Raw genomic sequence first — 144,179 nt, forward strand, 5'->3', positions numbered from 1 at the left:
CCCAAAACATCATAGTAGAGACTGCAATCAAGTAAGACAGATAGCACTCCCATTAGTTGCTATCAGCGCAAGCCCACTTCTTGACAGTAACACCTTTGGTACAGTCCTGCCTAGTCCACCTTTCTCACCATTTCTCTCCAAATGCTCCTTCTGTTTCCTCCATCTTCACAACAGCTTACTTGCCTTTCTGCCACTGCATACGCAAAAGAAAGTCAACAACTGGTTGCCCAGACTCAGTGTTTTTCAGAAAAGCCCCTCTGAGCCTCTCAGTTCATAAGGAGCCCCCTGCCTAAATTTACCAAAGAGCCCAGTACCCAAGCAGCCTCTGGTAACAATGCTACAGATATTCTATTTAACAAATTTTACTAGATCATAGAATAATTTAGGTTGGAAAAGACCTTTAAGATCATCAAGTCTAATGTTAATGCAGCACTGCCAAGCCATGTCCTTAAGCACCACATTCACATCTTTTAAATACCTCAGGGGTGGTTACTTCACCACTTCCCTGGGCAGCCTGTTCCAATGCTTGGCAACCCTTTCCATGAAGAAATTTTTCCTAATATCTGATCTAGACTTTCTCTGGCATAAGTTGAGGTCATTTCCTCTCATGCTCTTGGTTGTTACTGGGGAGATGAGACCAATCACCATCTCACCACAATCTCCTTTCAGGTAGCTGTAGATAGCAATGAGGTCCCCCCCACCGCAAACCTCCTTTTTACCAAGCTAAACAACCACAGCATCCTCAGTCACTCCTCATAACAATTGCACTCCAGACCCCCTACCAGCTCCCTTGCCCTTCTCTGCACACAGTACAGCACCTCAATGTCTTTCTTACACTGAGGGGCCCAGAACTGGACACAGCACTCAAGGTGTGGCCTCACCAGTGCTGAGTTTAGGGGGAGAATCATTGTCCTGATCCTGCTGGCCACGCTATGTCTGATACGAGCCAGGATGTCATTGGCCTTCTTGGCCAACTTGGCACACTGCTGGCTCATGTTCAATCAGCTGTCAAGCAGAACCCTCAGATCCTTTTCCACTGGGCAGCTTTCCAGCCACTCTTCCCCAGCCCCGTAGTGCTGCATGGGGTTGCTGTGACCCAGGTGCACGACCCTCCACTTTACTTGTTGAAGCTCACACAACTGACCTCAACCCATCGATCCAGCCTGTCCAGATCCCTCTGCAGGGCCTTCCTACTCTCCAGTAGATCAACACTCTTGCCCAGCTTGGTGTCATCTGCAGACTGACTGAGAGTGCCCTCAATCGCCTCATCCGGATCATTGATAAAGATATTAAACAGAACTGGTTCACTGTTTACTTAAAGATCAGAAACTTGATATTAACAACTCCTCCTGGGATTATAATGTAATAGACTTCCAACAACAGCACCAACAGAACAGCAAACCAAATGAAAGCACCATGACTATGACCAAGACTGTCATAGACTTAGTTTTTCAAAGTGATTAAATATATCTTGGGCTGTGGCAACACCTGCAATACCAAGATATTTCATTCTACCACTGCAGTGACAACAAAGTGTTAGCCTGGTGACATGATAGAAAAGAACAAGTCAAAGGAAGCATTCAAGTAACTTCATTTAGTAAGAATTTTTTTATGCTGCAACTTCTGGGAGTTAAGAACCATTCCAGACACATCCTACAAATTCTATTGTGCTGTCTTTGTAAAAGATAGAAGGGTAAAGTATGAAAACATTTGTAACAAATGCTCATGACATATTAAGCCAAGATTATTATCTATGCTTAAGTATTCTTTGGAGGATGTTGATTTATTTACTTGGTAAAAGGCATACATGGACTAGATCTTAGTTTTGATCAGCACTACACATACAAACATTCTGTAAAATATTAACTAAGTGAAATGAAGCGAGTTGGAAGCTGTCATGTGTTTCTGACTTTGTGTAATGCCAGATTTTTCTAAGCTAACTCTCACTGGATTACCCTTGCCATTTCCCTTGATTATTTTCCCCTACAGCCTTACAAACCAACAGGCATTATTTCATTGCTATGTACAGTACTATGGTTTCTTCTCTTCTTATGTTACCATCATAAGAACAGTATGAGAGCTATTCTCCATGCCTTTTAAGAAAGAGGTCTGGCGCCATGGGCACCTGCTGAATAGAAATGGAGAGGGCTTTCTGCCCTTGGCACAGTAAACTGTTCCCTAATACAGTAGGAAAATGACAATTAAGATAAAGGCTCAAGTGTATGAATAACTTTCACTATACATTAGAGTTCATTCAAGGGTTAATAATCTGCCCAGGGTTGAGGTCTGTATAAAATGTCAGGATTTATCTGAAGCTATAAGGAAGGCCTGCTCTAGCTTTCAACACCAGCAAATAAAACACCTGATTTTAACAAGATCACAAAGCAAAGAAATGCAATTTTGTTGCTACCACAGTTTTCTGCCTGAATGTGTGTCTATGTGTATAATAAAATGAATCATTTCATCCACATAAACTTTCTCCAGGAACGTGACAATATCCAATTGTAAAAATATCAGTGAATTCCTACCTGAGGCAAGTTTAGCAGAATTCAGATTTGTTAGTGTTACAGTGATGAGTACCCTTTCCTCAGAAGCACATTTTTGTCCTATAAATAATGTTCCTGCATTTGATTCAAAACATTTGGGCAGGTCCAGACAATATCAGACTGATAATTCTTGGATGTGGGATATCTTCCAATAGCCAGAGTAAGGAACAAGGAGCCAAGACTACAACTTACTTGGCTCACTAACTTGTGTGCCTTTGCTCTTCCTCAGTTTATCCTCAATGGCACTCTTCTAAGGAGAGCTTGCTTTAATGTTTGCTGAGTGCATATACTATGCACCTAAGTACTAATGATTTCACAGCAGGGTGCTCAGCTTTGAAAAGTATTTTGGCATGGCATGCAAACATGAGAAAGGCCTTAACTGAAAACTTCTCCTCAGACTAAATACTTCAGTTCAAACTAACAATTTACATCAGAATAATTCACATCCACTTCAGGCTAAGTTGTATTTCACGGTAACATAACTTTTTGCACTATGATGAGAATAAGAGAACTCTGGTAGGAGATACACACGTCAGCACTTTCTTCTCCTTAAAGCACAGCACAGGCTTTGAAGTAGCAACAAATGAGAACAGGTGTATTTTGTAAACAAAATTCTACATCAACTTTCATGACTAAAGTGATTAAAAGACTCATCTTCCTTACTGCAAAGAGTAACAAAAATAAACAACTATTCTCTTTTTTTTTTTTTTTTTTTGCAAAGATATTAGGTTGATCAATTAGGACTATTGCAGAAAGACTTGAATTAGTCTGATTAGTCTCAGCTACTTAAATTCAGAAGCAGATGCCTCACTTTGCAAGACTGGTGATTAAAGGCTGCATTCACAAAAAAAATTGGATTACGCACACTTAAGACAATACCTACCATTTTTCAGCTCTCCCCCTCCACAGCAGATGGCCTGTACAATTAGTGACTTCAAAAATTCTCACTCAAACTGCTCCAAAGCTGAGGCAGGACTACCCTCACTTCTAGAGACAAAGGTATGTACAAGTCAAAACTATTTTCAGATGTTCTTCTCATATTAGGAGTGATCGCACAGGTCAAGAAAGTCATTCAAACCATTTACACAGAGGCTTAAGACTAAATACAGTGCTTGCACGTTCCTGAAAGAGTCACCCATATGGCTACTAGCAGCAAGGGAGAGGCAGAATAATAATATAAGAGCCTTGGCAGGAAATAAAATCCACATCTCACCCTCGTAATGTTTCAGCCAGCACAAGTAAGTGAGAGAGCCAGGACTCGGAGACACAAAATGGCTCATTATCTACCCCAGAAGGCACAGCACTGCCAAGCTGCTCTTTCTCAAGTCCTTAACAGGTGTAAAATTAGCACTTGTTATTAAAGACAATGGAGTTACATGTATTGCCAGCAGCTGAAGAAATGTGCTAGAATTGTTTCCACCTCCAGTTAATTCGCCACCCTTCAATAATGCACACAAAGCCCGTAAATTAGAGTGCTTTCTGAGGCATGGCAGTGAGCTAAGCCAGTGTGTGAGCATCCTTTCTAGAACACAGGTGCTTTCCTGAATGAAGGCCTGAGGACTAAATCTTCTCTTCATCAATACTGATGTAAGTTCAAACAAACTACATTTACCTGTGTGTACTCTCAGGTAAAGCTGTGCCAGTGTAATCTGTTATCGGAATCTGGAGCTGTAAGAAATCCTCATAAGCAAATTCCAGTACAGAGTTATTTTCAGCTTTTCTAACCCCACTGAGGACAGATCAACCACCTGCACCAATATCCTCTCTTCTCAACTACTTACAATATTCATTCCTGGGAATGAAGCAGAGAAAGGTGTTATTTACTGAGAGAAGCAAAATCCTATTTCAGATGTATCTCATTATAGCAGATGACCTCAGGTTTAAGACAAGAAGCCACTGAATCACTCAGGACTGTGTAGCTTCATTGTATATTTTCTGTTTTAATACCATGCTTAGCTGTGAAAGCAAATTATTTAGATACATACTGCACATAGGAATGCATCTAACCGCTGAGCCATTTTATTCAATAGCACTGCACATCTCACCACTCTCCCCCTTCTCCCCAGTAACTGGGAGAATGGTTGCCCAACATCAAACAAATCTGACCAAGGACAGAAATCTCAGCGATAATTACATTCTCACAGGGTTTCATGAAAACTGGCAGTGAGATAGAGGAGGAAATTAACTCCTCCACCAAGGGAAGGGTGGATGGAAGTCAGGCGTCTCGTAGTCCCCATGGCAGCAATTGGCCGGGCAGGCAGCACTCAATTTGCTCTGCACTAGCCACAGCACACGCTACTTTTTGTCTGCTGGGAATGCCACTGGGAGCTCAGCTTTAATGGGAGGGGATGGAGGGGAGGTGTTTGTAAGTTTGTAAGAAACTGTGCTTCTCTGCTTCTCCTGCCAGGTATCTGGCACAGCCTGAAGTGCAAAACACGAGGCAAAGCTCTCTTGCTTTAATTTTGATGTTGCGTCTATTACTGGTGTGTTTGGGAATGGCACTGGTCTAATGGAGAACAATTAACTCAGCGTTACTAACAGCTGCAGGTTGTCTTCTGTTGTGTTCTGCAGTTTTCCTTTTGTCATTTTGTGATGTACTCAGAACATGTCTGAAACACCCAGTATAAAAAGCAAACTGTATTTCTATTCAACGGCCCCTGGACAAGTTCGGGTTTGGACAAAATGGAGGGGAAAAAAACCTGTTTGCTAAGGTATGAAACATCTTACCACCGTCTTTGGTTCATAATGCATCTTAGAGAAGGCAAAAATCAACATAAAGCAAATAAAAAGAGCGATTTCTTTTTACACAGAGCAAATTTCCAGCTCTTCTTGGATTGATAGGTGTGGTGAGTCATCAGCATATTGCCAGGGCTGTCAAGTCATCACTTTAGCTGGCTGCAGTACAAGGCTGAGTCCTTCACATGGTCACCGCTCCCCTCTCTGTGTGCAAATAGACTACAGCCTTTTCACTCCTTGTTCCAAATGCACGGGGAAATCTGTTATTTCTTCATCAGTCTGACATCCCTCTGGGCATGGGAGTGATCATAATCTGATGCATATAAATGCTAACAAAACCCCCCCATCTTGATATTAAATGGTTTAAAACTTAAGGTACAAGAAATGGCAACAGCAGTGCAGTGTGACAAAAACTGGAAGGTTTCAGGTGGCCCATAGGGTCCTGCCATGCTGTCACTGACATCTGTGACATTGGTAAACTAGACCTGGGCCTTCTCAGAGACTGGGAACTAGCAGGAGAACTTGAATTATAGCCTGGTTGCCACAGACACTTCTGTCAACCAGAGGAGCTGCTCAGTCATGCTCTGACCCTCTCCCCAGCCTACGCTGGTGCACTTCAGAAATTAAAAGCAGCAACAGGTTCCTTAGAAGAGTACATGCCAACACCCTGCAGGCTGGCAAAACTCATCAGTCATTCACTCTGATAAGATGAGAGCAGAACAAAGGCAAGGCTGATGCAACACCTTTGTAAACACAGAGCCACACTAGCTTTGTTGAAGTATTGCCACATTTTAAACTTAACATGCAAACAGCGGAACTAGTGCCTGTGCAGCATATTGCTGTGGGAGGCTACAGTTAAATCACCCCTTGCAAAGTATCAGGAGCTCTGTGTAAACAGCAACTCAGTGGAAGCCACTTCAAATGCACGCAACAACTTGCATGGGTCCTCGAGTGCCACGAGCAGCCCTGCACCTCACTTACCCTCAGCTAGAAAACTATTAACTAGCTGCATATATGCAAGGAGCAGAGAGAGGCTCTTGCCTGAGAAGGGAAGGCAGGGCACTAGCATTTCCAAAGGTTCCCAGTTAGTTTGCATATGGTGCTCTCAGACTGCTGTGCACATTTCTAGCCTGATTATTAACACTGCTAACGGGGAAAGGCCTTGGAGGACAAGGAGTGCACAGCTGCACACCTGGTGCATAGAGAGCCAAGATTCCTAGCCGTATCCCCAGCTTATGTAGACCTATCTATTATATTAGCTGATCTTGTAACATGAGTGATTCAAATAGCACATCAAATGAGCACCATGGAGGGATAAATTTTACAAAAACTTTCAATCCTGTATTTAAATTACACACCTGAAAAGGGACCTCTAGTTGCAATGGTAAACCAGTCAATGTGTTGTCAGTATATCTGGAAGTCTTTCCTTACAGAGTTAATCAGAATAGCTTCCCTAGTTCGGATTTTAAAGGAAAAATAAATTAGATTTGCCATCGAAGTGTAATGCTTTGATGCTACTTGAAAGTGTTGGGTCAGCTGTCTATCAAGGATAGCCCCATCAAGTAACTTCAACATCCAGACCAGAGAAGAGAATTTTTCGAGTCACAGGACCTTTGAAGAGAGCTCCAGGGCAACCCAAGAATATACCAGACCTTAGACTGCATTTTGGTTTTTTCCAAAGAGTAAAGAAATAGGGAAATATAATAAGGTCTGAAACTAAGAAAATTAGTTGGTTTCCACATTCAATACTTCCCTCCGCTGCCTACTGGACATTATATACAAAAATCCCATGCAATTGGAATCTGTCTTGCTGGAGTTCTTTGGGGCATGGATATGGGATGTATATGCATTATTTCAATAGTTGCTTAAATAAAAATATTTAAAAATCCTAGCAACATGAAGTTCTAGCTTTTGAATTTGGATTTAGTAAATATCACAACTTAATGTCTATACCCAATATTGTAATGAAAAGTATGACACAAAACTGAGCAGTTAAATGGGAAAAGGAGAAAACAGAGAAATCTTGTGTTTGCAAAAGTATTTTAGAAAATTGATAGTTCAAAGCTATACATAGGGGTTTTGCAAATTATTTGGTTGGTATGAGGCTGAGCATAAATGTGACCAAGGATATACATAGGGGTTTTGCAAATTATTTGGTTGGTATGAGGCTGAGCATAAATGTGACCAAGGATATAAACAGGGGAGCAGTACACGGCTACCCCCAGTCTTCTCCATTCCTTTGTTCTCGCCCAGAAAGCACAGCTTTTGCAAAGTGCACAATCCATGTATTGGCATTTTCTTCCATTATGGATGTATTTGTATACATTATTGCATTTTCCTCCTTCCGTTTCTCTCCCCAAAAGCTGAAGCAAAGCTTTCCCTCATTTCCTGTTGTGTAAGTAACTATCATCATCTTCACTTTGAAAACTGAGCAGCTTGAAAATGGCATCCCATTGGGTCTGCAGAGTTTCAGATAAAGGTTTTCAGCTGAAGGTTTTGCTCTATACTCAGCAAAGGACATTGTGAGAGACATATTTTAAGAACTGTTATGTGCTCAGTTTGAAGGGAAACACAGCAGTGCACTTTGTCCTTCCTCCTCATACCCTGTCTATTTAGGCTAAAAAATTGTGTTTGTACAGCACTTAGCCCCATGAGACTGCAGCCTTTAGGTACAAATGTAACTCATTTAAATGGTAATGTACAACAAAATGAGTGGCACCCTTCAAAACAAGCAGCATTTGTAAGTGTATCTGTGCCAGGTGCTGACAAATGGAGGGTCGTGGTTACAGGCACAGGGAAAGGTCCCGGTGAGCCAATATTTAAAAGTCAGTTTTTCCAGTCAAAGGCCAAAGTCTGTTTCTCTGCTGTCTGTGCCCTGAAGCACTGTGCCTGCCTCCCAGAGAGCAGCATATGAGGACTCCAAAGGTGTTTCCTACACAAGGTCAGATCAACTAAAATGTGCTTTAAACGCAGTCACATGAGCTGTGGCAGGAGCTCCACAGCCTGATTAGGTCCCTGACACTCTGAAGGGCAGAATCTAAGGCAATCCTCTGACCTCGGGTAGAAGAGCCAGATAACAAGAAGGCATGGACCTGCTTTTTCCCTACCTTGGAAGTGAAGGCTTTGCTCCTTCTGGTCACCTAATATTGCTTTAATACCAGCAGTGCCAGGACTGAAATAGCGACCTGTCTCTTCTCCTGTTGAAGTCAACAGCACAGCTCCAAAACCAAGTCTTTCTAAAGTTACAACAAACTCTTTCATCCGTCCCAGGGAGCCCAGACAGCAAGTGTACATTACTACCTTCCTTTACCCCACCTCATAGGAAGCTTCTGTGGAAATGTTTACACTAAAGAAATAGATGAAGCAAAACCTTAACAGAATAAAGCTGTACTTGTTCATTCCAGGGCCTGGGCTATCCACTTGAAAGACAAATCCAACAAACAAACACTGTCTCAGAAAGACCTTCTTACCACCAAGATTTGAAAGGTCCTATTCTCAACATATAGAAGTGCAGCAAGTCAATTATGCTACTGAAGAAGTGTTGATGCAGTGGAGAGATGGCAGAAATGTTATTTGTGTCTGCTGTAAGAGCATCTCTTTACAGTCCATCCCACAGTGAGACGTAGTCAAGGGACACTTGCCCTTCTCTCTCATATGGGGGTCACAGGAATATGTAGCCATACCCAGGAATGACCTGTCTCAAGCTGAAAGCAACAGTCAGAAGCAAAAGACATAAAAACAAAGTAAAAACAGGCCACAGAGGAAGAGTGCATCACCCGGAGTCCCTGCATGGGCTGCTCTGAAATATTCCTCTCATTTTGCCACCATCCTTCATCTGTCCCACCCACCCTCTCTTGTGGGGAGGCTCTTGGGAAGGGAAACTATGAGCGAAGCAATGGGCTCCTCTGTAAGCCGCTGTAAGGTTACTGTCATGCCAAACACACCCCGTCATCAGGCAGTTCCCCTCAGGTCTAATAATAAATCTCCCTGAACACCTACACTGTCAGAGGTCATATCTTATTCTATGTATTTCACAAACATATTTCTGCAAGTCAAATTCTGCATGAAGCCACGAGATGCTACATACAGGAGTAGCCTGGGAGGCAGCTTCTGCTTTCTAATTTACACCTGTGATATCACTGTACATCAACAGAGCTATTCTTTCCTTTATCCTAAATACCATTGATAAGTAAAATATTTTTAGCAGAATTTTCATCTAGTGAATGTCAATGTAGCTCTGCTAAACCACTGCTAAAGAAATTTACACCATCTGAAGCCCTGGAGCAAAAAAAATCCAAGTCAATGGGATATAAGCCAAAATTGGAGTGTTTTGCTGAATATAAACCAGATTTATTTGCTTGCTTAAACAGGTGCCTAAGTGCTCTAGCGAACTGGGCCCCAAATACGGCACCATTTTTTATTTGTGTCCACTTTTACCAGCTTGGACATCTGATACAGAGGTCATCTTATAGCTAACATTTTTGCCTGAAACCCTGCCTATAGCCACACTATACAACAGCTGCCTCTGGAGTTATGTTCCACACATAAGTTTAAAAATAAAATGCAAGTGATTGGAAAACGTGTCTATAACTAGAAACAGAATACATGGGTACCTTGAAATAGAAATAAATGAAACACTTTCTGTATGCTGAGAAAAGAACAAATAATCTCATATTTCTATTGCATTCTCTTTTAGTACTGATGTTTCAATACTGCAGTTACAGTGTCCTGGAACTGCCTTAGCTGGAACTGGTTGGACCAGAAGCACTGTATGGAAAAAGGGTTGACACATAACTTAAACAAATTTTTGTCTACAAAGCATTTGATTTCTCTGTAGGGAATCTATGTTTGTAGTAACTACAATTGCAAACACTTTTGGCAATGTAGCAATGTCCCCACCGAAGTACATGGCTTAGTGTGCGGTTAGCAGAGCTTACAGAAGTGGTTATTGACTCCTCTAACACATCCATCCAACTTGCAAATCCTGACAAGTGAGTTGAAATCCCATCTCCCAGGAGTAGTTTTATGTATTGAACCATGACCACTGGGTGGGAAAAGGCAAAAGTAAGCATGGAAGCCATGATCAGAAGTTTCTCCTCACTTTCTCGAGGTGGTCACCCCATAAGAGTCCTCCTTTCTCACTTGATTTCTGTTCCAGGCCATATTTCATCTCCTCCTGAAACATGCCTGACCATGACTTCTCCTCTCCTCTTTCCTCACACACAGGCAAGCTCACCTCTGGCCTCCTGGTTTGTGAAACCTGGTGAGAAGTGAGGTTTAAAGAAAAGGGAATTTGTGTCCCTGAAATTTAATTTTTAAGCTTTGAGTCACCATTGCATTAGTTAAAAAAACGCTGCAGCTGTCAGTACGTTTCTTTCCTCTTTTGGGGAAATAAGCGTGATGTGAGCTGCTTGGTAAACTGGGATATTAAGGAACTTAGAAGGAGTTGCACCAGCAAGGAGAAGGTGAGGGATTTAATGGGAAGAACTGCAAGCAAAGGAGAAAGAATTCTAGTGTGAACTATCCCTGCCAAAAGTTATTCAGGCAATTCTCCAAAGCCACTGGGCTTCTAAAGTTTTATACGATACCGTAACAAGCTCAACATGATCAGGTTTTTAAGTGTGCAATTTAATGGCTATTTTAAATCATTAAATTTCAATAGACAAGGAACAAAATAAAGCATCCAGCCTAATTTTGCAATTATCATTATAACCTTATATAATTAAGCCTTTTGCAAAATAGACTTGAATAATAAGCTAAGTATATATTTGTATAAGTTCTAACCAGACAGAACTGCAAAAGTAACCTAAAAGGAAGGAATATTTCCTGAGGCCTTGAGATATGAAAGATAATTTACTACCCACAACTACCAAAAAGAACAGCATTTGCATAGGGAAAACTCTGTATTTCATCCATCAGTGCCTCACCTCATTTTGCATCTCAGGCTTGTTTCTTGTCACCAAGCCAGAGGCTAAATGCATTTAATATGCATGCTATTGCCATGTTGACATGGAACTAAGCAGCCCTGAAATGTCTCATTTGCTTCTTTGTGGCAAACATAACCATAGTTAGAAATTAAGGAGAAACTATCAAAGGATGCAAGTCTGATCAGAAAACACTATATAGGGGAATATTAAAACAAATTATCGGGTTTATGAAAATTGGGGTGGATGATTAGTAGCTTGATTTTTATCTCAGAGGGTAATACTGCAAGGGTGGGGGAGAAACAATGAAGTTGTTATCCAAGGAGAGGATAAAATGCCTGGCAAATAAATAAAAGAAACAAAACCTCTTGTGTCCATTCAAGAGGGCATTACAGGTTAGCTTAAAAAAGACTGTGTGCCCAGGGCGGAGGCACCACAGGTCAACTCATCCTATTGCAGCACCATTAAAATGTGCATCTCCAGAGGACAGTGTAATGGCATCAATGCAGAACATAACACCAAGTGCAGAGCTCCTCGTGAATACATTCTCCTTTTGCCCTCATGTTTGTGGAGGTTTTCCCTTTTGCTAATAAGTACTTGTTCCTCAGCATGGTGCTCCTTTTTTTATTTTGATTCTATTTATTTATCTGATCCTTGCTCTGAAAAAAACCGCAACTGAATCACTACATGGTTTTGATTCTATCTTTGAAAGAACTGCGACTTTCTGCACCTAGAAAGTAAATATAGCTGGGATTTACAAGTTAATAAATATATGTGGAATTTAAGGGTATCAGCAGGGGGATCCTCAAGAAATTCTAGATGCCATATTCCTTTGTGTACAACCTGACATAGTGCCAAATGTTAGTAAGTAAACATGATGCACCCTTTTCCAGGGATAAACCTTTGGATACCCTTTGTAACTCATACAAAGTCACAAAGATACTTAAGCATCAAACTCTTGCTCTGACTCTCCCACTTCTCCAGCTGCAGAATGAGGAGGGGGAATTTAACCCCCCTCCCAGGCCTTTTGTGATGGTAAGAAAACTCAGTGCATAGATGCCATGCTGTTAGGGCTACATAAGGAGAGAAAAAGAGGGAGGGGAAAATTTCACACATTATGGGGTGTTTGGACAAATGGCTGCAAAAATTACTGGAGGTGATGTCATTTGAAGCATCAGCTTTACATTAACCCTGCCTGGAGTGACTCCAGCCAGCATCAGTGAGTTGAGGATCAGGCACAGCTACTGTCTGACACAGCAGTGTCAGAGAGAAATGAATGTAGTTGTTTGCCATGATGGACCTAAGGGGCTCAGGGGTTGATTTCAGTTCCTAGTTTTCTTGTGGTTTCAAACCCATTTTTAATTGCTTTTTCTCATCAGGGTAAACAAGTATGTGAGTCACAGGTCTTTGTTCTGTAAACTATAAAGTGCTAAGAGATTATAAGTATTATCATCACTATTTATTTTACCCTTTGGTGTTTCGTCTCTTTCCTGATTGGTTTATCATGACTATCTCTGTTCCCACTTATATGTCTCTTTGGCAAAGAGACAATGTAATATGACATTTAACACAGTGTACCACAGGCCATCCTCTCTCTTATGAACATTAAAATTACACACATAGCAAAAAGCACTCATAACAATAGATGTATCTTTTATTCACAGATAAAAACTGAAGCAAGCTGTTATAATACATATTTATACAAAGGATTTGAAAAAACCATAAAAAGGAAGATGATTAGAAAATATGATTCGTTATGAAATGTGGTATTACATACACTATTAAACCTTTCCAAAAGTATTTGTTTGGCAACAATTTATCAATAGTTTCCACACTTAAGTGGCCTCCTTCAAAAAAGCACAAATCTCATGCAGCATGTATAAACTTGATCCTGAGGGTTTGCCTTCCTTAGAAAAACTGTAAAAAGATATACTATTTGTCTTAAAAGTTCAAAATGCAAATGCTATATTTATAGTCAAAACTATATAAAAATATGGACCTAACTTAACATTTACAAAAACTTTTTGCTCCCTTTTTTTTGTTTGTTTTATGGTTTTGGTAATAAACATAATTCTCAATTCCTGCAGTCAGAGAGGAAAAAAGAAAACCAAAACAAACCGCAGTGCCCTCTGTAGACTTCCTCACATTAAGTTTACGACTCCAAAAAGACCAGGTCTGTGAAAATTGAGGTTAGTAACCAAGGAAGTAGGTAAGCAGTTAATATATATCTATATATGTATATATAAAATGGAAAACAAACATTTATTTTGATCTGAAAAAGTAATAATACAAAACCTGAAGGTAAAACAATCATTTCAAAATGCCATAATACTCCTTTTCAATAGATAAATGTTCATAAAAATATCTTGAACCCTAACCAAGAAAACAATTATAATACAGTTTTAATTCTGCTACATAAAACAGCTTTTCTATGAAACAAGAAGGCAAGTTCAGGTATGAAAACATAATTTACTTATTGCTTTTGCTACAATGTTGTTTGTTTTTTACATATAGTCATAAATACACTATACAGTATAAAATATTTCGTAGGAATACATTTTGTGGTCTGCTTAGGTTTGCTGGCTTTAATTCTAGCACCAAATACAAAAATGAAAAATCAAATGAACTTTAAAGGCACTTCCATTGTATGTTTGTTTGTTAATTAACATCATGGTTTGTACTAAATTTTTTCACTTCCCTCTGGTAGAAGCAATACTTGATCCTACTTTTATCTTTGTACAGCTCAGGTCACGTTGAGGCACCAAATGATTTATGAACATTCCCATCCCTCAGCTGTTTCTTTCTCTTACAACATTCATTGTTGCTTTTTAGTCTTCACCTTTCCTCCTTCTCTTCCCAGCTACTTTATCTCTTTACTTCTTCATGTCGGACAACCCAGCTTCACTTCCTTCAGTCCCTTGAAAGACCTCTCTTCAAACCTCCACTTCCCTTACTCCATCTTGCGCATCTGTTATTCCAATATCAAAACACGTCACTATCATGATATGTGACTTGCACAGATTAACGCACTGCTCCAGTTCTTCTGTCACTTGTTCCAGTGCCTCCAGGTACTCCTGTGACTCCTTGTCAAGATCAGGATCCACCTCAACTGCCAGACAAAAAAATTACTGAGTAAGAGAAACAGCTCATCATAAAACATTATTCTATCACAAGGGAGACAATAACATAAAGTAAAATTTAATTTTTCTTGAACTCAGATTTTTTTTTCCCCACTTTGTTCAGCAGATGCAAAACTCCACCTTGAGACTCCAGTTAAACAGAGCACTCAGTCTGTGAACAAATCTCATGTCTCAGTTTCCCAGCTATAACATGGACATATAAATATTTAATATTAACAAGCATCACAGTGTGTCTCTGCACCACTCTGACGTTCTCTTCTGGTTGGTTTGGAGGGTCTTTTTTTTTCAAATCCCATATTAAAGAAACACAGACTGAGTCACAGATTATTTTAGGGTTCGATTCAGCAAAATATCAGGTGCTCAGGTTTTTCGGTGGGACTGTTGACATGTTGAAAATCTGTTAGATGCTGATCATACCCACTTTTGCAAAATACTTACAGTCTTCTTTCCACTTATTTGGATCCATCATCAACCTGCACTTTGTCTCTTCCAACTCTTCCTTCAAAAATTCATGCTTTGCCTTTATTTCTCTGATTCTCTGCTGGCGCCTTTCTAGTATCTTCAGCTTGGTGTGGAAATACATCAGACCCTTTTAAGACACAGAAAAGACCATTCCATGAATTTTCCTGTTGTGAGCTAACTTTCAACAGTCTGACACAAGCTTATTACTTGTAAGAGTTAGCAGGTGGGTTGCTTTGTTTGGTTGTGGGGTTGGTGTGGTTTTTATCTTTTTGGGGGGTCTTTTTATTTGAAGTTTACATTAATAGATTCTAATGTAGAGGATCAGCAAGCTACATCACTTGAGCATTTGTTCACTTCTCTGAATTGGCAAGCATCTCTTAATACATTCTGAATTTACTACTGATTGTAGATAAATATTTTTTCCAGCAGTGAAAATTATAAACACAGTCTAATGATAATGTTAGAGTTACAGTTAATACTAAAACAGATGAATTCTTATTTTCTTAAAAGCATTCCTACCTTCTCAACATCCTGGAAAGGCTATTATGAAAGAAATGGGAAAAAGGCATCAGTAGAACATAGAATTCTGGTCTTCAAAATAGAATTAGCTGAAGTGTTTTCCAATTAGAAGTAAATTAAACTCAGTGTATCCCTGATCTAATAGAATTCTGTCATCTACATAAAGAGTTAATGACCCTGTTGTTGAGGGAGCCTGTAAGGTTTCATCAGTCAGGCTAAGATTATGAAGTCTTCTCATAATGTATTCATTGGTAACTTCCATTTACACCATCAGTCATGTTAGACACAATTAATTTTAGTCAGTAATCATTTTCATTTTCTGTGTTAAGAGTACCCCAACATATGAATTGTAAAATTAATAATTATAGTACTTTAATTGCAATCAATTTCCTGAACACCATTCCAGCATTCAAGCAAGGACTCTGTCTGTATATTGTAATTTAACTTGTCTACATTTGTTGTAAAATATGTGCTGACCTCAGTTTCCTCTTGTCTGTGCCGCTGTAATCGTTCCACATCATCAATCTCATAAACTTTAATTTCAAATGGCTCTTTTAAAGTGCCTGGCAAAGGTGGCAGATCAACCCACTGGCCAGTGACACTGGGTTTTCTTCCTAGGGAGGCAGCATCTGGCAATGGAGCAGGAATCAGTCTACGACGCTGGAGACCTAAAATACAGAAAACAAGTATTCCTCAGACTCTAAGAGACTTAACACACTGCAGAATGTACTGCAGTCAATTAAAGAAAGATCTAGGTTCTCAGAATACTCAGGAAGAAACGCTTTTCTTGATATTTTCCTTTTAGTAAAATACCCTCAGGCTGCTAATTGAGTTACTGCCTTGACAAAGTATGTCTCACTTGGTTCACAGATGGGAGTAACAGCAGTTCCTCTCCCAAAGCAGATGTCTGAACATCAGTTCTTTATTCTATCCTCACAAAAATATTTTGCCTGGATTGATTTTTCTTTGGTGCACTACAGTGGTATTCACTACCTTGCAAAGGCAATGAGATGGTGAGTAATCCAATACTGATATTGGCAGACGTATCTGGAAATCTCCCGCTCCTCCAGTTAAAGCCAAGCAAGGCTAAGATCCCTCTCATTGTACTACCTCTTTGCAAAGACCAAACAGTTCCCTCCAGAACTACTACTGATATTTTAGAGTGCTAAATACCACTGGTTATCAGTGACTGTGTGGGATCGAGAGGCATTCAGAAGGCATCAACCAAACAATCTGCAACTTCAGCCACCTCTAACATTGAGATGTATGGCCCCTTTGTAGCAGCACTCGGAAGATCAGTGCATGACAAAACTCACCACTTCTGGCAGCCCTCAATAGGGGGGTGCTCCCAGATCTACCAAGAAACATGCCACCATTGATGTGTCTGTTACAGATCAAGTTTCAAGAAGCAGAGACTGAGTTATGTCCTTCAAAAATGCTGATACTTTTGATTACAAGAGTTAGTACTTTCGTGTCCAGCATTTTTTTGTGATTATAAGTCTCTCTTCATTCTGTAAAAGGTTGATCTTTACACTATATGTGCCAAGGATGAGAGCATGCACAGAGCTGGTCAGGCCACACTAACAAGGTTGCAGTTCAATCCCTAGGTAAGGGAGGGCTGAAAACCACCAGAAACAAGCTGAAACGACACAGTAGCAGTAAGTAGAAGCAGTTTTTGGGTGACTAGTGACAATAAATTTAGTACTTAAGTTCTTCCTCCTAATTAAAAAATTAACTAAGGGGTAAGGCATCTTACTTCTGCTCTTACAAAAGGGAGCATATCAACAGAAGAAACAGCACTGCTCAGAGTACAGTGCTGCCAAAATAACTTCTGGACTGAGATGTCTGCAGGAGAGGTAAGTGCAAGTTAAGGCTGTCAGGTAAGCCCTGTCATGAACTTCAACATGAAAAGAAGACAAAATTCCAGCAGGTACTCCTAAAGCAACACAAAGCCACTGATACTTGAAGACCTACCTGCTTTATACACTCTTAAGAAAAACATCCCTCATTCTTAATTTCATTCTTGCTAATTTCTAAGTAACAAGAACAAAACAGGAATGTTTTCAAAAGGGGAAGACTTGATTCTATTTCTACAACACCTGTTCACCATTCTCACACACTAATCCTTTTAGCCTGAAACACCACTATCATCCTGTCAGATGAAACCACAGACTGTAACTGATCCTATAACCACTTTGGTCCTCTGAAGAGGACAAACAGATAAAACCAAACACGTGCAAGAAGCCAGAAAACTTCATATCCTTCCACTGTACAACCAGGGTCATCATCATTTCTCCAAGGATGAGGTTAAAGGATAAGGGAACAAGGTTTTCAGTGACATATGGGAGTAGGATCTGTCCTTAAATTCAGAGACTGCAGGACTCCAACACAGTTTGGAGCAACAGAAGCTACTCCAAGAACCTCTAATAATGTGCAAAGATTACAATTATTTTAGGATAATAAAGGGTCTGAAGCAAACATTTCTCATAAGAAATATTTGATGCACATCCTAGCAAACCTCATTTCATGTATAAAACACACTACTTTCTTGAAGTCTACAGCACTCCAAAAAAAGTAATACATAATTTACTGATATAGAGCAATTACAGTTGGAAAAAGAAATAGTTTGTCATTTTTAAAGTCCTTATAAGCATTTCCTGGGGCAAAAACAAACACAAATCCATCAGTGGGTAATGCCTTCTCAATATGTGTGCAACTCATACAGCTGTTAATATTGATTTGCTGGAAAGGTTTAAGAGGTTGATATGCTATGGAAAGAGAATTGTGGCAAATGTTGCACTAAGTTTCCAGAATGATTTATCACCTGATGAAGCAACTCGGTAGCCTTGACCAGAAAGCACCATGAGATCTACATCAGCTTCACTCATTTGGTTTTACTGACAGAACTGAGCATCATGGGTATCTACAGGGATTGCAATAATCACCGCTTTCCAACCAAAAGTTCAGATTCAGTGCATTGCTGATATTAGTTCTATTATGTTTCCTACAGTCAGTACGCTCAGGTTGCTGAAGGAGGCTGTTGATTATCAGCTACAGATTCTTTACAATACCATAGGACCTCAACTTAGATCAGTAAAAATGAATACTGTAACAGCAGTTATATGAGCCCGATTTTGAAGACGGCTACAAATACATTCGACTACAAAAGCACTTACATGAGCACCACCTGCGAAAGCAATAAGGAAAGGCACAAGAGAGAAGGAAAGGGGACCTGGCTCACAAACCTTTGCAAGCTGTGGTCAGACACAGAAAGTGAGCCAGAGTAGCCTCTTCCCAGCTACTGTCAGTAGTTTCCTACTGCTCAGTCAGTTTCCTACCGCTTACAGTGCCCACACATACACACTAAAAGTTCTTTAAATAACTATTATCATGCAGTACAATAATTTTACAATTAGCTGGTAACACTAACCTAAGAGTCACTGCATCTTATGTACACACCCTAATGTTCTGCCTCTAAGCCTTATCTTTAGGTAATCTAATGCACATTCAGCAATCCTCATTAATTCACAAACACTCTTCTCCCCTCCAGGCCTTTCCTTTGTTTCCAAACTACAGTCCCAGCCCTCTCACTGACATTCCCTCACAGATGCCTAGCAGCAGAGCTCCTCCTTTCCTCACTGCCCTTCTTTCACCAGTCGTCCAGGATCACTTACTTGATCCTCACAAAAACTCATCAGCACTCACCCAGCACCCTCACTTTTACCAGCATACCCATAACACCCTCCTGTTTTGGGCCACCCTGGTGCTGTGCTCACTGCCGGCCCTGCCAAGGGAGGAAGGAATATCCCCCATCTGCCACCTCTTCCCTCATAGGGAGGCTGCCGGCACCCTGGGGCACCCTGCATCTCTCCTGCCCTCTCCACCACAGCACCTGTCTCACACCTGCAGCTTTGAAGTGAAATAAATGACAAGTAGCTGCTGTCACAGCAATACACATGCACACACAGGCACACGCAGTCAGTCCACCTCCCTGCTTTGAGACCCCTCCAAACCTCCGCTCCTTCTCTGTCAGAGATGCCACAAAACACCTCCATCCCCAGGGATGCAGCAGAGCACCAGCGGACACACCTGGACACCTGCCCCTTTATTTCTTACCTGTTGATCGTTTCTTGGGGGATTTAAGGCTCCTCATCCGACCCGGCGAGGACATCCCACTCTCGCTCATGGAGTCGTGCGCCGAGGAGGCGCTGCCAGTGGCCTCACTGTCCCGAATCATGCTCTCGTAGCCACTGCTGCCCCCACTGTGGTAGAACAGAGCTGTCCTCCCCATGGCTGGAGGCAGCTCCCCGCTCAGGACACTGCTGTTGTCACTGCCGTGCCCACTGCTGTAGCGCTGCGGCCGCCGTGGTGCTGTGATCTTGCTGTATGGGGATGGCAGAACAGGGATTTGTGACTTCTCATCGCTGAGGTTAATGCCACTGTCATTGCCACTGTCAGAATCGGTGGAGCCTCGGAAGTGGCCCGCCTTGGCAGAGCCACCTGACACCAGCTCATTCACACGGCTGTTGGCTGCCCTCATGGCCTGCTTGGTCCCCATGATGGTCCCTCGGCCAGGTTTGCCACTGACAGGCTGCACAGAACGGGGGGTTGCCTTCCCACCAGGGGCCATGCCAGAGCTCTTCCCTGCAGGCTGTGCCAGGGACTTCACAGAGGAGCTGAGAGATTTTGACCCGCTGGCAGAGAGACCCCGGTTTTTATTCCCATTGGCTGGCACCTTCTGGTTAGCAGTGGGTTTTGCCTGGCTGTTTTTACCCGGTGCAGGGGCAGCGAAGGGCAGTGGTAAACCCACACTGGAAGCAGCAGGGGGGACCCCCAGCCTGGGGACGGAGCGCCCTGCCCGGCTGTTGCCGGTGCTCCCGCTCTCCCTCACCACACTTGCTTTGGATCCAACCGATGTCAGGCTGTCGCACCTCTCCAGAGACATGTGGCTCCCATATCGGTGCACAGCTTCACTCTTTGATGTCTTCGCCTTTAAGCTGGATGTCATCTTGGGCAAAGAGTGGTCACCCTTCAGGTTCATTTTGCTGCTGGCACTTTCGCTAAAGTAAGACCCAGCTTTGAACCGTAAATCTGCTTCATCTTCAGCCTTTGGCGTGGGAGCTCTGGCAAAGTCCAGGCCAGAGGCTTTCCCCCCACCATTACCCAGACCGACAGGTTTCTGCTCCAGGCTTGACTTGCGTACAGGAGGCGTTGGAGGTGTTGGCCCACCTGGTCTGGGCAACATGGTTGATTTCTGTGGTGCATTCTTCTTTCCAAGTGACGATTTCAAGCTGCCAGTGGCCAAGGGAGCATCCGAATTCCCTCGGGTCACAGATTCTGGCAAAGTACTGTTAGCATGTGACACCGGTATCACTCCAAGTGTGGTGGCTCCTCTCTTCAGCTGTGGCATCTTCATCACAACTTCTGACTTCTTTGCAGTTCCACTGGAAGATTTGCAGGCCATTTCGCAGCCGTCCACAACCCTCTGAGAGCAGGCAAGCATAGTCTGCGACTTCGCTGGCCTGGATGCTGTGCCAAAATACTGGGCAGCCTTTTCTGGCTGCTTCTCAGTACCAAACGTGTGAGATTTTGGAGACAGCAGTGAGTCCACAGGTTTTGCTTCCAGCTGATAATCGGTGCGTAACAGCCAAGGATCTTCAAATATGCCATGTGGATTCTGCAGCTCTTTATAGCTGAGGACAGTATTATTGTGGATTGGAGAAGAGGTAGTTTTTGTTTTCCTAGGAAGACTAGAATGTATTGTTTCTATCACAGGTGTATCACGAGAATTACTAAATTTAATTTTTACGGGCTGATCAGTGACACAAAAAGCACTTTTTATCTGAGATGCTTTGGTAGTTTCAGAGGTTTGAGGGCTTTTGCTGATGCCTGCGGACAGCTTGCTGGAACTCAAACTCTCACTCTCCAGTTCAGAGAAGCAAAATCCACTGTCGTTCAGAGCGCTTTTCAGGGGGACACATAAATGGGATGAATCTAAGCTGAAGGGTTCCTCGGACTTATTACAGCTGTAAGATGACTGTGCGACAAAACTGTCACTAGACTGAGCTCCATCACTTTCAACTGTACAGATGCTGACTTCACTAAGCCATGAACTGATGGAGGAGCGTCTGCTGCTGGTAAAGGGATCCTTAGCAAAGGGCACAACAATATCAATATTTACACCAGTAGAAGTCTCCTGTGAGGTATAAGCATCAAACTCATCATTTATGCTGCTGATAATACTGACCGGCCTCGAACCCGATGCAAGGGCTTGAAGGGAACAGTCACTGTTAAAGCTAATGATACTGGAAGGTCTTCCATTATCCATAATTCCACTAATAGACAGCTCTTCCACCACTGTGAAAACAAGCTCATCCTCTCCATTCAGCTCAACAGGCTGCTGCAAAGTCACTGTGGTGGTCAGTATATCCCGATCAAAACACTTTCCTCTGAACGCTGACCTGAAGCTGTGTACCTCTATCGCACCTGACTGATTCTGGGTGTTGCTACCAATCAGGAATGTGCTTCCTACAGGGTTTTGCTCAGGGTTGTTTCCCATCTGTTTGCTCATTCCCACAGGAGGAGTCCGAACTGCATTGCTATTGTCCAGCTCCAAATTCTCAGCTTTGGAGCCCAGTGAGTGCTCTCTCTGCTGTGGAGGGGGAGGTGCTGGGCTTGGCAAGGGTCTCTTCATGTACGAGGACTTTTCCTTAATGACACATTCAGCTGGGGCCCTATTCTGCTCTGGATTCCTTGAAGGGCTACACCTTGAGGACTGCAGGGATTCAGTGATTGTCTCTCTCTCTCCCTCCAGTATGGAGTCTATTATTTTGTTGTCAGCTCTGCTCTGCAGCTTGGAAACCTCTGCTTTCGAGTGAGGTGTGCTATTTTCTTGACAGTTGCCATTGCCACCCCTTGGTACAACAGCCTGGAAAGGAAGATTATGTCCTTTCTTGGGAGATGCAGCTTCTTGTGGAATTGGTTTCTTAAATCCTCCAGAAGGAGAGGATATTTTTTCCTTTATCAGCTTAGACTGGGTGTTTTCCGTACCTCCAGGAACAGGACTACAACTGGACCCAACAGAGATTTCTCCACAAGCAAATTTCATGGGCTCCTCACTTCCATCAATGCACTCTAACCTTTCTTGCAGTTCAGCAAAAGTGTTGCATTTAAAATGGTCCTTGTCAGAACTCCTACCAATAGCAGAATTGTCTTTATTTCTTTTCTTATTTAGGGATGGGATTATGGGAACAAACTCTGGAGGACCTTCATTATCTGTCAATTCCCTGTCGGACAAAGCTGCCCCATTGGGACCAACATATATGACAGTATCACAAGACTGTTCACTGCTGGAGGAATAATCGGGATCACTGGATATATTCAGGACAGGAAGGTCAGGGTCAAGGGCAACAGTTCGTGGGTGGAATGGTCGCAAATGGGGCGGTCTCCGGACATGTCCTTCTTCACATGAACTCTCTCCTCCAGAGGAGCTGGATGCATACTGCAAATGATCAACACAGGAACAGTTATTAATATTAATTGATAAATAAGGATATATATGTACATGTAATTGATCAAAGGGACAAGTTTGCTATATACTTCATGCTTTGTGTATACTATCACCACTACATCTAGTGGGAAAATAAAATTAGAGTGGAGGGTGAATTAAAACAACAAGGTCACGCTACATAGATTTTACTGTATTAGGAGTAATATAACAATCACACCTTTTCAGATAATTTCCATTAAATATTATGCATTATCTTTCTCCCCAACAGTTTTCTGTTCCTTCCTTATTGGTTTTCAATTAATACAAATAGAAGCTTTTGAAATAGTTCCACATGTAGGCAAAGAAAGAATACGTGCTTGAAACAAAAAGAAGGGAATTTCAGGATTAAGGATTGGGGGCAAGATGATGGCTCAGTGCCAAGTCATTTGTCAGTTCCTCTCCTGAGCTTTTATGCATTTTGTATTACTTCTTACCATCGAGAAATCCCATGTTCCCCTACCGAGAGGTTAGGAAAACTCATTTTCAAATGAATTAATTTCTGCTTGTTTGTGAACCAACCTTGGATTTCTTCTTTCTCATTCGGTGGATTCGCGATGCAAGCTGAATGGTGGTGAGAGTTTCTGCATAATTGGCTGGGGAGTCAGAAATATGTGCAATCATAGTAGTTCTGCAGTTGATGTTCCCAAGTGATTCCCTCAACAACATTGTCAACTTGTTGTCCCTGTGCAACAAATGAGAATGCTAGAGTGACCTAAAGAAATCACAGTCTTGTTCTGCAGAATTTTACACCACAAACCATGCTTTTGCTTTCATAGGATACATGCATGTATGCTACGTGTAGATAAGAAATATATTCCTATTATTGACTGCACTTCAAATGTTCCTAAATGTACACATACGAAGATACTAATATTTTAATTTATCTGCCTGTGTATTTACAGTATGATAAGTCATTTTCTTTGTTACTTAGAAAATTGCAAAACAACTGACTGATAACTGTTAGTTCAGGTTTAGCTCATATTACCCAAAACAGCTCATGAGTGCTGTATTTTTAGTTGAACAGACTTAGTACCAAGATAGTTGCACTCTCTGAACTCTATGCAAACGATTTTGATAATAAAAAAAAACTAAGTCAAGAGAAACGTTAAGAAATTTCTAAACAAGTACAGCAATGTTAGATACCAGAAATATATTGTGTCACCCCAACCAATCTACTTTCCATTCTACCACCTATGGTCTGCTCTGACATAGCAAAGAGAAGCAGAAGGCTTTCCTGGTGATGCAAATCCTCCACTGTGGATAGTAAAGCTGACAAGAGAGGTGACATTTTGTCCTCCGCTGGTCTCCAAGCCACCTCTCCCCAGGGCTCCCCGGAGTCCTACTGCCCCCCTGAGATAGTCCAACTGAGGGAACTACTGTCATGTGTGCTCATTAAACCATGGTAGGCGACAAAGTTGAGGATCTGCCCTTCCCTACTCTAACCCATCCATCTTCCATTCCATACACAAATCTAGCAACTAGCCTGAGGAAAATATCTTTCTGCCTAATACAGAAAGAAACAACACCTGTTTGAGATACATCACTAGATAAATATGTGAAATGACATGATTGATAACAACAGCACAAAGTTATAATGCATGAAGACAAGCAGCAATTAAATTTAAGGACTGAAGGCCAAGTTCTGGTAAGGGTATCACCAGTGTGGCTGTTGTCTTTCAGCTGGGCTCCCCACAGGTGTGTTTGACACAAAATTATTGTCAAGTACACTCCACAAAGGAATACACCTAAGTGTTCACTTCTGCTAAACAAATGTGCAACGTGGTGGTCTTCTTTTTTTTTTAACTGAGAAGATGTATCATTCAAAAAGACAAACAGAAATAACAACCTTTTGATGACCATACTTGACAAACTCTCAAATATTTTCTGAAATTTCAATACAAGCTTTATGTTTGGAAAAAGAAGAGAAAATCCTATGAAATTTTGGTTAAATTGTTCACTGATGTCCAGTTGGCTGAGATCAGCCGCAATTCCAAATCCAGGAAACAAAAAAGAGATAGAAAGAAAACATCTTGGCCATTTTCCCTCCACTTTTTTCAACAACCAAACTATCCCAAACATTTCACTCAACTTCAGTATATACCAATACAAATATAGTTTTTGACCATGTAACTAAGAATTTCATTTTACGTTGTAACATTTAGAAACCTGTGTGTATGTATATATAGACAAGTAGATTAATAGATACATGTGTCTGTAATATAGAAGTGACCTTAAAAGAGGACAGATCCCTCTCTGACAGAATTTCCTTTAACTTGATCTTAGGTGAAGAGTAAGTTGTTATTGCAATTCATTTCTCAGGTAACACCAGCCACAAATTTAAGCTAATGCAGACAAGAATTCACTTACTTATATGGCACATGCTTAGCACCATTAATTAAGGCCAAAATTACATTGCCCAGGGCAGAGAGAGACAGACACAGAGAGCCTCCTCCATCTCGGCTCTTGCTCAGCACTTTTTCACAGCTCCCCAGATCAATGAGATGCAAACGACTGCGTCCTCCAGACACTAAAACAAAAAGGGGAAAAACAGTTGTACATCACGTTCTTGCATGGACTCAAGCCAAACCTGGTATTCAAGATGTATTCAAATGAGGAAAATAATGAATACAGCATGTGATAATGACCAAATTAAATATTAATTGTGAGGAAACCAGATATTGGCCACAGCTACAAAAGTTAAAGGTGACTCAACTGGCTTGAGAGTTCACTTCATTTTTTCTTTTTAAGTTTATTGCAAATTATTATTAAAACTAACCCCAGACCACATAATTTGAAAATAGACAATACGGCAAGAAGATTCATACTTCCTCCTTTGCCACTCTTCTCCATGCGATACTGGTATATGTGAAGAGTAAAGAGCATATGTGAATTCCTCCTATCCTCTTCCTCGCATTCAGGTTTGCTGGTGCTTCTGGCAGCAATTGCAGCATCAAGAAAAAAGGCAGCTTTCTCTGCTGTCGGGGCCCTTAGTTCACTTTGGTTTTGAAGCTTGAATATAAACAAAAAAATGACTAATTAGCACAGGCGCATTTTTTTATTATTCTTTTGCTGAACTGGTTAAATCTCCAGGGCACTAAAAGAAACAAATATGTACACCATGGGAGAAGGGTTTATAAATTAAAAGCAATAAATTTTTTTTACTGTCTTAAAAGTTGTCATAATTGTTGTCAGATAACAGGAGATAAAAAGTAGAAGAAAGTCAGGCTCAAAAAAATCTATGCTCTGATATTCATTATACCTGGGTTCCACATATTGGATCTTCTCTCAGATAAACCCCGGGAGACTGGCCATCCTGAAGGCTGCCAGTGGCTACTTCAGCTAACAAATCCTTAAGGTTTTCATCTTTGCCACTGATCTCCACAGCAGATACTCTGATAGAGAAACGAGTTCCAGTTTTTTCTTTACGTTCATTGATTAATTTGAAGAGCCAAGAAATTGCACAGGGGATGATACCAAGGCTTTGTGTGGAGTTATCTTTCCCAATCATGGTAAAAGATTTTCCTGGAATGAAAAGACAAACACGAACATAATTTACCTTCCTTGTACAAGACAGTGTCTCTTCATATCACCACTGTACATTGCATGTAATGCCATACAAAGAACAGATGCAAAAATTCAAAGTATGTAATTATTAATCTATTACTATTTATTCAATTAGGTTTGAAATTTTTGTAAGTCAGACCCACAGCAAATTAATGTTAAAGACATCTCTGATCTTTTGATTTTCATCGCAACGCACCTACATAAACCTGCTCTTGAATAAGCTAATCTGATGCTACATTTTACCTTTTCAAATTAAAACTTACAGTCACGGTGTAGAAATAAACCATGATAAGTTTGCAAAGCTAATTAAAAAGAAATTCTAATCTATTCATATACTCCAGGTTTATTGTTCCAGGAGCTGACAGCATGTAATTACCAGACTGACATAGTAATTAACTGTAACGAATTTGGGAGCTCACCAAGCTTGACATGACCGAAGCAAAATATGCAACCATCTGCACCATTCACAACAGACTGAATTACTTCTGCTACTGTTCCAGAGCATACCTCAGCCTGAAAGAAAGATTGGAGACAAATAAGTAAAAGACATATACTGCTGTGGTTTTTACTATTCTTCTGTAATGAAATGAATGACTCAATATTTTTGAGGCGCAGTATTCTCCTCATTTTTGTGGCATCGGTCCTATTGTTTTAGTAACTATGCTATCTTAAAAAAATAATAAAATATGCTACTACAGCCTAAAATAGTTTTCAATTCTATTAAACCTATTCTCTTGGAATATTGATTCTATGACTAATGTAGCAGACTGAATGCTATCCAACCAGGCTTCCTGCTGGTATAATAGCTTAGCCAAGGCTATTCAGTAATAGTAGCAACTCCACTGAAATTAAGCTACTGAGGAGCGCTCACGAGAATTAAAAAGACATCCATACTGAAGAAAATGCATTAAGATCCCTGAATAAGATTTCATAGTATCACATTTTCTTTTTCCAAGGGAAACATCATCATCAATAAGGAGAACTTGCTAAAATATTTGAGTGTGTTAAAACCAGTTTATCTACGTCAGTGAAGGTTTCAAATACACGATACGATGATCTATCAAATAGAGCAACTGGGGGCAAGGGAGAGGGCTGGTGTAAATATGTAACTACAGTGAAATGATAAGGCTCTGTTTGCAGGTGCATGGCAGCAAGTTTGCCTCCAGCAATGACGCCTGCACAGAAGTGGCTGCACTGGCCAACATTACCCAGAAACACCACAACAGGCCGCCCAACAGGCCCACCACAAGGGATTGAAAAGCCAGCCCAAACCAGAGGTCAACAGCCTGAAGGACTGGTGCCAAAAACAGCAGAGAAGCAGGCTGTGACCAGCCACCTTGCAGCAGGGCTGGCAGCACAAGTGAGGAAAAAAACTCACTTCCAGTTCTGGACTAATGCTGAGATCACCGTTTCATATTTCTTCACAAAGACCCTGTTTGAACACATGCAGGATCTTAAAAACAGCCTCCAGATGTGGTTACCATTGCTCTGGGCACTGCTGTGTGGGGGAAGTTATTCTCCCTTTTTAGTGCTTGGCTAGAACTTAGACTTAATAGATAGTTTCATATCTATAGTCTGGGACCAAAAAAATTAAGAACGCTAGGAGAAGATCTGAGCTTGGGATTATAAACTAGATCTTGTCATATTTTCTCAACATTAATAGACTATTTTCACCCTGAATGCTACGTGGTATTTTTCACCCTAATTTTCTTTCCAGCAGTTCAAACTTGGCATAGTTCATCATACACTGTTGAATTTCTTCTTCTTTTTAAAGTTGTTCTGGGATTTTTTTTCCTGAACCGAAAGGAAACTTCAGGTGTCCATGAGGAGAATCTCACTGAATACACTGCAGATCACAATCCTCTCCAAGACCAGCCATTCCTCCTGTATTTCAGGTCTGGGGCTACTACTGCACAAATATACTCTTTTACAGGCCAAAAGAAAGGCATACACCACCATCAGCACAACAGTCAAGATAAAATAATCAGTCAAAACCACAGTATAAACAAACTGGAAAAGGTGAAGAGAATATTAAAGCTCCCTAAATGTTTCAGTACAGCAATCCCAAGGGGTTAGCTTTATCTTTGCTCCTAACAACAGCATTTAGTTTAACATTAAGCACATGTTTATTTCTCACTGAAAGCCATGGGGAAGGACTTTATTTCCATGCCATCAAATGGATGGAAACTGAATTTCAAATTGGCTGTCTGTCTTGCTCTAACAAGAGAAAATGCAGGAAGGTAATTTAGTCAGCAAATCCATCTCCCCAAATATTATTCCTTAATTTTACATCTCAACCAAACTGAAAAATGTAAGAATTTACCTACTTGTCTGTTAATTACCATGTTTTTTTCCAGGCACTAAGGTAACTCATTTAAATAAAGTTCCCCAGAAACAGAAGGAACTCTTCAGGCAATCAAATGCAGTAGCCATGAGAAGACTCAGGAGGTTTATGCGAGTGACTCCAGTACCTGTGAAGCATCCTGGGGGAAAACTGCATCAAAGGCAAACATCTTTGGGACAGCAACAACACCTCTTCTGTGACCTGCATTCGAAGGCCCACTTGCTGCTGGATCATAAAATGTGATTTGTTTTTTTCGTGGGTCTACCTTTAGGAAGGACATGGATTCAGATGTTTCATGTGCTCCTTGAGAGGAACAAATCCTTACCATCACTTTCACCTGCAAGAATTCAGAAGAAAGAAACAACTTGAGTTCCCAGCTACAGATAAACACATGCAAAACATTCCTCCCAAACCCACTCTTCTTCCCATGATGTGTTTGTTTGTAATGGTTAGGTGTGTCAGAACAGCCGTGGGACAAACATAGAGCCAGATTTTCCAGCTTGGGGTCTTCACTGAACTAATTAGTTTTTAAAGGTGCATTTTGTCTCTTCAGTTGATTCTGTTCCAATTTTACCATTTCAATTTATAAATGTCTGACCTGCAGGTATGATCCACTGTAGGTATAACACCACACCAAAGAAAAGAAAATTCTAGTGACCTAGCTTTCAAGCACTCAGTGTGACCAAAAGGAAAATCAGTCTGAATAACACGGGGCTCAGACAGTTAGTGCATTTGAAGTAAATCTAGAAACTTTCAATTCCTTGTTCACATTATTCTAATAAAGAGGTGTTTTTCTCATAACTTTCCCAGGCAGATGCCTTTATGCTGTTATTGCTAGGCTTTTTAGTGGTTAATTGCAGATTTAATGGAGAAAAAAAGGAAGGAAAAATTCCCCACAAACCATTAAAAAGTCAAAAAGCTTGAAACAAAACCACTCGCAAAGTACCTTTCTATTGCAACACTACAAATGATAATATCCTACACAAAGATTTTTAAAACAATATTTTTAGAAAGCTCAGACATATTATTTGTGATTTCCAAAGCAGCTTATGGAAGCCAAATGACTGGGTCTGAGGAAAGTTCAGCAACGGCTGCACACGTGCTTCTTTTAAGTTTCCTGGAAATCATATTCTTACTTGAAAAACTTGTGAAATACTGCCTCACACCTATTTATGACCATTTATCCTTATGAAATTATTCCAAGGTCAGTACCAACATGTTTTATACACATTGCATTGAAGTAAATTACCATTACAGGTGCAACTACAACTCTGAACTGCCCAGCGGATCAAACTTCAAGAATTACTTTTTCCATGGCCAGTCTGAAATGTTTCAATAACAAGCTGAACAACAATATTATCTCCTTATCCAACTACCAGACAACTCTCTCAGTACCAGAGTTAACCAGGCAGTTTCACTGGATGAAGAGCCTCCATGGCTACCATAGTTGGAACACTTGCACTCTCCACAGCACCCACCAGGAGCTTCATCTCCTGCAACACAGCTGCTTACCCACTAAACATCCACTCCTGTTAAAGCACTTGCACTTGATTTGGAAGGGGAGTGACAGAGAGGAACCCCTCCACTGCAAATCTACCAGGTGAACCCTCCAGACATAGAGCACACAGTCACCTACTGATGAGTCATCACTTGGCACTGGTGAGGCCACACCTCAAATCCTGTATTCAGTTTTGGGCCTCTCACTTCAAGAAAGACTTTTCGGTGCTGGAGCATGTCCAGAGAAGGGCAACACAGCTGGTGAAGAGTCTGGAGCACAAGTCTGATGAGGAGCAGCTTAAGGGAGCTGGGAAAAGAGGAGGCTCAGGGGGGACCTTATCGCTCTCTACAGAGAATGATAGGCTGAAAGGTTGTAGCGAGTTGGGGGTTGATTTCTCCTCACAGGTAACAAGTGATAGGGCAAGAGGAGATGGCCTCAAGTTGCACCAGGAGAGGTTTAGGCTGAATATTAGGAAAATATTTTTCACCTAAAGGGTTGTCAAGCCCTGGAACGGGCTGCTGAGGGAAGTGGTAGAGACACCATCCGTGGAGGTATTTAAAGGATATGTGGATGTGGCACTTGGGGACATGGTCTAATGGTGGGCTTGGCAGTGCTGGGTTGACAGTTGGACTCGATCTTAAAGATCCTTTCCAACCTAAACAATTCTATGTTTCTATGAGTCAGGCTCACTTTGAGCCCCGAGCTGGATACTGCACATGGAAGCCAGGTTCGAAAGCTCACATCTCTGATAAAGAATGATTCTCCATTTTATTGCTAAATTTAACCTTATATCTCCCAGAACAATTTAACTCCTACTTACTATGTTTCAGTAATATTGTCATTAAAATGGTGTGCACATATTACACTGACACATTGTGTCTTTGCAAAAGGAATGGACTTCACAGTCAGCACTTCCCCATCACTCCTGGATCCAGAGAAATAAAACCTACTTCAGCAAAGCAAAAAATGGGAAATGCAGGCAGCAAACAGAGCACTTATCTAAACAACCACCCTCTGGGACTGCCCTTCATACCAGACAAGATGAAAAGATGATGGCATACACACCTGCACCCAGTGTGTGCAGTGAATTGCAGTGCCCAAGCCAGGATGATCTACAGTAGACAGGTGGGAACTGTCCCTGCCTTTATCAGCTGGGAAGGGCAGGTAATTTGAACATTTCATTTAAGTTCTCAACTGTTCCGTTTTTCCATGTCCTCCTCTCTATGGCAGCTAACCTACACACAGGCATCCCTACCCAATTATTCAAGCACCCTCACAGAAAATATTTTCCACAAAGCAGCTACAAAAGCTTTTCCCCAACATTTTTTCCAAAGAGGTTAAGAAACAACCAACCCTTCCCATAAGCACTGCAGGAGGCTCCACCAAAGGTAGCAGCAAATTCTTCCACCTATTGACTCAAGCAGTCCCCTTATTCAACACTTTCTTTTCTTTCCCCTTTCATGGCAATATGAATATGAAAATACAGTTGCAGAAAACAAGCAAACCTTAGAATAAATAAAACAGCTGCCTCAAAAGCAAAGTGCAGAGGTGACACATTCAAGGCTGTTTCCCCATAAAAGCTGCATGAAGCCAGTTTTGTGTATTAGCCTGCTAGCTCAACCTTGACATGCTACCAGGGTGCTCATAGAAATAACCTCCCTTGGGCAAAAAAAAAGAAACAAAACCTAAATGTATAAATATGTGTAAGTACAAATGCCCACTCCAGGGTCACTTGATTAAAATGAATTTTAAAATATATGCTGTTTTCAGAGCACTTATCTAAACAGTCCTTTCTGTTCGCTCTTCCACCTATTAGATTATAGCAGCCAGAGCTTGGATAAGAGGAAAATTGGTTTGCTCCTGACCTAAACATCAAGTTACCTTCATCAGGGTGTTGCTCCCCCTAAACACAATGATGGCTTCACCCTCAGAAAACCCCTGCATGTCAAATTAGCTTTTTAAGACCACCTCTCTGAAGCAGAAAGATTATAAAATAGCTTCCCATACTGGATCAGATCCCAAACTTAACAGGTCTTGAGGGTCATCTTCATTTTTACAGTGGAAGTGAGCTTTCAAGACAAATGGGAGTAGGAAGAGAAAATCAGCTTAAGGGAGTTCCCCTTTTAATGTTTAAAAGCAAATTTGCCAGTAGAAAAGCACTGATTACACATTTAGTTTCTCTGCCCACTAAATAAATCTATAAGTGGTATCTACCAGAGACTGTAGGGTTATAATGTGTCACACATTCATGATTCTGAGCCAGACTGATTTCACTCAGAAATAAAGCAGAAGTGCTCATGAAAGTCCCAACAAGCATGAAGATTACTCAAACATACCCCTTTCACAACAGCAAAAACTAAGAGCAGGCAGATCCCAGGTGCATGCACAAACTTCTAAGTGCATAAGGAAAGGTTTGGTGCAATACTATTTATTCTTCTTACACTTCTTGTACACCTGTGTCTGAGGACCAATATTAAGTGACAGGTTTATATTCTCAGCTCTGAAGTTCATCCCAGTACTCTTCTGGAATGAATATTGCTGGAAAAGCAGTGTACTATAGAGCTAGCATGGCTCTTGCCTTGAGGATCAATTTAACTGCAGCTTCTCCTGGGTCTCTTTATCTAGTTCTCATACAAAAGACATGCTCACCTGCAGGGACAGCAATGTGCAGTGCAGGAAATCATCCAGATACAAGGGCTTGCAGGGAGGGGAGGATTCAAGATAACATGTGAACCCATAAATCTGAAAGTAACTTTGGCCCATAACTAGAGAGCGAATCAGCAATAACTGCGCTCCAATGCTTTTATTCACTTATGAAAATGAATTATTATAATTAAGTGCAATAACAATAATTTCAGGCACACTCAGGATCACACCCAGCACAGGCAATTATTCGACAACATGTCCAGCTTTGTGTGATCAACTCCAGCTGCAGTGGTACCAGTTACTGGTAACATTTGTAAAAAGCAAGGAAACACAAGATAAGGAATTTAGAGGCGAATGAACAAAGAAATGGAAGAATAAGACAAGTTGAAAGGAATAAGAACAGGTCTGGTGGGGGGTGGAAAGAGAGCTAAAAGAAATGGGGAAGGAGGGGAGAGAGAAAGAACAGAAAAAAGGAAAGACAATACAGATTTGGTGATTTCAGAAATGTCATCCCAGGCTATGGGCATCCTGCCCTGACCTCCTCTTACACTCCTTAAGGAGAGCTAAGACAGCACATCCATCCTGTGATGGAAATGACCCTTATTTCTAGAACCAGGTATTATTACTAACTCCTTTTTTTCCCCCCCTTTTGTGTATTTCTTCTTCAATGCAGAGGATAGTGCAGGGTAAGAAAAAGAAATGCAAGTGGAAGTTTATAATCATGAAGGATACAAGACTTTGTACACCGATATTCATACAGACATCGAATACTGGAGAGAGGCTCTATTTTAATGAGGATGTTGATAGAAAAGGAGGCTAGCTTTATATTTGAGTTCCATTTTTGCAAAAAAAATAAACACAAACATCACAATACTTGCAGATTAGTAACATTTTTCTCAGTGCCTGAAGACAACCTAAATCATGCAAACCACTGAAGTATCTCATTAATTAACTGGCTCTGATCTGGTGGGTTTTGTACACTGGGGTGTCACACCACATTGCTGAACTTTTCCAAATGCGTGTTTCTGCAGAAACCAGCAGGTCAGCAGAATTGCTGAAGGAAATCCTATTAAAATCAAAAGTGTTTGGAAAAAGAAGATAGCAAATACATCTTGAATATGTCATTACAAGATAAAGAATTTTTAAAAATAAATAAACAAGGACCTAATTTGGAAAAGCTCTAGAAATTGGTGGCACAAGGTCAGAGACCTCTCACCCAGCACAACAATGGATGTAATTTTAACCTTCACTGGCAAGGGTGGGAGAGACATTCAGAGCAATCAAGGAATTATTTTTTTTTAAGTTTATCTGTCTGTCAGCCTACAGTGGAAGTCAGGCCAAAGAAAGGCAACAAAAGAAAACATCTGCAAGCTAGAATTAATTCCAGCTATGTAAGGGCAAGCCTAATGGATGGATGCTGAAGCATTAAAAAAAAATCGTACCACAGTTTAAGCAAACATAAAGAATTTTAAGGGAGAAAAACTGGCAAAAGGGCACATTTCTGAAAAGAAAAGGGGGGGAAAGAAAAGGCCCATGTGTGGATGACAAGGGCAATGCTGATGATTCTTGGACTAAACCCCGAAAAGTTTTAGAAACATCTGATGAGATCACTAGAAAACCACAGATCTACTCAAATTTCGGTAACCTGTTGGAGTCCTGAGCAAAAACTCTAGACCTTGAGAACTTTGACCCTTATTAAAGTAAAATCTAGATGCATATTTAACAATTTTCACCTAAATACTGAAATAACTCAGAAACTGAAGGCTGTACATGCTGGTTGGTACCAGCCCTTCCTCCTCTTGCAGCTCTCCTCCTCCACTGCTACTGGCTGCCCCGTTTCACACCTAAGGGTCACAAGGAGAGACCTCCTGCCCCATCACCACATGGCAGTCACTGTTCCCATGCTGTGACCTTCTCCACTGTTGCCAGTCCCGTGGGACCCTTTTGTGGACTCGTGATTTCCAGATCCTCCCCCAAACATACTGAACGAGCTGGAGTTGAGGAGAATGGGATGAGGGAGTCACAGCAACCAAAATAATGAGTTGACTTGCGGACTCAGCAAGACAGTGCAGAACATCAAGCCTATGTCACTGCCAGAAACAGGTCTGGAAAAAGTAAGAGACAGACCAAAAAACTGTGAAACCCAAAATTCGAAGCAACTCTGACAGCAAGACATGAACATGAGACTGATGGTCAGAGGCAAGCTAGCAATTTTATCTAATAAAGCCCATATATTTTGGATATGCTGAATTGAATGGAGCTATCACAAAGTCACATGTCAATGAACACAAAACTCCCCTAAGACCAGTGAGGCATGTGTTGTCCCAGAAGAAATCACATCCAAGGCTGAATTGGTAGAGAAAAGAGAGCCAGTGATAACAGAGAGAATGATCTACACAATTTTAGACAGAAAGAGCCAGGAGACTGACAGTCAGGTTCTCACAGATTACTACCCCATAACCAAGAGAGATGGAAAGGCTATAAACTCGGAGACCAGAGAAAGGGGAAAGACCATCTCACACTTAAAGAACCTTATGATTTGAATTCTGTTCTTAAGACTAATCATGGACCTCTACTATATGTTTTAGACAATTAAAAAATTATTTATATATATAAATATATATATATATATATATACAGAGAGAGAGATATAGAGAGAGATCAAAGTTGTTCATTCATCTCTAAGTGGAGGGTGCCAAATACTCTACACAGTTTAATGAGGGGCAGACATGTAGATGGAAAAGACTCCACTAATTCACTAGGTAATGACTAGACTCCATGGCATTTTGAATGGTGAGGAAATTAAGATCCTGACCCAGCCAAGTATGTTAGCACAGGCATAACTGTAACATATGGTACCTCCTTTGAAATCAATGGATGTGCAGTGTTTATGTTTTTGTAGTGATGTTTTGTTAGCATTTGATGCTTATGTAGTTGTCAAGTTTCAAATTAGACGGAATGAGAAGGAAAAAGTAAAAGGAATGGATTAAAAAGCATGTAAAATTTTAAAATACATGGGCTCAAGCCTTTTTACTAAAATAAAGTGACTTAATCTGTCTGTATTTTGGGAAGGTGATGGCACTATACTGGAATCCATTTTAGAAATGCTGGTCATATTCTGCATAAGAGCAGTATCATAATTCCTAAATGAACAACCAATTTGATCTTTAGCAATAAATGTCATTATATCAAATTTGAACAGACACTAAATATTCCCTGGAAACACACATCTTTGACAGGCATCGTGCAGCCAGGAGGTTAATTTTGCCCAATGTTCACAAAATGGCATATAGCAGCAGGTTAATTAAATAACTATGTTTAGACACCCACCACTCTGAATTAAGATTTCTCAGAGAGAAATTACAAAGAATTCACATTCAGTTGAATAAAGACCATTTTCCAATGAAATCACTTATTTTTCAACCACAGTGTAAATCAAATTACAAAAGTCCTAGTTCAGAGCCAATATTTTTCATGGATTTAATTGTAACTGACAGATATATAACCCTTGCTAAATTGGTTTACTGCGGGTAGTTCTTACAAGCTTTTCATATACTGCCACTACCAATGGATGGCAAATTTATATGCAAAATTGCCATGCTAGCATAGACCAGCTAGCTCCCCTGGGAGAACCTAAAAAAAAAAGAAAAAAAAATCACTTCTATATTGTACTCTGTTAAGAATTGATTCTCTACTCCGAGAAAACATGAAGAAAACTATTTCATTTTGTCAAGGTGAAAACAGTAGAAGGTGAAAGTAGAAGAATTTATGTATTTTTATCTAACTTTTCCATGTTTTTGTTTAAGCAGTTCAAGGTGTTTTGGCAGGGATACACACACTTGGGATGATACAGTGCTACATACATCGATAGACAAGTACTTAGTATGATACATGACTTATATCAGAAATAACGCTTTAGTCATTAGGAAACAAGGAGCAATAAAGATGACAAAATTAAGTACCTATTTGTTATCTGTCATCAAACCATCGTGAGAACCAGTGAATGGGACACACAGCACACTTAAGAAAATCCTGCATGATTAGTAAATCATATTAGCAGTACCTTAGCTATCACTTGGTAAAGCATAAATGAAAGTAAATGCCTAAAACTCGTAAACGGAGACCAGTATACATATACCTGTCCAAGAAACATGTCTGACAATTCAGGTCCTCTGTAATGCTCCACTTCAATTATCTTACACAGGAGGATTCTGTCATTCTAACACAAAAAAATTGACAGAATCCTTGAAAGCGACAAGCACTTAAAGTTACTGTTGTAAGTGATGCAGTATTATAAAGAATGAGCTGAATAGAACCCCAGAAAAAAAAAAACATTTTGCATGAAAAAGGTTTCCTACCATGCTAAAGAAAAATAGCACATTAGAATGCTACGCAGCAGTCACTGTAAAAAGGATGCCTTTTTTAATACCACAATATGATAAATTATCTTAAGTAGCACATTAATGTCAGAAATTGAGCATAATCTAACTTCTTTCCAGTGACAATATTAAATGGCTTTCAGACGTCTTTCCTACTATTCTGACATTAAATTTAATAACACCCAGAGAGACCACAAAAATGATTCAGTTACAAGAATCATACTGCACTGGATCATTGCCTTTTAAGTAGGATTCAGCTAAATGATTTGGACTTTGATGCTTTTGGCACATTCAAGAGAAAGGTATGAATTTTACTATGTAACATTTATCAGTAGTGAGCAAAATTCCTTTCAGCATCCAGTTTGCATTGGTAGTGGGATTTTCCTTTGTGCAAGAGTTTGAACATTGTTGATTACATGAAACACAGGTCGCAGACAGACCTACCATTCTAATTTTTTTTCTTTTTAACTTTTCTCTGCTTGGTATTTTTGAATATTGACAATCCTTATAAGCACCTGTTAGAGTGTATAACATCTTGCAGTATTAGTAAAGAAAATTAACAAAAGGCTTAATTAAAGATTTATATCATGGGGCAAGTCCACATACTTCTGCTGAAATTATTATAATGGGAAAAATTAGTATTTCTGAAATATAAAAGAAATTAATAAGATATTTATTTTCCACCTTCCAGAAGAATACTTGAAACAGTGAGAAATTATAAATTCAAATTGTAAAAGATACACACAGGCTCTCTGCTGAAGTAGGTCTCTAATAACAAATGCATTCAACCATAAAAGCCATATAGCAATTTCACCGCAGCAGAACTATATGATACACATGGAGATGATGATGTGAGATTAGGAATAAATTTAGATGTTGGGCTAAAATAATCAATAACTGAGTTCAAGTGCAAGAATTGGCCATCGAAATCTCTCCACATCCTGTCTCGTCCAGCAGTTCTCACAATGCACAGTAACTGCCTTTGCTGTAGTCATGTAGTTTATGAAAAGCAACAATTAAGCCTCTTCCCTTCCCCAAATGCCTGTTGGGCTCAGAAGTTCAAGAAAAGGTCCCACAATCAGTGGCAGGACCTGTCCGATTATAGACACCACAGAAGAACGCAAAATAATCCAGATGCTGCCTTCAAACAGTTCCTTAGATTCAACTGTCCCATCACCCAATTCAGAATAACTCTTATTTCTGTGTTTAACTTTGAAACCAATGAAAAAGGCTTAACGCCTTCAGCTCACTATTGAGTCAGTGCTTTTGCCAAAGGGAGTTTTTTGCACGATAAGCCAACAGTCACAGTAGGACAGCTTTGAAAGTGTATATCAAGTAAGGATAAGGAAGATAAAATTCTAAGTACAGATGTTAATTTGTTTGGTGAGGTCTTTTCTCCAAAGGTTTAGGTTGACTGGGGTCAAGGTCTATGCCAGCAGTGAAATACACTCCACTGCTGCTTCTGCATGCTGGAGTCTGAGGACTCAGTCCTTCCCTCACTCAGTCACAGGAGTGCCTCTCCTCTGAGAAGGTAATTTGGAGATAAATACATGACAGAGGAGGGGACATCTTTATATTTCTTGTTACCATCCTCTCAAACTTCTTTAAAGATCTCACCTCAAGGAAGAAGGCAAATACAGGAAAAAAAACATCAATGAGTGGCTGTTATTTATACATTATGAGCCTGAGGAGGAACATGTATTTATATCACATATTGTTAGAGACCCCCTAAAATTAACAATGCTTAATCTTTTTGCCTTCTGAACAGTCAGTAAAGCATTTCTTTAGAAGCTCAGGTTGATAACAAACTAATACTGTAGCTTCCACATTGGCTGTTAAAATGGGTTCTAGTCATGTCTGATTTCCTCACAGCTTACTGTTTGTGCATGCATAGTCAGAGCTGCTTTTCTTGCATACATTACCCTGTATTAATCAATATGAAAGTCCATCTGCCTCCTTACTCACCCAGTAACTTCAGTGTCATGACATCATTTTCCAAATCTTCACAGTCAGTTTTAGTTTTGGCTGCTGTGAATACACAGCTTCACCACCTCACCCAAACTATGTAATAGAGACAACACCAAACAGGATGGATTTCCATATGACAACACTGCTAACTTTCCTTCAGTGTGAAATCTACCCTCATTTCCTACCAGTTATTAAGCCACTAGAGAATACATGACAAATTAGAGTTTTTTAAGAAACTTAGGTCAAGGCACTTGTCAAAAAGCTTTTACATAATCCAAATACACTCTATAAATCAGACCAACCCTATTCTAATGTTCACTGACTCTTCCGCAAAATGCTAATGTATGTGCTCTATCTGTAAAAGCTTCAACAACTGATCCCTCCTATATGGCATTAATCCCTGCCTGCTAATTTTTATCTTTATTATTGTTTCAACCACTTTGCCTGGATACCCGGTCTCAAAGTCAGCCTTATGACACTATACTTCTAGATTCCCTCTGGACACCTTGTTCTACTTTTGGCCCTCACATTTTCCACATTATGTTCCTGTGTCTCTTATAGCATATTGAATACCAGCTAAAATACAACCTTGAGTATCCCTGGGGTGACAAAATATTAAGAATTACCACTGCAGGGACCATACAGAAAGCCATTCATATTTGCCATTGTAAATGTTTCAATGTGCACTTTACTCTGAGTTTCCAGCAGATTTACAAAAGAAACGAGACTACTAAGAATGTGTCGATACAGATAATAATTAGTTGCTGTAGTATTCAGGCCTTAATCACTTACAATAAATGGTATTTTGGTACAGTTGGCATATCATTAATCTCTTCAGTTTGCACATTGCTCTCACTGAAGCATCTTGGACACTTCATAGGTTTCCAGTTTGTTACTTCTATTTATCATTCTTGCACAACTTCCTCTCCTTGGAGGTGAGGGAGGAAAAAGCTGCCCCACCAGCTGTAAGAGTTGAGTGAGGGACACTGCTGACATGGAAATGATCACATAAACCAAGGACAGCATGAGCCACAGATGCTGTGGTAGGAAAAAGTGACTCCATAATTCATCACTGATTCTGTCTCCTGTGTGTATTTTATACTCATCACTGGACAGGCTGCAAAAAAACCCTGAGGAAAATGATAAGCAGGAGGAGTGTAAAGTAAAAAGCTGTTAGAAGAGAGACTGAAGTTAACAGAGGATCACAGCACAACTGCCAGTGTTTACTGATTGTTCTCTCAATTGCTATGATACTTAAAGCAGTGAGGAATAAAAGTGATTACTTTATTCCCATCACCCTCATCATGAGATACCAGCTGAGTAAATCTTGATCAGCAGAAGTTGATGAAGAGGAAATAATGGAGAGTGCTAATGCATAGTGAGCTAAATGCTATCAAAAGCTGTTTGGTATTGCTCAGAAAAGGTTAAAAACTATAAGTTTTTACTACTAAAGTACACCTTTAAAGAAGTGACACTTCCTTTGACCACAAGTTCTAAGAATTTGGACACATGAGATTTCATTTGTGCTGACTCATAATTTTTACAAAAAGACGTATTGCTGGAGGGCTTTTTTTATGGACCAACACTGATATTGTGATGTTGTGAAAGAGGAATGGGCTAAGAGAGACATTTAATAGGTATTGCGTATCAAACTGGATCAGAGAAGATGCCTAGTTACCTTGTTTTTTGAGAACCATTAAAACTAGGAACTAGCACACCACATCACCATTTGGATGGTCTAGGTTTTAACTGTAAGAACTAAAGGGCTGATTCAATTAGCAGAGAGTTTCTATCCTCTCCAGCACAGCACAGGGTTCTTCCAAATTTTGGTTAACAAGTATGCGGTGAGAAGGACTCAGCTGAAATCCTGGGCCCAAACAAACAGCATCTTCAATACTCAATGATCCTTGTAGGTCCTGTCCAACTCAGGATATGCTATGATTCTATGTTTTTAATGTTTTCAGCTAAGAGCTAAACAACAGACATTTTGAGGGTCTATAGTAACTCACTGACCCATAAACTCTGGAAATTCTTGTTGTAACATGCCAGGCAGGGGAGGAATGTCACCCACATTTCCAGCATACTACAGATATATATCCTGTGCTGAAAGAGAAGTTTCCACAGCTGATTTGCCCAAGGTCCTACCGTACTCTTTAGCTTTCCCTTGGAAAGCTCTCTGCTCTACTCGCTAATGAAGAAAGTAGGTAGAGCACATGACTCAAGGCATATAATCTCCTGCTATCTGGGATAATGCACTTGATCTATATTAGACTTTTGAATCTTGTTTAAGATAAACCAGAGCTTTCCATAAAGTACAGGTCTTGCTGGGAAGCTCCACCAGCCACCCTCAAAGCATAGTACAAAGGCTGAAGTTTCTTGGCTAGACATAGCTGGAGGCACACAGGTGCAATGAGGTGCAAAGACAGTTTTATTGAGTCGTAGGCACAAGGATGTACAATCACACTTAAAGGTCTTCCTAAGGGAACGTGCCTCAGAAATGCCATGCTCCCTGTTATTGTGCCATGGATAAGTACTAAGTGTCACAGAAAAAAGGCAGGCACAACAAATGGGCTCTGTTAAAAACACACACATAGAAAGGGTATTCCTTAGAAAAACCTCATCCACCTGTGAACCTCTAAATTACTGTGTCAGGTTTTCTGTATTTCACCATTTAATACTTCCTCCTCTTTTCTAAGACACTGGAAAAACAGGAGGAGAAACCACATTTTCATCTGTGAGTTTCCACCTGCTTAAAACAGCCAAAACTATTGCTTTGTTTTCCATTTAGCACAAATTCACTGAGTTACGAAATACAGAATATTCACTGTGAGCAAGTGTCAGCTGTAGGTATTTAGGCTGACAATCTCTTTCTGTTAATGCTGATTTGTATAGTTAGTCTATGTGCATATTTTAGTTCTCCTGTGCACATTACATACTTCAATTCTATCTTCAAACACTAATCTCTTGTAGCCTATGTAAATAAGTGTTCAGACTCTGCTGTGTGGGTGATTAAACAGTTATAAATATGAATAAAGCTCTAAGTAATTGGCTTCTATTTTAATTAATTTTAGATAAAATTAGCACGAATTTTTCCATTTCAAAAGGTGCCGCATTTCCTAAGCTGGTGAAACGTATATTTCTCTCCTGCTACTCCATTTTCCTACTCTTGCTTTACAATGACATGCAAAGCAGAGGGAAATAAAGCCCCCTCAATGTATCTCCTTCATCTCAGCTGACAGACAGCACCAGCACCAGTGGCTGAGCCTTGCTGGCAATGCAGAGACTATTTCTTCCACAGGCAAAGCCTGTATGTGCACTGGTTTAGGACCAATGACATCAAAGGAAATTTCGTCTCTTACTTTAACAGAAGGAAGGGCAAAACAACCTTTGCCAATACTGTTGTCAGTGATGTTAACTGGCTTCAAGGAAGCCTGCACTCCAGCACTGAATCTGCCCTGAGCCTGCCAACTCTTCACAAAGTCAACAGGAGATAACAGGAACATTCAAAAGGACGTGGCTATCTCTCTATCCCAAGACCCTTTCCTTGAGCCTACCCAGCTCTGTTCTAGGCTGAAAGCTTCCAGCCCCATTAAAATTTGTCTAGAAAGCTATTTTAAAAAGTTGAAATCCAAAGTTACCTTTCCAATGCCAGGGTTGTCCTTGATTTTGGACACAGCTCTCAGAAGGCATGGTGGTGCTGGGGGAGGACAGAGCTGCAGGATGCCACTAAAGTTAGTAGCATAAATAGAGAAGTCATGTGTGTGTGGCAGGGGTGGATGGTATTTCTTTCTCTTCGAAGACAGGTTAAGCTTCTGTGCTGCTCTGTATAAAAGTAATAGCAAGAAAGGACAATGTTACTAGGTGTTAATGGGAATCTGGACCAGACAAACAGATGCTCATTGTCATCACTGCCTGCTTAACATATCAAGTCATTGCATTCTAATCTGATTTCATAAGGATAAACCATCAGAATGCCAATAGAAGGAAATATGGGTAGGAAAATTACTGGCAAAATATTCAGTTAACTTCTCCACCAACAGAGTTTCTATTATTATCTAACTTTCCCTTCTTTCCCCCAACAGCTAACATCTGAATCCTAAAAAGCTAACATCTCACTGACATAATAAAAAGCTGAAATAATTCCCTTGTCACTGGCAGAACCAGATGGACTTTGTTGGTGATAACATTATGAAAGTAGTTCTTTGTACTCTACAAGTTACTCAAGGCAGAGAATAATACTCCAAGTCAGCCAAGCTCAAGATCCTCTCCTGTTGGCTGCACAGAAAATCCTTAGATAACAGAAAATTTCCTTCAAGACAGATTGGTTTTTCCTCCCCAATTCCATTCTTTCACATTAAAATGGAAAGCTATTAAAAAGACATGCTTTAATGTGCTGAATGATAATGATGCTGCTTTTGAAATGTAGAAATTCAAAACATAAAAGATGAAGGAGGAAAAATTAGAACATACAATTAAAATTGTAACATTCTTCCCTGTGAATAAAAATAGGAATATAATCAGTTTTTTTCTGTTATTTCCCATCAGCAACACTGAACAATACAGCAAGAAACAACAACAGAAACTCAAGTCTACATCAAAACCCACATGGAAAAAAAAAAAAATCACCCTGCAGATTTAAGTAGAATAAAAATATGTGTTAGCAAGCACATGCTGGGTATCTGGGGGTGGCAGTGGGGGTGAAATCTCAGCTCTCTCGAAGTCAATGAGAGCTTTACTACCCAAATAACACATGTGTGATCTGACCCTGAGGCTGTCAGTAGATAGTAGTCCACTCACAAATAAGTATCGTAAAAGCATCCAACATGTTATTTTTTAACATTACTTTGAACAATTGTAAAATGTTCAAAATTTGCAAAATTGCAAAGTGTTCCACTGCCAGCACCTGTGGACAACTTGAGGCCACGCTACTGATGCCAATAGGTCTTCTGGGGACAAATCCCTATTCTGGTCCATGCTTGCAACAAAACATCTTGTCACTTTGAACATATTAGTTTATAAATATGTGATGACCAAAAGTATCTTTATACAATGACTACTTTATATTTTCATCATATCTTTCAGCCTAAGATCTCCAAGTACTTTTCAGTGAGATCAAACTGGCACTAGCATCTGTGAAGTATTATAAGCAACAGACATGGAGAAACTAAGTCAGTGCTTTGCTGTCATAACAAATTAAGGGTAAATCTAGAACTCTAACCTTGCCCCAAATCTTGCTGTTAGTCAGTCTCAGGCTAAGTCAGTTTAGTAAGCTGATCAGAGATAAAAACTCTTCCTTTTCTTATATTTATGGTAGGTTAGAAGCAAAACCAAATACCAAGAGCAGAAGGGCTGCACAGTTTCTTCTAGCAGCGTTACTGGCTTCAAATGAGTAACAATACAAAGAACTGGTTGTATCTGAGGAGCAAAATGCCACATTTGAGTCAACATCAGACAGCTAGTCAGCACTAAGGGCAGGACTCTCAATACAGATCTCAAAAATTCCCAGTCCTATGTTCTATATTCCCAAACTTGTGTGTTATGAACCTTTTTACTTCAACTTCCAGAGTTGCGGACCCCCTATGTGCTCCCTTTTCCCTCTATAAACACTGCAGCATTTAGAAAAAGGCAAAGATTCGTATGATGAAAAAATGAGGCTCTAGTTCCAAACTCAGAGGGAGCCTGAAGCCACTGTCTATTGAGGAGCAAGCCAGACTTTTGCCTCTGAGGAAAGAAGCAGCTTTTGACTCCAACTGCATCCTGAAACCAGCAGGAACTGGATCCCACAGCGAAGCAAAATACCACAAGCATGGGTTTATACAGAACCTCGGCGAGTTGGTGGCAATGAGAACTGATTTAACTGCCTAAATCTCAAACCCCCTTGCTAATACTTCATTCAGTATGAAAACATATGCCTGAAATAGGACACCAGGCACACAGTTGCAAAACTTCACAGTAGTTGCAGCTGCACATTAAAACTGTAATGCCTCCTAAATTATATACAGCTTTACTGTGCAGGAAAGAGTCTCTACCTGTTGGTACTGCCATTGTGGAACTCAAGACAGTCATTAGCCTCTATCTCCAAGTACCAATTAACAATTGTGGTTATTATTTAATCATCTTGTTTATTAATATGAAAGATAATGTTTATTTTCTTGTTTACATGCTATGATCCCTTGTTGAAATTATAAAAACTCCTCAAGAGAATGTCTTCAAAGCGCAATCAAGCTATACATTAAATCCTGATGAAATAATTACTCCTGCAACAGATCTGGCTAAAGGAGCTCCTCTGGGAAACATACATTAAAGAGAATGAGATACAAAGGACAAATTTACTCAGGAATTGTGTATTCAAGCAGCCAACTAAGCACTAATACTCAAGGAGTAACTGCTCCCAAACAGGCCTAGCTAAGCAAAGCATATTAATAAATCAAGAGAAATTCCACTTCTTAGAAGTACAGAATCTCTCAAAATACCTCAGTAGCACATTTCTGGGACATTTTGATAAGCAGATCTAAGATACTGAATCCACTACTAGTTCTCTTAACTTCCACACCAAGATAGAACAACTTTCAAAGTGGTTTGCTTTTGACAATATGCACCACCTTTCTGCATCTCCACTGTTCAGAGGACAATGCCATTTGCTAGCTAAAGCAATTAACTGCTGTAGAGCTGATAAATCCTCTTCCTATGAGTCTGGAGTGCCACAGTTTTACGAAGAAATTTGGCAAAGGGACTGCTGATGTCCATGTGAGATAACAGGAAACTAAAAGGAGAGGAACTGGAGTAGCTGTTGTAGAAAATAATCGGTGCTTTGATGGGCAACAGGCCAATAGCTCTAATAATGATGTATGTGGTTCACGCTTAAAAATCATCTCTTGTCAGGTAACAGAGCACAAAGCTTAATCACGACCTCTTTGTGTCTGAATGCAAGAATGACTTTGCCTGATATTAAAACAAGGTTGTTTCTGGAGCTGGAACGTCACAGATATCTTGTACCAGCAGCATCAAACAGCTTGCAGGGTTTGTTTTTTTTGTTGTTTTGGGAAAGGTTAAGGATCCAATGGAAAGAATAGGCTGATTTAGATAAAACATCGCTATCAAGCCATGCACTCTGAATATGAATTCAAGTAATTGTCATCCTCAGCCCCCATAAAAAGCACAGTCAGTTCTTTAACAAAAAGCCAATTGGGCAGCAGCCTTCATATGCTTTGCTTGGGTTCCTGGACTTGCCCAGGCAAAGAGCACAGCATAAGGACTCATCAATCCTTATGAACTTCTTGCAGAACCAACAATATACTTGGTGGCATCCCAGTCAAGTACTCATTAGGCCAAAAAATATGCCAAGCTGGTCTGGACAGGGGCCCAAATAAATTAAAACAAAATCCAACTTCACAAACCTCCTTCCTTCAGAAAAATTCATGAGAGGATGTATTCACATGAAACCAATGCTGAAACACTCCAGAGTGCTGGATTTTCTGCAGTCCTTATCCAACAACCCATTACTGAATCTATACCTAAGTTTCCAGTTGTGTCTTTTCTCCAGCATTCCTTTTCTCAGGAGGAATTTGTTCCATGGAGACAGGGCAGGCGAGGCTCTCCTAAACTGGGCCCTTTTTGCCTAGCACCAGAAAGACACAATTTGGGCTCGTACCAGATCACTTTCTGTAGGAGCCTAATTGGGTGCCATGCCTATTGCCTGATTTGCTTCTTTTTCTCAAATTTAATCTTGCGCGGGAAGCCCTCACATGCGTCTTCAGCGCTACAGTGGGCTGTCTGACCTTCTTCAACATCAACTTCTTTTTCCTCACAGGAAAAATTATGACCTGTAGGGAATACGGTGCAAAACTTAAGCATTACAGCCATTTGTTTCTCCAGGCATTTGCCAAGCATTTTGTCACAGCTTTGTCGCAGTTATACACTTCCCACCCAGCTTTGCTTTCCCCATTCAGCCTTCACAAGCACTCTTCCACAAAACATTCTCGCAATGGAAACTAAGCTCCATACTCCTAAGTTTCTCTTCCAATTAAAGCATGAGAGACATCCATGTATATTACTTTTACCTCCAGCTGTGAGATCTACTGTCTGCATTTTGTTTAACTCTTTCCCTCTTTAATAGAAGATGTCTTTTAAGACGCTCTGGAGAGTTCTTTCCTCATAGCTACGTGTCACAGTAGAAAATAAAACTAATATATGGCCCACGCAGGGGCACTCAAATATCAAATGACAAGGGACAGTCTCCTTACCCCACACAATTTACAGATTACTAGGTTTTCTGCCATGCATGGATGAGACCAGTGAGGAAAACTATGGCCAGATCAATTACATAATGCTTAGCATCTAGGGAACAAGACTGTGCAACAACAGCCTCTACAAAGCCTGCTCATTGAAAGAACCATACTATTTTTTATTTTAAATTCTGCCTATGTAGTTAGCATGACATTTCAGATAGTCTGATGTACAGCAAGCTGCTTCTAGCTTACACTCACTGCACACGTTCTGCACATTATGGCTGTGAAAGTAAACAGCACAGTTTAAATCCCTTCAGCATTCCTTCTGGGCATAATTTCTCCACAAAAAAAAAAAAAATTGGATTTGAAACTTTTATAACTATGCAAAATTACAAAATTTTTGCTTAACACTTTGTGGAATTTATTAAGCTTCAGAAGGAAGAGGGATGTGAAATATGTTCTGGGATGCATACTAGAAATGGGTCAACTGAGATAAATGCAGAGGACTTAACTGACACCGTGGGTTTACGGACAAACTGCCACAAGTCAGAAAGAGAACTGGGAGTCCTGCTTCCCATTACTAACATCCACAGACAAGAAAAATAAAAGAAAACTTCTGCACGTTCATTTCAGCATGACTCATTACATATTAACAGTTTTAGTGTTATTAGCCAGCCTTATCTTTCAGAGATCACAATCATTATTCATACTGTGAGAATGCTTAAGGGCTTCACTGAAAGAGTCAAGGCCAAAGTGTACAGTCCAGGCCTTAAATAGCCTGACATTTAGAGTTTACTCAAGAGAATGCTTACTCAAGACTTTTGGTTTGACCTTGACAGACATCATGGAAGTGACTTTTATCCTGATTCTGAACCTTCTGCAAAGTTTTCAAGATTGTAGTTGCAGGTTTACACTGAGAATCAGTCTACTCTAAAGCAAAGCTTTCCTGAACTTTCCCAGCTCCAACAAGGCATCAATCACCTCCCATAACCAATATCCCCAGCTTTTCCCACTGCAAACCAGCCCTAAAGGAAGCAGTGGGAAAGTCACAGCCTATCATCATATCTGCAGTTCCAGTTATTGTTTCCTTAATTACTCATCAATACAGATAATAAATAGACGGATGTCCTACAATACACCCTCCAGCACTCTGTCCCAAGCCTTCCGCAACTCACAGAATACACTTGGTTGGCATTATTATTTTTCTTATCCCTATTACTCTTTGATTTGTGGTTCTAAAACTAAAAAAGGTAGCACAATGAAAAACTGCAGTTCCTACCCAAAACCCCAAGGAAAATTAAAAATCAGTTTCCACTAACAGCATGCAACGTGGAAAATAAAATATGATTTAGAAAAAGACATTTTTAGAGAGAAAACTGGGAATGTCTAAATCTGTCATGAAGGTTTGGAAAGGATAGGCACCATCTGTATTTCTACAGTACATTTTGCTCAAGAAACCACTACTAAAATACACATAAAACTTTGAGGCTGTGGTCTCTTCTTCCCCCTCGAACAAGCTTAGAGGTTCCTGGGATGCATATATAGCTCCAGGAGGATATAAAGGCTTTCCCCACTTAGTACCACTACACAAGTACAGCACCAAACCTTTGTTTGCTTAGCTGTCCCAGCAATGTTGCTGAGAAGCACTGCCAGGAAGAACAAACAATTAATGTTCCTTATTTCCGTGGTTCAACTTCCTCAATAAATAATCATTTCATCTGGATCACAATGCACAGCCTCAAACAATGGCACTTTTATAACGGGTGATGGTAATAAAGTTTCAATAGAAACCCATTATTCTGAAACATTCCAAAATGTCAAACCACATTTAATATTGTGGGGATGTTACCACGCCAGCATTATAAAAGAAGTATCTCCAATACAAGACTAGGTTCATGCTTTGCCTCTTGCACATAGCATAAGCTTGCGATCTGGGTTTGGATTTCACTTTGACCTCTTACTTTTCTCTTACTATCTCTCATTAAAATCCACGAGGCAGAAATAAAAATCAGCTATTTATTAGAAAAAGCGTCTTCTCGCAGCTGGAAGAAGATGAGTCCAGAAGAGATTTTAAGAGGTTATCTACACTTTCCCAATGCTAAAGGGTAGGATGAACTTTACCTAACACAATCCAATATATATTTCTCCAACTTATTCTTGGAAATCTCCAGTGAAAGCAAGTCCACAGCCTCCCGAGGCAATCAATTCCAGTTTTTAACTAGTCTTAGAAAATTCACATCTCATGTCTCTCATTCTTTATCTTCCCCCCACCTCACCAGCAGACATGCAGAGAAGCTTATTTCCTTCTCCTGCAGAAGCTGTTACCTGTAGGAAAGCCACTACCATACCCCAGTCTTTTTTTTTACAAATTGAAAAGTTCTGATCCTTCCAACCTTTCCTCACAGGTCAGGTTTCCTTGATTTCTGACTATCCTTGTGGTTCTGCCCCTACTGTATTCATAGCTTCATAAAGTATGGAATCAGGGCTTCTTGCATCAGTGAGAAATAATCAAGTATCACCTAAATGTAGGCACCATAGAGAAAAGCCAGGCAAAGCCATTTTGGGATAATCTCAAAGAGACCTCTAGAAGATGACAAGTTAAAACAAACCAGCTGGGTACCCTGAAATCAGAAGAGCTTCTTCATGCCATACAGAACCAAGAGTGATCCCTCCACATTATTAATTTAGCAGAAGCAACCAATCGAGCCCATCTTCAAGCATTCAAGTAATACTCATACAGGAATTCAAGGAGGAGTTTTCACTATGCTTCTCTGTAATTTTTCCCCAGGTTTGAGAAACACCAAAGGGCACATCCTCACAAGCACTGATAGTTACACTCCAGCCACTTTTTCTGCTCTCCCAAAGCAGCAGCTTCCGAGGTTGCTGCTACAAAATTGTCTGGGTGACATCAGCTCCGTATTCTCTTCAGATTGTAGATTTAGGATGCTTTTCTGGCCAAAGAACATTGCTTCAGCAGCCAGGACCAGCGTTCAGGAATTGACTTTTATATATATACACATACACTCACCAGAATAACAGCTAGTCACCGCAGCCTGCCGCATACCATTTCCAGCTCTGTTCACTAATGATGTTAAACAAAGCAAGAGCAGACGAACATATTGCTGCACTTCCACACTCGCTGTTTACAATTGTACCATATGACAAACTGCTGAAAACCTGTGTAGGTTAATCTTTAAGTAAGCAAGACTGTCAGCACCTAATATAGAAATATGTCAGTTCCCAGGCTACACACTGCATAGCTATGTAGTGAAAATACAGCTACCTGAACACCAGCAGTATTTCCCAGCTCTGTTTCATGACCTGACTGAGCTAAAGCAGGCAGAATCACATCAATCTAAGCACACTCCTTAGGCAAAAAACGTTGGACTTATTTGCCAGCAAGACACAGACTCATGAAACAGTCAGGTTGAGCAAAACAGAATTCTAACCTCATTTGTATTCTGTCAGGAAAAAGTAATAAAGACATTTTTAAAGCTACAAAGTAATGAAATTTAAGCAATGGTGTTAACTAGCCTTTCATTATTAAAGTAATCACTTAAATAGATCACTTAAAATTTTGCTCTGTAGTATCAGCTCCCGGCGCACAGAAAGAAGCCAATAATTTTTTTTTGTTACAAAAGATCTTACACTCCATGCTATTCATCAAAAACAATCTGCTATGAAAAGCAAAAGCATTCTACTCATTCAGGCTGCTCCAGGAAAGACATAGATGCACTTGTAAGTGGAAAAGATGAGAGAGAAAATACATGACATCACTAACAAGGGTTCATCTGAAGCACTATATTCAGACAAGTATCTGACAGGAAAGAGGAGGACTAAAAGGGGGAAAAATTCACTATTTTCGCATTCCTGATTGCATATACCAGTCTGAATACAAGTGAACATCTGTGACTGTAATGTCTCCTTTACCTTAAAAGCGGTGGGGTGAATTACATTTTCAGGTTACCCTCCTTTGCCCCAACACACCATGCCCACAGGCAAACCTTTCTCATTTCAGCTCCCTCAGTTCCATATTTTATTGCACATCTAGAAAAATCCACAGAGGATCCATTCCCACTTCAGCTGGGTTTTATTTCAGATGCTTAGTCAAAGTCTTGACACCTATACTGCCAAGCAAATAACTTCCCAGGGGGGCATTTACTTATTCGTACTGTTAGTGAGTTAAATGGTCACCGACAGCACTAAATGATGCAGGGGAAATCACCCAAGTACAGGAGTCACGTGCCCACACAATGACTATTTTTAAACAGAAGAGGGGCACATGGGCTTCTAAACCCAGGGTTTCTATGATTTATTTAACTGACATCAGTTCTGAAGCGATATTTCTCAGAGGTATAATGGGTTGAAATTACAGCACCATTTAAAATAGCACTTAACAGGAAAATTTGAGAGGCATGTTCTTCCTTCACTGAGGATGGACAGATTTGACTATTTCTGACTCAAAGATGATAACTTCAAATTTCAGTAGAAATTAGCGATTCCTGAAGACCTGCTGAGACACAGTATCAAAAGATATTCTGAAGCTTGCCCTGAACTCCAACAAGCTTCACTAATAACATTTAGATTAGATTCATTTTATGCTGATTAATTTCCACTGAGTCATTTCCTCTCAGTAAAAACTCTATAGGGCAGTGCTTCTTAGTAAGTGAGCTCCACCACTGTGGACACAAAAAGCCCAGCAAAGCAGAAAGCAACCCCAAGAGCAGCACTATACTGATGTTAAGTGAGGTACTGGCTAAGCTGTTTGAAATGTCCTGCCAAAAGAAACATTTCCATCCTCTAGCAGGAAAGATGAAGGAAATTTTAGAAAGCCAAAATGCAATGATATTTCATAGAGAATTTAAAAGTATCTTCAGAGTAATCCTGCAGTTGATCAAGCACTGCAGCTATAGTGCTAGTGCATTATTTTGGCTTGACATTTCATTTTTGTTATAAATGATAATGTGGGATGTCTTATTTTGCCACAAGCACAAGAAAGCAAAGCAATGTTGCTCAGAATAGAGAAAGTGTCACTTCAAAGTCCATCTGCCCTGCAAACCACATCGTGCACATCATAAACTTAGTGTTAGATTGACTGCAAGTTAGCCATGAGAACTAAATACTCAATTAACTATTAGTCTGGTTTAACTATTTCACCTGCTAAGTCTGTCTGTCTTAACAACATACTAAAATAGTTAAATATGTTACTGGAAGAGTCTGAAAGTCACTAACAAAGTTATAAAACAGGTGCAAACTCTCAAAGTACATCCCCACAGGAAAGTAACCATTATCATTTTACCTATGGAATGCTCCATTCCCACTGCAGCAAAACCACCAGTGCAGTTGCCACTGCTGCCAAGCTGAGGAGCCCCAAATAACGGAGTCAGAGCAAGCGCTGGTATTCAGGAGTCCAGGAACCAAAAAAGCAGGCAGACTGGGAAGGCTGGGGTGAGGAGGAGGCAGGAGAAGTACTCCTCTTGACAAGCTAGGAAGGGCAGAAAGAAGGGAAAAAGCCAAACGGAAAGAGAGACTCTGGTAGCCAGACAACAGCGAGATTCCATACAGTCAGGAAAACAGAATGATCGAGTGTGTTCAGCTAGGGAGGAAGGAGAAAATATAGAAAGGATCATATAAAAAAAAATCCTAAAATTAAGGGAGAAAATATTAAGTCCAGGCAAGCAGAAGATCCAAGAGAGGACAAAGTAAGAAGAAATATCTGCATGACTCCAGTCAAATACTTCAGACCTTTCCCTAGTTTAAAATCCACTGACCATCATTTACCCGCACAAATAAATTCAAACTTGGGTAGCTCTGAAGTCTCCCCTCTGGCATACTTGTGGACACATCTGTTTTAAATTATTCTTCTTTGCTCTTCCTCGTGGGCATCAAGGACATGTCAGAATATAGAGCTAATCCAAGACCCAACCACTGCAACCGCCATCTGTACTGAACCACCTACAGTAGCTCAAAAAGTCATCACATCTCCTGGAGGGGCTGCCTCTGGTACTCCAGAACCTCTTGTATTATCATCCATCAAGGCACTCAGAGCTGACCAAAATCAGTCCTCCTTAGGGGTAGCTTCACATGCTAAAGATCTTTAAGGTATTCTGTCAGCAGGAAACACTGCAAGTGCTTTGTTGTGCCCCAATTCTGCTTTTGCTATGAACTTGGAATAAAGACCTAGAACACCCTCTCCAAAATCCTGACCTAATCATGAGGTTCCCACATTATTAGATCCATTTTTCCCATCTTTCACTGTTTCCTCCTTTTCATATTTCCTACCAATCTGTTTGGCAGCAGGTTCCCTCCTTTTTTCACTCTGCCATCTCCTGCCCAAACTGTTCAGCCACAAGTCCTACAGCCTATGCTATCCAAGTGAGGCTTCTCCTTCCAAACAAGTCCCTGACACTGATGCCTTGCATCATCTCTCCTTGGTTCATACACCATGATCCTTAATACTCTATATGGGGAGCTTCATCTTCCAAGGCAATGACTCACAGATGCCAAGCGCTCGTTCATCTGGTCACCACCCAGTTCCCTCTGAGGCTCTCTCAAATCGTCACCATGTGCTCTCCACCTTGGCTGATCACTCAGTGTCTGTCCCCTCGAAATCAATAGGCATATCCCGATCACAAATCTGTTAGACTTTGGGACATTTTTCACACTTTCAGTAGTGTTCTAACTCAGTAGTGCTGACATCCAAACTCTACCTTCCCTCTCCTCTCAGCTACTCCAATTTCTTTACCTCCTCCCTTTGCTGAACTACAGCTCTGTGCCTCATCTCTGTTTGCCCAGTCAATCTCTCAGTCATCATCGATGAGCTCTCCATAGCAGGGGGCCTGGCTCACCGTAAGCTGATAACACACTGTGTAAATGTACAATGCTGTATTAGCAGTAATGATGTTCTGCTGCTAAACATGCTGTCCTGAGAGTCATTTGTGTTCCCAAGGACAAAGACTACTAAATTCAGGCTTATCTCCTAATTTATCCTCCTTACAGGCTAACGTGAAACAGGATATACCTAAAGCATGCACTCTTTGTTTGTCCTTAATTACAGGCAGTATTATGCTGCCACAGCAACTAGGAAAGCTTAAGCTGCCCTGAGATGATACAAGATACTGCTCAATGCCTCACACCCTGCCCTGTCCCCTGTCCCCACATAGTGCTGTGCTACGTGCGGGTCATGTTTGCTCTCTAGCAACCACATTCCAGCACCCACGGCATGGCACCGGCAAGCCAAGGCAAGCCCTTTGGTGACACCCGCTCCCTCTCCATTTGCACATCTGCATGAGGGCTTTCTTGCTCTTCCCAGCTCCATGCAGAGAGGAGAAAGGGGACAGGAGGGCATCCCTCCCTCCAGCCCCATGCAGTGGGGAGGACACCGCAGGGATCGGGCTGCTCCAGCTTTCTAAGTCCAGAGTAGGGAGGTCATTAAGGGGGAAAGAATAATTATGTATCTAATTATGTATCTGGCTGACCCTTGAAACAGCTGGATGCTCCACTTCATCTCCATATCCATAGTTCTCCCCAAAGCCACAAATTTCTCAGCCACCCTTCCTGACCAGCGACCAAATGGTCGCAAGAGAAATTGGGGCATTCCAGGCATTTAACAAAGAAGGGATGGTGCACTGAGGGGCTGTTGGGCTGCATTAATGCCAGCAAGCCACAATGTCCCTGAGGAGCCCTGCAACTCCCATGATACTGCTATGACACTGTAAATTAGAGACAAACCACGCATGGGTTTGGGATAAATCTGCCAGCAAAGCAGCCTTAATTGGGAAGAACTGGTACCCCGCTTTCCTAGGTAACCAGTTCAAAGAAAATTTTCCCACATCCCCTCAATGCAGGATTCCTTAGGCATGGGTTATGCTTACTGAAGAAGCTTTAACAAGTGACTGCGCTGCTTCTCTTGACCCATGATTTATCAAGAATTTACTATGGTTACCTGCTACTATAGTAAGCACTTCTGTTTCAGCCTCACAGACTAGCTTAACTACTACAGGTCAGCACAAAAATTTCTAACTCAGGATCCAATGAATTACACATTTTCCTCACCTTTTGGTGAACTACTGCTTATTTGTAACCCAGTTATCCACTTTATCTGTCAAAGAGACTTAATTTGTGCCAGCTCTGCACAAAGGCAGGATACCAGTGCATCCCAGCAGGGTACTGGGCAAAAGTTTACAGCTATTAAATACAGGGAACTACATTATGAGCTTAGCAGAAATATAATTCTTGCTTTTAACAGGACAGAGAATGACAGGCTGAGGTGATTTACTTAGAAACATCTTAAACACGGTAACTTAAAAAAAGTATGGGGTTTTTTTCCTTCTCTTTTTCCCCCCTGCGTTAAATTCTGAAAGCACTGGTAGTCATGGAATAATCAGGTTTAACAGGTTAGCAGTAATATATGCCTCAAGTGTTCCTAATACATCATAATCTTCTTTCACAGAATTTGCATCACTGTCAAACTGAACTACCGATTTTCAGTTGATGCTTTTAACATGTTTCTATGGTTACTTTCCAAGGTCGCATTACAGAAGCCTGAACAGCAGTTCAGAAAGACAAAAGGCATTTTGCACCCTTCACCATATTAAATAATTTATGAAAGTTAAGGCATCCTCATGGAAAAAAAAATCATAAAAGAATGGGTTCTGAGGTTATTTTCTCAGCACCAGTTTGAAGCACAGCAAAATCAATATCTCTACAAAAGCTTTCAAGACAAGACTATTTGACTAATGTTCCATATGGTAGAAAATGCTAAGGAACACATTCTAAGTTTAGATTATATGCACAAGTCTATGTGAACTGCATGAATGGACCTTAAAGCAAAATGTAGACATCTAGTTCGCTGCTATCAGCTTCATCTTTTAAATCAGGCATTAGGCATTGTTTCAATATTCTAAATCTAAAAAATGCAAAAAAAACCTGAAAAAAAAAGGAAGTAAAAACAGTAATGGCAGCCTTTATTACTTCCACCATTTTTCATTCAAAGCCCCACAGATTTCATCTGTCCCCTAAATGTTACAAATTCTGACTAGTGTAATGAAAGCTTGTACACAAAATATCTGAATTCTCTGCCTACCGCTACACTAGATCAGAGTTTATTGGAACTAATTGAAGTGTCTAAGGCTTGGAACAAAAACACATTAGTCATTTAGTGGTTGTGCTAATATTGCTATGCCTTTCCTGCAGTTTCATTAGATACAGACTGCTTCAATACCCTAATCATATGCTCAGTCACAGCACAATCAGGACACAGAGTACTGACAAGCTGTCCCACCATGCCTAAAGCTGATAAGGTGTCTGCTCTATGAGTAACCTCAATTATTGACTATATTTTATGGTCAATCTAATGACCAAATGCTTATCAGTGAACCATCAGGTGCCTGTAATAGGATAGTGACCCTTAGTTTATATGTACCATTACTGCTCATTAGTGAATAATTAGATTCTTTAATCCAAACTCACAGGCATTAAAATATGATGGAATATCCTGACTCTAGAAAAAGACAACTATGCTTATTTTAACTCTTCAGATGTTCAATTACACTACTTGGAGACTGTATATTCTGTTAAGAAAAGCTGCTTGCAAAAGCATATCATGTGCAATGTTTTATATCATGTCTAAATTGACACAGCTTTCCCAAACATGCAGGAAGATGAGAGTGGAAAGATAAATGGGTGTGATTCACCACCGTAATTCTCCAGATTTATTAACTTAAATGTTTTTAATCTAGCAAAGCCCAGCAACACTGGAAATAATTTAGAAAACTGAAAAGCAGTGAGTGCATAGTGAGTGTTGTATGTTTGGAAGAGTAATTTGTCAAACAAAAGCAAGCAGATACAAGGGAAAGAAGCTACAACTACAGAAACATTTCCCTGCTTCAAAGGCAGCAGTGCCACAGCAGCAAGTGCAACCTGTGACTAAGACAGTTTGAAAAGATCAACAACTCGACATCAAAGAAGATGACAATTTTAGAAGACAGACTTAATACAGATTGTCTTCTGCTCAACACTGCTTGCTTTGATATCCATTTTCTTCTAAACAGCTTTGATTCATCCTAGCTGCCCTGTCACTGCTCAAACCTTCCTTCCAGCTTGTGCACTGGGGGCAGCTCCCCATGGTCTCACCCCAACAGCAGCACAGGCACTGCTGCCACCACTGTCACCAGCCACCAACAGGCAGAAATGGCATGTTAATGGTGACAGCTTCGATTTACTGGGGGTCTTGATTCACCTCCCAAGGGAGGGGTATTTTCTTTTTTGTCAGATAGCCCATTAACCTCTTCCCAAGTGCATGCCTCTTCTCCTCATCACTGCCCTTCTCCTGCCTGTTCTTGGAAACACCATTTCCTCTCCTTCCCAGGTGTCCAGGTGACAAAAAAGCCCAAGAGCTTGTTACAGTTTTATAACAAAATATGCCAATATTTACTTAGTTGCAAGTATAGCCCACAGAAGGGTCCTACAATTATCTCACATATTTTCACTTAATAATATAAAGTTTGTTCAGGTTCCTTATAAAAAAAAAAAAAAAAAAAAAAAAAAAAAAAAAAAAAGACACCTGAAAAGAGGTATAAAGCATGGAGCACTAGGCAAGGCACAGTTCATATTACACCAAGGGACAAAGGCCAGATGCATTCTTCTTAAATCTGAAGAATGTAAGAATAAACTTCTCCTCTTGAATTGTAAGGGTGAACTGGGAGTCTCTTCACAGTCATCCATGAACACGAGCTGTGCTTTTTACCCGAGCTTTCTTATTCTGTCAGTGACCTACTGAGAAGCTCCATTTTCTGCTAAAACCTCTGGTCCTTCGGTAACACAACCACTGAGTAATGTCTGGCAATTTGCTTGCGTGACACAGTCAGATGTTAATCAAAGCTTTCCTCCTTCTGTGACAGATCACAGTGAGGAAAAAAGCTTAAAACTGATTTAATTTCTTAATACGCTTCTGTCTGCTGTCTTTAATATTTGGCTTTGATTTTGAATACTTAGCACTTCTCTGCATTCCTTGGTAATGAATAAAATACTTTTTTTTAAGCAGAAGATAATTAAGCTTCAAGAAATTAAATATGACATTCAAATGAGAAAGAGTTTTGGATGAATATGTAGATTTGGGCTGCACATATGCTTAACAAAATCAATGCATTCACTGCAAAGAATACCTTAAACATACTCATTTTAATCATGGGTACCTCTTATCACCAGGTAAAAGTTTTACTTCAGCTCTTAGTTTTTATTTTCCAGGTGAGGAAATGAACTTTCTGTACCATTTTTTGAGTTTGTGACCTTTGAAACACAAAACTCTGACTCTCAAGGAACAACCTGGAGCAAAACTAAGCAACCAACCAAAAAAAAACCAGTTCACAAGCAAGAGTGTAAGGCTGTTATTTCACCAAATAGGCACTCTGTCTTTAATGTGAAAAAGACATTTATATGCTGCCAGGAAACCATGTCACAATCCAAAAGCTAATTGTGCTGTACAAGCACAGTTAATACTGTTTCATGAAGAATAAGACTGAAATCCTTTATTCATGTGGAAAAAGTCTATATCTAGTGTCACTGCAGCTCCGGAAATCACAAATGCATTTTTCACAAGCATCATACGAAGACTTTGTCTTCCAAAGTAACTAACCCTACACCCGAACATACTGAACATTAATATGCATGCAAATTTTTACCTTGCTACTCTATTTCTAAGGCAAAAGTTCCAACCAGAGCTCCTTTTACAGAAGGCTCATGTAAAAAGATGAAGGTCTTCAATAGACTTGGTCGAAGAGAGGTCAATGATTTGCAAAAAAAAATATATATGTGTGTATGTGTGTGTGGGGGGGGGATTATCAATATATTAACTGCATTTATTCCACAAGAACAAAATGTGCCAGGCTCTGCATAACATGAGTAACACACTGGCTTTGCTACAAAGTTCAGAATTTAAGTGGCTGAGGAGTGAAACACAGCAAGGAAAAAAAAATCAGCAAATGTAATGAACAGGGACTACAGCCTAACACTACTGCCATGACTTCTCTTTCATCTCCAGGTGCTTCTTGAGAGAGGATTAGCTGAACAGAGAGATGAAGGAGAGAGAAGTGGATGCTGCTGCAAAGGATTCGAGGCAGGGCTGACCTTCTTCCTCAACAAGTTCACGGCTGGATGGTGCAAAGGGAAACAGGCAGGACTGAAAAGGCTGAAGCAAAGAAGTCTGATAGCCCACCAGTACCAGACAAAAAAATCCAAACTGCTGATATCCTAATACCTGTGCTCCCTGGATAAGCCATTTCTCCCAGGATCTATGGTAACTCACTCATCCTTGAAGATCTTCTCCTCTTCCTCTCCCCTTCTGCTGAGAACTCCACACCTTGAGGGTGGGAGGAAGACTCAGCATGAAAACTTGGATCCATAAAGGTCCCCATGGCATGAGGAGTCAGAAGAGAAGGAGCAGTGGCAGAGGGAGCCTCTCCTGAGGTTAGTGCCAACGTTGGGGGAGCAGCCCAGCCAGGACTATACAGTGGTACCCACCTGAGGACCGGCTCAACATATTTATGACTGCCAGGGATCAATGAAGGACCTCTCTCCCCCAACCCTTGTGAGATTTTTTGCGTGTCAACAACAACACAAAGAACAAACAGAAGTGCTTTGCACACAAAAATTTCAACCAGCCCTGTTCTTTGGTTAAAAAATTGAAGAGAAACAATTTTGAACAGAGGAAACACAGGTAGGGAATAAGCAAGGTACTAATGGGTTTTCAAAATGTTTTAGCTAGCACATAGCTGCTAAAGCTATAAAACTCTGATTCACTTGAGGGAAAGACAGATTCATGAGAAGCAATTAGGGCCTGATCCAAAGTACAGTGATGTCATTTGCAGTCTTGCTGCTGACTTCAAGAATTTTTGATTCAAGCTAATGACAATCGCTTCACAATAAAAACAGAACTGAGTTTTACTGACCATTGACAAAAGCATCAAAGGGAGAAAAGATTTTGGGTCTTTTTTCAGACTGCTAGGCACCGATTTCTTTCAGTTCCAAGGAAGGTATTTTATTTTCTGGCTTTCCCTATGAAAGGGACAAGTCTTTACATTTGTTTGTGACATACGGATTAACACTGAAATAAATCCAAAGTAGGTTAAGCTAAAATCACACTGTTTATACCCATAATATGAAACACAGTAATGAAAGCTGTGCTGCTATCCATTCTAGATACTTAGGAGAATATTCATCTGTCCTTATTTAGGTAACTAAACAAGAAGAGAGATGCCTGAGCTTTTCCCCTTATTCTTCCTCTCCAGTCCCACTCATTTCAGATACCTATCTTTAAATTAAACCAGTCATCCTCTGTAGGCAACTGTTTCTCTGTGTTGGCTTCAAACCCACAGCACACAGACAAACCACTAACTTACACAGAGCACTCTTAGGGCAGTCATTTCCAAACCTCTTGTGTACAGACAGACTGTGATATGTAGGCATTTAAGACTCATTGTACTATGCTCTTCTAAAAAAACAAAACTTGGGAAGTTGAGCTCCTTCTGAGGTCAGGCTGCAACTTATAGTAAACATCATTTATTTAATGGTACAAAACATGTTAAAGACCAATGAAAAGGAAACAACACAATTACTATTGTGATTAAATGACAAGAAGTATTCTCACTCCGTGCATAAATCTGACTTTACTGGCATTCACAGACATACGTTTTTCAATATTGTCTGAAAATATGTTCAGTTCTGAATTAAAAAAGAGTTGGAATGCAAGTACAAAGCCCTGAATTTTGTTGTTTTAAATACCATCTGCTTGACAGCGTATTGCATTTAATCAACATTGCTAATTACAACAAACATCCAAACAAAATTAACATATCATTTTTGTTATAAGACCAAGGAATGAAAGCAAAAGATTGTTCTGAGCTACTGTTAAAAAAAGAATGTCTCAAACTGCTTTAACTGTTGCTACCAACCATGTAAAAACTTTCATTTGGACACATAGGCCATGCTACTGAATAAAAATCTAACTTTTTTTTTTTAAACTTGGTACTTCAGTTTTAGCATCAAGGAAACCTACAGAATAAAAGGCTTATGGTAGAAATGGCCATTAAGGACTAGAAAATGCCCAACACACAATTTCTAGGATTTTGGTTAAGTTCCTGCTGAGGTCTCCAGAGAGAAACAGGGCATCACCATCACACCCCTGCACCCCAGTGGCAGCAGAAAGCCAAAGTCATGACCAGGTGACCAACCCCATTTCCCAGCAACCAGCATCACACAGTACACCTTCGGCCCATGGCAAAGATTCAACAGCATTTCACAACTGTTTGAAGACCCATGAGCAGTTAGGGAAACCAGAAAGGTGAAAAACTACCTTATGAAGAACGAAGCTGCAGCCGAAGTACCGGCCGAGACTCCAGCCGGAGCGACCATGCTCTGGGAGGCTGCCATGCCTCCGGCTCCCGAGGGGTCGGAGTTGTGCTGCCCTGAGCTGATCTGAACACTGGGAACATCTCGACCACTTTCTGGTGCTGTTTCTGCCTGAAAAAAAAAAAAAAAAAAAAAAAAAAAAAAACATGTGCACAGGTTAGTACTAGTTAATACATGGCCACAGCAGAGAAAATCTCATGCAGCACTTCCAGTGAGTGTCTTTGAAGGCGAAGATCAGCAGCGGCTGAGGAGTGATACAGCTGGACAAGTGTAGCACAGTAGGTCCAGCAACAGAGAATGTAAAGACCATGATCACAGCAGAGGAGCAGAAAAACACAGAGAACCTTTGTGATGGGTAATGCACAGTTAAATAGTTTGACAGGCATGAAGAAATGGAAAACGATAAGCAGAACCCTTTTGTTTTACAGTGTTATTTGGGAGCTGGCAGAACTGTTTATCTGGTTCAGTTATAACTGTCAGGAATTATTTCTCAGTGGCACATCATCTACAGGACCTATCTGTTTAAGAGGAACTAACCAAACAGTCACATTTGTGACACATTTCCACATGAATAACTCCAAGAACTAAATAAAAATTGATTTTTTTTTTAAAAAACATATATACTGCCTTGTTTTTCAGCATTATTTATCCTAGCAGCACAAGTGTATGACACTTTTTTCTCCTGCAGACTACTCTAGAGGAAGAACAGGAGCGACTGGAAATGCATCTTCTCCAGCATAATGTATCTGCAGTGTCTGAGAAGTTTGGAAGATGATGATTATTTTGAAATTTTTGCCAAAATATCAGACATCTGTATTGTGAAATTGCGTCATGTCTATATCTTCGTGTTTAGGCCACCAACTCTTTCAAATACCGACTTCAATTAAGCCCCATCAGTCAAATGCTCACTGAAAGTGCTGGGATCCTTCCTTTTCGGAAAAACCTGCTCTATGTCTAGGAGTCCTGAAGATTTAATTAAAGATGACACTACAATAAATATCTGTCAAAAGAGTTAATTGCTTCATGTATGATAATATATGATATTTCTGTCATCTGAAATACTATTTTGACATTTCCAACTAATTAGCTAAAATAAATTCCAGGAAAGCAGACAGCCTTGTAATGAAGCACAAATGCAATTAGGTATTTCCTGGGATGCCACCAAATTTTAAATTTTGAGCTGCCATAGATCATGTTTTACAACTACAAATATGCAGACATGGTAATAGGGCCTTCCCAGTTACATATACACCCTCAATTTTCTCATACACCAACAACACAAATAGAGATTTTCTCATGAGAATTGAGGCAATACCTAATTGAGACAATACCCTGTTATTAGGTACCAAGTAAAAGAAAACTCTGTCAACCAAGCAGTGTTCAACAGATGCATGAAAAGATGTCTGGAGTTTCCTCTGGAGTCATTCCTACAGACTGAGTGCTGAATTCCCAGTTCCCGGCGAAGTCAACAAGCAAAAAGTACACCCAGCTCTTTTGAACATCTGCTCTTTAAAGATTAGTACTATTATCAGTATTATGGAGTGGCTGACTAAAGCTTCACCATAGAGTGCTACACAAAAATGTACTTTTATAGAGCTCACCTAAGAGATCTGAGGCTGAGACACAGAAGAACAGTCATGCAGATTAACTTAATCCTAGCAAAGCTACTCACGCTAGAAGCCAAACTGGAAACTTTGAATAACCCTCTACAAAATCCTTCACTTTGTAATGCAGAGGTCTCACGAGATCAGATTTCTTAGTGATGCAGGCAGAAAGACAGACCAAGCACTGCTTGAGATTGAGACTGGCACATAGAAATGGTATGGCAAGAAAATGTGCTTTACAAAGCACATCCATGATCTACTGGCAATGACAGCCAGGAACAGAGATGCTTGGAAAAGGATCAGATCCACTCATGTGGTTAATTGCTTATAACTAAGTGATGGAGTAATGAACCTTGAGAGGGTCGATAAAGCAGGTATTTGATCATTAATGCACTGAAGCAACAGATGTGTTGTCCTGACCTATACCAGTCACAGAAAGTACATGGCATGGAGAAAAACGCAGATGGGTAAAATCCACTGTGATATCTGAACTTCAGAGTTACATGAACTGACACAAAGCACTGACAAATAAGTGGAGCTTACTATGGATTTAGCAATTTGCAGACTTAAAAAAAAAAAATCTACATCAGAAGCTTTGGAGCCATCACGAGGAGCCTAAAAACTGGTACATCAGGGACTTCCATTCTCAGCAGCTATGGCCTGATGGCCAGCAAGAGAATGACAGCCAACCAGCAACCACAGTGGCAGACACTGTCACATTAGTGTCTGAATATTCCCCCACATTCTCTCAGGAAGACAACCATAATCCTCCAACATAAGATGTTGTCTCGGATTAAAAATTGCAGGCTCAAGATTAATTCCCAACACATTTTTCCACTCTCTTTCAGCAGGGGCTGTATTACACAATGGACCTTGAAACAAAGAAAATTATGTTTAAGCAAAATTTTGGAAAAAAAAAGGCAGAAGTAGCAACATGTTTCTAACTAACTGCACTTTAACTAGCGTATAATCTCAATGATAGCACGATCTAAAGCTAAATATGAAATCTGCAGAGTTAGCGTGAAATGTCACTGAATTTTACAGTAAAGTGTAAGACACTTGTAAGAACTGACTGGAACCTCTTAACAGATCAATTCCTGTAAAAGCTATTCACACTTAACAAAAATACGATCAATGTGTAACACATATTCCTTTTACACCACTCTTTTATTTCTATGAGAACTTAGAAAGTTCTGTATTTCTAAGAGACTGATGATTTTGGACATATTAGGCATGGAACTTGAAATATCCAAATCAAATCTGATATTTCAGATAGCAAATGGTTAATATACTTTCCAGAACAACATATCTAAGTTGGATGTCTGTAAATTGCCATTCCCACATTAAACACACTTTCAAAAACTCAAACTGTAATTTCTGGATAAATCTGGAAGTTTTTTTCTCAGTTCTGTGTGTGCATGAAAGGAGGATGAAGGGAAGCCAAGGACAAGGCACTGATTCTTGTAAAGGGAGAAAAAGTGAAGACATGCAAAATAAAAATAATCAGAAAACTACTGCAGAAGACAACCCATATAGTTTCATTTGTCTTCAACTACCCAATTAGTATTCTTAAACACAGAGATACCATCAGTTTTGCTGCATAGTGAGAAGCTGAAAAACCACAAAACTTCTTCCAAGTTTAGGACTCATTTCAAGGACTGCTTACACCATCCAAAGTGGCAGGATTTTCCAGCACAGCCATACTCAGGTCTCCCTGAGACAGCTACATCTCTCAGGAGACGAAGAGGAGGACTCAGGTATGAGGAAACTTGCCAGGTTCAAGTCATATGCCCTGAGGCAAGAACACTAAAGACAGGTAATGGACCTGGGCACTTCAGCTTGTCACACCACAAAAAAAGAATGCAGGAATTACTTCATGCTCCTTCCTCATCTCAACACATACTTTTTTCACAAGTGTGTATGGAAAATATAATTCTCTAAAGGACTGCAAGCAACTTTGCATGACTTTTTCAAGCATGCAAGTCTGCACAAAGAGAAGACTCCAGACTGCAGCTGAGAGGGAGCTGTGCTTCAAAATTTACTGAATTTTCATAAATCACTCATGATCAAATGCTGAATCATAATCTTGTCACTATAAAGTGTTACTGACTGCACTGAATATTTAAAGTGTCATAGGCCTCCACATTCAGAAAGTGATGTTTGTTTTAATTTTCTAAGAAAAAGTTCGCTAGACAAAAGCCATTAACCCTCTGGAAACAAGCTAAACCTCAAAGGAAGGATTTCCAAAACTGCTCTATAGGACCCCTTTTCTCCTATGTCACAGACAGGAGGGTTTTGCTACCAGGTCCCAGTGCCCACTCGGAGGACATGGGAAAAGAGCTAGACATGCTGTGTTTCCATCTGGCAGCGTCCACACACACAGCTGAAGTTGGCATGACCACAACAAGAAATTACAGAATGAGTTGTTCCCGCTTAAGACACTCCCCTCAAAGGCTGGGGGAGAGAGCAGGAAGAGATTGAGGTGACCAGACATCCTCGAGCTACAGAGGTGTGCTGGGCAGAGCAGGGACATTCACATTACACAGGTTCTCTGCCGTGACTAGATGGCAGGAAACATCTGCCTGGGTTTAAACAAGTCAGATTAGTCCAAAATCACACTGTAAAGAAGTTGGCCATAAATGAAATATCCAGGTACGCAGTACTCTGTCAAGCCATTACCATCCAAAGGACAATTACAATCCTAACAAGCTCTTTACAAGTTTGAAATGCAAAGCCAAAAACTAAGCCATTAATGTTTTCAGTTTCCCGAATACTTCCATTATCTGGACATTGACCTTTGTCCAGGGATCCAAAAAAGCCAAGCTAAGTCATGCCACTTGATCTCTGTAACACGTGCAAAACATATATCTGGTGACAGGCAAGAAAAACATGGGACTACAAAAATAGAGAGAAAAACTAATCCCTGGATTAGCCCCAGGACAGTACTGTTGTGGCAAAAGAAAACGAGAAGGTTGGATAGAACTGCAAAAGGCTATCAAGAAGAGAATCACAGAAGACAGAACAGAGAAAATTACAAGAGCCTCAACAAGTCTAACACACATCTGTGTAATCAGAGTCAGAACTCAATACAATTTACTTTGTTTCAAAAAATTAGTCCCATAATGAAAGCACTCAACAGGGTTTCAACAGTGTATTGCAGGTAAAGCTCTAGCTGCTCTAGTACAGCCTGAGTCTGTACTGGTGATTTTTTTCCCCCTTTTCTTCTTGTTTTTATCCCTTTCTGACCAGCAGTCAGACATACAGAATTCTGAGTATTTGCTTTAACTTACCATTTTCTCCTTTCTGAGTAGAATGTCACAGTCAATTAAATTGTAAAAACTGCTCGATCTAATGATTTTGCAATATATTAAAGCTACTGTTTGTACATGATAAAACAATAATTTTCTGCCTAAATGATTCATGCAAAGACTCTCATGACCAGTAACTGGAACAAATGTGACGTAAATCTCTAGCTGGATAATGCTCATAATATAAACCCCTCTTTCAAGTAAGCATGGATAAGTCCTGCACACGTCTTCTGTGTGAAATTCCTCCTCCTGACTGATGAGCATTACATAAAGTTAACAGGGCAGCATATGCCAGGTTGAAGTGAAACATGTTCTGGGATAAACTTTTTTACTGCCATTTGACGTTGTTTCATCCAGGGCTCATTATAAAATAACTGGGGCATTTTATAACTACAATACACTACTGTAGTCATTTTATAACCCGCAGCTGTGATGTGGTAACCAGAATGCCTAAACCTGTAGTTTCAAACTTTTATATGCATCTCGTGTTCAGTGCAAATCAAATGCAGAGCACAGTATCCCTTCTCTCAAAAAAGGTTTTTAGCTACAAAAGTTGCTAATGCCTGGCTTATCACTGATCTCTGAAAATGAGGCAGAAGGAGAAAAATTACAGAGAAATAGAATTAAACAGAAATAGGAGGGCCCATCTGCTGTCACAGACTGGAAAGTAATATAGGAGATCCAAAGACAATCTCAGAGCTCTTGCTTTTTGAAATGATATGTAAATTACTAAAACAGGTTGAGGGTTTGGATCTCAACCACCAAAAATTACAAGTAGTCTGTGCTTCATGCACAGAAAAGACCTCATCCTTCAAGTGCAGGGCACATGCACCCAGCTACATCCAGCACTGGCACCCCTGACAGTACAAGAATAGAGAATTAGCAGCTTCTTCTCTCTGATCAGGGGCTTTTGATCTCAGTCTGAACCAGATCTCTCCTAAACCATGATCCTTGGTCCTTGAGAAATCTATTAAGGTTTTGGGCTGACCTGCATCTGCAAAATGAAATGTCATTCCTTCCTTCAGATTGCCCACGTTCTCAGCCTCTGAAGCCAGGGCTCTGGTAGTGCAAAGATGCCAACAGGCAGTGACAAACCAATTGTTCCACATTTCAGCTACTCTGGACACCAATCCCAAAAGAGACAGCAAGCGATGCTCTTTTTCTTTCCTTCTTCACAGATATCTGACCACCAGTCACATGAACCTCACCCTCCTATTTGCTCATGTAAACCCACCACCTGGAAAGTCAGGAAGCCATGAAATGAGCTGTCGAGAAGGACATAGATCCTGCTGCACATTAACATTTCAAATAAGGACTTTTCATGTGCAGTGGATTTAAAACAGCCAGGCTAGAGGAACTGTTTCTTCCAACGCCTCCAGGCAAGCAGTAAGTGTTGCCCAGGGCCTTTCCCGCTGACAGGTATTACAATAGTTACAGCCTCCAAAGCCAAAAAATATAGCTGTGTACTGCTCAGGGTATTTATTCAAGTGGGCAAATATACAGTTGAACTGCTTTTTGTCAGAGGTTGATATGAGCAAGCAAAGGAATTCATTAACAAGCTCATAATAATGCAAATTTCTGTCAGTTTAGGGTTGGGTTTCCGACAAGAAGACAAATGCTTTTCCATTAGGACTGACTTCCCAAGGCCAGATGTGTTTCAAACAGCCACTAAACACAGGACACATACAGAGCTTTGAGTTGGGAGAACTTGTGTCGCCTTCCTGATTCCACAGTAGAATTTCTCAATGATTTAGGCAACTCAACCAAATCTCACTGTACCTTGATTACTCTCTATTCAGCAAAGGAATTACCATGTTCCCAATTTTATTATAATCACTATATTGTTATAATGATTGACATACAATGTCATCAAATAAAGGCAAAGGTGGACGGAGACTGTCATACCTAATTTCTATTTCAATCATGCTTGAACTGCTTACATATTAGATGTAACTGCTTTAAAAAGAACATCCCTTGGGATCAATTTGCCTGACAGCTACCACATGCAAGCCACCCATTGACTAGTATCTCACTTGAAGAGGTACAAGCCCTCATTATCTGAAGGAAAAACCGGGTATTTAGTACACCCAAATCCAGAGACTAAGATTCAATTACAGGCAAGCTCACGAAGCAGCATTAAGTTTGCACAGCTGTGATCATTGGGATGATTGCTGAAGGGCACTGAGGGCCCAAATGAGGGATGGAGCTGTGCAGGTGCAGCTCTTGTCTTCTGGCTGTTCCTTGCTATGTGCTGTTTGCTCCCAACGTGGGAACTGTGTAACCCAGGCACGCAGACAGCCATGATCCACCATGACTACAGTGAAATCTGCAAGCCCGTAGATGTCCCAAAGCTCTTTCAAGTAGCCAAATGCCAGTATTAAGGAATTCTAGAAGAATTTCCCAAATGTGAGTAAGCAAAGAAGTGTCAGGTGAGATTTGACATAGATAAGACCATGTACATGGGGAAAAATAACGAAATAACGAAATAACTCCTCCACAGTGCTGAGCCCAAAACTTGCAGCTACAGTTTGGAAGATCCAAGGGTTATTGACAGTTCCTCTGAATCAAGATTCAGACCCAAGAAAAAAATAGAAAAAAAGCTTTTGGACATCACAATGCAGGGCACAAAGAACAAGGAGGGTGTTCACATACTGAGAACCACAGAATCACAGAATCTGCTGAGTTGGAAGGGACCCACAAGAATCACCAAGTCCAACTCTTAGACCTGCACAGGATCATCCCCAAGAATCACACCATGTGCCTGAGAGTAACATCCAAACACTGAACTCTATCAGGCTTGGTGCTGTGACCACTTCTCTGGGAAACCTGTTCCAGTGCCCAGCCACCCTCTGGGTGAAAAACCTTTTTCTAATATCCAACCTACATCCCCCTGACACAACTTCAGGCCATTCCCTCGGATTCTGTCCCTGGTCACCACAGAGAAGAGATCAGTGTCTGCCCCTCCTCTATGAGTCCTAGTCCTGCGTCTCAAGACAGGATAGTGGAGTAAGGGAAATGACAGAGACAAGCAAGTAAATAGTCAAGAAGATGAAGCAACTGCCCAGGAGGAGAGATGAAAGAGGATGGGACTCTCGCTTGGAGAGGGGAAGATTGAGGGCAGCCTGATTAAGGTTTACAAAGCCATGGAAGTGCACTGGGACAGTAAACTTGTGGAACCTGCTGACATAGGAGGCTGTGGAGGTAGAGAGTGTTTGCAGGGTCAGAAAGGAATTAGATCAATTCCTGCACAGCAGGTCCACAAACAGATACTAAAGGGAACAGACAGTGCCTCCTTGTGAATTTTCCAAGTGTGGGCACTGGGGAGTATGAGCAGACTGCAGAGAGCAGCTCTCCCTAAACACCATTTCCAGCTTCACTGCTGGAGACAGCCCTGGGCTAGATGGGCTGCAGCTGAGACCCAGCAGGATATTATTAATGTTCTTACCATTCCCATATAATCTTTTCACTACAATCTTAGTTTAACAGTAACAGAAGGTTGTGCCATTCCCACAGGCCCCCATAAAATCCAGACCCTTCCCAAGCCAGGCATCACAAGGGTCACTCTCTCCTTCTTCATCCTTCCACTGTCATCTCCCCCTAAAACCACCTTTCACAACTTCACCACTATCATTTTTGAGAAACAGGACAGGGACAGTTCTGAATGGCAGATCCATTAGCTTTGCCAAACAACACCAAAAACGCAGCAATGGACTCCTGCCTATGGCACCTTCCAAACACCTTCTTCAAATCAGAAAAGAACAAACTCCTCCAGTTTTGAGATAGTGGCAGTTATGTAAATCCAGACGAATTAACTCAGAACCATTTGGGCACCAAACAAAAGTGATAGTAATATTAAGTCTGTTTTGGAAAATACCTAACCACAATATCAGTTTGTATAATTATTTGGACTCACTTCCCTAGAAGAGTTTCACAGTTAATCTTTCAAGTATTACTTTCAGATTCAAAGAAAATCTCTAATCACTAAGCCTCATTACAGAGAATCAGAGAATGACTGGGGATGGAATGGACCTCTGGAGATATCTAGTGACAACCCCCTGCTTAAGCAGGTTCACCTAAAGCAGGTTGCACAGGATTGTGTTCAGACAGGTTTTGAATATCTCCAGAGAAGGAGATTCCACAACATCTCCAGGCAGCCTGTTCCAGTGCTCCCGCATTTCAGTTTGTGACTGTTGCGCCTCCCCCTGTCACTGGACACCACTGAAAAGAGTCTGCTCCCATCTTCTTGACAGCTGTCCTTACAATATTTGTATACAATGATAAGATCCACTCTCAGTTGTCTCTTCTCCAGGTTAAACAGGTCCAGCTCCCTCAACCTTTTCTCATAAGAGAGATGCTCCAGTCCCCTCATCATGTTCACAGCCCCTCTCCAGGATCTCCATGTCTTCCTTGAACAGAGGAGCCCAGAACTACACACAGTGCTACAGATGCAGCCTCGCTAGTGCTGAGTACAGGGGCAGGATGACCTCCCTCGACCTACTGGCAGTGCTTTTCCTAATACAGCCCAGGATATCATTGGCCTTCTTGGCCACAAGGGCACACTGCTGGCTCATGCTTTACTTGTTGTCTATCAGGATCCTGAGAGCTGCTTTCCAGTAGGTCAGCCCCAAGTCTGTACTGGTACATAGGATTAATGCTCCCCAGGTGCAGGACCCTGCACTTGCCTTTGCTGAATTTCTTTAGGTTCATTTCCTCCCGTGTCTTCAGTCTGTCCATGTCTTGCTGAATGGCAGCATAGCACTCTGGGATATCAGCCACTCCTCCCAGCTTTTCATCCTACACAAACTTCCTGAGGCTGCACTCTGTCCCTCATCCAGGGTATTGATGAGTAAGATGAATGAGAGTGGACACAGTACTGACCCCTGGGGAACACCACTGGCTGTAGGGCTCCAACTGGACTCTGTGCTACCGATCACAGCCAGGGTCCAGCATAGCACCTCTCCTCGTTGGCTTTTCTATCATTTGGAGAAGAAAGCTATCACCAACACATTCCAGGAACCTCTTGGATTGTTTATGCCCTGCTATGTTGTCCCTCCAACAGATATCAGGGTGGTTGAAGGATCAGGGCTTCTGAACATCGGATTGCTCCTATCTGTCTATGGAGGACCTCATCCACTCAGTTTTCTTGGTTGGGCAGCCCACTCACTATAACGTCACTGGTAAATTACCTCATCGTAGTTTTAAAGTTCTATTTTAAGTCTAATAATCTTATCATTGATTACTGTGACTGTATTCAAATTATAAATCCATTAGCAGCTCAACAATGAAATAAAATCAATAATGCACGTAAATGGGAAAAAAGGAATTTAAATGCATACATTAATGTCACTTCAAGTAGCGCTATTTTATGCGCCATCTCTAACAAAACTGTGTCACATCATTAGCAATAATGTGAAAAATCTTTTTCAATTAACAGAGCTGATTTGATGCTATATTCAGTAAAGTGGCAATCCATTCCATTAAACACACACATATGAAAGGCTTGAAATATCTATGAACTCTATCTATACATCATAAATTTTCTCCTAAGTGCTGAAACACAAAAGTAGATGCTTTTTCTATTGACGGTTTTTAGACCTCCTCTCAGAAGCTACCACCCAGGGCACCTCAGTAATTCTAGTTGCAAGTAACAAAGAGCATCAATTTTTGCCCCACGCTCTGCTACTCATGCTACAAAACAACAGGAGATGCTTTCAGCAATGCTCACACTGTGCACAGCTCAACTGCCTGGAGTCCCACAAACTCAACATGCCATAGTTCCAGGAAACAACCTATGGAGCAAATGTTACATTCAAAGCACTTTAAAAAAAAAAAAAAAAAAAAGGTTCAAATCCTATTTTTACACAAGCAGGACAACTGGGCAATCCACACCTGCATCCAGCTGTGCAAATCTGTTCCTTCCATGTGGTATACAGAGACCACTGCAAAAGACTTTCTCTCCACCAGCCTGCACACAACTAAAGTCTAAACTCAGCCTGAAATTATCCGATTTCACTGCTGTATTAACTTTTGAACCCAAAGGGCATTATTCAGCTTCAGCCCACCCTTAACCCATATAGCCAGTGCAGAGCAACAGTAGCCTCATGAAAGCTGTTCTATGTGAGATATGTAGAGCCTTTTTCAAATGCTGGATGACACTTCTGAGCTCCAGCCAAAAAGCACGAATCTTCCTTGTATGGTGATTTGAAATGTTGGGGTGGCATGGGATGCATTGATTAACCATCAGTACACTGAAGAATTCATAGGAGAGCAAATTCACAGTATAAATGTACCGGCAGGAAGCAAAAGAAGCTGAAGAAAATGAAGTGAACAGAAAAAGCCATCTCAAAGAAACTAGTTGAAAGGCAAGAGTAGAAAACTTAAATATTTGGGGTATTTAGTGTACCTTATGATACATTTGCCAGATGAGAGAATGACCTGTGGGCGAAAGGTAAATCCAGTGGATTATCAATTGCACATAATCTTTCAAGTCTGCTTGTCTTAAACCTACTTCTGATGAGTTACAGGTGAAGTCTGGGCCAACATTCCTTATTATTGCCTGTTGACTTCAATTGTCAACAAAGGCAAGTATGGACTTGTTTCCCCTTGAGACCTGTAATAACAACTGCTTACCCTGCAGCGGTGAAAGATCAAAAGAACTGCTTTCAGGTTGTAATTTGAGCCACAAGAGGGTCTGAGTCCTACAAATAGTTACCCTGTCCCACAACTGTAAAACCAGTATTATTGTGGAAGTGTCAAACACACAACATAAAGAAATGCAGTCCACACCCTCATCTAAGAACATGCTCATTTCCATCTTGTAGCCAATAATCTTCTGTTAACTCTTGACATTTTTCCTACATTACTCTGATACCTGGAAATACATTAAAAAGTAACCTCATTTTGACCCTCAGCATCCTACACTGGGGACAAGCTGGAATAAGAGAGCACAAAGGTCTTAGCAACTATACAAAACAGAGGGCCATGGTTTCAATCTGGATCGCTAAGGCTGAATTTGCAACTCACACTTTCCAAGCCAGTCTGCCACCTGGCTGCTGGGGCAGGGGCTTGGTGACAGTGGCAGCATTGGCCTCCTGCATTACATCCCTCCCTCTGCATTTGCTAAGGCAGCAAAGTACAAAGCAAGGCATGACTGCACAGCAGAGATGCAGCAGTCACAGGAAAGGTCTTTTCCATGGGGGGTTTATATCAGGTCAGTATGAGAAAGCATTTAGTAACTTGGAGCAAAAGGCTTCCTTCTCCCGTTGAGATTTGTTATGGAAAGTGACCCTCAGTAACTTTGAAGAGTAGTGTATTTTGCCACCCCCTTTCCTTCATGAACTTCCTCTACAAGAGCAATGTCACCAACACCACTGGAGCTAAAAGGAAGACAAAAAAGCCTCTATGCAGTCCTGGCCCCACCAGCTGTCTGACATTGACTTCTTGAGATTCAAGATGTTATACATGGAGTCAGAAATATCCCAAAGCTCAAAGACATCCATATGTCTCTCAGACAAGATTTATGGTCAACACACTGTATTTTAATTGTTTCATTACAAAATATATTTCCCACGTTGTATTAATAAAAGGTCACTGAGAAAGCTATCAAGAAGGATTTTAAAAATTAATTTAAAAATCCATTTGGTATGACATTTATCAAAGTAAAAAAGCCAATACTGGAAAGTAAATCTCGCCATTCTTCTGTTTTCTGCAGTCAGCTTTTTATTGCATCTTTTAAACAAAATGTAAGCCATCCTTGCTATAAACAAACAAAGAGGTTTTAAGGAAAGTCAGAAGCTGAACTACTCTCTGACGAATCCATCTGGTTTAGATTAGGGTAAGGAAAAGACTTACTCATAGAAACTACAGGAAAGCTTGAATTGTGACTAAAATAACTCAGAGGTTTTTCACACAAGACAAGCAAACGTAATTAACTTTATAATCTGTACACCCATTTACATGTGCTGTGGGCAGACCCTCCCTCTTTGAACCTTGCAGACCCAGGCCATAAACTCACACCTAACTTCAAATTTGTGAATACTCTCAGGGATGTACACGAAGCTTTTGATAATTTTACAATTTTACATATATATGCTTTAAAAGTTTTACTTAAGTCACTTTGAATTTTACAGCACTCCAACTTTTTCAATTTCCTAGTGGTGCATTTTTTAATATTTTTTAAAACAACTTACAAACTAGTAAAGTTTCAAGGAGCCACAATATTTTGCCTTATAAGCAGTACCAATTGTATGTATTCAAATAAGAAATAGTGTGACAAGGATTTCATTTTGCACAGAGATAAAAGAAAAAGCAATTTGCAAATAAGCTCTATTTCACTGTGATGTCTTTATAGCACATGGCATGGCTATTTTAGCACTTTTATGCAGTACATAACACTGCATAATAATAACACAGTCAATTTAAAGCACACAGTAAGGCCTTTTTTTTCACACAATACAAAATAAATGCAGATACTTCTAATAGGTTTACAAGGCACTTTCAGTGGTCTTAATATTCTACCTCTCAGCCAGATTCCAACACATCTGAGAAGCCTAAATTACCCTCAGTTCTCTGCTTCTGCATTTAACTGAGTGCCAGTGCTGAGCAATGTTAATGTTTTTTCATTTGAGTAGTAACCTTATATTCACTTGTCAGTTTAGAACTAAAAACATCAATATAAAACTATTTATTAATTAAAGTTGTCAGGCATCCACTACAAATCACCTGTCTTACCCAGAGTTATACCTGCTCTCTCCACAGTGCTTGTTGTCTGGTCAGACAACTTATCACTGCTACTGGTGATTATTATTTGTAATTTTTCACAACAGGCCACTTGGGTAAAGCAACTGATTACATCTTCACCTTTTGCACCTTGGTTGAAATCCTACTCTTCCCCTCCCTGAACCTTCCTCCAGATCCTTAATTACTGTTCCTCTTCACAGCTCCCAAAGCCCAGTTATTATTTTGGTTTGAGTAGCAGCCTCACTATGCTTCAAACACACATTCCTGTTCAAAAAATTTATAATCTATATAATGGATTTTTCACACTTGAACTCCAAACATGTATTAAAAATTTACGATGTCCTGCACTTGTGACCCCCAGCGTTCAGCCCAGAAGTGTTTTCGCAACCATAAGTGACATTACAAGGTAATACATGCGAGTTAGGAGAGGGAGATGAGAGGAGCAAAAAATCAAATCATTTTTTTTCCCTCTCCACAGGCAATTCCACTACCATCACTATTAAAACTAACCATGAATAAAAAATACGGATCCTGGAGAAATGTCTGTAGGTACAAGGTCTCCTGAGGTCTGGCAGATGTACACTGGGGCGTATTTTCACTCTCAGAAGGCACTGGGCACACAGTACCCTGCATCAGCCAACCACTCAAGGATTTGCTCCACATCACCCACCTGGGCTCTGCCAGCACCAGCTGAAAGCCACAGGCACCTTCGGTGGACCGAGGCAGACCAGGACACTCATCCAAGGTGAGAAGGACAAGGCACCTCTTGGAGGTGCCTGTTGCTCTTCCACAGCTACAAGAGAAGCCTCAGTAATTAGCTTAGAACAAACAACTGTCTTTTGGGCAGCTAAAAATACTTGAGATGAACCCCAGCCTTCACCTGTACCTGCCTTCCCATTTTTAGAAAATTAATCACTCTCATTTCATATGCCTCAGTGAGTTAAATCACTGAGAGGTTAGGAATTGGGTAACAGCTCCCCACCAGGGAGTTCAGCACTTGTTTCAAGTACCCTTTGGTAAGGAAAAAAGGCAAAAAGATTCCCAGTGAAACAGATATATACAGAGTGGTTAAAATAACTGGTATCACCACCAAGAGTGTAAACTCCCTGGGAAAAAAATCCATCTTTTTCTTCTCCATTTGTGCAGTATCTTGCCTAAACTGGGGCTGAAGACTCCAAGATGCAGTCACACATACAGTACATGCAATGCTGTCCTTTCTACTGCTGTAGTTCTACTTGTTCCAGAATTCCTCTGGCCAGACCAGCTTTGCTCTACAAGAAGATGGGAAATGTTACTAAAGGCATCACTAAAAGTACGTACATCTACATCTTTCTTCTGGGTTAATCTGAAACCTAAACTCTGCCTTCAACTTCAGGAAAGAAAAGCCAAAATTATCTCTCTAACCAGGGTTTAACAAAAAAAAAAATAAAGGAAATAAATCAAGTAAACTTTTCTAATAGGAAAGGAAGTTCAGACTTGAGAATCAAGAGAAATAGGGAAATCCCAGTCCTTGAAAAATTGTAAGAAGAGGTCAGATAAGCATTGGACAAGAATGTTTATGCAGTGAATGCTATCCTAGACAAGGGCTATACTAGATTTTTCCTGAAATCTCTCCAATCCTATTTCCTTCAACACCTGTGATTCCTCAGGGGAAGAGCGTAGGGGAAGCACTTTCTGCCTCACCCACCCAAACAGCTTCATCAGACACAAGCCTCTTAATAACACAAAAGGCAGTAGAAGAATTCAGACAGACGCAAGAAGTAGAATTTGGAAAGAGATACACGCATAGTTTTCAGTAACTACACTTGGATGTAAACGAATTTTTTAAAAAAAAATTAAGAGATAAAAAAACTGAAGACTAGCTCCTCTCCAAAAACTGCTTATAAATCGAAACTGCCCTTGCAGGTGCCTGGGTCACATCCAAGCTGTCTCCAACAGCTTGTTTGTCCTTTCATTAAAGGTCACTGTTTTCCAGGCTACTGAGTTTCTTTGCACATTTCTTGATCGCACTTAATCTCTGTTGCATTATACACATTTTTCCTTCACAGGGGTTAAATGAGGCAACAGTTTTATGTTAGAATAGTACAGTGGTTAGGGAAAACCACATCTATCAGTCAGCGTGGTTAAGCAGGAAGAAATCTGGAGCTGGCTGTTAGTGAATTATTTAGGACAGGAATAAAGGCAGACAAGGAATGAGCAGGCAAATGGAAATACTTCTGCTTTCAGAGTGCAGGCTTCTTAACCCAGTAGCTTTCCCATTTTTCCTTCTACATTTCTGAGATATACACAGAATTTAAAAGGTAATTTAAAGACAACATCATACACTTATATTGGCCAAATTTACCCCTAGTGCATGGAGCAACATCTTAGAGAAAAGCTCTTATAGCAGCAGTTCCTTACAAACTATGAAGAGCTGAATGGGCCAGGTTTTTTTCTCAATGAGTGATCTGATGCCAGTGGGTATTCACTGGATTTAAATGGGAACCCCTCAGAGATGGGATATATGTGAATTCACAAATTTCCATATGAGAGAGAAGCATGGGAGGGAAGAATCATGCCTCCAAGCCTTTTCTGGAAGAAAACGCAACAGTCAGGCTGCAAAAGTAATGTTACACAGCAGCACTGTTAAATATTTATCACTGATGATCTTGGAGCTCAACCAGCTGAAGCTACGAAGCAATATTAGGCAGTGTTTACATACAACAGCACAGAAGGCATTATGTTAAATTTAAAACTGTCTAGCACCAACATACCTGGTCTTGCAGGATCTGTTACATCTTTTAAGTGAAAACCACTACTTCAAATTGTACACATTTCATCATTACACACACTCCCCTGTTCACTACCTTGTGAAAACCATTTAGGAATAGATCTTAGTCAAAACAAATCACTATATCCTTCTTAGCACAGTTCCATAGATAGTCACAAATATGTAATAAACTTGATTTTAAAGGTAACATGCACCTCTATAAAGCTTTTTCATTTCCCACAAGAGTTCTTAAAATGCACGCAGAATACAGGAAATCAACACCAATGCTTAAAATCCAAGTGCAATGACATTTACAGGCATGTGGCTCTGAAGCAACCTTCTGAGCACCCTACTCAGCAGCAAACTGTTTTACAACACATCTAACCTGAAGATTAATGCTCATCACGGTCCATCAACAGCAACCGCTGTATTGTACACAGCATCAGAAGCTCAGTGCTAGACTTGAGGGTCAAGTTCATCTTTGATATAATCCCATGAAGCTTCCAGAGTTCATATGTGACAAACTTGGCCTTTTATGTTTTTCTAAAGGGGTTACCTGGTAGGTGACAGACAAATAACATCGCCTGCGTATGTGAAGCTAAAGTAGGTGCAAAAACATCTGAGGAAAGGATCTCACCATCTGAGATAAGAAAGCAAATTCCCTGTGACATCTGATAGAACATCATTCAAAGCTCTTTTTCAGCCCTTGAAACATGGCTTAGAATACCATTAGCTGATCCCGCTAAGATAAATATGTATACATCTCAAGTTTTATCTTTATCTCTCTGTATGTCCACACACATTTAAACAAAACTCAAACAGCTAAATTATTGCTACTTACTAGACAAGCCTGAGGCAGGAAGCTGTTCACCCTGGAGATACTCCACATGCCCTCGAGGTACTGCTGAGCTTGGATGGTGACCGAGCTCAGAGCGCCGCTGAGACCGCTGGGGGCCACCGTCACTTGAACGCTGGAGTTCGGGAAACCGCCCACGCCTTGAGACCATCCAAGTCCCTTCTTCCTCTCTGCTGCAGAGAACAGATTTGGCGACTTTCCAGGCTGCCTGCCCACCTGCCCAGCAATGAGTGGCAGGTCTCTCTGGGAGGAGACAGTGACCATCCTGGGTACCATGCTGGTCACTGCCCCGGCACCGGGCGGGAGGTCGGGCATTTCTGGGTAGCTGGTTTGACTGAGGGTGTGCATCATCTGAATGGCTTCCTGCTTCAGCTGATTCAAGTGAGTGGCACAAGTTTCGCATCTGCTCTCTCCTTCATTCCTGTTTTTCTGTAAATAGTCAGGCACTTGAAGCTTGTCAAAAATTAAAGCTGATAATCGTGGGTCCTAAGGAAGTGGAGAAAGGCAAAAAAAAAAAAAAACACATACTGAGTGAATACAGAAAGATAAAAAGAAAGGAAAAAAAAGTTCTCTGATTTGCTCTCCGCTCACGGAAGTACTTTAAATCTGTTCTGGTAACTCTCAATCTTTTTTACCCTGAATACCTCAACAGGCTCGCAGGTTGCAGTGGATTAATAAACCGTAAGTGCATTCATTTGTATCAGACCCAGCATGAAAATTATCATCAGAATTAAACAGTGGATCTGTGGTGTACTTGATAACTGCTCATTTTTCTAATTAACTCTCCTTTGGAGACATCTAAAGTGCCTGTGTTTCCCATGCTCAGGAGTATTGTTAGTTGAGATGCTGAACCTACAAATATCATAACTTGATTCAAAGGCATACCACCACCAGAAGCCCAGGCAAATTAGACTTTAAAGCATTTTAAAACATTAATGCATGACCTGGTAAACGTTTTGCTGTCTTCATCCTCAGAAATGATTAATCAAGTGGCATAAAAGCCAGTTTACGTGGTGCTGCCCACAGCTGGTTCCTCTGCTAGCAAGGACCGTTATTTCTGATCTTTGCAACCCAGATGGTTGCAATATTCCCTTATGCTACAGTTGCTTTGATGAGAAATAGATTTGAGCCTACAGCCGTGTGTGAAGGTGTGACAATGTACTGCTAAGAAGCTGATTCAAAAGCAACACCTATTTTGTTTCTACAAAGCAATTCCCCACCACCCCTTTGCCAGTTCATTTTAAGGCTCCTCAGACATTTTAAAACCCAGTACCATGTTTCCACTTCAGAGATAGAGTTACCTATCTCCTGGAATGCACAAATTCCTTCCCATCCCAAGCCTGCTACTGTAAAGATTAGTCGAGAGATTAAATCCAGCCCTGTTGTAAATCTGCTATCGAGACTAATGCCATGTAGTAAAACTGACCCAACTTAACACACTCTCATTGAGCTCTCTAAACAAATAAGGTTTTAATGAAATCTCAGCACAGCCAAAGGTTTATTTGTATAATTATTTTAAGTGAAAATATTTAATTTGCTTGTTAATAAGGAGGGCACACATAGCTAATAAGTCTGCCATCCAACATATGCTGGGAATATCCCCAGACCAGTTCTTGTTTTTAAAAGTGTATTACTTTATGCCAAGCTGCAATTGCTCTCTAGGAAATGAATGTCCTGTTAGAAAACTAATTCTGGTTTTAATTACAACGTGCATCAATAAAACTCTTTAAAGAAGTTTTGGCACTGGTACTTTGCTTTGCTCTGAATTCAGAAAGTCCTAAAACACTACCTAATTTCTGCAGCAGCAGCACAGAATTCATCTCATGTTCAGCTGTTGGACTATTCCTGGAATAGTTTTAATCTCTCACAAGACACACAGAGTGTTGATAGAAACCATTGTGAGTATATCTAGCATTCCACAGCCAAAAGCCATTAACAAAAGTTGCTCCTTCCGCAATAATCTAAATTATTGTTTATTTACTGACTTAAAAAAAAATACTTCTCAGGCTAAGAAAAGCTACTCCTGCTGCTGATTGAACAATAAATTGCACTCACATTAGTGAATCAATATAAAAAATGAAGTGAAAGACACTGTTTCATTTTTGTCTCTTCTCTTCATTGAGGTTTAGATCCTAATAAAAACGCTTCTGAAGTTGCACCATTTGCTTACCCTTCAAGAGGAGGAAAATTCTTTCCCTCCAAACCTCCCAAAAGGTGATAATACTAAATTAACAGATATTAGTCAGGGAAAAAAGGGAGTCATTAATATTTTAGACACTTTTTTCTAACCCTTCAGCAGAAAGTGCTATTGGTTAGACTTGAACACAGAGACTTAGTGCTGCAAGCACTATTTAGCTTTAGGCAAAACAAAGGCCACACAGTCTATCTCCCAAGAAAAACAAACAACACCATGCTCTGTGCTCCACAGAAACCTCTCCAAGAGAGAGCCCTCTGAGCAAATTCTTGCTGAGGCTGACACACAGCATCTATTCAAACAGCCCCAGAACACAGCACCTTCCAGCACTGGGTGCCCCGTCTGCGGCCAGGCACATCCCTGGGCTCACCCCTTTGATCCAAGTTGGGCACACAAGGAAGCACCTGCAGGTTCCCGAATTGCATGAGCCTCATCTGGCAATGTTTAAATTGCTATCAAATGTCAAAAGTTTCAAATAAGCAATTAAAGCGAATTACTAGGTGAAACAGGCTTCTCATTTAAAAGAAATTACTTCTTTTGATGTAAAGAAAATTAATGACCCCAATTCTAGCTCCATAAACACAGTTTACAGCATAAGGCACATCAGAGTCAGGCCTGTCTTGCAGTTACAAAGAAATCAAGTGGATGCCATATTAAAGGGGGGGAACAAAAATAAATTTAAAGAAAATAATATATTTAGAAAATTACACAGAGCAAAAGCATATGGGCACATAGCATGCCAAATTTAAACCTTGTAATTTATTTATGGCAAAAAAAGGCATCTCATTTCCAATGCTTATATTTTTCCAGGCATTACAAGGAGTCTCTTAACCCACTCAACCAGCCTCTGTGACCCCCAGTTTGCATCTGTGGCCAACATCCTCCAGCACCTCAGTGAGGGCCCAGCTGGATAGTTAGATTACTTTTATTTTTCCACTCTGTGCAACAAAAACACCTGGCTAATGGTTGGGCGTGAAGGCCAGAGGAAACACAAGTTACTGTTAAAAACATTAGCCATAACTTAAAAGTTTAGCCAGCCCCATTAAAGAGGTTTTACTATCCGGTGACAATGCCTGGTCCTGGGGAGCCCCTGCTTCGGCAGCTTGTGCCCTAACAAGGCTGGAGTGGAAGTTACACTCTCATGTTTTACAGAGGGAAGAAATAAAACTTGAGTGACCAAATGTGTTAGACACACACACAGGAGGGGTGAAGCAGCTAAAGCCATCCTTCTTGCAGCTCCACCAGCAGAGAGGCAGCCCAGACAAAGGGGGTGTGCAAATCGCTGGGGGGAATGGTGCAAAAACTAAATGTACAACGTACAAGCCTCTATTCCAAACAGTGCTCCTAAACCACTTTAGTCTGCTGTGCTACAAAGAACATGACTCTTTTGTTCCTCCACAGCATAAATAAACTATGCTGTCTTTGTCACACCTACTTTCCAAATGCTGTTCTTACCTCCTGAACAAGCAGGATAAGCAAAATACTGTGATGCTGTAATGTTCACAGCTTCCCCTCCTACTGCAGAAACCAAAACCCTAATTTCAGACTCAACTTGTTAACTTATGCATACAAATTTTAGATATCCAAATAGTTAGAACTGTAAAATAAGTGGTCCCACTAGGAGCAACTGTACTGGGGAGCCCAGCAGCCCCCAGTAAGGTCAAGGCACGAGACAATTACGTGTTGTTATATGAGGACAAATTTTCTGAAATGCCTGAATTTACCACTGCTTTTCAGCAAGCAGTTCTTACAGACACGAGCCAGCTTGCCAACTGCTGCTAGGAAATTAAACATACACATGCAAACTGCCCACATAAGAAGAACTTGCAAGTCCTTCCAAGCTCAACTGGGCAGGACAGTAAGCTCAGAAAACCAGCTCAGAAAAACGGCAAAAAAAAAACATTTCCTTCAACACCAGCACATTTAGCCTGAAGCCTGCCTTCAGGCTTTACCTCTGAAATTATGAGTGGGGAAAATGAGCACAGGTTTGAAAACACATCCAGCAACACATAACAGAGAGAAAGAAACAGTCACTGTAATTCACGCTTCCCTCTCTAACGTACACTTTACCTCTGCTGCCTCCACATGAAGGCAAGTGAGGATCAAGCAGGGCTTCAGCTATTCGAGTAACACCATGTGGGGCACACAAACAAAACTCACATCTCAAAACTGTAAAACACCACAGCCCGAGACCACTGCCCTTGAAACTACACACATATTCAAAACATCTGAGATGTGACCAAAGGCCAATATCTCCAAAAACCTTCCTTCAGCTTAGGTATCTAAGCCATAGCCAGGTTTTTAAAGCATGAAATAACAAATTACCTTCTTGTAGCTAAACTTTTCTGAGAACAGTCTGTCAGGGATACTGCACTTCCAGTAGATTCTTTGGACATTTTAGCTCCATCTGTAATTTTCTTAAATTAAAGTTAACTTAAAGTTTGCAGTTAGATTTTCTGTTCAATTAACAAGGAGCAATATAGAGTTTTTTTCCATTGCATAAGAGAAACAAAGATACAAGCTTTGAAACTTACCTGCAGCTACTGACTTCTAACTCCCAAACTAAGCAAGACGAAAGGAGGCAGAAAAGCATCTGGATTCTCACTTAAGAAGTCCCTGAAGTAATACCCACCCATCTGTAACCTAATCCTTTCAGTGAGGAACTGTCCACAGAGTGCGAACAAACGATGACGAACAAATGATGAAAAAGTCAAATTGCCAACAACCAGCCTCAGTAATTACCTGCAATTCTGCCTGGCAATAGTTTCTGCAATGCGAGCGTATCTGGAGCAGTATTCTGAATTGAATTAAATTCTTAATATAAATATAATTAAAAAGAAAGAAGAAACACTGAATGTCACACTATAATACATAATTAAACACAGACCTAGGTGAACAACGTTTTTAAAGGATGCTTTCGGAGACAGGAATGTACTATTCCAGTGCAAAAGAATCAATGTTAACGATTTTTTGTCTTAATTGTCTTTCCAGATTTCTGCTGCGCTGCTTACAAATTAGTTTTTATCTTACATGACATTGTGAAATATCCACTATTATCTTCTATATTGACAAATACTTTAAAGGCTGAGGCTTGCTTTCAACTATAAAGCAGTCATGGTCAAAAAAACCCAAAATACAAAAGCATTATACTCAGCAAACCCAGGGGCTGCTCAGTGTAATCAAAGAAAAAAAAAAAACCAGTGCTAATAATTAATTTTTTTTTTAAGAAAAGTTTCCAACTATCTGAATATCTCAAGGGAGTAAAAATATGAGGTGTAAGTCTTCAAGTAACCTGTGTTGTGAATTCATTCACGTAACTGACTTAATCTTATCAGAATATAAACAATCAAGGAAAAACAAACACATGAAGCCTTCACAAAAACAGAATTCACCTGAAGTCCTATCTCCCGCTGGTTAAGGGTATCTGGAACTTGCAGTGTAACTTTGCTATCCTTGAAAACATCCCTCTGAATAAGCAGAAGAGCAACCCACATTTCCAAAGTGAGCAAAATGTGCAGGCATTTAAAAAACAAGCAAATGCATTTTTAAGGCCAAATTCCATTTGGCCTCCCAACAGGAATGCCTCACTACCTTTAGGTGAAAGATTAATTTAAGCCAATGGATTGTGGTCCTCCTCCCATTCTATTTGCTAGCAGGATTTCTTCACATCTCCAATCACATTATTCTGTTTCTAACCACAACCTGAGGTAGTGCATACAGACATATCCCACTGACTCTACCCAGCTGAGGCTCAACCCCATTTCTTTTTCTCTCTGGTATCCCAAAGAGTTTGAAAACAAAGTATCCAAGCACCTTTTCCTACTTAAAAAAAGGATACTGTATCTCTTAAACGGCACCCATCTTTCTAACAAAAGTCAAGCAACATGATAAATCTGCTAAAAAACGCATGACCCCCACACTAAAAATGACTGTGGTGTGTTTAGTTATCCGGCAGCCTCCACTGAACTCTATTTATTTCCATTTCCTGCCCACTTTAATGTACTTCAGTGGCCCGCAGTAAAGTTAAAGCAATAGGTGTCTGTCATAAAGATGAATAGTGCTATTGGAATGCATAATACAGTGGAAAGAGGAAATGAGAGCAATCTGGTTTATTTACATCTCAGGCTCCCATCAGCACCTCAACCCACCTCCCAATGGTTTCAGCTGCCTTTCCTGTTATCTTGCTGTATAGTCCCCTGCAATGATTTGGCTTTTAACCTTCCAGAACCAGAGGGTATGAGCTGATCTCCCAGATTTACTTTCATGAGCTGGCAGAGTATTAGAGCAAACAGCCATGCAGTGTGTTCAGGGCAAAGAAAACAAAATAAAGGTGGTGGTTGCCATTTAAAATAATTAAAAGACACAAACAAAACAAAAGACCCCAAAGAGATCTGCTATCACCGTTAAATTTAGATCAACACACAGGAACCTCACTACTTCTGAAAAACAGTAATTACTGTTTCACAAAATATTACTTTTAATCTTCTTTCTTTACAATCTAATTAAACAGATATTTTACTTGCCTTTGGAAAATGTTTTTCTTAATTTCATTCAATTTTAACATTTGTTGTATTCTATAAACTACACATCCAAACTAGTATGTAATTTTGTGCTTATTTTTAATAGTGCATGACTTCATTTAAAATTGATGACTTTTAATTTGCATGTTTATTGTTGGTTTTAAGTAATCTTTTAATTTTCCCTCTTGGGTCTGTGGCTTACTACAACTTCACAATGTAAATTCAGTACTGATTTTGTTCATATGAAAACACCGTCTTCCAACAGCCATTGTGTCTTTTTTAATTCTCCTCTTATATTTCTTATAAACCTTCAACAAAGTATTATCCCCTTGAACAGCAGCGTTTGGGGAAAGACTTGCACGTCTATCACTACACAACACTTGGTGTCTGAAAAGTCTTTGTTTGACTCCTCTTTCAGAAATAGCTGCTTAGATGAAGTTCTTTCAGAAATTCACACAAAAACATCTGATAGAAATTAGACACTTTTATTTAAAGAGTTTCCCATCCATAATTATTTTTCTTTGAAACTAGAGAGTAAATTTTGGTTAGCCTGTGAGCACAGTAAATCAGACTATAAGAACTGTGCCTATTAGAGTCACAACTGCATAGAAAGTCACAACTTTTCTTTCCTCTTCAAAGCAAACCACGTACTTATGTGTTAGAACAGCTTCTTGGGAAAATGATGCTGTCTGATACCTTCACCACATTGAATACTTCTACTTCACATACAGTTTGAGTTCAGTCAGGCTGCTCAGATAATAAAGTAGCTCTGAATTTCAGCATAGGGATGAAAATCATAGCACAGCACCTCTACAGAGAAACATGCTGCCTTGTCAAAATGCCTCTGAAACATCAACTCCTAATATCATTTTACTGGAAACAAAAGGCTGTTCCCACTATTAGAATTATTTAGTCAACAGCCTGTGTTTTCAGAATGACAAATTGCAATGTAAGCCTGGCAAGATGAACTCTTTCACTGATGAACTCTGGCCAGAGACCAGCAACCCAACCCAGCCAGCCCAATGGAGAGGAGTCATGCCTCAGATGAGATCTTCAGCACATTTGTCCCGGCGGAACTGTGCCCATTTCCATCAGACAGATCTTTAACGAGGGAGTTCGAGAACGTCTGGACACCAGCCACAGTGAAAGCAACTCTGGCTCAGAAAGACTGAATAGGGAAAAAAAACAAAGTGCTTGGAACCTGTATATGTATATGAACCCTGCAACTGTTTCAGTCCAACCATCTGAATCCAATTAAGAGAACGCTCAGTGGCAGAAGTTAGGGAGTGGACACATTTTCCAAATGAACGTCATTAACATAATGTAGATTTAAAATCAACTACGAAAACCAGTGCTTGGCATTGGATTACTCTCTCCTAGTGTCTCTTTCACTCGCTCATTTTATCAATTACGTGGTAAATGAATACTTGAGGACCATACAGGAACGATTTAGCTTTCACAACCAAAAGGCTGCCCATTGTGCACTCCTCTTGCAAGCTACAAATTGCTGCATACAGTGCACAGTTAGCAGGCCATGCAGTTTTTATTATTAAAAAAGTGGATTTCACTTATTCTGCATCTTAATTAAGTTCCACTGTCTCAGTTTAGCTGCTTCTACCAAAAAAAAAAAAATCATTTTGGCTAAAAAATTTTGGATTTACATCTGAATTTGGGCAGCACTGTAGTGGGTTAGAGTTTTTCCATTTTCTTCTTGCTGGGGCTTAATCAAGGGGGTAAAAAAAAAGAAAACACAACCACAAAACAACCTTCTAAACAGGGATTAATAGAAAAGGAATGATGAAGAGAATCTCTAACTCCTCAACCACAAGCAGGCCACACTCTGCCTGAAGAATCTGCTCCAGATCCTTTGCTTACTAGGTGGCACATATGTGAGACACCACCTCCCTCTCCAATCTGTTCATCCCACAGCTGCTCTAAAAAAAAGCCATCCAAGAATCCATTTTAAATAGCACTCTTCAGCAGAGGAACTTCAGCAAGTAAATTCAGAAATCTGTCATCAGCTACCTATTGGAAAGTGGGATCCTGTGCCTCCAGTATCTCTGGACTTGGATGGAAGCAATGTCCATGCTTGTCCCTTAGTTTCAGATACAATACTGCTGCATAGAAGTAATTGACCCCATTCTGCTGGCCCCAGCTTGCATTAGAAAGAAAAGATAAGTATGCAGATACTAAGGGATTTATGCAGGTAGAGAATATTGCCCAAAGAATCAAATGATCCTCCTATGGAATCTCATTAGGTGAAGTATGATCCCAGCCATATAAAACACAGATGGAGACAGAACATTTGAGGAGTGTCTATAGGACAAAAAGCAGTTTAGAAAACGAGAATGTTGCAGGAAGCTAGAAGAAGTGTGGTTTATTTAGTTTAGAAGAGAGAAAATTGATCAAAATCCTTCAGTACACAAAAAGTGGTAGAAAAGAGACTGGTGACAAATTACTTTCCATATCCACTTGAGAAGGGAAAATAGAAATCATACTACTTTTCAGCAGAGATGACAAGAAAAAACTTTCAAAGCCAAGTGAATATTGGCAATTGCTACAGAATGATGTTGAGAAATCTTGTTCCTTTGAGACAGTTTCTGAAGAGCAGGCAAAAAACATCAGTGGGAGGTGATCTAGAGATAGGATGACCCATTTCAGTGGAGGAAACTGGACTACTTTTTAAAGATCTGAAGATCCTTTCCCAGCCCTATGTTCTTATGATCCTAGTTTTGGAAACATGGGTAACACATCTGTAGACAAACCTGTTGCTTGGGTCCAACTGCCATAGACAAGGAATACAAGACTTCAAAATACTGCTCTCCTTAGATGACTATTCAGTAACCTATACTGTCTTGCTTGCACCAAGTTTTCCAATTTACATCATTCCTATATTAAATTCCACACTTCTTGTCTTAGTTGTGACCGTCTATACACCTTGAATAATTCTTCTTTTGTCAAATTCTCACAGCCCATCACTACCATATCTAAAACTTTCTTTATCATTAACTATGCAACATACATAGTTTACTTCAATCTTCCCTTAGAGATACAAAGTATAGCATTGTTACATTTCATTCCCTACAAGTTAGAGGGGTAGCTTTTGAATACAAATGAGATGCCTAAATTCGATGGTGCAAGTCCAGCCACTCCTACTTCTCCATCTTGATGGACATCAGTGACAAGTGGTGTCTCTCAGGGGTCCGTATTGGGACCACTGTTATTTAATATATTCATTAATGACATAAAGGGATCAAGTGCAGCCTCAGTAAATTTGCAGGTGGTACCAAGCCAAGTGATGCTGTTGATAAACCTGAGAGGTGGGATGCCATCCAGAGGGACCTGGACAAGATCAGGAAGTGGGCCCATGGGAATCTCAAGAGGTTTAACAAACCAAGTACAGGGTGGTGCACCTGGGTCAGGGCAACCCCCAGTATCAACACGGGCTGGGGGCTGAACAGATTGAGAGCAGCCCTGCTGAGAAGGACTTGTGGATGCTGGTGGATGAGAGGCTGGACACGAGCTGGCCATGGGCACTCACAGCCCAGAAAGACAGTTGTGTCCTGGGCTGCATCAAAAGCAGCATGGCCAGCAGCTTGGGCGAGGTGATTGTCTCCCTCTACTCTGCTCTCATGAGAGCCCACCTGGAGTACTGGATCCAGCTCTGGAGTCCCAGGCACAGGAAGGACATGGACCTGTTGAAGTGAGTCCAGAAGAGGCCACCAAGATGATGAGAGGGATGGTGCACCTCTTCTAAGAGGAAAATTGGGATTCTTCAACCTGGAGAAGAAAAGGCTTTGTGGTGACCTAACTGTGGCCTTCCAGTACCTGAAGGCTGAACAGCCCCAACTCTCTCAGTCTGTCTTCAGAGGAGAGGTGTTCCAGCCCTCTGATCATCTTCATGGCCTCCTCTAAACTCATTCCAAGTCCACACCCTTCTTACATTGGGGACCCCAGAACTGGACACAGTGCTGCAGGTGGGGTTTCATGAGAGCAGAGTAGAGGGAAACAATCACATCCCTTGACCTGCTTCCCATATTGCTTTGGATGCAGCTCAGGATACAATTGGCTTTCTGGGCTGCAAGCACACATTGCCAGGTCATGTCGGTCTCATAGCAAGAACAAGATTGTATTAGGAGCAGATACTCCTGCTGTGTTTGCTGAGACTGTTGGCCTTCAGTAGCCATTACCTGAACAGTATTAGATAATCCTACCTACAAACCTACTGTTTTCTAGCTGTCCTATGTCAGATCAATCAATCACTTTGCATGAGAGTACTTTGGTTTTCCCTAATACCACGTTTTGTAAGTTGGCTGCTATCCTTTGATCATACAGTCTTGTAACAAGCCTTTCAGTGGTTGTACTGCATTGTTGACAACAAAGCATATATCCATCCCTGAATCCTTAAAATGCCTGACTGGGCACCAAAAGGCATTGTGCATTTTCTATGCAACCTAAATAACAAGTAGGAATTGCCTTTATCAGCCCAGCAAATCACATTTGTGTGAGCGGAACAACAACAGTCTGGTGATCAATACCCACCTGTAATCCTTATGCTAAGAAGCCCTGCGGTGGTCCTGTGAAAACTGCAAGCTGTGCAACCTCTTGCCATCCAAAGGGATAGCATAATCCAAGAGGAGCAACTCCCTTTGCCTAAGGTTTTCCTTCTACAAACATAAATCGATAGGGCTATGCCCACGGGCAGACAAAAACGCACTCTACCCATGCTCAAAGTATCTCAAAACCCATGTTAATAGGGTTTGTAAACTCTGCTAAGGCACAGGATATAAACATATTAAACCCATGAGCAAAGTGAGCTTGTATCTGCCTGTAGCTAACACACATGTAGACATACCCACAGATGACTGGCAAAAATATCTCTGTAAACTCCTCACAAGTGCACATACACAAAACAAGCCTTATCTCCTGAGACACAGCAGCAATCAAACACCTGGCAACAACTTTCAAAACCCTTCAAGCCAGATCCTATTAAAAACAGCAACTAAGAGATGAAAGGATCTAGCTTGTCCTACCAGTCACACTTAACAGGGCCCTTAAACATTTACTGTATCTAACACTGCCTCTATAGAAATTCCACAAATGTAGACAATGCCTAACATCATAGGGTACATTAATGCTTCCGTTCAATTGAAGGTACTACATAAAAGGATGTTTTTATTTTAATTTGTGTTCTGAGACCTTGGAAAAGCAGCTGCCTCATCACCTGCTGGAAAAGACCAAGTACAGAGGAAGAAAGGGTTCTTTTAAGAACAGAAATTAGAGCCCCAGAGTGGGACCCGGGACCTAAAGTAGTCCATGGCAACATTCATACTGAAAGTCAAGTCATTATATCCCCCTCTAAATTGAAGCATCCCTGTTCCTAATTTCAAATTAGCAGTGAATTCTTTCACCAACTTGTCTTTCCACTTCAGAAAATGCCCACAAAATGCATGTTTGCAGTTATTAGATGATTAATTAAGTTAAATTTTAGTGTGTAAATTCTCCCCTTCTTTTTAAAGTGAAGTTTTGTGGAAGTAACTTCTGTGTCGAATTTGCAGTAAATCATTAAAAAAAAACCCCACCACCCGAGTTGTCTTAGTATTATTACTACAGATATAAATACACATTTATAACCAGTAAAGTGAGTGTAATCATGCCTTGCTAATATCATTATAAAATCTGACAGCTTGTCAAACAGCTACCATTGTGGACAGCACTAAAGCAGTTCTACAGATCATTAAAGGCCAGGGAAGATAACCATCTTGTCCGGCCTCCTGCACATCACAGCTCTGCTAATTTCAATCACCAAAAGTAGTGATCCTGATAGGCTTCTTTAATGAAAGTAGATGCTTTTGTATTTTAAGAAACACTTTTATTTAAGCCTACATGTCTTCCAAAGCCACAATACTGGGGGGAGGGGGGGAGAAGAAAAAAATCACATTTTTAAAGTACAAGGTGTATGAATAAAAAAAACATACAATCAAACAGGTTGGGACAGCACTTGAGCTAACGTAAATCCAGAGCCAACACACATTATTCGTTGCTCCTATGCAAGTGTATATCAGCTGGGCCAGAAACTCTACTCCCAGCAGCCAACTTGAAAAATCCAAGTGGCTGATTCCAGGACCCTCAGCACCATTCCAGACACTGACTGTGTACTGTTAATATTTGATGTACACTTGCAGCCCTAGTCTCAGAGAAACCTATTATGCAGGATATCCTCAAAGATGAGTGTTTTTTCCCCACATGACTGATGCTATGATTCACAGGGAAAACCTGCACACAAGGTACAGGCTGGGATGTTACTGCTCCAAGCTCCATCAGCAAATAGTCACTGAAATAACTTAACACCAGCATCTCATGGAAGTCCCTGCATGAAAAAGTTAGGCAAGATTTATTCAAGACTATAATCTCAGGAGAAACTCATCAGAATCAAAGGTAAGTCAAAAAATAAATAAATTAAAACAGGACCAGCTAGAAAAACAAAGCAGCACGGCCAAGGCAGCAGCCACATGACAGCCAGAGGCATCTCCACAGTGATCAGAACAACTGTCCACAGATCTTGCCAATGAGCCAGATGCTGCTGCTGGAAGAAGGCTTGTGTTGATATAAACTCAGAGATGTGAGATGCTTAACACCAAGTGCAATCAATCTTCACCATTCCCACGTGGCTTCCAAGCTTTGCTATTATGCCTCAAAGAGATGAAAACAAACTTCATGAAACACATGTAGATTCTAAATGACATTAAACTGCCTCCACCCTCCCCTTACTACTCAGAAACAAACCAGTGATTTGGGTGTAGCTATAAATGACCTGATGCTTTTCCTGAGTTAACAACAGAATCAGGAAAGAATATCGTTGGCTAAACAGTGCACTGCACACACACTGCCAGAAAACCAATGAACTTATCATACTGTATAGGAAATTCCTATCTTCCACACCAATTAATGACCCAAGAGTGATTGATTTTATAATCCCAAACTTGACTTACAAAGTGACCTCCTCTGGGGCCAACTTTCCATTACCCAGCATGTGGAAAATTGCATATGGTCAGTGCACTATGAAAACCAAGGAAAAATAAGTGCTATTTAAACCCCAATTCTACCATGCCTCCACATTCCTTCTTTCCTAAGGGAGATGCACTCTCGACAGTTACTTCCTTTCCCTGCCCCAACATCCTATCTGCACCACACACCAGCTGGGCACTCAATCAAAACAGAAACAACAACAGGAACTAGCAGCTATTCATTACAATAGGATCAAAACATTTCTAGGTATTAGTGCTTCGCCAAGTCACTGTCCTTGAAGACCTGCCACAATCCATTTCTTCTCTCCCATCACAGACACCACTTCAGCATGAAGCACTGCATATTAAAGATTGTGGCTTTTTAATCAGAAGCCACTTGGTGGCTGGCAGTCACATCTCAGAAGTGCAGGAGGCAATGAAACTGGGTAGCAGAAAGGTGAGAAAATTAACTGGCCAACAACACAGGCCGACGTTTAACCTTTATTTTAATCAAGCTAGCATTAGCTCCAGTCTATAAAACCAGAATTGCACTACACACTAACTACCAGTGTAATCACAGAAACAGCACAGCAATATGATTGCTGGACACTAATTATACCTTATAAAGAGTTAAAGACAATCGAGTACACGTAATAAAGATTTATATGCAGTTTTTCACTGACCTGGAGACAGCTTCATACATTAGTAAGTTAACGTTACTGCAGGAACAAAGCAAACACATCTACATGACAAAATACATGAGACACAAGAGCCAGATGTTGGGTCTTTTCATCAAGGAAACAATTATTTAATTCCTGGGAAGAGATATTTTCTCTCATTGATTCATCAATATATATTATCTCTAATAAAAGACCCAGTCCTGGCTCCCTGGCCTAGTCTGGGTACAAATCTGCAGGTCTGCACAGTGGTATGAACCCAGGATCTTCTTTTCCCACTGTGCCATTGCTTCTGGGCAGTGAGCAGAGAGCAACTGGCGACACTGTATCTTGAATACAATTCCTTTTCTTAAATTTGTGTTATGCTTTGTATCTCATGAGATGCACGAGGGAATATCTTTTGGATTTAATGATTTGGGGAGCAAACTACATTAGCAGTTCCCAGGAACTCCTTTGTAACTGAGGATGCTTCCATTTAACAACTTGCTTTCAAAGGGAAGGGGAGATGCCAGCATCCATGAGATATTCTTGGACCGTATCCATATCTCCCCATTCATGCACAACAGCACAGCCCCCAAGGTGGCTGTCAAGACTGTGCTTCCCCTCATACCTCTCAAGGAAGGCCAGTTCTCCATGAGTAAGCATAACAGGGAATGCCAGGGAGCTGCCCACACTCTCCATCACAGTGGCTGACTTTCAGCTCCCAGACACATGGGGTCCCTTGGCCACCAACTGATGGCTCCCTGCTAAAACCCCATCAAGAACTACTGGTCTTTGGTAATACCACTTTGCTCATACCCTCTCACCGATTGTTGATCCCCTCAGATAATAACACTCGTCATCTCTCAACAGGTCAACAGCCATCATTAGCATCCACCCAGAGATCACAGGATACTTTGGATTGCAAAGGTCCTAAAAGACCATCCAGTTCCAACTTCCCTGCCATGGGCAGCAACACCTTCCACAAGACCAGAGTGCTTTAAGCTCCATCCAAAGTGGTCAGATCCATAGGCCCAGCTGGGTCTAGGCCCTCCTGTGTCAAAATCACAACTCTAAAGCATCTAATGATTTTATCAAAAATCATAAATTATACGGGACCCTCCACCACAAGCAATTCAGCAGTTTTGCTAACTACGCTACAGACATCATAACTGAAAAAGCACATCCCTCTGTAAGGTTATTCCAAGGCTGTCAGTGGATAAACCAGCCAGCCTCAGCCTGAAAATACCATATGTAAGGCACGCTCCTGAACAAGACACAACAGATAGGAGCACTTAATAAACAGAGCCATTAACTGGGAAACATCCCTGCAGCAATTAAAAGTTTGCAAAGTACTACAGTGTGCACCTGGTTATTGCTCTGACATCTGCTTAGGTTTTCTATGTGTTTATAAGTTGGACCAAAGAGAAAGATAATTGAGTTTATGGACATATCATGACAAAAATGACAACAAGGTGCTGTTAATTGTTCATGAAAAATAGCATAAAAACTCAAATAAAGCATGTGTACTGCCTGCAATGCTTAAAAGTTACTGCATTTTATAATGAACCATATATGACCAAATGGTCTTTCTCCTACTGCTAAAGAATAAAATTATTCTAAAATAAGGATCCCATCATAAAATGGGAGGAAATTCATAGTCTGAACAATTGCAGTTGTGCTAAGCACATTTTTAGGCATATGGCAATTTTATAATGGTCATTCGGGATGAAGAGCAAAAAGTCTGTTGCAGATTCTGAATTTAAGACATTTCACATAAAATTGCACATCTCAGGAAACAAATTTTTAAGTGTGCATCCTCATAATGTTACAGACAACATTTGGCATAGGTAAATCTGACTACCTCAAAATGTGAATCATATTTCTGTACAATGACCCAATTCTTTTATAAAGGGTCCAAATAAGTTTTTAAAAAAATGCCTGAAGGCATCACTAAAAGAAAGCAAATAAGGAGATCTGCTTTAACTTTATACAGACTTACCGCAACCTTATGCAACCGTAGTATGCGATCCAGTGTTCCCAAGTAAATGCCCCAATTACTATTGTAAGTCTGTCATTTAAATAGTTCCTTCCTGTTTAAAATGTAGAAAGCCAAATGCATTTTCCCACCACTAAGCATTGTGTAAGACTCCTTTCTCTTCCAGCAAGCTGGCTGAAGATGGATGAGCTTCCAAACTGATATCATTTTTAATTACGTGTTTTTCTCTCATTACTAATTTCCTAAACATGTCTCTAATCTTGCAGTGAAATCTCTGAGCGCAGTAGGTGTATCCACATACATCATACTCTAGAAAATTAATATAAGATAATGATCAGGACTGCCATCACAACATAACCTGAAACAAGCAAGATACACAGGAGGTGATACATACTGAGAAGACTCTGATCTCAAGTGTTTCTGGAAAGCAGTGGTTAATGGATGGTTTCACATCCCTCCTACTGGCCCCTCTTGGAGCCAGTAATACAGTTACTGGGATCTAGGAGAGGGAGATGCTTCAAGCAACCTCCCCTTTGCACTTTCCACAACGCATTTATAAGCTTGTGATGCCAAATGTGTATTCACCCCTTCACTCCCTTCCCCTAAATACTCCACCAAGAAGCACTCTTTGCATAAGGGAGCCATGATCAGCAGCTCCTCTACAGAAGATAAGCACAGGTATCCCAGTTCCTTCCTACCATCAGGGGTCCAACAGCTCCCTCCACCTAGGACAAGGTTTCCTGAAGTCAAAAGTCTTCTCCAAGAGCACAGCAGACCAGGAAGCATTAGAAGCAGCCGCACCCACCGAATGGGTAGTAAGGCACATGCCCACACACGCCCCACGTACCGAAAGGGGTCACACACCCAGCAGCTTGTCTGCATCAGATGCTCTTCTGGCAGGCAGGAATCAGGGCTATGTATAGACCCGCCAGCTTAGGTCAACCAAGTGCCAGCCAGTTATTCCCACGGGATCTCTCATTCCTCAGATACCTCTCACTACCTGAAAGGCACTGCACAGCTAAACAACACTGCAGCATTCTTTCACCATTAAACCAGCAAGGCGAGGCGGCAACTTTTCAGGGAAAAAGAAAACAAAAACAAAAGGGTAGCTGTCACAGGGCTTTTTTTCCCAGCTAAACACACACTAAATTCTTAAGGGAATGATGCTTTCAGCACACCAGCTGCCTTCTCATCAACTGACACTTCCCAAATAAAGGAGGAAAATCCTGGAACTGTTCAGAGTGGCTGACATTTAAGAAATCAAATAAAACAAAACAAGATAAATCACCGGCACTTAAATAAGTTTATATTTTCTAAGTGGTCTTAAACTATGTCGCAAGTATGATTCTGCCTACTCACTCGAAAAAGGATCACTGCTGTTTCACAGTCAAAAAGATGAAGGTAGAGAGGGATTAGAAATATGGTTGAAGTAAATACGCACATAAAACCAGTGCAAATATAAGGAACACCAACAGGAGGGCTCTGGTGTATATGTATGCAACTCACTAGTCTGTAATCACATGCTGATCAAAATGCATATGCTAAATGGGGTAAGCTTATCTAAAAATGTAATGCTAGCTAAATTGCCCTGGGTCCCAAGGGAAGCCTGCAGCACAGACAGTGTGAGTGGGCTGGAGTTCAGATGTTTCACTGTATTCACACATGCTGCTATGGAAGCTTACTGACAGAAAACTACATCATTTCACATTTTCTTCTCAAAAAAGAAAAGTCAACAAAATTCCATCCTGTTTTTCTGTCTGCTATCCATCTACTGACCAAGATCAAAAGCTTTAAATCCAGCCTTAACTTCCTCAAGAATATGATGAAGAAATTCCTGCAAGAAACCTGGTTCCTCTTGAGAACAAATACTTCTACTAAACTTCACTCATTCAGCAGATGGAAGGAAAAGCTGGTGGATGCTCCTATTTTCTTTTCCCACAGCATCTTGGAAGGACCATGAAGAGGGCACATACAAATCCAAGGCTCCACTAGAGCTTTGCTGTGCACCACCCACCCCCTTGACTGCAAGCAGGGTCCATGTGGGAGTCACGTAACACTGAACTGAGCAACGCAACCCTCCAGCTCAGGTGGGAATTAACTGACCACTGAAGGCACAGCAAGCCTTTCGAGTGACTCTGCTGGGTTATGACTGGTCTCCTGCTTCTTTTTAATTCTCGTTAACATTTGCTGACACCTCTTTTACAACCAGAGGGACTGGTTCTTTACAAGAAGCTGTTTCACCTTCCCCAGTTAATGTCTTAATCCACAGACTGAAGCAGGTCAGATTATCTACACTTATCAAAGACAACATTATGCTTCATAAGCTATTTTTCTGCTTCGGTAAGGAATAAGCACGTTTTATTTCTTACTATGTTTACCCATTACCTCACCAAGAAGCATTATTGTTAGTCTTTCTGAGGCTCTCCTAGAATAGGAGCATATAAAACAGGATTTCCTCCAGCTCTGCATACCTACTTACCCCAGAGTCATTAATGACATAGAACTGGATTGAACAAAGACTTAGGATCAAATGAGCATTCAAAACAGCTGGGAACAAAAATATATCTGCTGGAACACTGCATCTGTGTTTTGTCTTTTAAAAAAATGCCAATGAGGCAAAAGTTTGCTTTCAAGACCACTTTTACAGGGATGTTTTCATGAGAAAAAATAAAAATGGCTAAATATTTGCATATGGGACATGTATCTCAGTGGTCTCTAAATTAAGTTTATAGCAGCTTTTATATATAAATCTGCAAGTTGTCCTTTTACTGGAGATCAGAAGTACCTTCACTGCTGTCAAAAGGAACTCTGCAGAAAATACCCAAGAGCTGTACAGGAACCCTCCAAAAACCCAAACCCAAATTGTATTCCGTGTGATAACGAGCAATAGCTGAAATACCCAAGGATAGGTAACTATCCTCAGAACTTAACTCTGAGATTTTTAAAATATCTCTAACCAATGTTTTAAGGAAAACTTATAGATGTATATACATAAGAAAAATACAAGTGATATTGTTCCAGGATTGGTAGAAGTTGATTCCTCGGGTTGTTACACTGTTTGAGTGTCAGGTGGGAATATCTATCAGACGGACTCACTCCCCTGACAGGGTGTGTTTCCCAGCAGAGCCTGCAGGATGACATGGGCCCTGTACCCATCACATCATGCAGCAGGACAGGCTGCTGATAGCCCAGCACTGAGACACAGCACACACTGTTCCATTCCCTTCTCCCTTCCCTCCCCACTGTCCCACAGATAGACATAAAACTCAGGGTAGGCCTCCAGAAGCCAACCTCTAAGCACATCTCCCCTGAAAATTATTTGGAAAAAATTATAGGCAAACAGTGAAAAAGCAAGCCAGAAGCTGTCCATATAATTACCCCACATAGGGCCAAAGTCAGTAGGACACAGGAAAAATAACCCAAAAGCTAAGGATACAGCTTGGGTTCAGTGGTTAGTATCCAAAATTACCTTGGCAGTCTCTTAAAGACCTCGGTGGGGATGGTGTACACAAAAGCAGTAGCAGCCAACAGGCTGGGAGAAGCACAGAGCAATATAGGGATGCTTGAGGAGAAACACTACTGCTCTGTGTAATGTTATCAGATCCTACCTGCCCCAGGACATTTCCTACCTCTACCTACAAACACAGTGATTCTCCAACCATTAAGTAAACAGCCTTTGAAGATAACAAAGCTTATTCTAATCTCTCACTGATGTCACTCCTGTATTGTACTCAGCTGAGCTACAGAACTCCTGGATTAACTAACTTCTCTGTAAAATCAGGATTACCTTAACTCTTTAATCCAGCACAGACTTCAGGAATCCTGTTCAGGTACAGAAAGAAGTAGATTTTTCACACAGTGGATTTACATTTTTTCTAATTGAACCATCATAGACATTTTTCACCTCCCTCCTTTAGCAGCAAGTGAACCATTTCTATTCCATTATATTTAGTGAAGGTTTCTCAAAGAAAGTACAAGCACAGCCTCTAGAAAGTAGGGAATGCCATGGACTATTTTCCAATATTAGCAAACAGGACTGTTCTTCCAGTGGCAAGATGAAAGAAAAAATCAGATTGAGCCTGGACTAGTGTGGTGTGATTCTTGATGTGGTCCTGTGCAGGGCCAGGAGTTGGACTTTGACGGTCCTTGTGGGTCCCTTCCAACTCAGGATGTTCTATGATTCTATTGAGAGAAATTAAAATAGAAATTACGAAAAGAAAACAGAAAAGTGATGATCTTCCAATGTACCACCTCAGAGGACAATGCCTTTGTGTTCTCATTTGTGTTCACTTCTCAGGGTCAAGTCTTTTTTCTGCATTGCAGTTCTTTAACTATCTACTCCACACTTCTGATTGCACCCAATCCTACAAGAGTCAAGCCCTCTCACAGGAATAAAACACTCAGTGAAAAACTCAGGGTGAGTCAGAAAAGCCAGCCCTGTGTATAACACATCTTTCATGTCATCAAAAGTCTTGTCAATAAGAAGCTGAAACTCAACTAAATTCTTACAGCACATATCAGAGCTATTTTGCTCCTGAGCTGTGTGTACTTATAAGTAGCCGTGACCAGAATAATAAAAGGACACACAGCACAAATCTGAGAAAGGGGGCTCAAGTTGTTCCTGAATGTTTCCGCTTACTCAGTCGCAAAGCAAGTTTCTTTTGAACAGCCTGAATATTACCAGCTTGGGTTGTCTGCCTCTTCAATAAGCTATGTCTTAGTTATAACAAACAGATCCTGGCACTATTTCCACACACATACACATAAACAGGTAATTATGTTCTCACTGAACAGAAAAATGAAGAGGATGTGCTGGAAAAAAAGCCGACGGAGGTAATGATACCTACGCAGAGAGATGGATTTGGAATACAGACATTGACCCAGTTCTGCAGTCTGGCTTCCTCTTCATTTCACCCTTGTAAATCAACTGAAACTACAAGAGCCAACAGGCTTCATTTTCCACCTGTTAACACATTTTTGATTCCACTGTCAATAAAAGAACCATGATGCAAACTGTTCTGAAATGAAAATCCAGCATCATATGTAACTGAAGACAGAAGCAGAGAGATGAACAGCCAGATTCAGGATGAAATATTGCTGAAAATACTCTTCCCTGAACCTAGTCATTGCTCCCCAAAGGGTTGTTACCAAAGACATGACTACTTTCCACTGCCAAACTGCCCTCAGGGAGCCAGTAAGGCTGAGGCCAGGGTGTTGCTACTGATGATCAACTGAGCAAACACTGAGCACAAAGCCCACCCTTCCACACGAAAATCAGAGAAATCCATTCACAGCCTGTGTTTCACAACATGTCAGGATGAGAAACTCTCTCAATCACACAAATATTTTTCTAATAATTTGGTTCTTTGTTGAAGTCTCAGATTTTAAACTTGAATAACAAGTAACTTCACCAGAGGTCAGTCAAGCAGCAGTAAGACTGCACGAGGTGGCAGGTTAAAGCATCTCTTGTGTATAAGAGTACAAGTATGAAATTCAGAAAGGGCCCCCAGGGATCCCAATGCAAGACATGAAGGTGTAATTAAAAACCATATATCCATCAAACGAAAAATATGTAGACTTAATATATTAACTCATATATTTTTCTTCCTTGAACACATTTGTCTTACTCTATACTCCTTTGGAGCCTACAAATAAAAAACTAACAATATCAGAAGAAATATTTCTTTGTATGTGGAATGTGAATATCAATAATAAATGCTTTTTACTTTATTCTTACAGGTAGTTGCTGAAAGAAGCTATCTCAGCAGACTGCTGAGATTCTGTGCATATTATAAATTACTTCAACTGTATCTCCTCTTTATAAAACCCACAAAAGGACAATATCTTACAATGTTTCCATGCCACTCAATCATCCACACAAAATTACCCATGTGAGAGCTTGTTGGAAGAATGTCAAATGTATTTCCCTGTCTTTGCAACAAAATCTTCAGAGAAAGACAGAAAAATAGTTCACAGTTTACAGTTACACAAGTCACACTAACACCTGAACATTTTAACTGCAGATTCTGGGTTTAAACTTTGTATTTCAAGCTACAGGCAAAATAGTTACAGGCCTGTGTTTCACCCACAGAATAGTTTTCAAGATAGCTTACAAAAGCTCTGCAGCACCTGTAGGTCATATTACGGCTAAGGCACCTCTTCTAAGAAGGGTATTTGGGACAAACCAGCCCTTCCACCTTCTACTCACTAACTGGAAAAGTAGCACCAGCATCACCCAGAAATGACAGAGGCAAAGACACTCACCTCCATCCTACAAAGGCCAAATTTTGTAGAGCAAATTTGTTTCTCACGATTAATGAGTGCTTCCTCGGGACCAGATGGCCCAGGGCCAGGCAGCAGTATGGGAACACCACTCTTCCTGATGGCACAGACAGTGTTATGGCACATGTGTGGGGATTATGTGATGCTCACATCAGAGGTTCAGCTCAGTTTCCTCACTGTTGCTGGTGCACTTGTTCTCACAGTGAGGTAACCAGTCTCTATACGACCATGTGTACATGTGTTCAGCACAAAAGTGATTCATTATTACAACATGGCTAACGCTTCTCAAATGATAACCACCTCAGCAAAATATCTCTTTTCCTAATGCTCAGTGATCACTTTTACTAAATCCAGGCCAAAACTCTAGCACAACTCTGCTGCTCTGCCAATACAACACACAATCCAACACCGGCAGACAATGGCATACTCTTTAAAATTGTCCTAAGCACACTCACCACATGGGAAGCAAAACCCTCCTTGTCCTGGATGTCATGGATCAGCTCACTCAACTACCTCCCCACCCTTCCTTCAATCACTTGGATGTCAGGTGCTCTGGCATCATTAGTCAAGCTTCCCCTGCTGAACAGAAACCAGATCTGTCCAACTTTTCCTATTTGCAGTGGAAAATCACTTATTTGTATGAAAACAGGCCATGTGGGATGTTCCTAGTCTGGGCTGGTGACTGGTCACCCAGGCCTGGCAGTCACCTTGGCACCTGGAGCCACTTCCACACCAATGTCTACCAAGCACTCCACAAATGACAGAGCACATTGATAGGGTTTTCCTCTTGGCCACTAAACCCCCCTAGGAACTGTGCCATTAGTCATATACACTGGCTGCAGTTGGGAAGTACGTACAAGCAGTTGCTTTTACACTCCACGCTAGGCAATTTGGTGTTAAAGAGGGGGGTTGTGGCAACACCAGCATGTTTTGTCCAGGGACAAAAAGAGGTCCTCAAAGAGGACCCAACAGCTACCAAGAAAAAAAGCAGAGTGCTTTCACCATTCCACAACAAGCACTAGAGAAACCATCAACAGATGACTCAAAAGTAGTAAAGCAATTGAAACAAGGATGGCCAGATTTCCTGATCGTGTAAGGCACTTGTTTGTCTTCGAGTTTCTAACAGTTGTAACGACTGTCACATTCCACAGAGTCCCTGGAGACAGCTCATGGTCTGGGGATGGCAACTGCTGCCCTATTTTGGGGTGGGAACTGGACATGTGCCACCAATCCAGCATAGTGCAATTGATCTCAATCACTTCACCAGTCTCATCTCCTCCAACACACTCAAAAGTATCGCTCTGCTGAGGGCCCCATGATGTAACCTGGGCATAGCTACCACCCCTGAACAACTCAGGAGCCACATAAGATGCAAATGCAGCAGGAAACCACTGAAAACGAATTTTTACTTGACAAAGCTACATGCAAACTGTAGGAAACTGCTGTACTCAGATCCAGGAGAAAAGCAGCAATGCCAAAAGGAGTAAATGCATGATACAACATACAATACAGTGAGAACAACACACAAAAAAAAAAGAGAGTACAATACAAACTGAGTACATCTGACTTCCCAAATGACTTAAACCACAAAGTCAAATGCTGCCCATTTATAGTATAATCAGCACTGATCGATATATACACACAGACAGCGACACAAACCACATTGTAACAAATGGTAAATTGCAGTAAAACAGGAAACACATTTAAACATAACCTTTTGAATGCTGTGAGAACTAGGACTAATGCCTCGCTTTCACCATTCATACTGAAAGCCAGTCAATGCCCAACCTAGCCAGAAGTATCACATTTCAGTTTTGTAGAGAGGGCTTCCCATTCTGTTCAACCAGCAGCATAAAATCCCTCAGCAACCTCCAGGGAAGATGTGATAAGAGCTAAACGAAAACTGATCATTTCCCCACAGCTGTCCAGTGTTCCAACCAATCCTGCACAGGTATTGACACATGGTAACATCAGCCCAGCCCCAGCCAAAACTTGGAGCGGCTTGCCAAACTCCAGGAACGCTGATCAAAGAAGAATTTTAAGACTTGACTCAAAGAAGGATAGTTGTACTCACCTAAGCCTCTTTTTGTGAGCAAGTGCTGAGATTTCACTGATTCACTGCACTTTAGAGTGATGTATAGAGCAGTCAGATTCTTAGAGATAAAACAAACACGCAACAATGGCATTATGCTGCCTAAAATAGGTGGATATATTTACACTAAACATTCTTTCTCCAGCATGAAAATGAACATCTGCCAGCTACATCTTAAAAGTTCACACAACTTCAAAGCAAAGAATTCAGTCCAAAGAACTATACACCAAAGATTTACATTCACTTCAATTTATCCTAGAGAAGAATACATTACTCCTGCAAAGTGACATATTCCCACCATATTCTAAATGATTGAAATAACAATCTGAAGCTTTGTTCTTAGGTTCCCCTATAAAATTTACTTTTCTTTCCGCTTAAAAATAAAAATTTTTTAATTAAAAACTAGTAAGTAATACACTTTGACATAAACTTCAACGGCAATATTAGGGACTGAAGCCACTGAAGAGTTTTCAGTTTACAAGGCCACACCATATTTCCACAAGGCAGCTTTCCAGTTTCATCACAGGGAGGCACAGCACAGTACATAGATACACCCTTTTTAGATACCATCAGCACAGTTCTAATCCTTGCTACCTGAGCTGATCTGATACCTGCTACTTAATAAAGCTCCAACTGGACACACACCACAGCATCTTCAGACCCCTCCCACAGCCTCACCACTCCCCTCCTGGCAAAGTGGTAGATTTTCAGGACTACCTGTTACTGTCTTCATGGTTTATCTGAAGTCCCTGGCTTTGTTTGCTGTTTCTGCTGTTGCAGTGACCCCAGTCCCAGAACCCCCTCCCCTACACCCAGCCTTAAAATTCATTTGCCGGTCACAGAGCCTCTTGTTTTCTGTGTCCCTGTGTTACATACTCTTCCTTATACATATTATAGGAGCAGTCAGCTCTACTAAGAACAGCAGTTGATGGGGCTCAATCCTATACAAGGAAGAGAGTCTCCACCATAAAAAATGTTTTTACTGGAAATGGACAAAAGATGGAAGCATTTTTTCTTTGCTGAGCAAAGGAGAAACTAAGCACAAGATTATTAAGCAGCTTGCCCAAATTCACAAAGTCAGCGACAGATCTAGGGATTAACTCAGGTCTTGCATCCCTGCAATGGGACACAATTCCTCCAGTTAATAGAGGGAGCAGGAAGCATGATTTTTCTGGAAATAAGGCACAAGCTTTCTCCCATAAACCACTCATCTGTACAAAATTAGTAGACACTCATTTGAGAAGTCAGACAGCTCCTGATCACAAGCACAGCCAGCAACAGACAAGACTCCCACCTTCCTGATGGTGTCTTCCATTTGGGGATATATTGGACACGTAAATACAAAACAGTTATTCCAGTGCTGCAGGTCTGAAGTCAGAGGACAAGGAGACAAATCCAGACAAATTAAATTCCATTGATTTCCAGTAAATAATAAAAAGCAGATACAATATTCTCAACTGGACAGCTGCCTGGCCATACACAATATGAGCAATATCCAAATAGATGTAGTTCCTGAAAGTAATCCAATCTTGAGAAAGGCAACAGCACTGGCATGGAAAAATCTTCCATAAGTCATGAACATGCTTCCAGATAGATTCTCCTCATCTAACCAGGGTGAAGCAAAATCTCTGCTCACTTTTCACAAAAAAAAAATGTTCATCTGCCAGCTGAAAACCCAGGGACTAATTAGCTTTTCTCTACATCAGCATTGTCACTGTGAGAAGTACAAATCAGGCCCACAGAGGGCAGCCATAGTGGGGTACCTGAGCAGCAGGAGACACAGCAACTGTGAATATGGCAGGTGATCCTGGTCTCGGGAAAAAAAAAAACCCTGATTTCAGTCATTCCCACTCTTATACCCTACAGTGCCAGGTCCAGAGCAGCAGCCACTATCAGGTGCTGTGAGCCAGGGAAGAGCAGGATGACTACTGCCTCCAACAACCTCACTGTTAACAAGTCAGAGGTTGGGATCACTGTAGGTGGAAACCCTTGGCAAAAACAATAAAGCAGCTACTACATATTTCAACAGGTTCAAAGTAACCTCAGATGTTAGGAGCAGATGCTCTTTTCCACCCCCTGGGATTTTGAAATGGTATATGTGTTTCCTCCCTTTTTCCTAATAGGGCAAGGTGCTGAAGGAATTAGCCAGAGAAAGAGCCAGAGCAATACTAATTACCCTCAGCTACCCAGGAGACCACAGTACCTTCAGCTAATTGTCCAATCCCCTATTCCCCTAGTGAGAAGGTCTCTTGGTCTCTTGCCTCCAGCTTCTGAACTGCAAGATAATCCCACTCACCTGTATTTTAAAAGGGCATGCTTGAAAATCCTAAATGTCTAAAACAAACTCATTACAATTAGTTTCCACAGCCTATCATATCACATGGGGACTACTGCACTGACTGAAACAAGGGAACTGTTCGTGTCAACACATTTGACACTGTGCTGTCACTAACCCTGTTATTAGACTGCACATGTACCTGAAATCCACATCTGAGATCATTGCCTGAAGCACTCCACTCCTGAAGCCAAGTCTCTGCAAGAGTCTCTCTCACAAAATTAAATATTAAGTGTGCATCTTAAAAAAAATGCCCCGTAGTTTCATATTTATTAACTAAGACATTACTTTTCCACTTACACATTTTTGAAATGTTAAATGTAGAACATTTTGAGGTGCATTTAGTGCTTGTAAAGAGCTGTGAAAATTGGATTCCTCTAGGGAGCAATCTGTAAAAGACAGCTCTCCCACTCAATTCCCCTTATCTGTATCAACCCAGTTGCAGAAAGATATCCCATGAAAATAAAAGGAGCCCCTAAGTAAAAGGACCCCAAACTTATCCAAGACCCAGCAGTCTCACCATCGTGACTTCAAAATTCCAGGTGACCATGCCACCCAATAGTAAGGACTGATACATTAACAGAAAATAATGTGCACAGGAAGGAAAACTCAGTGAAGGAAGAGTTTGCTTCCAAAAGCTTAGACCTAGTTCCCATGCACATCAAATGCTGCAAGAAGTCCCCATATGCTCTGAATCCTTTCTCTTTTAGGGTAGCATGAGCCTGCAGACAAACAGTGAGGACATAGAGCTCTCTCCCAGGCCCACATGCAGCACAGGTTTCTGGAGCATCCAACAGTGCACACCACAGTGAGGAGGCAGGTACTGGCAGCCAGGGATCACATAAGCTTTCCTTGGCACTACTCCTGCTGATACCATGCCATCAGAGTGGCCACAGTGGGTATAACGAAGCATACCTGACTCTCACACGTTAAGACCACAGTCTTCAATTCAATGCTTGTCCCCTTGGCCTGGTTTTCCAAAGCAATAAGAACAGATTCATTGCCCTCCTTTCCATCCTCCTTGCTGCCAGCCCTTCTTAACAGCTTTTGGACCTGTCAAATGACCTGAAATTGAGGTAGAAGGCTCAGAGCAAGTTCCTACAACTTCCACAAACTGGCATTGAGAGAAACTGGGCAGGACCCACATGTTGTTAGTTGTTTGGCAGAAGACAGATGTCAAAGTACTATCTTACTGTCAATCAGACTGTGGCTGTGCAGCTGCAGAGAAGATGGAGTCTTCTGGGACAAGGAGGGCACAGCTGGGATTAATGCAGAAGGATGGGGAAAACAAATGCAGTGAACATTCATCCTACCAACCCTCCTTCAGCTACTCATGGAAAGGTGGGGGTTATTTAGCACACAGGAGAAACCCACAGAAAAGAGCATGCCCCTCCCAAAACTTTGTTCTTGATCTCCCCTTCGGGTGATGCAATCAGCAGCACATACAGGTGTGCCACCAAGAAACCATCACTTTGATTAGAAGGATTGATGGGAGTTCCATCCAGCATTTGCACAGTAAGACACATCCATATAAACAGCATGTCTAAAGCTGCTGCTGTCCTTCCTTTTGTTTTCCTGGAGAAGCTGGGTTTCCTCAAACTCTGGCTGGTGTAACACTGAGCCTTGACTAGGATACAGCAGGCTAAGACTTGCTTAGCTCTCTCAAATGATTCATGGTTCGTTAGCAACCCAAGGCATGACCTGTCCTGGTCACTGAGACTCCCTGCAGACCAGGGCTGGCAGCATGTTCCTTTGTATCCAGCCAAGTTTACCTGGGCAACTGGGAATACAGGGGTTTTTAGGTATTGGAGAAGAAACATTGCAAACCCCACCAGCAGCAAAGAGCCACACTTGCTTCTTTGTCCTTCAGGCCCTTGGAAGCCATCCAGTGGTTGTATCTCATGTAACTTGCAGTGCAGAGAATGCAATGGGGACAAAAAGAAAAAACAAAACAACAAAATTGGGAAGAGAAGCTCTTAACAACTAAGACAGCAAGAACTTCCTGAACTTAAGCTACAATACAATATGAATGTTTCTGGCCCCACTTAACATTGCCTCTGACACCCACCTGCACTGGCATTAGGTACAATATAAACTTCTCAGATTGGTAGAGTTGGGAATGAGGGTGGATGGGGACAAGGGTGTCTGAATCCCTGGGTTCGGAGAAACACAACCATCAAAGCTAATCATCATCATCATGGCTAGGCTTTGAGAACGAAGCTAATCACTTCCAAATTTCCACTGGTCTTGGCCTCCTTTCAGTACTGATAAAAAAATATTTTATTCCAGTGTAGCTGGTACAATTATTACTTTTCTATAACCAAAATATTTACACCAGGATGAAACCCTTCTGTGGATGTAGTTGCATCCATGTGTGCATTCCTCACACCATGAGAGCTTTCTTCCTCTGCTCAAAAGGGATTAGATAAAATCATTTTACAGTAGCTGTATATCCTTAAGGCTATTGCCTTCACCAGAGGCAGCACAGAGTTCACTTCCAGCAGTGCAGCTACAGGAGCACACCCCTCATGTTGAACAGTCCCTGCCTGTCCCCTTCCTTTTGGAGACACACACCTTGCTCTGACATACAGGTCTTTTGAAACAGCATGTTTGGGTTTTACCTAACAGGGGCATCACACAAATTGACTAATTAGCATTTGTGAAGCACTGTGAAGATTTTAGGTGCTAAGTATTATTATTACTAATTTAATCTACATCCCATTCAATCCTTAGCCTCTCCTGTGAAACTGCCAACAGTGATGCCAATTAGCGGTAATTGTTGTGGTGGTTTTGTGACAAGGCTATTTGCCGACTGGGAGTGAGACACAGACCACCAACTCATTTCCCGTGGATTGTCCTACAGCTGCCAACAGCAACAACTTCCAGGCACAGCAACCTGCTCTCCACTCCAGCCAGAACTCTGGCAGTAGGAGATCCTGTATCCCATTACCAACTCCCCAGGGACACAGCCTGCAAAACTTTTAATTAGGGATAAACCAAGGCACCTTGTTTTTCCCTCCATTAGTTCAGTACATGACCTGACAACTGATGCTGATACTGCAATACCAAAATGCTAATCTGGAATAATTTCAAATTAAACTTTGCTCATTTCCATTCACGCTTGATGAAAATCACGTTTTGATTCACATACAGGCCTCACTGTGGTGGCAAACTGTAAAGGCAGCAGCAGTAAAATGAAGGGAATTGAGAGTGTAGGGTGCAATAAATCTTGTACTTGGGAGACTGTTAAAAGAATTTTAACATAAGCAAAGAGGTGTATCTTTTTATCAGCTGTCCACAGAGATTTGGAGGACTTTGAAGAGACACAAACAACTGACAGTATTCTGTAATCAATGCACATCATCTGAGCACCGAAACTTTAAATTATTTATATACTTTAAATACGTCTAATTGAAAGGACAGCAACACATAAACTGTATGAATCATAGGCCTCTCAAGCAATTAGATTTGTTATCCCTGCAGACTGCAAACAGTATGTTGGCTTTTTATTCTAATGTGAATTCAATCCCTTGTCAGCTGCCCCACGCATGAGAATACACCTCCTCTCTTTCATCAGGAAAGATATCAACAGCAGGAAACTAGCCCTTCTTTCATCTCTGAGGCACCCACCCACCTTTCCAAAGGGTTTTCAACCAGGTGTGGAAATCTTTCTGAATCTGTGCTGAAAGATCTCTTAATTATTATGGCAAAGGAGGTAAACCCTTTGAGAGCAGCATGCTCCAAGCAGTAGCCTTCTGGTGTTTACTCATCCAGTAGTTGCTTAGTTTGACAGTGCATCAGAAGAGCTTACAAGAAACTTTGGACTTGCATTGTATGGGCATGAAACTCTGTAAAAGAGAAGCTGCTTTTTCAGATGTCTTGTTATATAATTAAACAAGAAAGGGAGGGGGGTGGAAATCGAGCAAGCTGCCTTTCTGGCACAAACATTACACAGTGCTCACCCTGCCAGCATATTGCATCAGATTCCCACTGCAAGGCCAATTCACAGCAGCAGAGTAGCCAAACCCCTGACTGTTATCTCCTGCTAACCTACTTCACGCTCAGAAGGCAGTAAGTACGACTGTTTATTGCATCTTCCTTCCTGAGGAGCTGCTCACTACACCAGGGTTAGGGGGGGTCTGAGCTTGCAATTAGGCTGCAGGTCACACAAGCGTCAGAGAATGCAGCTTTTAAAAAATTTCAAACATCAAACACTACTGTATGCTACACAATGAGTAAACTCCAGGTATCTGTTACTTTGTGCTCAGGTCTGTCGAGGTTCTGACACTGTGATGACTACTATTTTATTACGTTCCTAGGCATGCTTTGAAACCCTGCAGAAAAGGGAGATCAATTTACCCATCATCAAGTGCTTATCAGGGAAGTCCCCTGAGACTTGCAGGAAGGAGACCACACAAACAGGCCTTTGCTCACAGGTCTCCTCATCTGAACACCTGGCCGAGGGCCCCAGACTCTCCTGCATTGGCAACTTTTTTTTCCCATGGCAGAGATCGACTCCCAGATAGGACACAATCCTTTATGGCAGTCCCACCCCAACAATGGGAACAGGGCTTTCTGTGCTCCTCACTGAAGCAGCCTATTGCAGGCACTTCACAAGGGAAATTAAACTTCTTTCCACCACTTGCAGCAATCCAGAAAACAAGAGGTCCAGCAGTCCTGAATCCAACGATATAAGATACATAACCTTTTACACCACAGAAATAAGAGCCTACTCCAAACCCAGCAAGTCAATAGGGAGACTCCTGTTGATTTCAAAGGGTTTTGGATCCTGCCTGAAAATGCAAACCTCACCATGCATTCGGACGCTGCTCCACAATGCACTTCCAAACAAAACTATATTTAGATTCAATGGGAATTCTGTAGATCATACAGGAACTCTTTGAATGAAAACGAAGGTCAGTAGGGTTTGGCTTCCTCTTCAGACCCTCCCCCCCATTCTTGCAAACATCCAGATAAGCATTGTTTAGAAAACAATACATTACTTCCAAATGTTATCAAAACCCCAACACACATTTTGTGTGTCCTGAAACAGAATCTCAGGGTCTTCTGTTGCTTTTTGCCCCATCAGCTGGTCCACACGATCTCTTCAGATGTCTAGACAAGACTCAGTATTTTTTCACCTGTACCACCTTTCAAAAGCTTTGCTTCACCTGTTCTGACTAAAGGAAAAGGGACAAGGATAATAAAGGCCTTTGATATACAGAAAACAAACTCGGAAAGGAAAAACTGTGCAGACAGTTACAATACATACAAATGAAGCTGCACCTGTGTTAGAAGAAATCTCTGGCACCCTCGTGCACTTTCTCCATTCCCTACCAGATATGAAATACCATCGTGGAGCACAAACTGAAGGGAAATGACACAGTCAGTGCTTTCGCGAGGGCCATTAAGGACACGAATGAGCCCATCAGCCAGGCAGGGACATTCAAGCACTCAGAGGGTGAAAGCACAGCAAAATCATCCCACTCAAAGTTTCCTGCAGAGCCACAACCACGAGTGCGTGATTCTCAGCTGCACTTTATGGGCTCCTCGGAAGGAGGAGCTGAACCGCTGCCATCGGCAGCTCCTCTTGGGAAGGATGAAGGCAAAGCCCAGTCGCAGCACCGAGCCGGCATCCCCGGGGCGGTGTCAGCAGGGCTGGGCGGCACAGGGTCCTGCGGAGCGGTACGAGGAGCTCCCCCGGGCTCCGAGGCGGCTCCGAGGGCGCGTCCCGAACGGCTCTCGCACAGCCGCTCCTCGGCTCTCTCCCTCCGCTTCCCAAACTCCCTATTTTATTTTTAACTGTTTCTGGCAGTCAGCGAGAGCCCAGCCGCACAGTTTCGCTTTTTGACAAAGTCCGGGACGGGAAATCCTTGAACTTCTGAAGAACCGTCCTGGGTTGGAAATCACCCGCTTTGCCGTCGCACTCCCCTCCCAAATCCATAGGGACGTACCTCTGACCCGGGGCCGGGCCAGGGCCAGGCTCCCGCGGGTCCCGCACCATCCGCGACCCCCGGCGGACTTACCGGCGGGGCGTTGGGCGGGCAGCCGCCGGCGGCGAGCCGGGCCGCCTGTCTCCTCAGCTCGGCCAGCTGCGCCTGGCAGCTCCGGCACCAGCCCCCGGCCGCCGCCCGTTCCAGCGGCCGCTGCTCGGCCCCCGCGGCGGCCCCCGCGCCCTCGGGCGGCGGGCGGCTGGCGCAGCGCTCCTCCTCGGCCCCCGGCCTCTTCCTCGGGGAGAGCTCCCGCGCCGCGCTCCCCTCCGCCACCTGCGGAGACAGCACAGCTCAGCAACGCGGGACGCGGAGGCAACGCGGCTCCCCCCACCCACCTCGCGGGGAAAAAAAAAAAAAAAAAAAAAAAAAGGGGTGAAGGGAAAACAAGGAAAAATAAATAAAAAAAAAAAAAAAAAGGTCAGCTGCGGGGAGCAGTGTTGTCACAACTTACCCCCGGCGCCCGGGGCTCAGGTCCCAGACCCTTCCTGCCGGCGGCCGCGATCATGGTAGCGGGGGATGCTCCCCTGCCCCGCGCCCCGCTGCGCTAATGCGGGCGGCGCGGTGCCCGGCGGCGCGGCCGGCCCGGGGCGCCCATGGCCGGGAGGGGGTCGGGGGTGCCAACAGTGATCGCGCCGGTTCCCCGCCGCCCGCTCGGTCGCTCTAGGTGATGTTGCCTCCCATGTTGAGACGGGAGTGAAGTTTGGGATGGGAGAGGGAGGCGGAGTGAACTCCCCACGGCAGCACGGGGAAGGACCCAGAGCACGGGAGCACGTCGGCAAAAAAGCTGGAAAAGTGCTCGGAGGGCAAGGGAGGAGGGGCTGGGCTGGGCTGGGCGGGGGCGGGTGGAGTGGGGTAAGCGGGGCGGGCTGGGATTTGGGTTTAGGTTTGGGATAGCGGCGGGGAGAAAAAGATACCATTTCGTAGTGACCCTACGAGATAGTCCCAAAACCGGTGTGACATAAGTCGTTGCCCTCTTCACACTCCAACACCCAAGTTCCTCAAGAGTGCGCAAAAAAGGGCCGGGCAGGGCGTGCGGGTCCCGCTGCGGAGCGCGGGGACACGAAAGCGGTGCTGTGGGTGCGGACCAGCTGCCAGTGGGGGCCGAGGGTCCGGCCGGGGAGCGTTTGCCCCGCTCCGCCCCGCGGCTGCTGCTCTCCTGCGCGGGTTGGGGTGCGGTACACCCCCTCTGCGGGCAGATGCGCAGTGCCGCGGGGCACAGCCCCCGCGGAGCCGGCTCCCCAGCCGCTCGGCGGGCGCGACGGGATGCTCCTACACGCGAAAATTGACCTGACAGATGGAGAAATTAACGTTCCCGCAGCTAGTTGTCTACTTGGCTGCCGCTCCGGCTCATATATTTAGCACTTTTCTCCTTTTTTAACTTTTTTTTTTTCCCCGAGAGAGGAATACTCGCCGCTGTCTGTCACGACACCCCCCCAGTGCCGGTCCCGGTGGCCGGGCCGGGACGTGCCCGGACCCGCGGGGCTCAGCGCCGTCCCTGTGACCAGAGTGCCACCTGCTGGCACCGCGCGGCCGCACAGCGGAGCCTCCGGTCCCGCCCGGGACAAGAACGGAGATGGACACGGAGATGGAGCCCCGCGGGGCCGCGCCGGGTGACGGCGGCGGCTTCCCCCGGCGATGCAAACGCAGCTCCTCGGCCCTTTTCCCACTCGTGAGTGGCCGCTGCTGGCACCGAACAGCGGGGTAGGGTCTACGGCAGTGAGCAGCGCCGAGCACAAAGAGTGGGGAAATGCACATATATATATATATATATATATATATAATATATATATATATATATATGGGGGGGGGAATAATCCTCCCCAAGAAGCGCCCTTCACCGCCGCTTAAACTTTTCTGGCTCTCCAGAGCACGTGTGTGAAGCGCTTTACCCCACACCCCCCCCCCCGCTATGCCCAAGGGTACGTGCCCTGGCACCGCGAGCAGAGCCCCCCATCCACTACGGATGCTGCCCCCCGCCCGTCCGGACCTCCCTAAAAAAGTTTGAATGGGGAGTAGAAGACGGGGACGCGGGCTGTTGCCCGGGGGGTGCCGTGAGCTCCTCTTGGGGAAGCGGGACTGACACAGACACAAGCACCCCGGCAGTGTGCCCCGGCTCCCTTATCCCGCCTGCTCGGAGCAATGCTGGTCTACGGGAACTTGCTCCGAAATTTCCTGTGCCCAAACAACGGCTGCAAAACCCTCCCGCGGCTCCGAGTCTCGGGTTGGACGGGGCGGGGGGTAAAGGGGTGGGCTCCCCGACTGGTGCTGGGCTGAGCCGCGCTGCGGGGCTGAGCCACCTCCTTTTTTCAGTAAAAAAAACCCTCCTGGAAACAGCGAGACGCAGTGCCCCCACTTCCCATCTGAAACTGGGGTCACATCAGGCGCCGCAGTGTCCGCGGGGAGCCCCGGGAGCGGGCCGGCAGCGCGGTCCCCCCGCGCCGGTGCGCGGAGCCGCCAGGACTGTTCGTGGTGCTGAAACGTGCCCGGCACCGCCGCCTGCAACTTCGCACCGCCAAGTTTGCCACCCCCTTCCCGTGAGCCGGCCAAGAGCGGGGCAGGCAGCACGACCTCACGACCCTCTCCCGGGCCGCAGCTCCCCGGGACCGCGGCAAGGTCCCCTTACCTTGGCTTTCCTCCGCAGGAGGTGGCTGGTGAAGCCGAAGATGATCTCCGAATCCAAACACAAGGCTCCTATTTCCAAGAGGCTGGGGTTTTTCCTCGTGGCATTGGAGGCATCGGGCGATTTTTGAAAAGCCATAGTTTGGGATTGGAAATATCCGGCTCCCTGAGCGGAGGCGATGTATTTGTATACACACAAGCACACAGAGGGAGGAAAAAAAAAAAAAGAAAAAAAAAAGGATAAAATACAAACACCTCCCACCCCTTAAAAAAAAAAGAAGGGGGGGGAAAAAAGGAAAAAAAAAGCCAGGCGCGGGTGAGTTACTCCGTCATCTGCCAGGATGCGCCGCCCGGGTGAGGTAGCCAGCAGCCGGGCAGACCCACCAGCCTCCCTGCCTCTCTCTGCCGCTCTCCACCTCTCTCCCTCCCGTTTTATCCCCCTCAGCGCACCTTGCCTGACGAGCGAGCGCGGGCGCGGACCCCTCAGCGCCCCACCGGCGCCGGGGCCGCGGCCGGGGCCGCCGCTGCGCTGGGTGCGCGGGGCCGGCAGCGCCCTGATCCCCCGCCGCCGGCCATCAGCTCGCCGAGCGAGGGGGCTCCCACCGCCCGCTGGCCAGGAACCCGCACTGCGAGCCTCCTGCCTCCCCCCATCCACTGCTGGGTGGGTTTAGTGGCTGGGTTGGTGGGTTGTTTTTTCCCTCCTCCTTCTCCTCCTCCTCCGGGGTGAGCGCAAGGAGGAAAAAGCTACCAGTGAAGTCAGTTTAGGAGGGAAGATAGACACGGGGGAAAAAAAAAAAAAGGAGAGGGGAAGGTGAAAAAAAGGAAAGCCTGAGGGAGCAGCAGAGGTAAAGCACTTTCCGGAAGGGATCCGGCCTTTCACTCTTTCACTCGTCCAAAAAACTTCCCCCTCTTTTCTCCCCCGTGCTTAATTTTACGTGTAGTGGGTGCAGACGGCAGGACGGAGCGAGCTCTTCCTCATCGAGGGGTCGAGACACGGGTACCCGATGGCTGCCCCCGGAGCAGGCAGCCCTCCCTGCAGGCTACCTCTCCAGCCGCCCCCTCCGCCACGTGTCCCAGCCTGGGGGCCGGGGCAGAGCCCTTGGATCGGGGGTCTCCGTCAAGGCGTGGCCCGTCCCATCGGGGCGGGCAGGATGACTGAGGCTCCCCGGAGAAGCGGGGAGGGGGCTCTGAGCAACGCGCTAATCCCTTCCCGAGTTCTTTCCCGCTAGACAAATAATCCCCCCCTGACAAAAGCATTATCCAGCTTCATATCGCCTGCAGTGAAAGGGAGTTGAATAATCTGTTTAGCCCGGCTCCGCGTGGCAGCCCCGCCCGGACACCGGGTGCTGCTGGGCGGGGGGTGGGGGGGTCCCGCTCCTCCCACCCGCAACTGCGTCCTGGGCAGGGCTGAAGTCCGGGGGTGAACTGCGAGATGGTGGGTGCTTCGGGGAGGAGGGAGGGAAGGAGGAAAGGAAGGACAGAGATGAGGAAAGGGAAGAGGAATGGAGGAAGGGAAGAGAGGGAGGGAGGGACAATGGAAAAGTAAGTAGAGGAAGAGAGAAGAGAGAAAGAAGAGAGAATAGAGGGAAGAGAGATGTCCTAAGTCTCTATGGCTATGAAAGGACATCGTACCTTATCTTTACTCTGAATTTACTGGGTTGTCTGTTCTGGGATTCCAGCTAATGATGATCCTGTGTTAGATGAAGGAAGTGGGTTAATGAGTGTCTCTCTCTAGGATGGAGGTACACAGATGTCACTGGCAGGCACAGAAGCAGTGCTGGAGGGAGCACAAGGGGATGAGAATGGTGAGATGCTTACAGCAAAGGTGCAAGGATTTGTTTGGCTCCTCATTGCATCCCTTCCTGATGTACACATCAGACCAGAGATGTGCTAATGTGTTACCTGGTCCCTGAACCCACCCAGGAATGGTGTCTGCAGGGACTCAGTCCCTGTGACACCTTGCACAGGCTCATCCTCTCACTCCCCAACAACTCTGTCCCAGCCTCCTGTCTTGCTGTGCACCACTATGCATTCAAAGTCTTCCATCACCCTCTGCTGCACAAGAGGAACATTCCCCTGCTCCAGAACATCCCTGGGCTTGGAAGGTGTCACATTATCAAGGCATTGTGAAGAAGTGAGTGAAGGGGAGGGCAGAAGGAAAAGCTATTCAAGCAAAATGGCGGTATGGACAACAATCCAGGTAAAAAGTGTCACCACCTAGGCACTCAGCTCAGGTGTTCAGCATGAGGTAGAACAGTGCCCATTCCCAGAACCATGAAATGTCACTTCCCATGCACTGTGGTCTTTCCCACCTTGGCTTGGAAACATCCAAGGGTAGAGACAAACTCGACCAGGCCAGGGAGGCTTGTTGCCTGCTTTGGAGAAGGCCTGAGGCATCTACCTCCATCCCCCACATCTTCAGGCCAACCAAATTTAAGCACTCACACCATTCTGTTCTGGCCTCAAGGAGAGCCCACGTCTTCACTGCCCTTAGGTCACTTCTGGCCCACCAGGTCTCCCTTCCACACCACAGTTTGTCCCTCCTCCCTGACTCTTGGCAAAGACCCTGGGAAGGTCCGCGTCTAAAACAAGCACTGAGTGTCAGGCACTGAGGGTCCCTGTGCAACCCTAACCTCACCCCTAGTTCTGGAGTCTCGCTTTAATCACCTCTATTAAAGCAAATATCTCTCCACCCCACTGCCCTCAGGTGTCTTGCTGATAAACAAGCTGAAGGAAAAGTTATTACCTTTTATTCACGGTGTCTAAACTAAAGTAAAACATCAACAGGGTGACTGTACATAATAATAGACTAGATAAAGTCCATTTTTCTTGGGCCCTCTGAAAGCGATCCCCAAGCATTAGAACGGGTCTCTTAATAAATATCTTATCTCCCCGCCACAGAGCCCTGGCTGCAGATAACCAGACAGCCATTACTGTTCCTCTGAAATAACCCCATTTCCATCAGGGCCACTTCAAACAGGCTTCTCTTTAAAGACCACCCTCCTTCCTCCCCGAGGGGAGGTGGGAGAAGGCTCAAACCTCTCAGGGTGGGGGATTTCATCCAAGTCCCTAAGCAAGGTATGAGGTTACTGCATTGCAATGCATTCCCATCCACAAGTAACCAAGGCATTCCCTCTGCAAACCACAAGTATAAATCCATCCCACTTGTGCCCTGCTTTGGGGTGAGTAGTGCTGGGCTCCACAGTTCTGCTCCCCTGGGCTTGCTCTGCAAGCAGAGAGAAAGTTGGCCAGGAGATCAGGGACACGGCAGGCAGCTGCCATCTCCTCGAGGGAAGTGGCCTTCCCATGTGTGCATCACAGACTGCAAGGTGATGCTGTACAGGTTGCACTGGACTCCTTTATTAATGCACCATACAGGTGATAGTGGATTTGTTAAGTATATTGCCGCGATTTCACATTTAATTTACTAAGAATACAATGGTTTGGGCTAGAGGACCCAAGGGAAATCTAGGCAACAGTGAGCAAAAATCCATGAAATTCAATGTAGCACACTAATCATGGAGGCATTATAGTATTAATTGCTATAATGATATACTTCTAATCCTATCTTACACTGTGCCACATAATTTCATTGGGTAAGAGAGGAAAGGAATTAAATTTAGTTCAATACAGGCAAGTGTGTAACTTAATAGAGTAGTTTGACTCTGGCACACTCAGGAGTTTAGGACTAATGTCACACAACACAGTCAGCAGCCAGGAAGAAGGTCGGCACAAGACTTTTAACACCCTCACTGAAATCTGGAAGCAATATGGAAAAGTGTTAGATTTCTGCTTTTCGAGAGGCAACCTGGCCATATAAAGGATAATTAGAGTTCGTTGCAAAGATGATTTATCATGTCTATCATTGTGCTTGAAAAGGCTAGGTCACCCATGAATGCTGATGAAATTTCAAAGATCTACTCCCCAAGGACTTTCTACATCTGCTGCCCTCTGAGATGGGGAAATAGCCCAGGGCAAGCTTCTCATTAATACCGCAGGAAAATATAAGCATTTTGTCTGACATAACATTTTTCTTCAGTATTATACCTGACATGATCAGATCTTTAAATAACGTGGTAATAGGGCTCACTTTAAAGTTCATGTACTTGGTGTTGCGTCCCCCCTTCCCGTTCTTCACCTTCACCCTCCCCACCCGGTTTCATCTAGGTGGTAGCTCTCTCTAACAAGGCAGCGTTTTGACCCGAAACACACTTTCTCCCGTAACAAATATTGTGTGAGGTGGGCGGAGGTGGTAAAAGTAGCTTTTGATCTTGTTTGTATAATATGCAAGAGGACATCAAAGCGAGGGAAGAGGGGGAGGGAGGGAAAGGAAAGCAGAGCAGAAATAACCCTAGTCAGTGGAACACCAAATAGCTCATGAATAGCTAAATAAAACATAATTAGGAAAACACGATAAATGAGTGGTTCTTTAAAGAGGGCGATGGCGGAGCGCGCTGGGAGGGCGGCCAAGGAAGGCGGGCACGGCCCGATTCAAAGCCATCCCCGAGGCGACAGAAGCGGGGCCCGGACCTCGGAGGAGGGGCAGCAGGATCCCTCGAGTAGCCCCCTCGCCACCGCCCCGGAGGCGGCTTTCCCCGGCCTCATCCCTGTCGGAGAGCCCCAGGACAGCTCGAGGGGCGGGAGGAGCCGGGGGGGTTCCGGCGGCGTCCGGACCCGCTCCCTGCGGCGGGATAAGGGGGAGCTGGTTTCCCCGCGGGGCGCTCCAGGTTTCGGGGCGTTCCCGGTCGCTCTCCACGGCGGAATGCCCGGGGGGCAGGGGGGGGGGGGTGTCCTGGGAGCCGCGGGGGCGCCGGTTTGTTTTGGGTTGGTTTGTTTGTTTGCTGTGTGGCCTCCCCTTTATGTCGATCAGGCCGACGCTGGGTTTAATTGATCTGCGGGGCGGGCAGTTGAGACCATCAAGAGAAACTTCAGCCCTTGCAGACTGTGGAGAAAATAATGATCGTATCGGTTGAAACCAGCGTGAAACGCAAACACAGCCACCTCCCCCCGCTCCTTCCCCCACGCGTGTTCACACACAGGTGGGGATGCGGCCACCCCAGAGACCCGGGGGTGCCCCGGTGAAGCTGCAGGGCTAGATCGACCGCATGGGACATCCCTGGGGCCGGGGAGGATGTTCGGAGGAGACCCTGACCCTCTTCCCGTCGCCAGTTACAGTCTGAGGGCTGCGAGAGGGACGATACCGGGTCCTCGGTGACACTGCAGTGGCTCTGAGGGCAGGATGCGCCTGCACCAGAAGGGACGGAGAGGACACATGGAGAAGGGTGGTTAAATTCAGCCCCCGAGGCAGATTTCCTTTCTGTCTCGCAGGTGAGCCAGGCTGGCCAACTCCGTCCTGACTCTGGGTAGTTCTCCCTCCAGCTCTGCACTTGGGTAATTCTTCCCCACAACCCTGCAGCTCTGCCCTCTGCTCATTTCAACGATGCTTCCTTGCCACATCTGTTGTTCTGGGGGGTCAAGCCCAGGCTGCAGGACCCCTTTTCAGTTTCCACCACAATAAGGGGGTTCCCAGCCATGCCAAGACCATGTCCTGTCTGCACTTGGGGCAATTCAGGCTCCAGTGAGGATCTCATAAGTCTGGAGCAAAGCAGGGGCTTAAGAAGGCCCTAAATCGTGACCTGCCATGTAGGGAAGGGCTGGGTAAGGCAGTTCAGTGCAAGGGTTCTCCTGTCACTGCCTGGGCTTGGCAGCTCAGAGCAGATCTTGGATCTGCTCTGTCTCAGTCTCTTGCCTTTTCCTGACCCTGTTCTCCAAGGGGAGATCAAAAACCCTCCTGTAAACAACTGGTGAAGGTCAGGGGAAGGAAAGCCTGACACCACTTAATGAAAGACAGTTACGGACAATCTTTTGCTCAGTTGTCCGTGTCTGGGAGGCGTGGGGATCTCTGTGTTCAAGCTTTTTAATTTCCATTCTAATTTGCAAGTCATAAAGAGAGACAGTATGCAGTCCATGGTCTCCCGTTTAATTTCTTGTCACCCTAATCATGCCAGTTTAACCCTCACTTGCTTGCCTAGGTGCTTCTTATGCTCAACCCTAGCTACAGTCTCCTCTGTGAAACAATCTACCCAGGCATATTAGTGCTCTGCTTCCACTGTAGATCTGGGATTCTAATACTGGTCCAATGACTTCTGCCCAGATGCATTTGAGCAGCAACAGCCCGTAGGAAGAGCGGAAAACAAACAAACAAACAAACAAACAAAATCAAAGACAAACCAAAGCCCACAACTGCCTCCTTTTCAATGTTTGGTTGGGTGGTTTTTAAAGGGGAGAGTAGGAGAGATGTTTACTTTTTCCATGCTCTGCCAGCCTGGTTAAACCGCCTTTTCCCTCGATGTGGGACACGCATCTGGAGAGACTCCGGCAAGGATTTGCGGGACGGCGGGGTGGGCGCAAAGGCTGGTTCCCTTTCCGTGCTGCAGGGGGGGGACGGGGATCCCGTGGCCCCTCGCCTGGCTGGATAGGGCGGCTGGCGGATATTCAGCACCTTGGAGAGCGGCCCTGTGCCCGGTGGGGACGACGCCGCCTTCCTCCGCCAGCGGCCGCTCCCTCTACGGGGGAACCGGGCTCGGGAGAAGATGCCCGCACGACTCCGCCTCAGTGGACGTGAAGGGCAGAGGTCAAAAAAAAAGAGCTTCTGGCAGTAACTGGGTGTTGTGGCTTAGTCTCCTCGTGGGGAGCATCCCCCCAGAGGGATCCCGCGGGTTGCAAGGGATAGGTGGTGATGGACGCTCCCACAGGAGCGGGAACTCAGGGGACTGTTCTGCTCTCTCCCGTGGCAGCTTGGTATTAACGAGCCCACACAAACAGCGTGAGAAGCAAGGAAAATCGCCTGTTCCTTAAACAAGGCAGCAGCCCCACGCTGCCCAACCCTGGGGTGCCACGGGCAAACTTCACTCCATTGCAGAGGTGTGAACTGGCATTAACCAAATGCCCTCCTCTTCCTCCTCCTCTCAACTCCTCTTCCTCCTCCTCTCAACAGTGGAGTGACTTCAGATGGACGGGAAACCCTCTCCGGGGGCTCCAAGAGCCCTGGGCAGCAAACGGGACCCGGGGGAGACTTCATGCATGAGGGAGAGCAAAGAGAAAGGGAACAAACCAGCACTGGTTTCTAGCCTTCAGCAAATAGTTCCCCATCTCCCCAGCATGGCGCACATGGAAGTGTTCTCAGGGACAGTATGCTATGTGACAAAAGACTCGTTTAAAAAGGACAAGTATCAAGTTTTACACAGCTATATTTTCATCAAAGGTAAAATAGCATCATAACAAACGAGAATACCCAAGGAGCTGCCACAGAAAGAATCAGCTTTGCTGGCCATGCACAGCAGAAGCATTTACAGCTTTTGTGACTTGAGAACATATCGAGCATGGCCCTGGAAGTGCAGCCTTCTCCCCTCCTTCATCCCCTCCTACAGAATGAAGGAACAAATATTGCAAGGAACAAAGTCAGGAAATGTGCTATAGGGAGCTCGGTGTGGCCTCGTATCGTATCTCTTCTCAGCTCACGTTTTCTGACTGGAGAAGTTGCTCTTTTATTTCCTTCACCACACCAGATCTTGAGTGCATTTTTCTTATGGCCCCAACCTTCCTTATCGCCTTATTAATTCTTTAACCAAGCAGAGAGACTCAATTTTCTAAATTCAATTTTTAAATGTATTTGTTTGAAAAGAGAAAATGGTGTATCTCAACAGAAAAGGGGCTGGTTTGCCAGCAAAGAGACATAGAACAGGGAAGGTGGGATTACATTTCATCAGCCGAGTGGATCCTCAGAGCGGGTATCACTCGCAGCAACAGGCAAGAACTTTTTGATTGAAAAACACCAGTGATCCTGAGAACCGCACCAGAGGCGCTGGAATCACAAACCCGGGGAAAGACACCACCGAGTATTCATCCATCATCCATCAGCGCCGGTCGGTGCTCGGCGTTCCCGGCAGGTGGTGCTGCTCCGCCAGGAACCATCCGGGACCGGGCGCGGGGCTGCGAGGTACCGGGACATGAGGGACCTGAGTCGGGTGGGACAGGGAATACTCTCGTGGCAACTGCTGGGATGTGGCCGTGCCTTCTGCACATCGGAAAAGGTCCTGATATTTCGCAGAATCACAGAGTGATTTGGGTTGGAAGGGCCACCTCGTCCAACCTCCCTGCTCAGGCAGGATCCCGTGGCACACGTTTTTTGGGATTGTGTCCAGACAGCAAGAGATTCCACAGCCTTTCTGTGTCAGTGCTCAGTCACCCGCACAGTAAAGTTCTTCCTCATGTTCAGGTGGCAGTTCCCACGTTCCAGTTTCCACCTATTGCATCTCATCCTACTACTTGGCACCACCAAGAAGAGCCTGGCTTGATACCCTCCCTTCAGATACTCATATACATTGATGAGGTCCCCTCTCAGTTGTCCCTTCTCGAGGCTGAACAGGCCCAGCTCCCCCAGCCTTTCCTCATAAGAGAGATGGTCGTCAGTGTAGCTCTCCACTGGACCCACTCTAGGAACTCTATGTCTCTCTTGTACTGAGAGGCTCAGAACTGGACTCATTATCATACTCTGTGCCACTGATCAGAACCCCCTGAGACCTGCCATTGAGCCAGTTCTCACCTCACAGTGTCACAATAAACAAATCAAACAGCTGACAACCAATAGTTCTTTCCTTCTCTCCCCACCTCACCCCATCCCATCCTGTATGAGGGTCCTTTACAAAGGAAGTTTTAAAATCAAGTGGCTAGACCATCCAAGTCATTGAATGATTTTCCTCAGAAAAACCTTCTTTTCCTAGTTATTCAACTTCTGCACTGAAGTTTGGCTGTAAATTTTTTATTCTCTGTCCTAGAATAGAAAGGGTGAAGACCTGAACCACTGTCAGGGCGCTGACAGCTTGAGAAGGAAAAGGAGAATTAATGCAGTTTTCTGTGAAACAAGGCAGAAAGGGGGTGTGAGAGCATCAGTCTTGCACATGGAAAACATTGCTGCAGAGCCTATGACACAAAAAGCGATGACAGGTTCTTGCAAAATATGACAGTTCAAACTACAAATGGCTCCCTAAACTGGAAAAGCACTCCCTCTGTACCCACTCAGACCCAGACATTTTCAAGCCACAAGTACTTGTACATGAGGCTGCTATGGGCTCACCAATGTATCTCTGGGCCATCCTAAACCAGTAGTCAACACACATGGAGGAAATGAAAAGCAGGACCAGCTCCAGTTACTGGCAAAATAAGCAGTTGTTTAGTGCAACAGGCAACCACACATGGCTAAATGACCCTGAGCTCCAGTGCCTCTATCTCCTTTGCCAAAGCTCTGGAAAGCCAGGCCTGAAGTTATGGACCCTTCTGTGGAAAAAGGGAAGATCTCTTTGGCTCTCTTATGAGCACATCTCCCCCACAACAGTAGAGACTCCAAGCCAGAACCTCTCCCCCAATATTTTTCTTTCCCATTGCAGAAGATACCTGGCCAATGCCCTTATTTATAGAACAATGTATCAAATTTTGGCTCCTCTGCCTGCATAGCTGAGAAGCCTTCAGTCAGCTCTGCTAAATGCATCAAGACAAAGCAGTCCATCACACAACAGATGCAAACTGATCATTCAAACAAAGGAAAATTTTGTTTCCAGTGGGGGAGAATAGAATTCAGACACATCATTTTCAGAAGACTGAAACAATAACTGGGAGAGGCAATCTCCCTGGTTCACCGAGTCTGCTAACTAAACCATAACTGGGTCTAACCCGGAAAAACTAGCAACAGCTTTGAGCAACAGAGGGTACCTTCTCCTCTGATAATCCTTCTGGCAGGTGGCACTGGAGAAAAAAGTCAGAGTGAAACAAGATTTTGGAAATGCAATCAGGAAGAAGATGTATGAAGATTAAAGGAGACATGAGAGAAAAGAGGGAAACAAATATAGCAAGTGAAGGCAAAGGGCAGAAAAAGTAGCATTCCCACACAGAGGAAGACACCTCACTGGGAGAAAGATTAGGAATCAAACCTTCACTGAAAAAGATCCCAAAATAAATGAATACCTAAGACACTCTCTTTTCTACGGCTTTCCTAACACATTCATCCTACATCCTGCACCAGAGCACCCATCCCCTTCTTGCTTTCCTTTCACCTTTTTTATCAAATGCACACAGAAACATGAGCTCAGTACAGCACAATAAACACCTTGCCTGGCTGCTTTCCTAGGTGAGTGCCTCCCCATGCCAATCCTGCAGCAAGATACCCATCACCAATGCCAAGCCACCATTTATCTACTTCATGAGCAGCAAGAGCTTCCAGCTCCTTTGGCAACACAGCAGCTCCCTTGGCCCCACAATAATCTATTATTTTCAGCTCCTTAGTAGATCTTGCTCAGTTTCCAGTACACCATCAGGAATAACCCCAGTTTATACAAGGTTACACGTACTCCCTGCAGATTTCCAGCCACTCAGAAGCCAGATTCACACCTAGAGGGATGGTGACAGCAGTAAAATCTTCAGTTATACTGCTGACTTACCTTGGCAAAGACAGCAGTTTCCATTTTATCAACACCAGTAACCCAAAAGCACCTGAATGAAAGACCAAAGCCATCCGGATTAGAGCCTACAGCACCAGCACTTCTACAGTTCTGTCCTCCCTCCAGCTCCAGCTCAGATATGTAGAGTGACACAGCACATGCTATCACCAAAAAAATGGCCCTTTGCTTTTTTTTTTTTTTTAAACTAACAACACACACGTGAAGGAGGGGCACAGGAGTGGATGGTTTGCTGTTACAATTAGGTTAGCTCATAGTCTATTTTTTTTTCCTTAACTTCCTCAGTTACATGAATGCTGGTATAGCTAAATGTGGCAAAACTGCTGCAGGCACACAGGTCCCAGAGATGTCTCCTCTTGTCTCTGAATGAACTTCTGTTCCAGGATAGAACAGCTGCTACCAGCAATAAAGAATATCTCTTGCAGAAGGCTTAGCCTTAATGGAAGATTAAGAGCTTAAGTCAGCTCTTAATGGAAGATGGACAGCAACTTATTATTATTACCATTATATTCCAAAAATTTTTCAAGAGACATTGTATAATAAGCTGACTATAATCTTCATGCTCTTTCTGGAACTTGTGGTACATGGAAGACGATAAATACTTGCTCTTGGTAAGAAGCCACCTGAAGCCAGGTTGGTTCTCTCTCTTTCTATCAAAAAAATGACAGCTTTATGCAAACACATTCTGTATTTGTTTTTATTGATCAGTAAATAACAAGTAATGATAATGCATAGTTTTATGGAGCCATTTCTATAGGCTGAACCACCTGCCATAGAAACACTGTTCGCTCATCACTAAATAGCATCTGAAGTCACAGCTATATGGGTTCCAACTGACACCACCCCAGATGTGATGAGTAGTGGACAGTCCATGAATAGTGGCAATGCCCATGTTCCTGGATGCTGACAGGCTGAAAGATGGAGTATTTTACATGTTGACTTTCTAGACCACTTAAAATTAAGTCTAAGTATGGATTTTGGAGCTAAATTTAGGCTTTGGGTCTGAAAAGGCATGACTTTTCCAGGAGGCTGGCCTCTTCTGGAATATTAGGTGCTTAACACACTGTCTGCACAAATATAAAAATCCAGTGTTTGTTTTTAAAGTAGTGTGGTCACTCCGTTTTTTTCTTTAAACCCTCATTACCAAATGGAATGCATAAGAAGAGCCAGGAAAAATATGTTTGTATTTACTAGGGAAAGAAAAATAGAGAGAGAAGACACGAACAACATTATTATATGTGCTGAATCTCCTGTTTATTTTAGAAAGTCTGGGAATTGCCTTACTTTTTCAATTGGACCACATGTCCTTGTTAAAGATGTGTTCTACTCCAAACCATAAATATTCCAGGGACATTCTATTAGCACTGTTATGCAAGATAGGGAACTAGATTATCCCGATGGAAGGTATTCACACTGCTTCCTAACACACATTTGATGTGAATCTTCTATACTCCCTCTCCAGCAAAGGGGATTCTGTCCAGGAGCCTTGCTACAGTCCTCTGTCCTTCCTTTGGAGAAGTCTGGGAAGATAAACTTCTCACACATGGCATCTAAAATTAGTGTCATGTGAATATCCTCTTCTGGCCTTATAAACTTTGAGTCTGTGAAAACAATAAAACACTATTCTTTAATTTGACATGAGCACAAAACTGCCTTTTACAATTGTACATCTGAATCTGGTTAGAGTGAGCCTGGGATGCCACTACTTTGACCTTTAGTATTTGGCAATGTGCTGCTGAGGTAGGAAGCCAACAGTGGTCCCCAGAGAAACCTGCACAATTCTGCTGAGTCCACATCAAGCTGTGGGAATATGGCTGGGAAGAGCATGGTCTGAAGAGGCAAGTTTACATCAAGGCTGCAGTGAGAGCAGAAGAATCAAATTGGAATCAAAACTCTGTCAGACCTCCTCCTAATTCTAAGTCACCTCATAGATCTCATCCATCTATCAGGGAGATTAAGGTGCCCAGGATCATGATCCACAGAAGTCATCATACTCCTCAGGAAGATGATCTTGTGAGAAATAAAATTCAGAAGGGAAGCTCAAGACACTGGAGAGAGAAAGGCTATAGTGCACAGAGCCACTTCTTCCTACTACAGATCCTCCCTTGCCTGGACCCAAGCAGTTATGAATTCTGTCCCCGGGCAATGGAGTCACCAAGGGAACCTCTTTCCATATCTCTTGCTGCCAGAATTTAAACTGCACTTCTCCATAGCCCACCAAAAGTAAGTTTTCCATGAGTCAATCAAGCCTCACAAGCCTTGTGACCTAGTAATAGATCAGCAAAACACAGATTGGGCCAGACAGAATTTGGGACTGGGAATCACTGGTTTTACCTGAAATGACAAATGCACAGATCATTGTAGCAGTTTTAGCATCTTCTGTTTTTTTATTCTATTCCATCACTGTACACAAATAACTGGTGTTTTCCTGGGTTTAAGCCCATGTGAAAGAGAAAAGATTTGGCTTTCTGTTTAGATGTCATAATATTAATAGAGAACATCTTTAGAGGCTTATTACAATGCAATATTGCCAATTCGAACTATTAGGAAAATGAGGGGAAAGAAAGAGGACATAATGAATCATTCATCCCCACCCTTCAACAGAAATCACGAGAGTAAAAATGGCTTTGATTCCATTTGTTTACCAGTTTCTGAGCATTTCTGTGTCGTCAGAATACTATTTCAAACCCTTCTGCCACAATGGGAGCTAGGACCTGTCTTGAATAAAGACACTCAGTTATCTTTAAATCACACAAATCCTGAAGGTGCAGCATTTGGGGAAAAAGAGATCTAACGATGTAAGCTAAAAAAGTACTTGGAATGAAAACACCAGAGCAATTAATGAACTATCAACACTGAACAGGTTCATAAGGTTGACTGTGCCGCAAGACCCAGAAAAGATGACATTTGTTAGAACAGATTTAAAATGCCTGAAATGAAAAAAGGGCCAATTCGGTTATTAACCCATATCAGCTATGCAAAATGTTCCTGGGAAAAAAAATTATCCAAACAAAAACCACCCCCAAAAAGCAGCAGGGGCTTTGAGACCAGATCCCCTAGTCCTCATTTCTAATGGAGTCAGCAAAAAAGCTACTGGCAAAAATAGCTCTGTGTAGGACTCACGAAATGTGATAACTAAATATTACTACAAATTTATTTCACCTTAACACCAAAACCAGCTCTACAGCTGTTTTATGATACTGTGAAGGTTAAACTACTACAGAACAAGTACTCCTGCACGCAGCTACTATAAAAGTGTCACTGAATTATTTCTAATTTTAGTGCCCGTTGTTCTAAAAATTGTTTCTTGTTGCACTCCAGGAAGCAAGAAAAAAGGTGAATTACATAAACCTAGCAGCTGAGGAACTACATGGACATAACTGATGGAGCAGAGCAGCTACAGGGTTTGTATTGGACTTAGACTGAGCAGGGACTCACAAGAGGATTCAAGTCACCATGGTCCACAATGTGTAAGTCCTATGGCTGATTTAGTGATGCTGCCCCATTTTCTAGCAAACTAAGAGAAACAGGTACTTTTAAGGTAGAATGAGATTCATTTCAGCCACTCAGTTTAAGATGATGCGTTGAATCACACCTGAGAATGGCCATCTGTCTGCACTAACCATAAAGTTAGTTCAGGCAACTAGAAATTTTATTTATCTTTTTTTTTCAAGTGAATATTATCCAAGTGTCCAATAAAAGGTAAATTGGCACAACACTACTCCAGCTACAAATACTGCTACACCTCCACCCTGTGGGACTCAAATACGTGACAAAAAAAAAGGAGGGAAAGAAGCAAGAATAGTAGATATTACACCTTGATAATAGGCTTGTAGAAATTAGTGGTTTTGAAAGCCATTTCCTTTACTGGTATTCTCAAACACTATTTTAAAGAAAACCATATCTGTGTGCTGGATCTGTCTAAGAACATAAAAAAGATGACATGAAGCCATGTAAGCTAAAGGGAGATCTTCAGTTTGGAAATGACTTCAAGGTCATCCAGTTCAACCATTAACCCAGCACCACCTCTCTCACTCTGGACTCCCACAAACACTGTAGCAACTGAATAATTTTATTCTCAGAAATTGCTGGATACCATGAATACCTTTAAAATGAGCATCATGCAAATTCTAAATCACAGGTTGTCAGATAGGGTTTTTTTTTGTCCAAGAAAGGAACCAAAACCAAACCAGTTAGCAAAGAAATCACACCTTCATTGTTACCAAGCACAGACTTTGTCACCCCATTTATCTTATGGGGATGCTGTTACTGCTGATATGGGCAATTAACTGTATTTGGAAAATGCATTTTTCAAAAATTATCTGCATTCTCCATCATCAATTTTGAGCAGAAAATCACTTGCAGGGAGAAATAATTTCAAGACCTGCACCTGAGTTGGGGTAAGCTGGTGCAGCTACACAGAAATGCCAATTTACATGGGCTGAAAGAATGGTCCTTAATTCATGTCTGTGGGATTGGAAAGTTCCACCGGTGTATGAACCTTCTGTGTCCCCCAGGTAAACAAGTCAAATGGTTGATCAGGTCCCAAAATTTGATACTCAAAGTGGTGGATGTGTGGTCTCTCAGCATGGAAATTATTGTGTGAAGAACATTTCAAGTACAATCCCAGAAGCCAAGGATAAACTCCCTGTGAATGTTGGCTACTGGTGTCTATATTTTTTATTTTGTATTAGTTTTTCATAAAACAACTTCTACTGTTATTTTTAAGGACTTTTAGAGATGCAACTGTCTTGTTCAGAGATGCAGCTATTCTTGTTCAAGAATCTAAGTATGACGCCTAAGTATGGTGCCTAGGATGCCCTGAATACAGCATTACTCAAGAGCTTTGAAGCAATAGTATCTAGATTGCTCATATGCAGAGGGCCTTATTCAGTAGATTAAACACACAGAGCAACCCAACACACCTTTCTTAATTCAAAGGTGGATTTGATTTGAATGCATACTGTACTCGGTGTTCCTACACAAATCTCTGACCAATCAGCATCCCACCCAACATATTCGTGTGTGTACTGAAACTCTGAGATGCTGCCAAAGCATTAAGCAGCCCACAGAAAAGGGTGGGGAGGGAGGAATGTGCTTCTACTTCCTGTTCTTGGGCAGAGCAGACAATGAGACTAACCTCCTTAGTCTAGGGGTTAGTCCAGAACCAGAGGGTTTAATCCACCTATCCTTTCAGTCTGGTCATAACACCTTTTTGCCATTCATTTCAAAAGGGAGTAAAAAAAATTAAGCGTTATTATCCAAAGGCCAAGATTCCAGTGATAAGCAACTGAAATATTGTCTGGGATGTTAATAGTAAGAGCTAAAGTCATGCTCTGCAACTGCGGGGCAACATTTTACTAAGTTTGGCAGATGAGTCTCCTCCCCTCATCCCCTCAGGCTTTTGCTTAGCTTAGACAATATCACAAGGAAGGGCTGTTTGCCCAGAGGTTTTCATTGCGTATTTGTTGGGGCTTTTTGTTTGTTTGTTTGTTCATCCACATGGCTTACTGCCAGCTTATGAAAACTACAAGCCTGTCACCAGGAGTTCACCCAGTCTGAGAGAGGAAAAGCAATGGTTAGAAGTCAACCTGATTCCATACCTTTAAAATGTCACAGAATAAAACACATGAAAAAAGACATTTCTGTAATGTTGTGACACTCCCCAGTTTCAGCCATGGACTACGATGAAACATCAGCTTTTGTAAGTAATCAGCAGAGGTCTGTCTTGACATGGACAGCCCAGTACAAAAACATCAAGGTCTTGTCTTTGTGTAAGCAGAACCTCCCCCAGAGGTTTGCTCTTCCAGAACGATTAACACTATCCTTAAAAAAAACCAAAACTCTTCTCTTATCCCTATCAAACAGGTTTCTTTCAAACTTTTTCAGGGCACGCTGCTCTCAAACACAGGAAAAGAACTTAAATCACCTTGAGCTGTACTAAGAAGTGTAAAGAAGATTCCCTCGAAACAGGAAATCCTACTTTGTACAGTTAGTATTCCTGCTGAAGCCAGCGCACAGCTTGGATACAGTCATCTGAGAGGATCAGATTTATCAGCTGGAGATAGGGCAGGAGAGGAAAAAATACTGGGTCAAATCCCAGCTAGTGTAAATCAGTGTAACTCCACTTAAGTTAACAGGGCTGTGCCAATTCAAGCCAGCTGTGGATCTAACTCTTAGTGTGTTTTGCAAGTCTATTTTCAACTCTTCAGGGCTCTGCTCTGTTTAAACATCCACAACACCCACTGAAATTAATGAGAACTGTGTGTGAAAAATGCTGGTGTTACTTCTTTTTAAACATCTGGGAGGTGCTCAGAGACTGTGATAATGAGTGCCGTATATTAGAACCCAGACAGAATGGTATTGAATCATCAGACCCTTAAGTGGGACAGGTCGTTAATCTTTTCCTTGGGAGAGTATTTCAATTTTTGCCTTGGCAAATGAGGAATCTTCATTAATAGATGTGGGGGTTCTACCTTTGCCAAGTCCCAGACAAAGTGTGTTTTTCCATTTGCCTTGGGCTTGTGTAAGCTTGCCTAAGGAGGCCAGCCTTGCAGTTTGAGAAACACTAAGCAGCCACCATACTCTCATTCCCAGCTAAATTAAACCCTATTATGCTGTAATTAACCTTGCCTAACTTGTTCTGAGTTACAGCAGTAGGTAAAAATCACGCTTTTCCTAGGCTGTCCCCAAGAAGAATTTTTACGTATCAGGCTTGCCTACTCTTCAGATATTTCCAGCTTCTCTGAGAAGCTCTTCTGAAGATCACAGCTCGACTGCAGACAACATCAGAACTCTTCTCGACTTCAGTGAGGGCAGAATCCCCTGCAAATATACTTGTGCACCTCATATTCATACCAGATGGCACATTTTTGGAGCAGACAGAATGCCACAGAATGATGGTGAGAATACATATATACAACTTGTTGATTTTAAAGGTTTAAAACATACACATAGGCAGGCTCACTAAGTTTTCTTGATCAAATTTAAAAGTAAAATTTGATTTTATGAATTAGTCTGCTGCCTGTTTTATTTAGATGCAAGTTAAAAAGGAAGGAAGAAACCTATTACATTTCTAGTTCAATTTGATAACTAGGGATAAGAGTGAAAAGAATGAGCACAAGGTAGGAGGAACTTCTCACTTACAAAGCTATACTTTTAAAAGAAAAATAAATTGTTGGCATGATTGTAGTTTCCAGGCTTTTTTCCCCCCTCTTTTTATAAAATACTCAAAACTCTTCAGCTGTATTTTGAAAGATCCAGCATTTTAGCTAATGTCCATCCGAATAAGTCCATGGACCTTCAAGCCAAGCCATCGATGCAACAGTCCTAAAAGCAGACATCCTCAGAAGAAATTCAATGAAGGTAGGACAGAAAGTATATACAATCCTTTAGCTGCCTGCAATAAGTGTATACATGGAAAATACAGTATAAACCAGCAAAACACAAAGGCTACAGTGCCCTAAGTAAAAGGGCACTCAAATTAAAAAAAAAAGTGCTATCACTGGATACATCTTGCATATTATCACCAGTGAAAAGGTGAGAAGCCTCTGAAGAATGAAGCCTGGACAGTCAATCCGATATTTTTCTTTAATCTATGCATCTCAGTGTATGGTGGAGAGAACAGATGGTTATGTATGCACTAAGTCTATCAGCCTGCCTGTAGCACAGCCAGCTGACAGCAGCTGCAGCAGCAGCAGGATTTATCCTACCTGTTCCTTTTAAGTTATTAAACTCCTCCGTTCCCACAGGACATGCAATAACTTTTTTTTTTCTTTTCTTTTTTTTTTTCTTTTTTTTTTTTAAGCAGTTGCACTGACTTTCCTCGTCCCGCCATCCCCAGAGCGGGAACCGCGGCCAGCGTCCCTCCGCCTCTCCCGCCTCGCCGCCCGGTCCAGGGGCTGCGGGGCCGGGCCGGGCAGCTCCCCGAGCCTCTGCCTTTGCCTATGCTTTTGCCTCTGCCTCTGGCTCCGGCTCCTCCTCCCCGGGGCCGGCCCGGCGCTGCCCCGCTCCGGGTCTCTCCGCCGCCGGCGCTGCAGGTTCTCCGGCGGCGCCCGGGGCGCGCTGGTCCGGCGCTGCCGGCCCGATGCCCGGGCCTCGCTGGTCAAGTGGTCCTAAACATTTCACAATTATGATAGAGAACTGTTGAACTGTTAAGAACCACTGCACCAAGGAGGCTGAGGGTCCGCGGGGAGCGCAGCGGAGCGGGGCGGGGGCGCCTTTCCCGCCCGCTCCTGCCCCGTGCTTGGCTCTTCCTTTCGCCACGGCGGACCTGGGGATGAGACAGAACACGCGGGGCTGGCGGGCGGGCGGCCCCAGAGCCGCGGGGACAGCGCCCTGCCCGGCCCGGCCCCGCACGCCCGCCCCGCACCTCCTCGCTCAGCGCCGCCACTTACTGATGGCCACCGTCCTGCGAGCATCCCCCCGGCCTGGCGCTGGGAGAGCCTGACGGCAACAAGCTTTCTTTAAAAAAGTGGAAAGGAAAAAAAAAAAAACAACCCAAACAACCCAATAAAAAAAAAGTTTTAAAAAGAACGAAACGAAACAGAACAAAACAAAGCAAAAAATAAAGCCATTCTCCTGAAGGGCCCCAGCTCGGCGGCAGCCCGGGCCGGGCGCCCGCGGCCGGTCCCCGCCACCCCTTGTGCCGCGGCCGCCCCTCTGCCGCGCCTGGCCGTGCGGGGCCCTTTTATACCCGCGCGGTACCTCGCGGTGATGAGCCGTCCCCTGCGCGGCAGCCAGGAATGCTGCCCTCGCCCCTCACACGACCAGTTTTTCCAGGCTGCCTTCGCACTGACGGGGCGGTTTTGTTTCCAGCCATCATCTGGGGCGGCCGAACGTCAGCAGGTAGAGAAGGACAAACCTGTTCCGAGGCGGCGCATTTCCTCCCTCTCCCTCCCTCCTCCCGCCGCCCTCCTGCCCTCCGCCCTGCCACGGGGGGAAACTGCTCGACAGGTTTCGCCGAAGCTGGAAGTGGCTCCGGGAGATGTGTAAGAGACTCCACCCTGCACCCACCCTCCCGACAGGAGCTGCCGCTGACGGGCCGCCTGCCCTCGCACCCTCCCGGCCCCCCTCGCCTGGCTGGCAGCCCTGGAAAACAAAACAACAAAACAAAACAAAACAAAAAAAGTCCTAAACCGGCACGTCACGTTCTCCGGGGGATTTCATCGCCGCGGCGTGAACGCCCGAGCTCTGTGCGTGTTGTGGCGTCGCGCCTGGCGAGGACAGCGCTTCCCAGCCAGCCCCCGGGCAGGCTTGAGGGGGAAAGGTCTGGTGTCCTGCGTACCATCCCCGGGGGCCGGAGACTGGTTTCCCCTCCTTCCCCACTGGCCAATTTTCTCTTGAGAAGGCAGACTACCAAAGCCCCCCGATATCCCCATGTGGGCTGGCAGTGTTGCCGTGTGCTGCCCAGCCCTGCAGAAGGGCAGCGCAGGTGCCCTTCCCCAGACTAGGAGTGTTCACTGCTGGATTTACTCTCTTGAGTGTAGTTTTGTGTCTTCTCAGAAATGTCACAAGAAACAACCTGTTTTGTGCAAGAGGTTGGGTTTGCCCCATCTTCCCCCATTCTCCCCACAGCCCTGCTGCTGTTTCTTCAGGTGAGGCACCTGAGGAGTCACCTTTGGGGAGGGCCATGCCTTTTCAGAGATAGCTTTCTGCTGCTGAATGTTCCCAACCTTGGTTTCAGAAAGGCAGGACTAAGAAGCCAGGATTGAAAAATGTGAAGAAGGGCCTTATGTTCAGAGATGTTGGGCAGCCAACAGGGAGGAAGGACACCTTGAACTTCGACTAGCAGTGAAACCTAATTTATGGAGGTTTCCGAGCTGTGTTGTTGGGGTGAGCTGAAGGGCCCTCACACCCTGCAGCCTCAGGATGGGGATTATGGTAACCTCACAGCAGGTTTCCCTGTGGTGGCAGTGGGGATGCTGGGCGTTGTTGGTGCCAGGCTGCCTGCGTTGCCTGACCGCACACTGCACTTGCCAGCCAGGCCAGGAGACACCATTTCAAAAGATATGGATGGTAAACCCTGCTCTGACAGTGACTCAACCTATGGCCTTAGCCAAGTCACTTCACCACACCTTGAAAGGGGAGAGATAATGCTTACCTACTTCATCTTATGAGGCTTCACTAATGTTTATATAGTGCTTTGAATGTTTAAAGAACTAAGTGCTGTGTATGAATTTTGGTGTTCCAGATCCTAAGATCTTTGACCCTTTAAAAACATATAGGAGGCTCAAGCGGTCCCAGAGGAAATACCCATACAGGCGTCACGGAGCAGCAGCAGGGGAGGGAGAAGCCCTTGTGGCTGCACACGGCTCGTGTGAACGTGGCACTCTCACCAGAAGCAGGAGCACTGGAACCAGAACAGGTTGCTCTAGGAGCCTATGCAAACCTCATGCTGAGGAAGCTCCCTGGATCTAGGCTGGAGGCGTTTCAGTCCATTTTGGTAAAACCAGCTCCTGCTCTTCTGCTCTGCCCTCTCACACTCCTCTCACACTCCAAACCAGAAGTTGCCTTCTTCCAGATAGCCCAAGCCATAGAGGGTTTCTGGACCTTCACATTCTCCCAAAAGGATGTTCACTTGCCTTGGAGAGAGGAGGGTGCACTATTTGTGAGTTCACTCAAAGAGGACCTCTGTTCTTGGCATCCATGGAAATCTGTGGAAGCAAGGCTGCTCTTTACGCCCTGTAAGAAGAGGTGTTTGTGCTATGACACATTGTGCTATGTGTTCTAGGTTGTCCACTCCTGCCAGTGATGTGTACAGCATGTGCAGCATGATTGCATGAGCTGTATTTTATATATAATCCCTCACTGGCAACTCTTGCTTGCCTCTGACAAACACAAACCCACACCCACACCCACAGCTCCACAACACCACCCAGCCAAATAATAACCTGACTGTCCATACTAACTGGGTGCAAAAGTCCAGCCAAACCGGTCAGAACCCATTTCTGCACTGGTGAGATGTATTAAAATCCTCAGAGATCCCATCGCTGTTCTGGTCCAGGGTCGGACACACATGGTGGGTGGCCCCTAAAGAACTCTGAGCACTAAGTGGGGAAATGCCTGGGGCAACCAGGGTACTCGGAGGTACCAGAACATGTATGGGGTTTAGGTAGAATGAATCATCTTCTGCTTTGGCCTTCTTTTTTAATAAGTGTTGGTGGTTTTACTGACTGAATGGGTAAACGTACCTTTAATTTATTTATATAATTATTTAATAAGTTCTGTTTCTCACCTATACACCCTCAATTATAAAAGTGAGAAACCTAACATCCTGCTACCTTCCTTTGCTAGGTGGAGTCTCAGAGAACAGGCTAAAGGTTCTGAAAGGTAGAAGAGTAAAGGTGCCCAGCAGTAAAATGGACAGATAGCACTACACAAGGGATAAGCAATGTATTCTTACTCTGTGAAGGTATGAAAGATGATTGAAGCATTAAAATAATAGAATTGGTTGTGAAATTATATAAGGGGAAAATTTAGGTGTATTAGAAGGATTAGTAATTAGTCCTTTGTTTCTATTGGTGGTCAAACTAAGTATTGTTTATATCATACTCTTTTGAGCTGCATGTATGTGACTACAGTAGTCCCGTGTTTGGATTTTAAGGGATCACAATCCAATAAATGGCAAGGAGCAGGTAGGTCTCCCAGTTGTTTGCAGTCAGCAAAAACCTAATGAAAAGGACTGTGGCACCCACCAATGGGGCCTCACCGCAGCAGATGCAGTGACTGCACTGACACTCCTGAAACCTGGAGGAGCAGCACACTGTAACATGGAACTTGATGGCTTGAGCACCTTGTATAGCAGGCAGAGTTTTCTTGGAACAGGAAAGCAAATACTAGTCACTTGATAGTGTCAAACAAAGAGGGCAGCACAAAAGGAGACATAATGCCAGAGGTGACTGTAAGAGACAAAGAGCTGGTCTGGGAGGAAGTGAAGATGAAGGGTAAGCTTGTGGGAGGACATAAAAGGGTGTGCTGTTTGCATGGCAGAATATGGAAGATCATGAATGCTCTGGTAATGAGAGGGAGATTATATTTCAGGGAGGTTCTACTTTGAAAAAATGGAGTTATGAAAAATGCCTGGGAGGCGCTATCATTATTATCGATCAATATCCCCGTGCTTCTTTGGCAAAAGGTCCCAATACTTTCCTGCCAATACCTTATTCCACAGGTAATGTGGAAGTGCATGGCACAACCCAAAGTACTATTCCTTGAACAACATGTTTTATCTGACAGTTCTAGATTTAAATCCAGCACACAAACTATGCTTGGACATGGAGCTTACCATTTCTCTGCTTATCATTTTTACCTTTGTCACTATTCCCCTACTGATTTGCTATTCTTGCTCATTGATGCTCACCTAAAAATAGATTTGCAGTCTCTTCAACATAGACCTGGAGTCTGACATGTCCTGTAAAGTACCTTTCATATTCTTGGGCCTGGTAAACAGAACAAAAAAAAAGAAAAAAAAATCTCTGCAAGTGGATTTTCTCCCACCCTGGGAAATCAGCATTCCATATGTTCATAGCAAACACTGATGGGGCAACTTCATGTTTACTTTAGTTGGTTCAAACTGATTTGTCAATATAGCAGCCCACTGCATGTCACATGTGAACATAATAATAGCTTGATACTAACTTGCTTTGCAGTTATAAACACCCTAAGAGATGGCCTAATGCTTCCTCATAAATAGGAAGCCTTTTGAGCTTATTGCCTAAATAACATCAAGTGATTTGTAGAGAAACGTACAGGGTGGGATGTTTTCCCAACCAAGAACTTCCAGAAAGATCACTGTGGATTTACTATTCAGTAGTTAAATTAATAAAGACATGATAGAAATTAAAATAGGGATAAGAGCTTCTTATGAAGCCAAGAATTCACATTTTATTGGAAAATGCCACCCTTGTATGCATAAAATTTAAATTAAATCCAAACCTATCAATTTAGCTGGAGAGGGGTTTGTATCTCATGTACCTAAACAGAGAGTTCAATGTCCCTGAGCACTACAGAGGTTACATACCAATTTACTGTGTAATACCACTCTTCACCATTTTCCTTGTTCTGACTTAACATCTTGTTCATTCCAGAAGTTAACTGTGTAAATTACAATATACAAATTGGGTTCTCTTTCCTTTTTGGCAGAAGTTATCAAGTAAAACTCTGTCTGTATTCAGTAGCACAACAGTGAGCAGTGGCATATAAATAACACTACAGATTTTCTGGTTTCTCCTTCAAATTTTCAATTTAATTGTTAAACACATCAGTTCTTTTAATAACAGGACTAGAATAAGGAGACCTCAAGGCTTTGCACACTTGTAGGCTCGTTCAGTGGGTACTATTTCCTGTGCATCCCCAGTTGCAAAAAGAAAAAAAAAAGGGTGAGTGCAGAGATGGTGTGTGAGCTGTCACACAGATATGTCCTGGGGGATCTGTCCACCTCTGCACCGAGCTTAATATTAGGGAGAAGCTTCAACTCTGGCCATAAAAAACATTAGGAAAAGCACATTGCAAGCAATGAGGAGGTACTTCTGCAGCCACGATGTACATTAGACTTTGTCATGAGTTTCCACTGGAAGCTTAGGAGGCCCAGCATCGAGATGGCAGTTGGAAATTCGCACATGAGAAATGGAATCCACCAAGTCCTGTTTTGCAATCAGCTCTGGATAAAGAGTCTCTGTAGCATTTTTACCAAATTTCAGGAAAGTTTGGTCTCATGGTTACATTTTTATCTCCTCACAACCAAGTCTTCTTTTTTTTGTGTGTTGCTTTGTTTTTAATTTGAAATAAAAATACAAATTAAATAGCCAGTGAACACAATTGTGACATGACCAATTTTTAATGCTTCACTTCCCAGGTGTCTGACTCTATAAGGGCTGACTTCTATAAAATATCAGCCATGTTTTGTTCTACCATGAAGTTTCAGGCTAGGTGCTGGAAGCTGACACTTGAAATCACTCACTTTTTTTTTTTTTAATATTTCATCCAAGCAATTCATGTTTAAGATTAGCTGCTGTGCACTAAATCTGCTTTAAAAACTTCATAATTGATTGCAATGCCTAATTGTGATAGCCATCAAAAACCTTGATTTTTCACGTTCACCCACCAGCACTTTTTTCAGAGTTGTCCGAATTGCGTGTCCTGTGCCATAAACCCATGAGAAAGGAAGTAATTACTCATTATTTGACCATCTATTGAGATTTCCCAAGTATTTGCTGGTTAAAGCTATTGAAGATACAGTCAGACTGAGACTTTGCACTGACGCTGCATGGCAATTTTTAGCAGCATGTCATATTTCCGGCTTTATGTCCTTGAATGTAGAACTTTCCAACAGGGGTGAATGGAGACATAGTTGTGGGCAGAGAGCTTGGTCAAAGTGGTCCAAGTAAATAAAGTAACTTATTTCACATCACACTCTTGTCAGATAGTAGAGATAACAGGCCTGTCGTCTTTGCCCTGAAGCCCTGGAGTTCTACAGGATTCAACAGAGATCTTTGCTGGATGCCTCAAGAGTGCTCGAATCATGTCATCCCAAACTGACTCTTAAGGGGAATTAGAAATTCATATGCACCACAGAAAGGATTTGATGCACTGAAATCCCAGTTTTACTGAAATCCCAGTTTGGGCCCTGGTCACAAAGATCCACAGCAAAACATATCCAGGAAGGAAGCCACACAGCCTGGAAGATGCAAGACATCAGCATCAGAGAATCTTCCCAGCACAGCAGCTTCTTGCATATGACAGGACTAATTTACAACTGTCTGTTCTAATTGTGATAACTCCTTATCTCTCACCAAAAGATTGCCATTAAGATTCCTTTTTCTTCACCCTGAAATTCTTTTCTTTGCTATATGTGACCATTGCTACTGAATTGCCATGATCGTCATTCCCCTTCTATGCTAATAATTAATCATTTCATGTTAAGTAATTGGAAATCAAGGTGTAGAAATAACCAGCTGATGTAAACAAACACTACTGTCATTCTCTTGCCCCTTTCTTAGCACCTTTCACTGTGTGGAGTCTCATGTCATTTCACTTGTAAGCTCTTAAAACCAGGATCTGTGACTGGTGATCACCAAGCATGAGAGCCTAATGGGATCTACAACAGTGGCACTAGAGAAGAAACACATTATTTGTGCACATAAACATGTAATAATGAGGCTTATCTGTACTCAGAAGTGCTGCATAGGATACTTAGCAGGCAGTTTTGGCCACGTAATATCTCCCCTGGCCACCATTCTTCTGGTCCCACGTTGAAGCTGAGAAGATGTGAAGGAATACCATGGCTTGAGAGAGGGGTTATTTATTGCTATGATATTTACTGCTGCTGCAAGGCAGGGAATTATCTCTCAGCCTTTTCCTGTCCCGTTGTGCAACGTGCCACGCATCAGGTCGCGCGATGCCGAAGCCTGGCGGTGCCTGTGCGCAGAGGAGGCTGCAGAGCGAAGCTGCAGGATATTGTTGGTTGGCGCCTTCCCATGGATTTGGCTGACGTCTCTCTCTGATGTGCAGCATCCTGGAGTGGGAGGGAGGTGCCGGTGTGAAGCTCAAAACGCCAGTGGGAGTGCAGAAGATATGCAGTGGCTGAGCGTGTCCCAACAGGAGAGCCTTGGCGGGGCTGGGTGAGGGGGAGAGGGGCACTGCCCCTGCCCTGCCTGCAGAGCCTGCGAGGAGCATGGGCCCCAGTTGTTATATCCTCCTGGTACATCAGCAGCAGTTGTGGTCAGACAACAACATAGATTTGGACATCAAGGACCAAATCCTTTGACCGTGAGATTTGTATCAACTCTTCCAAACAGAGCCACGTTAAGTAGTGCTGTTTTGTGTGCTCCACACCAGACATTTCATTTTTTTGCCATGATTCGGGATACTTGCCTCAGCTACACTTTTGAGATGTAGGCTTCTGCCTCTTCCCATTCAGCTGATCAGAGGTAAACAAATGTATGTATAATTAAGTTTCTAAAGTAATTTCCAGGTAGACACTTTGCAAAATAATAAATCTGGTAGTACCAGATTTTATTCTGACTCATAGACTATCTAAGATGGCAACATTCGAGTCCCACAGATTCATTTGTATGGCTCAGTAGAGTACTTTACATACCTTATAAGCCTTCTACATTAGTAGCTTTTCTAAAAGAGTCACTAAAATTAAAGTGTTGGTACAACCATGCAATCAAACACGACTGTGTCATAAAACACTGTTAAAGAATCATGGGAAGACTAGTCTTACTAGTCTAGAAGATGATTATACTGCTGATAGAGTCCACTTGGAAGAGACACAAACATATCAGCAATGCTTGTGATAACATATGCTGGGCACATTTGATCAGTTCTTTATAAATTTCTTGTTTTCACCCATCATACAATTACTTCAGGTTTATCTCAGTGAATAACAAATTGTATTGCTGGAAACTAAAAGCATTTTGTTTCTTAATTGCTGTAATACGTCCTATGCAGGGATCAGCATAGGTGCCTGGACAAGTGGATTACACCTGTGGCTGCATTTGATCATGCTCTAGATCCATTTATGCTTTGTGTGTAAATGGAACTAGGCACACTTTGTTGTCTATGACCAAGGGATACATTTCCCTCCTTGACTCATCTCACTACTTGAACAAGCCTTAAAAATGGAGAAATCTTCCAACCAGATCATAATCTTTTTGGAAGCATACCAGTAGATCACACCATTCAGAAGACTGCAAATAAAGAAACTCTGATTCAAGGAGGGGTTTAGTTCCAGATGAGAGATTTCATTATCACTCACTGCTGAACAGCAAAATCCTTGTATGAGACAACTGAGACATGCTACAGTAATTCTAAGTTAAGATGTGCAGAACTGGAGTTATTTAGCAGTTTAAGAAGAAGGAGCAGATACTGAAGCTTTGCTGAACAGCTGATTTAATTCAGCAAGTACCGATCAGACACAGATCAATCTGTCAGGGTGTCAGCCAGCCTTGTCAGATGTTAACAGTTTACCATGAGGACATGGAATAAGAGAGTGAGCACATGCTGATTTTTTAAATAATTAAGAATGCCCTTCCATGACAAAAGCTTTATAAGAGATCTCCAAACAGAAACTTAATATTTTCAGCCATCAGTAAAAAAAGAAAGTGGTTGCATTCAGGAAAGGAAAGCTGTAGCTCAAATCAGACAGGAACTTGGACATGTTAGTTGTGCAAATCTCTGCCTTCTGCAGCGTTAGAGAAGTGCTGACATAGGCCAAGTAGTTCCTATCCCTTGGCAGTATTAGCTGGATCATTAGGAAAAAGAAACAAAGTGGAAGCTGGGTGTTGTCTTTCAAGTGAAGAAAGCTGTAGAATTGATGTAATGTTTGACTTTTAGAGGAGGCATTCATACTGTCTCCTCTGTGGAGAGGCAGCAGATGTTCCAGTACCAGCATTCATTCCCAGAACATCACTGCAACTTAAAAGATTCAACACTGGAAATAAATCCAACGTTGGTGCAGCAGTTACGAGTCCCACATTATTGATTATGCCTTTATGCTGTTCTATAGTCACTGCTGAAATTGCAGGCAACAGGATGGTCCCAGACCCGCTGGAGTCTCTCTGAGGCTCGCACAGGTGCAGGCTGTCTCTGGAGCTTGTGCACTTCCCTGGCATGGCATTTCACCTGGTGGTGATTCTGCAGTGCAAGGAAAACTACAGCCCCATCACTTGCAGTACTACACTGAGACTGGAAGAGAATGGGAGCCACTGCCGTGTCCTAGCAGAAATTAAAATGCCATCTTTACGTTCCAATTAAGTACTGAGACTAAAAAATATCACAAGCCTTTCTGCACCAAAAAAAAAAAATAAATGCAAAAGTAACTTTATCCACCGTGCCATTCCGATGGGTACTGTGTCTGAAATACCAAGCACAGATCTGCAGATGATCCTCACAGTATGTGCTAGATCTCCCAAACTGCACTTGGATGTAGACATGGAAGGGTGCATGGACCTCATGGGTGACTGGAGTTAAAGCTGTTTGAGAAGTTGTGAAACCGACCCACAGTTAGTCCTGGCAATGGAATGAGGGTGTTTGCATTAGTATTGGCCCTGTACAGCTCCTTAATCTACAACCCTTTACTGAGCAGAAGATTGCTGGATAAAAAGAGGTGTATTAGATCTTTTTAAGAATGATCTGAAGGAGAAAAATTAGGATGTTTAAAAAAATTAAGCTGCCTCTGGAATGTCTAGCATACTTTTAACTAATGAAAGACACACTGCTGCTTGCAGCAACTGAAATAGGTAGAAACAAATAGGAACAATTTTCATCCCTTACTAATATTAAGATTTTACTTTTGAGCAATAACTATGCAAAGCTTAAGGGTTACTACACACAAATAGATTCATCATAAGACTGGGAGTTATCACAGGAAGTATAATTATGATTATTAAATCCACTGCATGAAGCAAAGGGTGTTGTAGATGAACAAGACAAAAACAGGATCTCCAAAGTGTTACTGAAGTTCATCCCCAACCCCAAATCAAGAGCTGAAATTTCTGGTCTTGGGTGGGTGATTCTTGCCACTTTTTAAATCACAGCACTCTAGACACAGTTTCTCTTAACACTTGCAGACTGTTCACAGTTCTTGAATGAAATTTTGACATATATAAAAGAGATCCAGTTCTCCCTCAGATAAACATTAAATTTACCTTCATATGTCTGCCATTAAAACACATTGGTCTATTTATAACACAAATCACAAATTTTCCAGAAGATTGCAGGAACGTTATCTTAGGCAAGATGACATATTAATAGGATATATGTTTCTGTAAAGCTGTGCCAGAAAGAAGCTAATACTGCTT

The 144,179-nt window shown here is 42.5% G+C and overlaps 1 protein-coding gene across 5 annotated transcripts; it reads right to left on the minus strand.

The window, feature by feature from the left end:
* Window positions 1–12,842: 12,842 nt before the first annotated feature.
* On the minus strand, window positions 12,843–115,404 carry KIF26A (kinesin family member 26A). Of its 5 annotated transcripts, XM_039379549.1 has the most exons (18): window positions 115,313–115,404; window positions 114,867–115,028; window positions 112,277–112,516; window positions 79,151–79,651; window positions 61,854–62,020; window positions 52,803–52,988; window positions 42,914–43,097; window positions 28,912–29,121; window positions 26,860–26,953; window positions 26,136–26,398; window positions 25,702–25,885; window positions 25,244–25,403; window positions 23,396–23,558; window positions 19,444–22,828; window positions 15,805–15,995; window positions 15,328–15,348; window positions 14,785–14,935; window positions 12,843–14,315 (listed from the first exon to the last, which is right to left on the minus strand). In XM_039379549.1, exons 2-18 carry the CDS (start codon window positions 114,999–115,001, stop codon window positions 14,140–14,142), a joined length of 6,411 nt encoding a protein of 2,136 aa, XP_039235483.1. In that variant the 5' UTR covers window positions 115,002–115,028; window positions 115,313–115,404; the 3' UTR covers window positions 12,843–14,139. The 5 variants fall into 5 exon arrangements, with proteins under 5 accessions (XP_039235483.1, XP_039235484.1, XP_027588704.2 ...); XM_039379550.1 differs by lacking the exon at window positions 52,803–52,988; XM_027732903.2 differs by lacking the exons at window positions 15,328–15,348; window positions 52,803–52,988.
* Between the last annotated feature and the right edge of the window lie 28,775 nt (window positions 115,405–144,179).

The sequence above is a fragment of the Pipra filicauda genome, unplaced genomic scaffold (genome assembly GCF_003945595.2).
Source record: "Pipra filicauda isolate LSUMZ 115617 unplaced genomic scaffold, ASM394559v2 scaffold16_size7369187_pilon, whole genome shotgun sequence".
Lineage (NCBI taxonomy): Eukaryota > Metazoa > Chordata > Aves > Passeriformes > Pipridae > Pipra > Pipra filicauda.

Bases quoted from the DNA above. Each gene is read 5' to 3' on its own strand.
- KIF26A (XM_039379549.1), bottom strand. From the start codon at position 115,001: ATGGCTTTTCAAAAATCGCCCGATGCCTCCAATGCCACGAGGAAAAAC. The intron at 15,349-15,804 runs GTCAGCACATAT...CTTTCATAATAG, and splicing joins ACAGACAAGAGGAAACTGAG to CCTTTCCAGGATGTTGAGAA. The intron at 14,316-14,784 runs GTAAGTATTTTG...TTTGTCTGGCAG, and splicing joins AAATAAGTGGAAAGAAGACT to TTGAGGTGGATCCTGATCTT.